Here is a 131,929-nt window from a genome sequence, read left to right as displayed (position 1 = left end):
TAAAATACTCGATATATGACAAACAGAACTAATCAGTAAAGACAGAGCACTTAACACACACTGTATAGAAAAACATGGAAATCACAGGAAGAAAGAATTCAAAGCTGTTGAAACTGGAGACTGAATTTGGGTGGGCTGTCACTGTTTTTTATTATCTTACTTTTCATATTATTTAATTTACTTAAAAAATATGTGTTGTAATCCCAGCGCTTTGGGAGGCCGAGACGGGCGGATCACGAGGTCGGGAGATCGAGACCATCCTGGCGAACACGGTGAAACCCCGTCTCTACTAAAAAAATACAAAAAACTAGCCGGGCGAGGTGGCGGGCGCCTGTAGTCCCAGCTACTCGGGAGGCTGAGGCGGGAGAATGGCGGGAACCCGGGAGGCGGAGCTTGCAGTGAGCTGAGATCCGGCCACTGCACTCCAGCCTGGGAGACAGAGCGAGACTCCGTCTCAAAAAAAAAAAAAAAAAAAAAAAAAATATGTGTATGTATACATTTAATAAAATTTCTATAAAGTAGTTGTTAAGAAATCAAACCTCGTATATTTATTAAATCATTATCCTATTTGACATAAGAAGTAGCCTGTATTAAATTTAAGGTGTTTACATGTTTATATACATACAAATTCACACACAGACACACACACACTTTCAATTTTTTAAAAAGTAAATTATATACTTTTTTTAAAAAGTCATAGATTCAGGCCTAAAAATGCTCCTTAAAGAGATCAGAATTGTGTGCAAATTCTGAATTGTGTGCAAAAAAAGTATATAATTTATTTTTAAAAAATTAAAAACTCTGCTTTTTTGTTTATATCTCTGTCTGTGTGTTGCCCAGACTGGAGTGCAGCGCCACTATCTTGGCTCACTGCAATCTCCACCTCCTGGGTTCAAGTGATTCTCTTGCCTCAGCCATCAGAGTAGCTGGGATTTACAGGCATATGCCACTACCACGCATGACTAATTTTTGTATTTTTAGTAGAGGTGAGTTTTGCCATGTTGGCCAGGCTGGCCTTAGATTCTTGGCCTCAAGTGATCCACCTGCCTCAGCCTCCCAAAGTGCTGGAATTACAGGTGTGAGCCACCATGCCTAGTCAGTAATCCTATGACTTTTTGATGAGGAGACTTAATCCTGACCCTCCCAGGCCTTTGCTGGGGAATCTGAGCCTGCTTCTGTCTTTCCAAGTATTACCGTGGTCAGACTTAAAGACTCTGTGAGGGAATACAGAAAGTCACATCTAAACCTAACTTACAGAATGGAATCCAAAAATGTGTTCTCTGGGTAGAAGAGTTTGCCATTACCTTGCCTTGGTGTCTTGGTCGCCACCATTTCTAAATATGAGTCATTTTTTTCTGTTTAGTTTATTTTGCTTCTCTGATGAATATCATGTACCTCATTTCACTTGCTACTAGTTAGCTTGCTCTTTGCTCTGAGAGGCAATATAATAAGATGTTTTGCACTCAGATTTGAGCTTAAATTTTATTTATTTCCCTTATCAGATATTTGACCTTGAGCAAGCAACTTAGACGTTTTGATCTCCAGTTGCTTTATATCATATTGGAGGTAGCTTCAAAAACCCTAAAGTGCATTGTAAGGATAAGGAATATATTTTGCACAATTTTGTTAAACTTGTTGAATATTTAGTAATTGGGAGTTGTTGTTTAGTTATATGTCTGTTTTTGGCATTTCAATTTTGATTTTTGCTTTATATTTAAGCATTTTTTAATAATACAGAGAGACTCAAATCGTTCCTTGGTAATAATAAGAACTTAGGTTTTAGATCAACATTCGTGGAAGACGTAAGTGAGACCCTATCTTGGTGCAGCCTTGAGATGATTTCAGAGGTCAGAAGCACAATCATATTCACCTTTGACACAGCTGAACAGTGAGTAATGACTGACTTAAGGTGCCTTGCTGGGAGGCCATCATAAAAATTATGGAGTTGTCAGTGGCAGTGATTTGGGTTACATCTTTACTTTGGTCATTGTTTATTGTGCCAACCTTGTGTGATCTTCAGATACTCAGTTGGAAGCATCCATCATCTGACATCATCTGACATCATTCTGTGCTATGAAAGCATGTAATCTAGTACCCTCATCCTGTCCCTGAACACTGAGACTCATCACAACTCTATTTTTTTTCCCAGAAAACAAGTTGTATTTTTGTACCATAGCACTGGATACTTTATTCTTAATTATAAAGTTTTCTAAAAGATTAAAATCCTACTTGCAAGATATATTAGCAATGGATTTGGAGCAAATGATTTTACTTTGAATATCTTTTTATTTTTTATTTTTTTGCATTGAATATCTTTTCTGCCTCTCACTCACTGCATAACTTTAGCAGTTCACTTACCCCCTTAGTTTCTATTCCCTCAACTATGGTACTTGTTTTGCATATGATATAGGGTTGTTATGAGTCATAAATGGAGCATTCATGACAAAAGCACTTTGTGAACTATAGCACAATAAGACAAGGAACAGAAAGAGAAGGTGGAAGAAAATAATGAGGAGGGACATGAATAAGACACAAATTTCAGGTTCCTCCCTATTCAGTGTTCTTTTAACTTTAAGACTAAACTAACTTCCATCAAAGAAGTAGATAGTTTATTTAATTTTTAGATTTACCTTGCACGAATTTCAAATTTTCTATGTCTATTTCTACTGCAGTTAGATTTAAAGGAAGCAGCACAGGTGTAGGATTTCTTCCTATTCTGTGTGTCTTGTAGATTCATTGTTGCTCCTAGCTAAAAATCAGTTCCATTTACATTTTGTATGAAGAAAAGTAAGAATAATACTCTAGAAAGCAATTGATAGATGATTCTACTTGAAGTAGCACTCTTCTAAGCAGACAGTAATGGATACCGTTAAATGAGTAGAAGCTCCCATTATTGCCATCAGCGCCAGTTTGAAATCAGATGGTGAAAAACGTGATTTAGCTAAAATGCACAGGAGTAATGTCAGAGTATCTGAGATGTAAGACCAAGCCCCTAAAGTTGGTATGAACTTGATTTTGAGTCACCCTCTATCATTGATATAAAATTATGTCTGGGAAATCTAAGAGAAAAGCCCATCCAAGAGTACATGGGCAAGGTTTGGGATTACTAGGTCAATGTATGTAGATGAATATTTTTTGAAATGTGGTCTTGAAAATATCTGCAATTTATTGCCTGAGCATTGCATTATAAACATAGACAATAAGACCTAAGGAATCTTGGAGGTAGAGCCTTGGGATATGAATATTTTAAATGTTCCCTAGGCCGGATGTGGCGGCTTGGGCTTGTAATCTCAGCACTTTGGGAGGCTGAGGCAGGTGGGTCACCTCAGGTCAGGAGTTCGAGACTAGCCTGGCCAACATGGTGAAACCCCATCTCTATGAAAAATACAAAAATTGGCCGGGCATGATGGCACGTGCCTGTAATCCCAACTACTTGGGAGGAAGAGGTTGCAGTGAGCCGAGAGCGCACCATTGCACTGCAGCATGGGCGATAGAGCGAGATTCCATCTCAAAAAAAAAAAAAAAATTTAGCCACGGATCATTGTGGTTTGAATTTGCAATTCTCTAATAAATATTATTAAGAATGAGCATCTCTTATTGTGCTATTTGCTATTTACATATCTTTTCCAGTGACCTGTTTTCAACTGTTTACAGACTCAACATTATTCCTAAACACTCAGTTCAGCTACTATGGAAAGCAGTTTGGAGATGTCTCAAATAATTTAAAACAGAGCTACTATTCAACCCAGGAGTCCCATTACTGGATATATGCCAAAGGGAAATTAGCTCACCATACTAAAAAGACACATGCACTCTTATGCTTATTGCTGCACTATTCATAGTAGTGAAGACATGGAATAAATATAGGTGCCCATCAATGATGAATTGGAAAAAGAAAATATAGTAAATGTACACTGTTGAATACTGCACAGCTATAATAAAGAATAAAATCATGTCTTTAACATCAACATGGATAGAGCCAGAGACCATAATTCTAAGTGAATTAACACAGGAGAAAAAAGCAAAGTACTGCGTGTTCTCACTAATGAAGTACTATGTGTTCTCACTAACGGAGTACTGCGTGTTCTCACTTGTAAATGACAGTTAAACATTGAGCACCCACGGACATAAACATAGAGACAACAGACACTGCAAACTACTAGAGGAGAGAATGAGGGAGGGGGGTCATAAGTTGAAAAACTACCTATTTAGGTACTGTGCTCACTACCTAAGTGCAATATATCTAAGTTACAAATCTGTATATTTACCTCCTGTATCTAAAATAAAAATTGAGAAAAAAAATCTCACCCAAACATTTTTAGATGTGTAATGGAGAAATCAGAGAAAGTTCCTCTGTAATCCCAGGTCTAACATTAAATAGACAGCAGTAGTGGTCTACTATTGGAGTAACACAAGCTTGTGCTATCCTAAATGTAAGTAAAGCATCAATAATGCATTCTGCTTATTGATATACTAGATTTATCCAAACTCCCTCACTAACTATATGGTGTAAGAAGAGAAATTTTCTTTCCTTGGAGGAAATATTTCCCTCAGTCTTACTGTTCTTGACATACAATTTTTGACATTCGAATTTTAAAAACACACAAAAAAGCAAGAAACTATGACACGTCATCAAAAGAAAAAATAATCAATACAACCAGACCCAGAGATGAGATTGTACAAATTTGTTAGTCAAGTAATTTAAAGTAACTATAACAAAAATTAAAAGGTAGAAGACATATTTGAACAGGTGGGTTATTTCAGCAGAAAGAAGGACTATAAAAAAGAGAACCAAATGAAATTGCCAGATATAAAATACATGCTATCTGAGATGAAGGGGATAATCAGCATACTGAATAAAGTGATATAAATAATTTGTGAACATTAAGACTGGCTAATAGAAATTATCCAAACAGAAATAAAAAGAAAAAAGTATAAAGAAAAATGACAGCACATTTGAGATCTGTGAGGAAATATTAAATTTTCCAACACATGTGTAATTGCTGTCCCAGAAGGAGTTAAAAGAGAAGATGGATAATTAGAAAACATAGAGGAAGAGAGGATATAGTAGTCAATACTTACATGAAATTAATGAAAAAATAACCCACAGATCCAAGCTCAGAAAATTCTAATAAGTATAAAAAAACACAAAAGCAAAAAAAACACAAACTTGGGCATGTCATGATGAAACACCTGAAATCAAAAGAAAATGAGAAAACCTTAAAATCATTCAGAAAATAAAAATGGAAACATTTCCCTGTGTATGAAACATAAGAAGATAAAGATGAAAATAATGTGAAAAATGCACAATTTGATTAACACTGTCAATCTGCTTGACCTCTTGAAAATTATGTAATGCTATATCCCACAAAAGCAGAATACACATTCTTCTCAAACGAACATGGAACATTCATTAAGGTAGAGCAGATGGGACAAACAGAAAACAAATATCAAGTGGGTAGTTCTACACCAAATCATATCAATATCTACATCAAACACAAATAATCTGAACACCTGAATTAAAAGGCTTAGATGGTCAAAGTAAATTAATAGCAGTCAACATGTAGTATTTGCTGTTGATCAGAAATCCTTTTTAAATATAAAGACCAAGATTAAGGTGAAAAGATGGAAAATAATTACACACTGGAGAAAGATTAATTATAAAAAACTGGAGTGATTATATCAATATTAGACAAAATAATTTCAGAATACAAACCAAGATAAGGAAGGATATTTCATAATGACAAAAGAGTCAAAATTATCAGAAAGATACAACAATATTAAATTGTTTACACCCAAAAACAGAGTTTAAGACATATAAATAAAAATAATGAATATAAAGGAAAAATATAAAGTCTATAACCACAGTTGAAAAGTTTGACACAGTAAGTAATGTGTAAGTACAGAGAAATTCAGTAATATAAAAAATTTACATAATGCCATAATTCAGCCTTACTTGATTGACATTGTTACCACACAATAATAGTTAAATGCTCATTATTTTTAAGGGAACATAGAATACTCACCAAGATAGGCAAAATATGAGTAACTAAATAAATCTGATTTAAAATAACTGAAATAATGTAGAGTAAGTTCTATAGTAATACAATTAAATAAAAAACCAATTAAAAATATCTGGAAAATCTCTAAACCTTTGGAATTTAAAGAAACGCATTTCTAATCAAATCGAACAAATGAATAATTTTAAATTCCTAGGAAAGGAGCTATATAAAATCAATTATCTAAACTTTCACCGTAAGAAGCTAGAAAAGGAAGAATAAATTAAATTACACAAGTATAAATTTATGTAGCAGTTAGAAAGAACAAATTACCTTTGGTTATAAAAAAGGATAAACATAAAAAACAAAATAGGAAATTTGCAAGGACCAGTGAAGCTGAAGAGTATGATTAACTGAAAGGAAATAAACGAATGAATAAATGCATGGATACAAGGAATAGCATTATCTGGGGACCTGGAAGGAGTGAACAAGGATTAGCTTTGTTAGGTTCCAAGTTTGTACCAAGAACTTTTATATGGTACTTTGCACAGATAATGTCAGGTTCTAACAATTTTTTAAAATCCCAGATACAGAACCTGATAATTAGGGAGATTACGTCTCCTTTAAGTTTACCATGGTGGTAAGCATTTGAGGCAGGGGGTGAAACAAGTTCATTGGGTTCTGAGTCTATACACTTTCGTAAATATCACTGTGATCAAAAAGCAGCTTTTTGCTTTAGGCAAGAATTTACACAGGTCAGCATCTTTTTCAATCTCTTATTTATTTATTTTTAAACAAATGTTTCACACAGAACAGTGATATGGCAAAATTAATGGTATGAGCTTTGAAATCAGACAATTTTGAATCCTGATACACACACACACACACACACACAAAATAAAACAATACATACATCTTTACATCTTGTTTTCTTTTAAAATTATATCTCTGGCCAGGTGCAGTAGCTCATGCCTGTAATCCCAGCACTTTGGGAGGCCGAGGCAGGTGGATTGCCTGAGGTCAGGTGTTTGAAACCGGCCTGGCCAACATGGTGAAACGCTGTCTCTACTACAAATGCAAAAAAAAAAAAAAAAAGCCAGGCATGGTGGTGGGGGCTGTAATCCCAGCTACTGAGTAGGCTGAGACAGAATTGCTTGAACTCGGGAGACAGAGGTTGCAGTGAGCCGAGATTGCACCCCTGCACTCCAGCCTGGGCAACTGAGTGAGATTCCGTCTGAAAAAAAAAAAAAAAAAAATGATCTCCAAATATGGCTTACTGAGTTAAAATGGATAAACAATTTTTAGCTCCTTACTCAAAGATGTTCATTATAATTATATTTAAAAGAGGGAAAAAGATAAAAATTGGAACCTAATGTCCAACAATAATATTAAATTAACAAAATTAGAAGACTTTGGGGGTAGGATTAAAACTTCATAAAATATTTATATGTACATCCATATTATATTTATACCCATGTTAACCTCAACCATGCCTATCTCAAACCCTTGGTTTGATCAGAAACTGCACATGATTATTAAATAGCCCTTTCTTTTATTCAATGGATTGTTTATCCTAACTCTAATATTGTCTCTGTTTTTATAATCCAAGACTTGCCTTGGGTCTCCTGGATTGATTCCTACCATTGGCTCTGGCCTCCATCCATACATATTCTGGCCATAGTGGTGACAAATCTTGTCTCACATGCAGATTTACAAAGTATAAACACTGAGCAGTGAGGTACCTTTCCCTCCTTCATCATTACCCTTATTATCTTGGAATAGTTGAATAGAATAAAGTCCCTAGAAAGCCTATCACAGACCAGAAAAAAAAACTTTCTAGTAGGAGATGAGAGTGGATAACCTAATGGTTCTTTTTTATTTTTTACTGCACATCTCTGTGATAAAAGCAAATGTAATTTTTATGTAGTTATGAGAAGGAAAATTGAAACAGGGATCATTTTGTAGTATTATATCCCCGTGCACTTGTTCCAACTTCCCTCTGCAATTGCTGTTCACCACTCTGGTGTAATTGCATAGGTCATTTGTGGAAAAGCATAATTATACCTTAAGGTAATGTTCTCTCATGCATTATTAAGTCATGACTTTTTCTAAAGTAGATGGAGGGAGGGAGCTAGGTGACTGGAAGAGAAGTCATAGAATTGTGCATCAGATGAAGCATCGAGACCAGGCTAACCTCTTTAGGGCTACACCCATGCCTGGAACATCTTCACCAAACATCTGGACCACATTGCATCAAAATTTCTTTATGTGTAATAATCTCTTTCATTAGGTTGAAGACGTCTTGACGGTAGTAATGGGTTATAGATAATCTTTATTTCCCCAGCGCCTAGCATATTGCCTGGCACAGAGCACAAACTCAGTGTTTTCTGTTGAGTGAACATTGAGGAAATTGACAAGCAAGAAATGTGAAATGGATTTTCTTTGGCAGATTATGTTATATTCAAAGACATCAAGACCAGTGAAGGAGATGGCGTTAGAGTCTGCTTGAATCTGAATTTTCACAAAGGAAAACCAAATGTAGAATTTTAAAAGTTAGGCACAGAGACAGAGCTGGTTTGAATAACTCTGCTTTCTTCCAGCTTATGACTTCACCCCTATGAATGTCAGAATTCTAATTTAAAAAAAGGTGGATCACCATATCTATTGACATGGTTAGTGCTAGGTTCAAATGAAATCATGCATCTAAAAGTAGAGAATGCAGTGCCAGGTTCACAGAGGAACTTAATTATAATGCAAATTATTGTATTTTGCTACGAAGTGCTAGGCATGGTACAGGCTGATTTACAGTCAATGTATCTTCTTTTTCTCATTTGATGACCATGTATTAATTTCATTCAATGACCCTGACATTAATGGCATACCAAACAGAGTGCTGGGTCTTTTGGTCTAGAGCCAATGAGACAGAATTAGGTGGGAGAGGTAGGTAAGTAAACAGCCATGACTCATCACTATCTATCATACCTTGCCTCTGCCAAATTCATGAAACAGGTGAAGTCCGTCTTTGATGCATTCCACCTTTAATAGTTTAGTAGCTGATGTGGTTTGACTGTGTCCCCACCACAAATCTCATCTTGCATTGTAATTGCTATAATCCCTATAATACCCCTGTCAAGGAAGAGGCCAGGTAGAGGTAATTGATTCATGGGGGCGCTTTCTCCCATGTTGTTCTTGGGCATGCTACTGAGTTCTCACGAAATCTGATGGTTTTATAAGTGTTTGATAATTCCTCCTGCTTTCATTCTCCTTCCTGCTACTTTGTGAAGAAGGTGCCTTGCTTCCCCTTTGCCTTCCATCATGATTGTAAGTTTCCTGAGGCTTCCCCAGCCATGCTGAACTGCAAGCCAATTAATCATCTGTCCTTATAAATTACCCAGTCTCGGGTAGTTTTTTATAGCAGTATAAAAATGTACTAATACAATCACTTAAAGAAGAAATTATGGTTGCAAATGAATCAGACTTGTGTTAATGGGTTAAAATATTTTAAGTGCCTATATTAGAGCTTGACACATAATAAGTGCTCAGTAAATGTCAGCCATAGTATTATATAGGAAAATGCTACTGATTTCAGTTCCCTTTGAAAAATAAAATTATAAATACAGAACTAAACAAAGCAGGAAAGTGGGAGAGAGATTTATGTGATTTTAATTTTCAACATGATGGCGTAGGAAAACTCTCTGAGGAACTGACTTAAGCAAAGAACTTAATGAATAAGAGAAGGAAGTAAATCAATCTATCTATCTATGTATCTATGTATCTATCTATCTATCTATCTATCTATCTATCTATCTATCTATCATCCATATCTGTGGGAAGCCCATCATCTATATCTGTGGAAAGAGGGAAAAACATGTGAGAATACATTGAGCATAGGAATAGATGGTGTCCTTAGAGACATCACATAAGTAACAGCACACTATCAGCACACAGTATGTATCCCAAAAAAACTCAGTATTTCATTTTATTTTTTCACTGAGACAGGTTCTTACTCGGTTGTCCAGGCTGGAGTGCAGTGCTACCATCTCAGCTCACTGCAACCTCTGTCTTGCTGCTCATGCCATCCTCCCGAGTAGCTGGAACTACAGGCGCGTGCCACTATACCTGGCAAATTTTTGTATTTTTTTTTGTTTTTTTTGTAGAGATGGGGTTTTGCCATGTTGTTCAGGCTGGTTTTGAATTCCTGAGCTCAAGCCATCCTCTTGCCTTGGCCTCCCAAAGTGGGATCACAGGCATGAGCTACCACATTCTGACCAAAAAATTCAGTATTTTAGTTGCTTAAATTTGCATCATTATTTACCTTTTATACATTATTTTCATGTATATTAGTTTATTGATCTTCACAATTGTTCCATGATGATATGGTATAAAAGGGAGTGAGAAGGGACGTCTTCCAGGTCCCACAGTGACCGAAGAAGGTCATGAAACCATATTTCCTAACTCACTCTTGTTATTCTTTCTTTAGCAACTGAATTTCCCTACTTCCCCCTTCTGTTCACATTTTCTAATCAAAATCTTTTCAGGGACCTATTTCTCCTGTGTTTAAATACTGAACATATTAAAAGACAATATGCCTATAAACTAGATGTTAGCTTAAATCTCATAGATTTGTAAGCCCTCTCTTCCACCCATGCAATACATTTCCATTTGAATAGACATCCTTAGGGCAAGGTTTCTCTTAAAAAAGACTTGATTACAGGATGTTTTAGTTTTTAATGGAGCAAGGACTTGTTTTTTCTTCCAGTTCCTCAGATCACATCTTACTTTTGGCTGCCTTCTCCTTCTACAATCTGTTGAAGCCCTCTGTGGAACAATAGTGTCTGCAAGTTTATGGCATTATCACAAATCATAGAGGTGGCTGTTGGACTCACATTTACAATCTATGGGTGTTCACACTGGTTTATTTTTGGCAAGATGTGGCTGCCGCATGGCTCATAAACAGGCTTCTGAAATAGCTCTGACAGAGAAAAATGCTCATGATGTTCTGGTCCAGATGCTCTCAGGGATCAAAGACTCCTGGCTATGAGCAATCCCCTTGGAAACTGTACAGTTGGCTTTCCTGGGCTTCATGCTTCCCTGAATGTCATGGATAATATTATCTGGGCATCCTTCTGGACAGATAGTGAGGAGCTCTCTTTACCTGCCATATCCTCACTCCCAGGTTCGAATGAGTGAAAAAGATAAATACACAAGTTTGAATCCAAACACAGTCACTTTTAAACTATGATTTTGAATAAGTTATTTAGCAATGCACACATTCTATTTCTGCAATTGTAGACACAACATATTTACTTTTTCTTTCTTTCATTGTTTTGAAAATATCACCTACTTTAACTTGGAAACAACTTCTTTGTCTGTCCGGTGCATGTGATCAGGAAGTAATGAAAATCTCTCCCTTTCTGGAAGAAATGGAAAACAGGCCCTTTTGTTCTTTAAAGTTTGAGCCCTCCTTGAACCGGAAAAGGCAAATGATTGTGACATTTTTGTGGCTGATTTTGACAACCTCATTAAATATTTTTAAATCTTAAACTAATCATAGAATCAAAAGAAATTACAGACATACAACAGAGAGGTCTTGTTTACCTTTGATCACATTTCCCTCAATGATGACATTTTATATAACTATGACAACATCACAGTATCACAGAAAAATGACATTGACACAATATAATAAAATGTCAACTTTTAAGGATTCCATGTGACATTTGGAAGCCTGTATTCTACCATTCACTTTTCCTCACTGTAGAATTCTCATCTGAAGGAGACATTCACAGAGAGACAGGACCTCCCCATTAGCATCTGGCCAAATTATTAACACTACAGATGAGGAACTCTTGGGTAAAGCTGACTCACAGAACATGGTTGAGGCTTGAGGTCTAAGTGGAAATGCATTTTCTCTTTCTTTTCTTTGATTTACCCATGTAGTTTCACTTCCAAAGAGGATATGATACATATAGAAACACTAGACAAATGGCTGAGTGTTCTGAGGAAGTAAGCATGTCTCAAATTGCTGGCCATTTATGTGCCCAGAGCATGCACAGAGAAACCTCCTTTAGGTGGGAATTCATTGTCAGAACAAAGAATGCAAGGGAGGGAGTGGTGCTGATGTTTATTTTATTTTATTTTATTTTATTTTACTTTAAGTTCTGGGATACATGTGCAGAATATACAGGTTCGTTATATCGGTATGCATGTGCTACAGTAGTTTACTGCACCTATCAACCCGTCATCTGGGTTTTAAGCTCCTCATGCATTAGGTATTTGTCCTAATGTTCTCCCTCTCTTTGTCCCCCAACCCTGACAGGTCCCGATGTATTTTGTTCCCCTTCCTGTGTCCATGTGTTTTTATTGTTCAACTCTCACTTAGGAATGAGAACATGCAGTGTTTGGTTTTCTGTTCTTGTGTTAGTTTGCTGAGGATGATAGCTTCCATCTTCATCCATGTCCCTGAAAAGGACATGATTTCGTTCTTTTTTATGGCTGCATAGTATTCCATGGTGTATATGTACCACATTTCTTTTATCCAGTCCATCATTGATGGGCATTTGGATTGGTTCTATGTCTTTGTTGTTGTAAATAGTGCTGCAATAAACATATATGTGCATGTGTCTTTATAGTAGAATGATTTATATTCCTTTGGGTATATACCCAGTAATGGGATTGCTGGGTCAAATGGTATTCCTGGTTCTAGATGCTTGAGGAATCACCATACTGTCTTCCACAATGGTTGAACTAATTTACATTCCCACCAACAGTGTAAAAGCATTCCTATTTCTCCACAGCCTCACCAACATCTATTGTTTCTTGACTTTTTAATAATTGCCATTCTGACTGGAGTGAGATGGTACCTCATTGTGGTTTTGATTTGCATTTCTCTAATCATCTCATATGTTTGTTGGCCACATAAATGTCTTCTTTTGAGAAGTGTCTATTCATATCCTTTGCCTATACTTTGATGATGTTGTTTATTTTTCTTGTAAATTTGTTTAAGTTCCTTGTGGATTCTGGATATTAGACCTTTGTCAGATGGGTAGATGGCAAAAATTTTCTCCCATTCTCTAGGTTACCTGTTCACACTGATGCTAGTTTCATTGGCTATGTAGAAGCTCTTTAGTTTAATTATATCCCATTTGTCAATTTTGGCTTTTGTTAGAATTGCTTTTGATGTTTTGTTCATGAAGTCTTTGCCCATGCCTATGTCCTGAATGGTATTGCCTAGGTTTTCTTCTGGGGTTTTTATGGTTTTGAGTTTTACATTTAAGTCTTTAATCCATCTTGAGATAATTTTTGTATAAGGTGTAAGGAAGAGGTCCAGTTTCAGTTTTCTGCATATAGCTAGCCAGTTTTCCCAGCACCATTTATTAAATAGGCAATCCTTCCCCCATTGCTTGTTTTTGTCAGGTTTGTTGAAAATCAGATGGTTGTAAATGTGTGATGTTATTTCTGAGGTCTCTGTTCCATGCCATTAGTCTATATGTCTTTTTGGTACCAGTACCATGCTATTTTGGTTATTGTAGCCTTGTAGTATAGTTTGAAGCCAGGTAGTATGATGCCTCCAGCTTTGTTCTTTTTGCTTAGAATTGTCTTGGCTTTATGGGCTTTTTTTTGTTTCATATGAAATTTAAAGTAGTTTTTTCTAATTCTGTAAAGAATGTCAGTGGTAGTTTGATGAGACTAGCATTGAATCTGTAAATTACTTTGGGCAGTATGGCCATTTTCATCATATTGATTCTTCCTATCCATGAGGATGAAATATTTTTTCATTTGTTTATATCCTTTCTTATTTCCTTGAGCAATGGTTTGTAGTTCTCCTTAAAGAGGTCCTTCACATCCCTTATAAGCTGTGTTCCTAGGTATTGTATTCTCTTTGTAGCAATTGTGAATGGGAGTTCATTCATGATTTGGCTCTCTGCTTGTCTATATTCTTGGCGTATAGGAATGCTCATGATTTTTGCACATTGATTTTGTATCCTGTGATTCTGTTGAAGTTGCTTATCTGTTTGAGGTGTTTTGGGGCTGAGACAATAGGGTTTTCTAAATATAGAATCATGTCATCTGCAAACAGAGACAATTTGACTTCCTTTCTTCATATTTGAATACCCTTTCTTTCTTTCTCTTGCCTGATTGCCCTGGCCAGAACTTCCAATTGCATGGTAAGAGAGGGCATCCTTGTCTTGTGCCTGTTTTCAAAGGGAATGCTTCAAGCTTGTGCTCATTCAGTGTGATACTAACTATGGGTTTGCCATAAATAGCTCTTATTCTTTTGAGATATGTTCCCTCAACACCTAGTTTATTGAGAGCTTTTAGCCAGAAGGGCTGTTGAATTTTATCAAAGGCCTTTTCTGCATCAATTGAGATAATCACGTGGTTTTTGTCATTGGTTCTGTTTATGCGATGGATTACATTTATTGATTTGCATATGTTGAACCAGCCTTGCATCCCAGGGATGAAGTTGACTTGATCATAGTGGATAAGCTTTTTGATGTGCTCCTAGATTCAATGTGCCAGTATTTTATTGAGGATTTTTGCATTGATGCTCATCAGGGATATTGGCTTGAAGTTTTCTTTTTTTGTTGTGTCTCTGCCAGGTTTTGACATCAGGATGATGCTGGCCTCATAAAATGAGTTAGGGAGGAGTCCCTCCTTTTTAATTGTCTGGAATAGTTTCAGAATGGTACCTGCTCCTTTTCGTACCTCTTGTAGAATTCAGCTGTGAATCTGTCTAGTCCTGGGCTTTTTTTGGTTGGTAGGTTATTAATTGCTGCCTCAATTTCAGAACTTATAATTGATTTATTCAGGGACTCGACTTCTTCCTGGTTTAGCTTTTGGAGGGTGTATATGTCCGGGAATTTATTCTTTTCTTTTAGAGTTTCTAGTTTATTTTTGTAGAGGTGTTTATAGTAGTATTCTTTGATCATAGTTTGTATTTCTGTGGGGTCAGTGGTGACATCCTATTTATCATTTTATTGTGTCTGTTTTCTACTTGATTCTTCTCTTTTCTTCTTTGTTATTCTGGCTAGCGGTCTATCTATTTAGTTCATTTATTCAAAAAACCGGCTCCTGGATTCATTTATTTTTTTGAAGGGCTTTTCATGTCTCTGCTTTGCTGCGGTGTGGTGAATTCTTCCATAGAAACCTCCCAGTCTCCTTAGCACTGTCAGGGAAAACTGCCTACTAACGCCACAGTAGTTGTGGTTGCGCCTCCCGCCATCAAACTCAATTGTCCCAGGCTGACTCCACACTGCTGTGCTGGCGCTGAGACTTTCAAGCCAGTGGTTGTTAGCTTGCTGGACTCTGCGGGAGTGGGATCCAGTGAGCAAGGACATTTGGCTCCCTGGTTTCAGCCCCCTTTCCAGGGGAGTGGACAGTTCTCCTATCTCACTGGAGTTCCAGACACCACTGGAGTATGAAAAAACTCCTGCAGCTCAGAGCCCACCCAAACTGCCTCCCGTTTTTGTGCATGAAACTCAGGGCCCTAGTGGTGTAGGCTCACAAGGGAATCTCCTGATCCATGGATTGCAAAAATCCATGGGAAAAGCATAGTACCCTAGGCAGGTAGCACAGTCTCTCATCACTTCCCTTGGCTGGGTGAGAGAGGTCCCTGGGCTCTGTGCACTTCCTTGCACTTCCTGGATGAAGCGATGCCCCATCCTGCTTCTGCTTATTCTCCGTGGGTTGCACCCACTGTCTAACCAGTCCCAATGAGATGAACGGGGTACCTCAGTTGGAAATGCGAAAATCACCCACCTTATGTGTTGGTCTTGCTGCAGATCGGAACTGTTTCTATTCAGCCATCTTGGCCTGGTGCTAACATTTAAAGGCCAACATCCCTGCACCACATAGGAAAAAATACGCTGCTTAATACATATTCTGAATTCTGGAAATCAACTTTTCTTCATTTAGGATAGAGAGTCCCAACTCAGGAAAGATATATGGACAGGAAGTCAGAAGGTGAGTGAAAAAAAGAGATGGTCCTTTATATGGTTTGGCTGTGTCCCCATCCAAATCTCATCTTGAGTTGTAGCTCCCATAATTCCCATGTGTTGTGAAAGGGACCCAGTTGGAGATAACTGTGTCATGGGGATGGGTCTTTCCCATGCTTTTCTCCTGATAGTAAATAAGTCTCACAAGATATGATGATTTTACAAAGGGGAGCTCTCTCTTGCACATGCTGTCTTGCCTGATGCCATGTAAGATGTGACTCTGTTCCTCCTTTGCTTCCACCATGATTTTGAGGCTTCCCCAACCGCGTGCAATGCTTAGTCAACTAAACCTCTTTCCTTTATTAATTACCGAGTCTTGGACAAGTCTTCATTCACAGAGTGAGAACAGACTAATATCTGATGGAATTTTCATCCCTTACATGATGGAATTTCTGAGAGTATTTTATAAATCAACATAGGCAAGACCCTTGGCTCAGTGTTGGGAAACGTGACAGTTATTTAATAAAAAATAATACCATTCCCTTAACTTATATTCTTTTCTAGAAACTGACCCCCAAAGAGTCAAAGAATCTCAGTGTTGGAAGATACCTTAGAAAGTATCTATTCCCACCTTCTACACAGTGCAAAACTCCCTGGAATCTCCTCCAGGACTAATGTTCTGTGAGGATAAGACTGGTGGAAGAGAGTGGGCTGGTTCATTTCGACCCCACTCGTGGTTTCCCGACATATGTTTCTGCACTGGAGAGGTTTGAAAGAGAAGAGCTACAATACCTAGACAGTCTTGCAGCTAAAGTTTCATGTAGGTCCAAGATCCTGCAAAGGAGATGTACACCTGTGACACCAGAAAGCTGAAGTGAGCAACCTGATCACCCACTCTGAGACAGCTCTGCTGACATTTCTTATACCCAGTTGTAGAGTCAGTTGCCCAGGATGGCCGTGGTGGCAGTAGCGTTTCTGCTAAACAACCCCCATGGTGTGTGCAGAGGGTCATGTCCTAGCTGCTTTATTAATGGCTGTGTAACACCAATCCCAAGACATCTGATCCTCTCAGAGGCTCTGTGAATGCTGTAGTATAATAAGTATTTATTTTCCTGCTTGAGATAGCTAGATTGATTTTATTTCTCAAACAAAGGTCCTGATTAATACACTGTTCAAAGACTCTATGTTATCTAAACAATAAAAAGTAACATAGTAATGTGACAGTTAAGAATTTATGTGAATTACCCTCTGGGACATCTCCTGCCTCATCTCTCACCCCCATCCAGATCGTGCTCTTGCCTTTTATACTCTGCTTCAGAGTTTCATGAATATCCCCCATTCTATTTTGAGGAAGATTTGGGTTAGATAAACTAGCCTCTTATTGAGCTGACCCTGTGTCCTCAGACATTGTACCAATTAGTTCTCTGTATGTGTGTGTACAGAATCATTATTGGACACCTATGGTTTTCTAGTCATTTTTCTAGGCTTCAGGACTTAGAAAATCTCATTCATGAAGTCAGATTGAGTATGAATAGGAAAGAGATAGTAAAGGTGTACATTTGAAATGCATGATTTCATATAAATTCTCTTTGAAATGCATAATGGCAAGTGGGTTGTCAGGGAAAAAAAATGTCTTTGAGGGGGAGTTGTTGGAATTAGAACTTGAGTTTTGACTAGGAGTCAGCTGTGGAAAACAAACATGCAAACTCTGGAGAAAAATTCTAAGCAGAGTAAACCGCAAAGGCGAAGACCTTGAGGAAGAGCAAAGCTCAGTGTCTATGAGAAGTCAAAGGATGGTCCATGCGTGTGCAAGCTAGTGAGTAAGGGGCAGAGTGACAAGAGCTGTGTTCGGAGATGGAGGGAAGCTGCGGCATTGTAGCACCGGTGAGTAGTGACAATTTAAATTCTGATACCCCAAATCTCCTCCTCACATGACAGTGCTCCAAATTTTGAAGATCCCAATCAAAGCAGACTTGGGGCACCCTCCCAAAGCATGGTAGAGGTGATTAAGGAGCTGACTGAGCAGGCATGGTGCAACTCCAAGCACTGTGGAAAGCTAGAGATGTTTGCTTCGGTAGGAGCCACACTGCCAGAAATAAAGCTTGCTGGTTATTCATCCCTGCTAGAAAAATTTTCTTTCATTTCTTTCTAAAGCCATTTTAAAGGGTGTACAAGAGATTTACCTCCTTGCTTTGATGCACTAGAAAAGTTTAACTGCATTGTTTCCCTCTTCTTCCTCTCTATTCCCTTCCTCTTTTTCTTCACTCTCTTGCTGTCCTCCTCTTCATCACTAGCTACCTCTGTACGTTTTCTTCTGCTTGTGTTATATCTAACATTCACAGCTACTTTTGCAAGAAGTGTAAAATTATTCCCATTTTATAGTTAAGAAAACTGAGTCTTAGTGAAGCTAAGTATTATGCAAATTAGTATAGTTGGTAAGTGGTGGAGTCAAGATGTAAACCCACTACCCTTCTGGTTTCAAAGTCTGAGATATTTTCTATATTTCATTATGCCATGCTTTCTTTTACTCAAGAGATTGCACATATTACTTGTTCTGCTTTATCACCTTTACTGTCTCTACATTTGATTATTTCTTACTGATCTGTCAAAACTCAGCTTAACATTACCATTTCTTAAAAGTTTTTCAGTGAGTTCACTTACCTGCTAGATTTGTTCGGGTATCCCTCATAACTGCCCATCTATGTGTGACCTCAGCCTATCAAAGCACATGTAACATCTTACTGTATTCGTCAGTTTACTTATCTGCCTCTCCAACAGGACTGTGAGTTCCTTGAAGGCAATGAGTGTGCCCTTAATCTCTGTACCCAACATCCTACATTTTTTGTTTTCTCAATCTCTATTGAGCAAATATATTCTCTAGAATTTGGCGAGGTAATGGAGAGAGAAGCCTCAAGATGTCTAAAGGAGTGATTCAGCTGTGGTTTTCTACTCACATCAGTCATCTTTCGTTATCAAAGTGCTGAATAATAAATTATCTCAAAATGCAGTGAATTAAAACAAAAATTATTTATTATTGTTCATGAATCTGAAGGTTGGCTAAATGTTGTCTGATCTAGGTTGGGCTTGACTCCAAACTGCACATTTATGCCAAGCCTTTTCCATGTATCTTTCATTCTTTAGGGATCAGGGACCACCAGACCATGTTCTTTCCATGGCAATTGCGGAAGCACAGGAGGGAAATCATCTCTCAAGCCTTTGATCATGTTGTGTTTGGTAACATTTCATTAGCTAAAGCAAGTTACACGGGCCAATTCCAGCACTGATGGGAGCATGGTCTACCTACAATGAGAAGGAAAGGAGAATGAGGCTTTGCTTTGTCATATTCCAAGTGAATGAACAAATGTAAAGTTAACTAATCAACTTACACTTAATTAAAGTCAGATCTAGCACAAAACACATCGAGATCTTCTCTGGTGAAAATTGCTGTCTCTGTCTGGTATGTTGGGAACAAACTGACACCTGGAATAGAGTAATAAGTGGTAGGGAATCACTACGAAGCACTTACATTAAGCACCTGCTAGGTTGCAGAACCTGTATAAGAATTGTAAATACAGAGAACCTAGTGGCCAAGATCTGTCCTCAAGGACTCCCAGACTGAAAGGGAAGACAGGAATGTAAGTTAACCAGATCTATGCTGTACAATAACTCCCTACTAAAGCAATGCTCAAGATTCCAAGAAAAAGAGGGAGGAGAAAAAATTCTGATTATGCCTCAGGGAAGATTTTCCTAATAAGGCAAAATCAAAAGAGAAAAAATCTAAGTACTCCTTCTAATTTGTTGAAAGAACTATCCAGGTTATTTACTTTTCTCTGAATCCTCAGTTCTTATCTGACAGCCTAGCACAGAATATGCCTTCAGTGCATGGTAGTTATAAGACTGGTGGATGAGGGCGGGTGTGGTGGCTCACGCCTGTAATCCCAGCACTTTGGGAGGCCAAGGCAGTTGGATCACCTGAGGTTGGGAGTTCGAGACCAGTGTGACCAATGTGGAGAAATCCCATCTTTACTGAAAATACAAAATTAGCTGGGCGTGGTGGCACATGCCGGTAATCCCAGCTACTCAGGAGGCTGAGGCAGGAGAATTGCTTGAACCCAGGAGGTGGAGGTTGCAGTGAGCCGATATCATGCCGTTGCACTCCAGCCTGGGCAAAGAGAGCAAAACACCCACTCAAAAAAAAAAAAAAAAAAAAACTGGTGGATGACAAAATACTTCAGACTGCCTGTGAACTATCAACATAACCCTCATGTTTCCTTCTCCTTTTACAGATGATGAAACTAAAACCCAGATGTCTAATGTAACTGTAAAGATCACACAAATATTTAATGATGTTGCTGTAAGCAGAACCTAGGTCTTGTGGCTCCCAGTCTGGTGATTTCGTGCTAAAAATTGCATGAAAATTACCTGACTCTAGTTTTCGATGGAATAAAACAAAAATTATACAGCTGGGAGCTGTGTAGCACAGTGACTGCAACATAGTATCCACTCGGCAAATGTTTGTTGAATTGAATGGAGTTAAAAATTGGAAAGATTCGTAAAGATTCTCTCTTCTAATCCAGCCCTTCATTTTGCTACGATAAGGAAAGTGAGTGCAGGAACTGGGAAATGACTTTGCCAAGGTTGCGGGAACGAGTTCTTTGCTTCTTCCTTTCATTGTCATTGGAATGCGAATGTGGTCTTGTAAACTGTGTCTGTGGGTAAAGAGGTGTGACATTGTTTAAAGTCATTTCCTTGTAAGCTCAGTCACAAGCAGGCAAGTAGGAAAAGACAGTAATTCAAGTTGTCAGGGCCCTTAGAAACCTGCCCTAGGGTGTTGTATTCATAATGGAAAGAATTGAAATGCTTGAATATAGTTATTCTTGGGCCTATTCTGAAACCAAGAGTGTGTATCCTCAGCAGGCTTAATGCAGACAATTACAGTTAAACCCAGGCTTCCAGATAAGCTAAATTTCCAGGACCTTGTAAATAACTCTTTGTTCCCTGTCTCCTCGCGCTGGGTCCTGTCGGTATAAGGCGGGAGACAAGCAAAACAACCGCACACTCTTTATTCCTTTCCGTCCTCATCCTCTCCAGTAATTCCATCTTCCCAATTTTTCCATCTCAACTGTAACTTCATGGGGCACATACAACACTCCCCAAATTCTCTAATAATATAGAGACACCCTGAGCTGTTCATTCTGTTTTCTTGCCCCACAAACTTATTTTGGTTGCAAAGGACATTCCAAGGACAAGGACACATTAATCAATAGCAGGACGTAATGGACTCATTTACCACTGCAGCTATCCACATAGGAAGGAAGAAAGACAATCACACATAGCAAGATGCTGTATCTTCTTCTCTCTCTTCATACAGAGTCCTAGTGTGCCCTTTACTGCCTTTCAGTCCTTCCTGGGTCCATACTGGTGCTCTTCTAGAAAGAGGAGAGAAAGAAAATAGATTGCACCAACATTGAATTCATTCCTCATTTTTAACAGCGTGTAAGTATAAAGTTTTACAAATTAGCATGTCTGCAAGGAGCCACTGTTCATTCAGTCTGGTCTTTTCATTTTCTGATGAGAAAACTGAGTTCTAGAAAGAATGAATGGCTTGTCCTTAGTCATCCTATGAGAACGGTTCAGGGCAATATTAGATCTCAGGGTTTTTGTGTCCCAGGGCTATTTGCCCCACACCTAATGGATGTATGACTTCCCTAGATTATCTTCAGAACATTAATGAACTTGTGGATTTAAACACATTGAACTTCTGTAGCTACTCTTATAGGGCCATTTAATTACACACACGAAACCTTTTCCATTTTAAGCATAGTGCTTATTTCACCCCAAAAGTCACTGGATCATCTGATTACTCAAGCCAGGTAAGCTAAATTTCTCATAAGCCATGCCTCTTAGAAACTTGTCATTTTGCTCTCTAAAGGTATCTCCAAAATAAAGAGATTTGAGTACATGGAAGGATGTTGAATCCATGGTCCAAAGACTCTGGATAGGAGCAGTGCCAAGGGAGATGCTCACTTTGGAATTGCCTCCTGGTTCCCCTGGATTTAGCTTGTGTTTTGGGACTGGTAGGTGCTCAACCCTGAATTTCTTGTTGTGGACACTGAGCAAGGTATTGAATGACTTGGATTCTCAATTCCTTCATCTGAAGCTTGGGGATAATGATAGTCCTTCAGTGGTTGGACATGGTGGTTTTTAACTATCTGCCCATCCTCTCTACTGTTAATTTTTAAAGGCAGGTTTGCCAATTCATTTTTATCACACTACCCACTGGCATAGCCTCACAAAAAGCAAGAGTTTATATCCATTTACAAATTGAGATTATAGTAGAAACTTGCTTCTGCTAGTTTAAGAAAATTTAGGCAATAATTACAAATGTTAGGGCTATTTCATGCAACCGGGTGGAAGAAATGGGACTGGGCTTTAGGTTCCCAGGAGTGCCAGGCTGCCCAAAAGGGCAGAGACTATGAAAGGAATGGTTTCCAGCCAGCTTCTGCTCATTTTCTGGGCATCAGGATTACCTCTACTCTTTTGTAACTTTCTCCTCTACTATGGGGGGGATGCTTGAGTCTTTCTTGCTCTTACCCCCCTTGTTCTTGATCTTTGTTCTGTGTTTTTGTTTTTGTGATCTCCTCAAGATCAAGGTTTCTGGTCATGATTCTACTTCCCACCAGTAGGGAGAGTGAATCACAAACCAAGCTGGTCCAAGTCTATGGCACTGACTGTACTCTGTTTTCTAGGGGTAAAGATTTCAAGGACATTAACAGGTTAGCACATGGCTGTGTGGTCTAAAAGCAGGCTTGACTATTTATCTTTCTCTCATTCTTTTCAGGATTCCTTTTGCATGCATTTAAGAGAGGATACTTGAGGCTTCTCTAGCTTGGTGATTTGTGAATATTCTCTCTCGCCTCCTCCCTCCGTCCTTTGACACGCTGCTGGGTCCAAGTCGGCTGTCTCAGACGACCGGGTCTGGAGCAGACGGCTCCAGTCATCTCATTTGATGCAACAGGATAAATTATCTGGTTGCCCTCCCACCTACAAGGAACATAGGTGCCAGCAAATGTTCTCTGACTTCGACTTGCTTTGCTTCAGAGTGATTATACCTGACCTTCGGGCTTTGTGATAGCAGAGAAATACCTTAATCCTATCTTATTAAAAACTTTTTCTCAGTAAAATTCCATCCTTCCTGGTATCCATGAAAGGAGTCTACCAAATGGTTTAGGTGAAGTTACCAGTTTCTATAGTGGAGTTTTACACCTAAAATCTTGCATAATATGTAAAGGTTAGTTTTTCATGCTCTGCATATATTTTCTTTCTGGGAAAGAAGTGGTGGAGAAAGGAAAAATAGATTTCTTAATATCTAGCCAAAACACCAATAAAGTGTTATTTTATACCCTGATTTAGTCACACCCTAATTCATTGTTCAAATCATCTACCACAGTAAAATTTTATATGTTTATTTATTTTATTTTTTCTTTAGAGATGGGGTCTTTGTCTGTCACTCAGGCTGGAGTACAGTGGCATGATCACAGCTTACTGCAGCCTTAAACTCCTGTGCTCAAGCGATCCTCTTGTCTCAGTCTCCAGAGTAGTTGGAACTATGGGTAAACACCACCACAACTAATTTTTTTCTTTAATTTTTTTTTTTTTTTTGGTAGAGTCAGTCTTGCCATTTTGCCCAGAACTGACCAACATAGTGAAACCCCATCTCTACTAAAAATACAAAATTTATCCAGGTGTGGTGGTGCGTGCCTATAATCCCAGCTACTCAGGAGGCTGAGGCGGAGGCAGAGGAATCACTTGAACCCAGAAGGTGGAGGTTGCAGGACCCAAGATTGCACCATTGCACTCCAGCATGGGCGACAGAGACAGACTCTATCTCAAAAAAAAAATCTATCTTTCTGCTGAATACAGAATTTCACCAGCTGACTCTCCATGTGCTAAGTTCCAGTCATGGTCATCTTTCCACATTTGTCTTCCTCTGATTCAGGTCAGCTCTCCTCCATTATTTTTTTATTAGGGTTCCCACACTTCTCTTCCCAGCCATCTTTTGGTCAAGGATCTTTCTATATTTCTTGCTATGGACAGAATGGAGGAATACTAAGTTTTCAAATCCCTGCCTATCATTACTCTGGTGACCTTGAGAAAGTTACTAATCAATTTATGGTTTATCTTCTCCATCTATAAAATGAGACTACTACAAATACCTACCTCACAGGATGGTGAAGATTAAATAAATTGTTGCATATGTAAGGCCTGTAAATATATGTGGTTCATAGTAAGACCTCACTAAATGCTAGTTATTGTTATTCCTGTTCCTTATTAAGCAATGTATTCTGTTTATTTATTTATTGTTTTTTAGGTTGTTCCCCACCCGACTAGGAAATAATCTGAAGCTTATTTTTCAGTTAAAAAGTTATGCCAGTTTGTTTTTGCTAATCAAAAGACAGTCTCCTCCATAAGATAAATTCTGACACTATGCTTAAGTACAATTCTTAACCTTTCTTTGTTTATTTCTATCTCCGTGACATATTTTTGGGAGACAAGAGGAAGGGAAGGATGGAATAAAAAGACTTAGCTGAGAGGGAGAATTTGAGATCCCAGAGCCTAATATTCTAGGCTCCAGTACCTCTCCTCAATCTGCTTCTATTTCATCTAGATTAGTTGAATCATTTAAGAATCTCCTAAATTTATTATTCCCTGTACCCACCCTTCTATTATTTTTCTTATCAAATCAGTCCCCTTTGAAAAAGTTTTGTTTTTTTTAAGCTTCTGTGCTCTCTAAACTACCTCTTGAGTTCTCCTTGAAGTCAACATTCATTCCTTACTGTCCTAACCTTTCTTTTTAAACCCCTGTGAAATGCTTGTATGAGAGTATCAGTGCAGAAAATGATAAATAAGGCAAGGAACTGTATGTCAAGTGTCTATTGGAGGTTAGCAACAAGAGATAGAACTGGAGTAAATTTCAGAGTCTCTGGGCCCACCTGGTACCTCAAAACCTCTTGGAATTACAAGGACATCAACAATCCTAATTTCAGGATTACCTGATAATTAATTGCTATGCAAAAACCTTGAACATGAGAAATAAATAAGAGGTGAATTACAGATAGAGAGGATATTTAATTTTAATAAGACAGTAGAGAAAGGAAGTGCTAAAAGGAAGAAATAAAGACAGAATAGAGACAATATAGTTAAAGACCCAAAGTGAAATTTAAAAGGAGCAAAGAAACTATGAGCTTTGGCTCAGGGAAAAGAAGCATGCATACGAAAATAACATAATTCAGGGCGGACATCAGGAAACAGTGATTTGAGTTAGTCAGCATGTGAAGTGCGGGAAAAAATCATTGTGTTTTCCTCTGTAGCTTCATCTTAAAGATCTTGGACATGGATTTTTTACAATCTGTCAGTGAACATATGGAAGGCACGTCCCAATACAATTTTTTAAAAAGGAGTCTTTAAGGTTCTGTTGGTATACAATCATATAATCAGCAAATAGTGACAGTTTGACTTCCCCTTTACTGATTTGGATGCCCTTTCTTTCTTTCTCTTGTCTGATTGCTCTGGCTAGGACTTCCAGTACTATGTTGAAGAGAAATGGTGAGAGTGGGCATCCTTGTCTTATTTCATTTCTCAGAGGATTATATTCCATTATTCAGTATTATGTTGACTGTGGGTTTGTCATAGATAGTTTTCATAACATTGAGATATATCTCTTGTATGCTGATTTTGTTAAGAGTTTTAATCACAAAGGGATGCTGGATTTTGTCAAATGCTTTTTCTACGTCTATTGAGATGATTATGTGATTTTTGTTTTTAATTCTGTTTATGTGGTGTACCACATTTGCTAATGTGCATATGTTAAACCATCCCAGCATTCCTGCTATAAAACTCTCTTGATCATGTCTCATCAAAATGTGGGCTAAAGACATGAATAGACCATTCTCAAAAGAATATATACAAATGGTCAACAAACCTAACAAATGCTCAGCATCATTAATGATCAGGGAAATGCAAATCAAAACCACAATGTGATACCACCTTACTCCTGCAACAATGACTATCATAAAAAAATTAAAAATAATAGATGTTGGTGTGGATATGGTGAACAAGAAACACTGTTGCACTGCTGGTGGTAATATAACCTAGTACAACCACTATGGAGAAAATAATGTGGAAATTCCTTAAAGAACTAATAGTAGAACTACCATTTGATTCAACAATCCCACTACTGGGTATCTACCCTGAGGAAAAGAAGTCATTATACAGAAAAAGATACTTGCACATGCATGTTTATAGCAGTACAATTTGCAATTATAAAAATGTGGAACCAACCTAAATGCCCATTGATCAACAAGTGGATAAAGAAACTGTGATACGTATATGTGTGTGTGTGTGTATATACATATATACATATATGTATATATGAGATAGAATACTACTTAGCCATAAAAAGGAATGACTTCATGGCATTTGCAGCAACCTGGATGAGATTGGAGAGTATTATTCTAAGTGAACTAACTCCAGAATGGAAAAACAAACATTATATATTCTTACTCATAAGTAGGAGCTAAGATACGAGGAGGCAAAGGCATAAGAATGACACAATGGACTTTGGAGACTCAGGGGGAAAGGATGGGAAAGGGGTGAGGGATAAAAGACTACAAATTGGGTGCAGTGTATACTGCTCGGATGACGGGTACACCAAAATCTCACAAATCACTACTAAAGAACTGACTCATATAGTCAAACACCACCTGTTCCCCAATAACCTATGGAAATAAAACAAATTTTCTAAAGAAACAACTTTGGTAATAATGTCTCTGGCATCTCCTGAATGGGTGGTTCCATTCCATTGGAGTGAGTGGGAGTTGTAGGGCAGAGGGAATCATAGCTTGTCACAACATAAAAGGGTACATTAGAGAAAAACTTCTGTAATGGCAACAGGAAAAGCATGGTGGGCACTATTGCCAGTGAAGCAATTACTTAACCACTGAAAATTGTGAATAAGACATATAAAAGCATTCAAAGTCTCCAAAAATAGTCCTAAGGGCATACAGTAGACAGAGGAAAAATATACTTAAGAAAATCTACTAAATCTTGGTAAGAACAGTGAGCTTTGGCATTTGATCCATGATCCACCCATGCCACTCCCTCTTTTCCCCAACTGAGTGTGAGGGGAGCTATACTCCAGGCATGCTTACCAAGAACATGGAGCTATGTCTTCACTAAATTTTCAGTTGAAGACTGCAGTTAAACCAGGGAGGGTAGGCCAGAGGCACATTTCATAGTATCGAGAGACAGGACTAGCTGGATTTCCTAGGCAACCTGAAAATCCCTAAGCCTCGCTGGGAAGGTAACTGCATCTACCTTTAAACAGGTGCCTAGCAACTTATCTCACACCCGACCAATCAGGTAGTAAAAAGAGCTCACTAAAATGCTAATTAGGCAAAAACAGGAGGTGAAGAAATAGCCAGTCTATCACCTGAGAGCAAAAGGGGGAAGGTACAATGATCAGGATATAAATCCAGGCATTCAATCCAGCAACAACTATACACTTTGGGTCCCCTCTCTTTGTATGGGAGCTCTGTTTTCACTCTATTAAACCTTACAACTGCACACTCTTCTGGTCCGTGTTTCTTACAGCTCAAGCTGAGCTTTCACTCACCGTTCACCATTGCTGTTTGCTGCCATCGCAGGCCCTCCACTGACTTCTATCCCTCTGGATCTGGCAGGGTGTCCGCTGTGCTCCTGATCCAGTGAGGTGCCCATTGCCGCTCCCAATCGGGCTAAAGACTCATCATTGTTCCTGCATGGCTAAGTGCCCGGGTTCATCCTAAGCAAGCTGAATACTAGTTGCTGGGCTCCCCGGTTCTCTTCCTTGACCTACGGCTTCTAATAGAGCTATAACACTCACTGCATGGCCCAAGATTCCATTCCTTGGAATCGGTGAGGCCAAGAACCCCAGGTCAGAGAACAAGAGGCTTGCCACCATCTTGGAAGCGGCCTGCCACCATCTTGGGAGCTCTGGGAGCAAGGAACCCCTGGCAATAGTCTCAGTTCCAGATTATAGATAACTCTGTTCCAGAGTTCTTTCCTGATACAGCCACCACTTTCAGGATGAAGGCTCTGCTCTAGGTGAATCAGGTAAACAATCCTTGGCCCTGAATGCACCTGTCTGCCATGGCTTGCTTGTAAGGCAGAAGTTCCACATGAGGAGGGACAAGCACGGAAGACTAGGGTCTAAAATCTCCTCTGAGATCAGGGTTGCTACTCCAGGAGAAGTGGGCCACTTCTCATCCAATGACATGGATTTTCTGCCCATGGAAAGAGACAAGACTGAAGCACAAAGAACCTCACAACTGAAGCAGAATAAGGTTTCTCCAATGATGTCCATGTCTTAATACACAGAGCATGCAAAGATATTACCTTACATGGCAAAAGACACTTTTTAAATCTGATTAAATTAAGGTTATTGAGATGAAAAGATTATCCTGGGTTACCTGAGTGGTTCCATTGTTATGAAAAGGGTCCTTATAAGATGGAAACCTGAGGGTTAAAGAAGGCCTCAAGCCAAGGAATGCTAATAGACTCTAGAACCTGAAAAGCAAAGAAACTGATTCTCCAGTGGAACTCGCAGAAGGAACGTAGCCTTGCCAGCACCTTGACTTTAAACTCTTACCTAAAGACTGTAATAGAATAGATACTTGTTATTTAAGCCTCTAAGTTTGCAGTTATTTGTTACAGTGGCAATAGGACATGAATATAACTCTCCCAAACAACACTGGCTTTATTTAAAACAGTATGGGAAAGAACATGCCCAAGAGCACTGCCAAAAACAATAGATATCTTAGTGGTGAGCAACTAAAAGGAGACTGATAGCTACAAGATCTTACAGCAACAGGGGAATTGGTAGAGCAGTTGAAGATGACCAGAGAAAACCAGGGAAAGAGACAGCTAAAAAAAGCCTCCCTGAGGTCTGAGCAACCTCAAAGCCTCAGCACCCTTCCCCTTTAAAAGAGTCCCTATTTAATTGGATCAGATAGTGGAGCAATTTACACCCCCAGGGTATTGTTACAAAATATGAACAGTCAACTGCTTGATAAATGCTTTCTATGAAAAATCTCACATACTCATCATACTTAAAGGTGAAAGACATCATATTTTTTCTTTAAAATCAAGAGCAAGACAAGAATGACTACTATTGCCACTACTGTTCACATTGTGCAAAGGTTTCAGTCAGGGAAATTAGAAAAAGATAAATAAATAGAAGTTATCTGTATTTGTAATGAAGGAGTGGAAATTTCTATATTTTCAGGTGATGTGATCTTGTTAAAGAGAAAATCTTAAGGAATCCACTAAAACATTATTAGAATTAATAAACAAGCTCAGCAACATGAGTGAATACAAGATCAACATGTGGAAATCAATTGCTTTTATAGTAATATAAATAAATAACCTCAAACAAATTAAAAAGATATTTATATTTACAATATTACAGAAAAGAAAAATATACTTATGGATGAGTTTAACAAAGAGTGAAAGACAAGTACATTGAATTACTGCAGCAAGCAGAATAATGCTTCCCCAAAGATAATCTCCTTGTCCCTGGAAATTGTGAATATATTTTGCTTCATCGCAAAGAGGAATTAAGATTGCTAATAAGCTGACTTTATGATAGAGAGATTATCCTACGTTATCTGATTATTCCAATGTAATCACAAAGGTTTGTAGATGTGAAAGCAGAAGAATGAATAAGAGTCAAGGTAGAAGTGATTTAATGTGAGAAAGAAAAACTCAACCCACCATTGCTGGATTTGAAGATGGAAAAGGGCTATAAGCCAAGGATGTTGGCAGCTTGTGGACACTGGGAAAGACAAAGAAACTGCTTTTCTTCCACAGCTTTCAGAGAGAAACGTAGCATGCTGACATTTTCATTGAGTCCTGTGACACTGAAATGGACCAATGATTAAAAAACAAACACACAAAAATGTAAAATAATTGTAAAACATTGTGTGATTTAAGTTATTAAGTGCACTAAGTATGCTGTAAAATGTTACAGCAGCAATAAAACCTGATACAACCATAAAACACAAAGGAAAGAAATTAATCAGAACTTAAATTAATCAGAACTTGTTAAGATGAAATTAATCAGAAATTGTTAAGATGCCAGTATTCCTCAATTGATCTATAGATACAACACAATTCCTGTAAAAATCTCAGCTAGCTATTTTCCTCCCAGAATTGACAAGCCAAGTTTTAAATTCATATTTAATGGAAAGGATAACGACTTTGCTATTCGTATTTAATAACAAAGTTGGGGGGCTCACATTTCTCAGATTTAAAACTTACTACAAAGCTATAGTAATTAAGAAAGAGTGGTACACAATAAACATGTATATCAATGTAAATGAGAATCCATAAAGAAGCCATTACATCTATGGCCAATTGATTTTGATAAAGGTGCCAACACAATAAAACGGAGAAAGAACAGACTTTCCAACAATTTTGCTGGGACAATTGGCTATCCATGTGCAAAAGTATAAATTTAGACCCCTTCTTCATGCCATATGCAAATATTACCCAAAGGGGACCATACACCAAAAGGTAAGAGTTAAAATACAAATCTTTTCACGTGAAATACATGAGTAAATCTTCATGGCTTTGGGCTAGGCAATGGTTTCTTAGACATAACACTAAAAACACCCATAAAACAAAACCTATGGCGGACTTCATCAAAATTTAAAACTTTTGTACTGCAACTAATACCATCAAGACAGTAAAAATATAAACCTTAGGATGGGTGAATATATTTACAATCTTATATCGAATAAGAGACTGGGATTTCTATCCGGAATGTATAAAGAACTCTCACAACTCCATCATTAAAGATAAATAATCCAATTTAAAAAAGAGTAACATAACTCAGTTGATATTTATCTAAAGAATATATACATATATAAATGGCCAGAAGAAATACTCAACATCTTTAATTGCTAGACAAATGCAAATCAAAACCACAGTGAAATATTACTTTTTTCCCACTAGTAGAGCTATAGTAAAAAGTTAGAAATAACAAGTATTGGAGAGAATGAACAAAAATTGGAACTCTCATCTGCTACTAATGGGACTGTAAAATTGAGTAGCCCCTTTGAAAACAGTTTAGCAGTACCTCAAAATATTAAACATGATGTTACTCTGTGTATTAGTTTGTTCTCATGCTGCTAATAAAGACACACCCAAGACTGGGTAATTTATAAAGGAAAGAGGTTTAATTGACTCACAGTTCAGCATGGCTGGGGAGGCCTCAGGAAACTTAAAATCATGGCAGAAGGGGAAGCAAACACTTCCTCACATGGTGGCAGCAAGGAGAAGTGCCAAGCAAAATGGGGAAAAGTCCTTATAAAACCATCCGATATCATGAGAACTCATTCACTATCATGAGAACACCATAAGGATAACTGCCCCCATGATTCAATTACCTCCCACTGGGTCCCTCCCACAACAGGTAGGGATTATGAGAACTACAATTCAAGATGAGATTTGGGTGGAGACAACCAAACCATAACACTATATGATCCAGTAATTCTGCTTGTAGGTATATTCCTAAATGAAATGAAGTTATATGTCCACATTTTAACTCATACACAAATGATTATAGCAAAACAATTCACAATAGTCAATAATAGGAACAATATAAAGGACCATCAACTGATTAAGTAGTAAATAAATGGGTTATATCCACATAGTGACATATTATTCAATCATAATTAAAAGAAATGAATTTTGGATACTTGGCAACAATACGAATGAACCTTTAAAACATGTTAGTATATCAAATAAGTTGGTCATAAACGACTATATGTTGTATGATTCCATTTATTTTACATGTCCAGAATAAAAAAATCTGTAGAAACACAAAACAGATGAGATGTTTCCTAGGGTGTGAGAAGTGGGGTGGTGATGGTCACATAAGAAACGGAGATTAACTGCTAACGCAGAGTTTCTTTTCAGATTGATGAAAAAGTTCTAATATTGTATTACGATGATGGTTACACAACTCTTAGTATACTGAAAAACACCTTAAATGAGTGCAGAGTATGGTGTGTGTGTTATGTCTTTAAAATGATGTTTAGGAAAAATAAAGATAGAAAAAGGAGAGACTGAGACATGGAAGGTATTCAAAGAATCTGCGAGGATTATTGTTCCAAAGGTGGAACAATAGCTACTTCTTCAATAACTACTTTTAGTAAAACAGCTACTACACAATCACTACCTCTAGTAGACACTTCTACTACCTAAGATTATTTGGTTCTCCTCTTCTGAGATGCAGGAGCATACTTCCCTGCTAGTTGGTCATAGCAGTACCATCTGACTAGTTCTGGGCAAATAGTTGTGGGCAGAAAGGTTGTGTATTATTTCCCAGTCAAGCATTAAATTTTGATGTGAGGTCCTCCAGCACTCTCTTCCCCTGATGTATCAGCTGAAGACGCTGTGTGCTCCAAATGGTGCAGTGACAATTTCATAGAGTTTTTCAGAGCCTCATTCACTAGATATAAACTGGAATTCAGAAAAACAGGAATGTGTGCATGAGCAAAAAAATGCGCTTTTGTTTGTGTGTTGAACCACCGACATTTTAGAGTTGCTTATTACTGCACCGTAACGTGTGTTATGTGACCTACACAACAAGGTGATGGAGAAACAGGGGTATAGATAAATATAATAACTGACTTGCAAGTTTAAAAACCCAGTACTCTATCATAAAACAGGCAGAAATTCTGCGTAATTTATTTTGGGTTAGAAAAATAATGGCTATCACCATTTCTCCCTTCTGGAATATGTTGAGTCTTGTGAGGGACAGTGAAGCCTGCTTTTAGTTGGCCGGTGGTTCATTTGAAACAATCTGATTGGCAGAAGGGGAATGGCTTCATATATATATTTTTTTCCATAGGACTAAAATAGAATCTCCCACACATCTAATAATTCTCCATTTTCTATTTTCATATGTTCTTATTTTTTATTTAGTGGGTGGATAAAAGATTTCTAATAGATGGGAGTGAATTTGGATAAAGGATCTATCATATATATATATAATATATATACATATAAAATCTCATACAAGTTGAGTATGCCTTATCTGAAATGCTTGGGTTCAGAAGTGTTTTGGGTTTCAGAATTTTTTAGATAGTGGAGTATTTGCATTATATATTGGTTCAGTGTCCCTAATCTAACAAAGCCCAAAATCTCAAATGTTCTGAAACATTATGCATTTCAAACTTTTTGAGTATTTCAAGCTTTTGAGGACCAATGACCCTCAAAAAATTATTTTAGAGTATTTTGGATTTCAGCTTTTTGGGATTAGAGATGCTCTAAATGTGTACGTATAAAATTTGTCACTGTTTGTAACTTATAAGTATGCAAGGTTTTATTTTTAGAGAAATTGTTACTAAAATATAAGTTCTTTTTTAATGCGTTTGTAAGTTTGGAGTTTGTTTTATCTTTCATTTTCCTTATTCCACGTTCCCGAGATCATTGGTAAGAGAAGAAAGCATACTTTGCTGTGGGTCAGGTGCTACATTGGAATATCATGGTCATGACACCAGGTTCCATTTAATAAATTACTGCTGTGGGGACGCTAAATGGTATCCGTAGCTTCAAATCCATTAAGCGACAATTTGCTAACTTTGTGGGGAAGGGATCAGGGTAGTATTGGTATTACCTTGTGTACCTGAAGTTCAGGACTCCTCCTCACAGCGATTTCATCCAATTAATTTAGAAGGCTATTATCCCCATTATACAAATGGACAAAGTGGTCTGTAAGATCAGTGCGAATGTGTCAGGTTTCCATAAAAGAGGATGCCATTTCTGGATACAGGATAAAGGTGGCTTTAAATTTTTCTGTCCTCCCTCTCAGACATCATAGGCTACCCTACCATGTTCTTTGTGTAAGTCTGAGGCAGACTTGAACGACCACAAAGCAAAGTAATGCTTGGAATTACACTGTTGGTTACCCTAATTACTTTAGTTCTTATAGTGGGACACCAGGATAAAGAAGAAACAGAGGATTATGTAATATCTATATAATGAAGAGTAGAGAAATCAAAATATTCAGTTTAGAAAAAGGAAAAACGTAATGCTAAAAATAGTACCCATATATCTGGTCCTCTAAATTGACAAATAACTTACACATCAAGTGTTTTCTCATTTATCCTTGAAAAGAATGTGTAGGTTAATTGACACTCTTATTTTCACAAAGGAGAAAATGGAAGCTTGAGCTTGGTGATGCCTATAAGGTGACGCTCCTAGGAACTTGAGAAAGCCTCAATGTAGGCTCAAGGTAGGCTCAAGGTTATCTCAGGGTAGGTATGAGATAACTTATCCCATTCATTACCCTTACTAATCAAATTCAAAATTCGCATTGTCTCATAACTACTGACCTAATCTTGCTCTTTCTTTCCAGTGCCATCTTTTTACCTTCCCCTCATTCACTACTCACTGGGCACATCTCTGTTATTGCTGTTTCTACAAAGACCAATTTTATTCATGCCTTGAAGAATTTACATTTGCTTTCTTATCTTCCTGTATAATTCTCTCTGAAGATTTTCACATGGCTGGCTACTCTTTACAATTCTCAAGGCTCAGCTTACACACTTCCTGCTTGGATTAGACTTCCTTGTCTACTTCATCTAAAGAAGTTCCCCTTGAATATTTTTATTGTATAACACTCTTCTCTATTTTTGATTTTAATCTTCATAACACTCATTTTTATCCTGTTTAGTCATTTAACACCTGCCTCTCTCTTCTAGAATTTAATCCTAAAAGAGTAGGTTCACTGTCATTTTACTCAATACCACCTTCTCAATATCCAAAATAGTCTCTCGGGTATAGTAAATGGTAAATAAAAGTTTACTAGGTGAATGAAATAATATATTGACTTTGGGGGAAAGAAAGATAGTGTATCTATCTTTATGAAGTACAGAAGAACTAATAAATTTACATTTAGCTTCAGAAATGGGCTCAATAGATGAGGCTCTGAATAGATAATCGAATTTAACCTTTCACAAAGAAATAATTTTATAAAATATCACACTTCTGATTTCAGGAAACAGGCTGTCCCACATGGTGGTTCATTAGCACTGACAAAATGTTCAAGCAAAGGATAGGTGTGCATTCTGAAGATGTAGGGATGCCTGAATCAGGCATGTGGTGGTGCTAAGGTTGCCTCCATCCTATTTTATCACTTCTGAAACCTATCACTCTAAAGAAGTATTTTGTATAAATTTTTTTTTTTAACCAAACAAAAACAATGAATTGGGCAAGTCTGCTAATTATACTTCATTATTTTCCATTAAACTCAGAAAAATCGTAAGATTCTTTTAGGCATTGCATATGATCTTGTTTGCAATAGCCTTCTAGTAAAAGAGAAAGTTTTAACAGCACATTAGATTTCAATTGACATTAAATGTGTAATTACCCCCAATTAATCAGTAAGGAATGATTTAAGCTGCAGCTAACCACAAATTGGACTTAAAAATGGCTTAAACAAATAAGGCTTTTTAATTTCCATGTAAACAGAAGTCTGAGGGCAGGTGGTTTCTAGTATACATCTTCCAATGTTGTCACAAGTTCCAAATTTTATTTCTGTCTGCTCCTCTGTACTATGGATTGATAGTGCTACCTCTCAAGTAGTTTCACAAAGAATGTATTACTGTTGCTGAGCATCAGGTTCTCACAGGTAACATATTAAATGATAGTACTTCTTTTATACCATTTTTACTAGAAATAAAGAGAGAATGTATGACAAGTGTTTGGCGTTGGTCATTGTCTTGGAGGGCTCCATCATTTTCTCCTTTTTTTTTTTTTTTTTTACTTTATTACTCCATTTCGCTTACATTTAATTCCTCTGTCAGCACACAAATTGCACCTTCATCTGCACTTATCTCTTTGCCTATTGTTTAGGTCAAGATATCCACTTGATGAAGTTTTCTCTTACAAATGTGTACAACTTATTCTTCTACAGTCGCCGCCGCCAACTCCCTACATGCCTAGACTTTAGAGTTCTGAATACGACTACTGAGGGAGTATGATTACTTAGGTCATGACAACAAATACTATATATTTCAAACATCCAGCTTCAGTGTCATTTCAGTTCAAGCCAGCAGTGTTTATGAAAGTAACTACTGCATGCCAGGCACGGTAGAACTTCTGAAAAGACACCTTCCAATTCCTGTGAGTACAGTTATTCGCTTATACTTCTAGGAGCATGCAGCTGGTTGGGCTCTCTGAAAGCAGATGCTAAAATGGAAGTGTCACGGGGAAGGTGTTAATTAGGGATCAACAGATACCATAAAAGGAACAGGGGGGAAAGCAGGACTGTGCAGAGGAAGAAGTCAAACTGTGGCACAGCCGGAAAGAGCCTCAGCCCCAAACAGGTAATGCCAGTCAAAATCATTCCAATTGAGCCAAAATGGCCAGGTCTTCACATACCTTCCTCCCTCAGTCACCAATGTGGGCTGTCCAGAGACAGTGATCTCAGGCAATTCCGTTTTGAGGGACAGCTGGAGTTGGTCTGCTAACCACACTCTCTGTAGCTGGGAAGGAAAGTCCTTTCTTTAAGAGAGAGCTGTGTTGCTCCTTCCTGTGTCTACCACAGTCTATGTCTTAGAACGCTGAAGTCCATTTCTTAAGATATATTCAGGATATGATTCCTTCAGGATTCCAGTGGACTTGTCTTCCTTAGAAGAAACTTAAGAGGCAGGTAAGAATGATGAACTATAGCCCATGATACTACAACAAGTTTCAGTTACACAGTAGTGTTGTCCTCCTTTAGCCACCATATGGTCTAGATTCTCCTTCACCTCTGCTATCATCAGGGGTTTATCTGTGGCATGACCTAGACCTCATCACCAAGAGGCCTCAGTCCTGGGTTACAATGTCCTTATTAGGCCAGCATTGCCAAACCTGCTATTTTACAATCACAATTAGCAATGAAGAGACACCAAGACCTACCTAAGTGGATTATATGAGTTCCACAGATATTCCTCTTTGGTCACATTCTGAAACAGGAGCTGAGCCTCCAACTGCCTATCAGAGTCAATTACTTCTGCTGCAAAAATGGTAATTCCTTTTGCCTGGTAGTCTATTGACACCGCAAGCCCAAACTGCTCAGGTAGCGGCTATAGCTTATAATTAAACAGTAGTGTTGCATAATTCCCTTGCAAGAAGTGCCTCCCTTTTAAGAACCAAGATTTCTAATTCTATATTCCAAGGTTTTGGAGATGGGAAGTAAAAATTCTCAGGTGAGTCATTTGGCGTGATAGCACTTGGGGTCATGCCTGCTTCTATTCTTCGGTTCCTAAACCCATGTATTCTTCCTGTTGGGACACATCACCACGTAAAATCTTGCTTAAATGCTTATAAAAATCCTGGCACTGTTTTTCACAGGGTATTTCCCCTAAACTGGCACTTCAGTGGTGCCTTGAGCAGGACATTCAATCCTCTTTCAGGCTGGTGTCTGGATGGGGCAGAATGTGGGACATTCCATTGTGATGGTACTACTCCCATACCTGGATGCAACACTTTCATCTTATTAAAAACAATTGTTGGGCTTCCTGGGTTGATCCTCATATACTTGACAAAACCAAGTTTACAACGGGTAGTTTTGGCTACATTGTCATAGAATGTCCTGTGGTCGGCCGGGCGCGGTGGCTCACGCCTGTAATCCCAGCACTTTGGGAGGCCGAGGCGGGCGGATCACAAGGTCAGGAGATCGAGACCACGGTGAAACCCCGTCTCTACTAAAAATACAAAAAATTAGCCGGGCGCGGTTGTGGGCGCCTGTAGTCCCAGCTACTCGGGAGGCTGAGGCAGGAGAATGGCGTGAACCCGGGAGGCGGAGCTTGCAGTGAGCTGAGATCGCGCCACTGCACTCCAGACTGGGCGACAGAGCGAGACTCCGTCTCAAAAAAAAAAAAAAAAAAAAAAAAAAAAAAAAAAAAAAAAAAAATGTCCTGTGGTCAGATATTTTGTTTTCATCTGGGGTTGTTCCTCAAAAACTTACAATTATTTGTTTCAGTGGCTTGGATGTGTTATTAAACTCTGATGGCTTGTGTTGAATTTTTTTTTCTCATTGAATCTTGCCAAAAATTCCTAATGACATTTTCTTTTTCCACCACTGAAGTCTCCAACACCGTAGTGTATGCCAGATTATATGGTCTATACTGGGCCCCAGTATGGCTCAAACTCCACTATTGCTTCCATAGCAGCCTGGACCTGCTGCAGAGCCCTTTCCTTCTCTAGGCCCCAACAGCCCTGGCAGCCTCTGTGTTACCCAGAAGATGAACCAAAGCAGCATTTCTAGCAATGGACCACATTCCTTCCAGAACCCAAAGAGTCCCACGAGGCATGGAGATTTATTCTTCATGGTGGGAGGTCTGACATGGTAACTTATCTTTTGCTTTGGAAGCCGTGTTTCCAAAGCATGATCTTATGATCATGATCTTATGTTCTCATGATCTCATGATCTCACAACATTACAATTATCCTAAGTATTCAACCCCTAAAATGTATAGACACGCGTAGTCTCCAAACATTTTTTGGCATATTTTCCATCCTCTGGAGCATAGGTTTCTTACACAGGCTTCCAGCTTTTAGCCACTACTTGCTCATCCAGCTCAATAAATATAGTATTATCATGTAATTGATCAATGTGATGCTTGCCATAATATCCAGAAAATCAAGGCCAGGTTGGGTTTTACTATGACAGACAATAGAGAGTTAGCACATTCCCAGAGCAAAACTCTGTGTGATTGTATGCGTGCATGTGTGTGTGTGTGTGTGTGTGTGTGTGTGTGTGTTTTATTTCATGAAAATTCAAACCGCCTTCATCATCTTTTCTGATAAGGCTGGAAAAGAGCACAACAGCCAAGTCCACGCCCCACTTACTTGAGGACATATTTATATCCTTATTCAAAGACACTATTTGCATGATGGCTCCAATTGGAGATAGTACTTGGTTGAACTTGAAGTAGTCTACAGTAATCCTCCAGGATTCTTAGAGTTTCTACGTTGTTTAATGTGGTTAGAAAAGCTATCATTGTGGTCACTCACTCCCCCGAAACTTTTCCCTTAGGAATGGCACTAATCACCCCTTTCCTTTGGGATACAGTATTGTTTCTAATATCTTATCTTGGGTATGAGGAAAACAGTGTTGATGATTTCAGTTTTCTACTTGGCCTTTTCCACTGCTTTTACCCCACAGATCCCAATATAGAGATTTTGTGTCAATTTCCCAATCCGTCTATTTCAATTTTATGGACCAGAAAAGTGACCGCTGGAATCATTTTTGTGGTTGATATCATGGATCCCTGTAAGGTAGATGTTGAGCAGGACTTCAGGATATCATCTGACATCCATAAGACCCTACTCTAACAAAGAATCTTCATGATGGTTTGTTTTATGTGTAAACTTCGCTAGGATATAGTACCAAGTTATTTAATCCAACACTAGTTTAGGTGTTGCCGCACAGATAGTTCTGGATAGGTTTAACATCTACAATCAGCTGATTTTAAGTAAAGAAAATAGGCATTGTTTCCTCCATTTACCCGTCTCCTGTGCCTGATATGTGATCCTCAGTCATTGAATCCCTTTCCCATACAATTTCCTAATTCATCAGTAAAATATTTAACCATTGGACCACAAATTTCTGTCAGGAACTACCTGTACTCACATTTTTTTTTTTTTTTTTTTTGAGATGGATTCTAGCTCTGTCACCCAGGCTGGGGTGCAGTGGTGTGATCTCGGCTCACTGCAAGCTCCGCCTCCCGGGTTCATGCCATTCTCCTGCCTCAGCCTCCCCAGCAGCTGGGACTACAGGTGCCCGCCACCACGCCTGGCTAATTTTTTGTATTTTTAGTAGAGATCAGGTTTCACTGTGTTAGCCAGGATAGTCTTGATCTCCTGACCTTGTGATCCGCCCGCCTTGGCCTCCCAAAGTGCTGGGATTACAGGTGTGAGCCACTGTGCCTGGCCTGTACTCACGTTTTACTGTTATTGTGCACTTATTGCCAGCCAGACTGTGAGTGGCTTTGTTCTAAAGCCCTGTCTTACCAACTGCTTTCCTAGATTGCGCTTGGTATCAATGCTTGAGGTTGGAAGCTGTCAGCTTGCCAAGGATTAGAGCTCTAAGTAAATTCAGATGTGCTGAAGGGTATGGGGCAAGGCACAAACAGCATCTGCCACGTTGGCCAGTAGAGGGGAGCAGCTCTTGTTACTGTGGTTGTTGAATCTTCTGCTGTTGATGTCGTTATTATTATTATTGGTACTAGTGAGTGGCTGCAGAAAATGATCAACACCTGCAGATTTTAAAAAAAGTGTTGTTTCTCTAGTTTTACATTAAGGCAATGCCAATAATACAGACTCACTTCAAATACAAATGAATAATTTTCAACATTCATTTTCCAAAGGTAAGTAAAAGTTGGATCCCAGAACAGACACACTGGTCTTAGGGTTAATTGCTGTGCTTTCCCTGTGAGTCCACCCTTGTTTTGCAATTTAGTGTCTTCCTTTTTTCCTCCCTTTGTGTCTGTTTGCCGGAAGCCTGTGGTCTGGGCACGGTGCCCAGTTAGATTTAATTTTGGTTTCCTAGTTATGCAGCATCCTAGCTGTGGTTTGGAGATGACATTTTACAAATTGTGTTTAGGCATTTTTGTTTATTTATGGTGGAACAAGTACAGAAAGCTTGTGCCCAGCCTGTTCAGATAATAACATTTAAAATAGAAGAAATAAAACTAATAGCACATGATAATACATACAAATGTGTGGTTATACAGACACTAGTGCATGTTTACATGCCTTTGAATGGAGCTTTGGATATAATAACAGGACAATACTGTCATATTTCTCTTCTTTTCCAATCTTTTCCTGTAATAACCTGAAAAATGAGAGACCAGAATATAGGTGTGTGGCCATAGTATGCCATCTGAAAGGACTGGGTAAGCACGTGGGATGGACACTGAGCTGGGAATTAATAGAGGGTGTCCAGACTCCAGAGTCAAGAAATGAGCTGGGCTCCTACCCCATTCTGAAGTTGCCAGAGAGTGAAATTGACCTGTATTCCTGCTATAAGTTGCTTCTTTAAGGTTCTGCTGGAGCTTTCTTAGTTTGTGAATGGAATCTGGGCTGGTTTCCATAGTTTTTCTGGTTACTTTCAGGGATTACAATGTCCAGTTTCCCCTCATGGAATGTCTCATACATCATAGAGCTTCCCTCCGCCCTTCAGCCTTTTTAGTGCCTCCAACTAGAACATCTGCAGCAGGAAAGAGGCCAGGGTGGGCTTCTTTACCCTTTCATTAGACTTTTCCTCATCTCCTCCTCACTCATTCACTGTGTGGTCTCTGATCCTCCAGGGATAGAGCAGAAAGAGAGGAGAGGTAATGGACAGAGACCTGGGAATGCTGTTTTATGCAGTGTGTGTGTGTGTGTGGTGTGTGTGTGTGTGTGTTTTGCAGATATTTATAAGCTGATCCCTCCTTCCTGGAGCTCCTTGAAGACTCCCCAGGTGGGCACCTCCCTGTATCGGTAACTCTAATTCATTGGCTGCCTCCCCTGGCTGCTCTGTTTTTCAGATGCTCTCACATTCATTCCAACCGCCACCTTTTACCCTCAGACACTCTCAGGGTTGAATCAGATAGCCATTTGCAAATGCCCCAAATTTCAGGAACACACATCCATCTTGGTAATTAGTTCCCTTGAAGTTCCGCACTTGGTTTTAGGTGGAAAAGCAGAAGGCTCTCCTCTCCCTGTGGCAATCAAGAGTTTTCTGCACACCTGCAGCCCTCTCTGAAGCAGCCGTTCCAGTCCCCAGGCTCGGATCTCCCCTATTTATCCGGTGGGCTAACTCTGCTATGGCCATAACTGCTGGGCCGTTCCATTTGCAAGACCGGCACTTCTGTGGTGTTTTACAATCAATTTTTTTTTGTTCTTAGCATTTGTAACTTCTGCAGAATCTTCAAGATCACAAGAGTAGTCACTTTTTATACCCTATTATAAACAAACAAATTTCCAGTAGAAGCCAGATAAGTGCATGTATTAGAATTCATATACATGTTGGCTTTATTCCTGTTTCACTTATGCAGATTTTACCTCCACCCACTAACAGAACCGTAAGTTTATTATCAAATTTTGAGGGGTGTTACCTAGAAATCTACACCAGCACAAGTTTATGATATTATTTGCCTGAGAAATAAGAAAGTAGCAGTTCAGTAGCTGAGAGGCAGTGTGTAGCACAGAGATTAAATGTATCGATTACTCATCCCTACCTTTGTTGAATTTTATCTCTGTAAGCCCATACCTATAGATCAAGAAAATGTATTGAATCTTTCTGTGTTTCATTTTTTTCCATCAATCAACTGGTAATAATAATAATTGTACCTACCTTACAGGTAGTTATAAAGATTAACTAAGATAATATATATGTGACACTTAGAACACTGTAATTAAAAAAATGCTCAATAAATGTTAGATATTATTGGCTTAGGGTTTGGGTAAAGCACACACACACACACACGAAGTAAAACCATTTCTGGACAGTTGGTGATTAATTTTAGTCAATCAGTTAAGCAACTGTTTACAAGCTTCTCTGTGCCAGAGTATTATGCCAAGCACCGGAATACTGGGGAGTGTGGGTGAGGGTGGAGAAAAGCAATTAAGCAAGACTCACTAGTGTAGTAGGAGAAACAACTATCAGGAGAGTCTCTTGAGATATTTAAGGTCCAAGGTACTCATATTGTGAAATAGTGCAAATCCAAACAAAATGAGGCAGTGTTCACCCCTCAAGTTGGCAAAAATGCTAAAGTTTGAGAATACCCATTGCTGGAAATGATGTGAGGAAAACATGCATTCTCCATCCATAATCAATAAAGGTAGACACTTATCAACTGTTTTGTGGAAGGTATTAGAAAACATCTACAAAGGATGAGATACGTGTGTAAGGACGATGGACTGTAGTCAAGTGTAGGCCGAGGTACACATCCGGGATGGCATGACACAATAGGATTGGAGTGCAGTTGCACAGTCCCATGCATTATATAATCACAGTTATGAAGCCATAACATGGGAGGGCTCATCACCTGGCTCTGAGCCACTATCGTGTGTGACATGCATAAATGCAACACCGACAGTGTGAGTGAGCTGCTGAATAAAACCATGTCCCACCTACCTGTGATCTCTTGAGTGTTCTTTCAGCTACTCACCCCTTGACGCTGACTCCCCCCTTGCCACTGACTCCCCCAGAACCTAACAATGTGTATCTACTGATTATTGTATCTTGCACGTACAGATATCCTAGAAAAGGATAATCAAGATACACAGGATGTTTATTTCATTTTTGTTTGTAATAAGAGGGCAAATAACCCTGGAAACAAAATGTCCTTCAAAAAGGAAATGAATATATAATTTATGGCCCAATAGTGCTTCCTTGTCCATAAGGGAAGCATTCCAAGACCCCTAGTGGATGCCTGAAATCACAAAGGGTAATGAACATCATACAGATACTCCTTGATTTATGATGGGATTGTGTCCCAATAAACACATCACAAGTTAAAAATATCATAAATTCAAAATGCATGTAAAACAGCTAAACTAACAAACATCATAGCCTAGGCTGCCTCAGGTGTCCTCAGAGCACTTATGTTAGCCTATAGTTGGGCAAAATAATCTAAAATAAAGCCTATTATAAGTGTTGAATATCTAATAAATTCCTTCAGTACTGTACTGAAAGTGAAAAACAAAATGGTTGCATAGGTACTCAAAATACTGTTTCTACTGAATGCATACCACTTTTCCACCATCATAAAGTGAAAAAAATAGTAAGTTGAATCATTTTAAGTCAGAGGCCATTTGTATATACCACGATTTTTCTATATACATATATACCTATGATAAAGTTTAATTTATGAAACAGTAAAAGATCAACAAAAACTGAAAATAGAACAATAAGAACAATCTACTGTAATAAAAATTATGTGAATGTGGTCTCTTTTTCTCTCCCTGAAAATATCTTATTGTCCTATATTCACCATTCTCGTGATCTGTCAATCTAATAACCCCAGCAGCTACTAAGTGACGAATGCGCAGGTAGCAGATGCAGTGTGGATACACGGGACAAATGGATAATTCACATCCTGGGTGAAGGGTAGGAGACAGGAAGAAGCTGAAAACTTAAGCTAGATCAGCTTATTGCTAGAATTTCCATTTAATATTTTTGTACTGCATTGACTGCTGGTAACTGAAACCACGGAAAGGGAAGCCAAGATGAGGGGGCCTACTTTACATCCAAATAATGAAATATGATGTGGCATTTAGAAGAATTGAAATAAATAAGTACATGCTAATATGGAAAAATAAGCAGAGTATATTATTAAACCAAAAAAAAAAAAAAGCAAGGCCTACAGCAATATGCATTATTTGTTGGTATCTGTAAACATACAAAATATATACACATGTGCATATAAACCTGGAGTAGCATTAGTACTGAAATATTTCTAGAAGCCGTTACAAGAACCTGTTAACGGTGATTATTTTTGAGGAACTGCCTTAGCAGGTGACATATTTTTCTTTTCTTTCTTTTTTCTTTTTTGTTTTTTTGACGGAGTCTCAGTCTGTTACCAGGCTGGAGTGCAGTGGCCCGATATTGACTCACTGAAACTTCTACCTCCCAGGTTCAAGCGATTCTCCTGCCTCAGCCTGAGTAGCTGGGACTACAGGCACCCACCACTATGCCCAGTTAATTTTTGTATTTTTAGTAGAGACGGTGTTTCACCGTGTTGGTGAGGATTGTCTCGATCTCTTGACCTTGTAATCTGCCTGCCTCGGCCCTGCAAAGTGCTGGGATTACAGGCATGAGCCACTGTGCCTGGCCTCTTCTTCTTTTTTTTTTTTTTTTTGCATAATTCAAGGCAGTTTAAATGTTTCCACTATGCATAAGAATTTTTATAGAACTTCTTTGAGTAGTGATATTATAGAACTTTTAACAAATTTGCGTTCATTCCATATGGTATTTAGAAATACATGTTTCATCTTATGTGAAACACACATGAACACAGATTATTATTATTCTTAAGCCCAAGAAAAAGAAGTGCACCTGGAACCCCACAACTGAGTCAATGGATTTTCTCTGGTCTCTGGCCTATTTACACTCTTACTTTTGTTGCTTATTCTATCAGCTTTGCTCTGATTTATCTTTGCTGATGACTTGCTTTTGTTGATATCTTCATTTTAAATTGGCTTCTCTCACTCCTGAAAACACTTCTCACTTGAACTGAATGTCAGCATCACCTGAAGGAAGTTTTAGGGAAATAGAAGCCAGCATCTTCTTCCTGATAATTACACAGAATTCCTGGGAGTATGAAACACCGTGTGTGTGTGTGTGTGTGTGTGTGTGTGTGTATGTGTGTGTGTGTATGAAGCTCGCCTGATGATGGTGAGGTGCCTCCAGTCTTAAAAGGAGCTGAGTTTCTCATAGTTTCTCATAGTTTCCCAGTTCATGTACAAAAGGGACAGGGTGTCCAGACGTTCATACTCTTCTACTACTTCATCTCTTCTTCCCCTGATCTCTCAGCTTTTCTCTTACCCAAAACAACCTGCAACTCAAAGATTTTTCTTTAACTTCTCATCTTGCCTCTGATGCATGAAGTCAGCTACGTTTTTCTAAGTTTGCTCAGTATTTTGACTTCTCTGGTTAGGAATACAGATCTTTTTAAGTGAACTGACCCTGAAGAACAGTCTTGGATAGCAAAAACTTCTCTTCTAGAATTCCATTTACTGGCGCTGTCTCTGTAAAATTACCTGTCAGTTACCTGTCAATGGGTTTACCCTGTAACTGTCTTTACTCACCATTGGAGAATTCTATTTTTGTTTTGTAGTTTTTGCTCTGAGTTACACTGTTTCTCCAGCATTTGCCTTACTGGGGCCTGAACCATTAAAGCAGTATTTCTCAAATTTTACTGTATTATGAGTCACCTAAGGATCTTGTTCAAATGCAGATTTTGAATCAGTAGTTCTGGGGTGGGGCTGAAGATTCTTGCTTTTTAATGAGCTCCCAAGTAATGCTGAAGCTCATAAAGCATCACGGTCCACACTTTGTGGAGCAAAGCATCACAGCTCCTGGTTCCTGGCTTGCAGTTTCCACTCTACTAGCCTCCTTCAGATTTATAATTGCTCTATCGCCCTTCTTTGACCAGAGCTTGCAAGTGAATCATGGCATTAATAAGTGGCATGGTGAGGATTTAGCCCTGGGTGATCTAGACATTGGTATCTACTGTATGTAGAAACATGTTTTCCAGGAATGATGATCACAGATGGCACTTGCCAAACACATGCCAAGCACTGAACAATGTTCTTTTTATTTATGGTTTGCTAAAAATTATACCTCACAATTCTATAAAGTAGGCACTACTATAATCCCAGTTTTGCAGTTGAAGACCCTGAAGTTAACTAGCACAAGATATCACAGAAGGTGATGGGGTTGAAATTCAAACCCATGTAATTCTCTCCAAGAACTGCTCTTAACTTTTAGATGTGTTTGTTTGTCTTTATATTATTGTGCAAAATGAGGCTATGATATAAACCAGTTATGTAATTTCAAACTGATGTTGATTATCTTCACTGTATTTTTATTCTATCTGAAATTATATACAGATTTTTAAATTAACTTTAAAGAAAAACTGCAACTCAATAGATTCAGCCCACCATTTTTCATCTTACTTTTTTTCCCTGTTTTCTCTTTTTAATTTTCGAAAGGTGTGAGTTCTAGTCTCGACCCCATACTACAGTGAACATCAGCTTTTTATTTGTTGCAGAGGTGGGGATTCTTCTGGGAAGAGGATGAAGGTCTGGGCATCCTGTCCCTTTTGTACGTGAACCGGGAAGCTCTATGAGAAACTCAGCTTCTCTTAAGACTGGAAGCACCTCACCATCATCAGGCGAGCTTCATATGCTCACACATACACACACACACACATTGGAGTATGCTAAGGATTTATATAAGTTTACATACTGTCCACACCTATGAGATTCTAATTCAGAAGATCTAGGTTGGTGTCCAGGAATCTGTAATTCAAAGGACCCACAAATAATTCAAATGCATATTTTAGTTGTGAATGCCTTAGCTAAATGGTCCCTACGCTATTTATTTTCACACTGAAACCTAGCTATGACACTAATCCCCAGTAAATTGTGTTCTTACTTTCCATATGGGGCTTGTTGTCTTTCCTGTAGGAGCAGACAGTGCTAGAAGAAAACTTGTTTTGTTCCTGAAATCTTCCCCATTCAAGGTGAAGGATTAGTGTGACTGTTGCCTCTCCTAGAGCAATCCCAACGTGGGATGCACTGTTGGTCAGGTGATAGGTGGCTTAATTAGCAGGAGTCAATGCACAGCTGCTACCAGTCTGGGCTCTGTTCGGCTGTCGAGCATCTGTTATGACTTTACGAAAGCTGGAGGGCGGGAAACCATGGGGAGTAGTCTATTTCTATGGTGTGTGTTTCCGTTGATGATATTGTCTGCATGCAGAATGAGCCCATAGCTCTTTATTTGGAAAGTCTTGAGAATCTTTTTTGCTTGAAAGCGTGTGGCAGGTTTTCACTGTATCAGCAAACAGAGACTGTATTGGGATTATTGAGTGGCACATGTTACAGCTATCTCTTTAGCCAGCTGCAAAACTGCATATATTCTTAATCCTCATCCTCATCTTATTCCACATCCTCTCTGTCTTGGTCTTTCTGTCTCTCTCTCTCTCTCTCTCTTTCTGTTTCCATCTGTCTCTCTCTCTCTCTCTCCCTCTCTGTCACTTATAATCATCAAGTATTAAAACAAGAAAGGCCAAAGGAGGTCATCCAGTTTGGTGGTCCCTGAGTGATGGCCAAGAGATAATTGTTTTTTATTATTTCCTATCACTAAATACATAGAGTTTTCCCATTAAGACATTCTGGCAACATACACTTTGAAAAAATCTTCAAAGCAATTCTTATGCACAGCAACTTTGGGATTCCTCATGTTATTGTTAGTTAAGTTGAAATCCAGAGAAGTAAAAAAAAAATTGTTCACATATAGAAAGTGAAAGAATAGAGACCTCAGATTACCTGATTCCCAATCCTCTCTTTTTTCATACTCTATGTTATTTCCATTTCTCACCCATTTATAACCATATTAGGTCATTTCTGTAGTGCATATTAGTTAATTTTGTCCATCTAGAAACTCATTACTTTGGGCAACTATGTACAATAATGTGATTATTAAATGGTGACCAATCATAGAATCGCACTCTCCTGCCCTAGGTTGGGTATGTGACCCAGTTCTCATTGGCCACTTATTTCTCTTATCTCAACATGTAAGTCCTGGGTCGTGCCTGTTATCAAACTGGGCAAAGAGAGCCCTTTTTCTGGGTTCTTCGATTTGGAGGTAACGAAGTACTTGTTCCTTAGGTTAAAAGCTCAATGAGTGCAAGTTAGGGGGTGTCACAGTGCATGTTTTTTGGAATAAAGTTAAAAACCCAGTTGCAGGTGGGGAAAATGAGGCCACAGATAAGATAGGCAGAGCCCAGAGAGGCCGATTTGAAAGGAGAAGAAACAATGTATATTTTCTATAGAGACTTTTAGTACCTGGATTCGGTACTTTTTGAAGCAAGTTGTCTCCTGATTGCATAATGTTTCTCTATTAGTCTCTTTCTGATTTCCCACTAAGTTTTCCTATATCGTTTTCTGCATTATGAATTGAATGTCTGTGTCCCCACAAAATTCATGTTAAAGCCTTCATTCCTCATGTGATGGTATCTGGAAATGGAGCCTTTGGGAGGTAAATAGGTCCCTCATGAAGGGATTAGTTCCCTTGTAAGAAGAGAAAGGGAGTGATCTCTCCCTGAGGTGGCACAAAGGGGTCATGTGAACACACAGCAAGAAGGCTGCTGTCTGCAAGCCAGGAAGAGGGCCCTCACTAGAACCCAACCATGCTGGCACCCTGATCTCAGACTTCCATCCTCCAGAACTGTGATAAATAAATGTCCGTTGTTTCAGCCACCCAGACTATGATATTTTGGTATAGAAACCTGATATGGTTTGGCTGGGTCCCCACCCAAATCTCAACTTGAATTGTTGTTCCCATAATCCCCACAAGTCATGGGAGAGAGTCAGTGGGAGGTAATCAAATCATGGGGTGGTTACTCCATGCTGCTGTTCTCATAATAGTGAGTGAGTTCTCATGAGATCCAATGTTTTTAAAAGGGGCCTTTCCCCCTTTTGCTCTGCACATCTCCTTGCTGCCGCCATGTGAAAAAGGACATGTTTGCTTCCCCTTCCATCATAACTGTAAGTTTCCCGAGGCCTCCCCAGCCACCCTGAACTGTGAGACAATTGAGCCTCTTTCTTTTATAAATTATCCAGTCTTGAGTATTTCTTCATAGCAGCTTGAGAATGGACTAATGAAAAACCCAAGCTGATGCTTACATCATCTGTCTACCTATTCCCAACATGTGGAGAATAGTTCCCCAGTTTAAAATCACTGGCTAATTGCTAACACTGTGCCTAATTATTTTTGGTCTTCTATTCCTCTGGTTTGTGTTTTAATCCTTTTATTTTGCAGAGTAAATCAAAATTAAACAACACCCTTGTTATCATCTCTATACTTTAGGTTCTAGGCTCATTGGTTTCTACTTAATACTTAATCTTCACTAAACTTGATCATTTGCTGTCAAACTATAAGTCAGTGTCAATGAAGTGAAATGATATCAGCATTAAATTTGGTCACAGTTAAATTAATCTAAGTACAGATGCATTGAAAACAATGGAACTTTGAACAAGTTCCTTATTAGTGCCTCGCTATCTTCATTTATAATGTTCCTCATATTAAAATGAGCATTAGAAATAACACACAGGATTACATCAAGCTAACTAAAATATTTATCACCTAATATACTTCTTTTTCATAGTGAGAACACTTAAGATCTATTATTTTAGTAATTTTGAAATATACATTATTATTAACTTGGATATGTTAATTAACTTGATATAATAATTCTACATTGTATACATATATCAAAAAATCATATTATAACCCATAAATATATATAACTATTACTAGTAATTAAAAATTGAAATTAAAAAATAACATAGGAAATTATTTAGATAGTAACTGATACTACTTGCTTAATGGCTCGTCTTTCTTATTTTTTTAATGTAACTGTTTTACTAGTGTAACATTTTTGTTAGTTTATTGAAAAATGACTGACAGGAGGTAGGACTCGATTCTAACACAAGCAAGATACACAGCTTTCCTTGGGCATGACTGACCAGTCATTTCAACCTCCCAGTGTCAGATCTTCATCTGTAAAGCATTATAATAAAACTTAATTTTCTGATCTAACAAGGTTTTTGAGAAAGGCAAAATAGATCTTGTCTGTTAGTGCATTTTTTTATAGCTGGCTGTCTGACCAAGGGTCTTGTCTTTACCTGCCTTCAAGATCCTTCCACCTAAACAAATACAGCAGTGCTCTCTGTAAAAGTCCCTGACCAAAATCAGGAAATAAACTTAAGGATGCAGAACTCAAAATCTATTAAAAAGCAGTGGAACCTACAGAAGGAAAACAAACCAAAACAAAACAAATACATCCTCCGGCATATTGTGATATATATTTTTAAAAAGCAATTACCAGAAATGAATGTGTGTTCAGGATGACTTCCTTCATTCAAAAATAAAATGATCCACAGTCGGAAACATGGGACACACATCCAGCTCTCGAAAGGCAATATGATTTTGCCCCCTACATTATCCAGCTGTGATTGATGAGTGACATTAGGAGAAACACACGTGGCTGAAAGTACACAGCAAAGGTTCTCAAAGGTTCACTGGGCTAGGTGACTTGCATTTGTGTTTGACTACATGTAGTTATTATGGTGAGTAGGTATGGGAGGAGAGAGAAGAGCAATGGTGCCAGGAGATGAAGACATAGGGACAAGATGGCATTAATGTTGCTAGATGAGGGAGAAATTGCAAAATGATCCTGTTTGTCTATGCCATTCCACCTTGCCACAAGCCTGGGGGCCAACTGTTCTGTTTTATCTTACTTCATAGCAGCATTTGGCAATCAACCTGTTATCCTCTTCTTTTGTGGTTGGCATTACTTACTGTCTTCTTCAACAGTTTGTTTATTGGAAATTGCAGGCATCAAAGTCAATTCCATGGGAGCTTTGAATTCTAAGGGTGTCCAAGGTACAGTGTCAGAATTTCAATCCACTGTTCTCCAAGAACACTAAAAACACATATGGTTTTAGATGAATGGAGATAGGCTTATTTGTGGAAACTGCAAAGAGACAGAAGTTGTCCAGAGGAGTAGCAATAGAAAGAATCAACATCCACTTGCCTTGAAATAAAAAAGAAATAAAATGTTTGGCTAAGATCTGAGAATTTGGTACAGATGTATAAGAAACTTTGTTAGATATTTCAAGAATATAGAATTACATACTATTCCCTAAATCAGACCTCTATTGAGGACCTGATGGATACAAGTTCTGGGAATACAGAGCTGAATAAAGCAGGGTCTTTTCTTTAAAGGAGCTCACCTTTTATTAAGAAGGCAAACATATACTCATAAATGCAAAAACATCTGGTAAGGACATTTGAACATGAAGATTCTGGATCTGGGTGTCAGACGAACCTTTCTAAAAGACTTGACTTCTGACCCATGTTTTCAGAGGAATAGTTTGCTAACACAACAAAGGGATATATATTTTCAGACATCTCTCACCTACTGGATGTTGAGTTCTGACAATTTAAAGGCCATCCAAGGTCATCTTTATAAACCCAGAACTTAGTATATCCTGAAGACATGTAATCAATGTCTTCGCGATTGTTACTGGAATTTTATTCTGTACCCCAGTTCTGGTAATGGAACACACACACACACACACACACACACACACACACACACACACAACATAGATTGATCTCTTTGAAAGATTAGAGTCTAAAACATTTATCCATTAATACCAGGACACACACTCTTCCACTTTCTCTTATTTTTAGGCTTATTTCTTTTGGAGTGTAGAAGTCTTCAGGGCATGATAGAGAGACAGGCAAATCCTGCTTAAGGTGGAACCTACCAGTTAGAAGCGAATCTGAATTGTCCCTAACAACCATGACTGAAACCAAAAGGTGGGTGAAGGGGCTATAGGCCAAGAGGATGGGGGCATGTGCTACTAATTTTCTTGGGGAAAAATTATGTAGCATAAGTTCAGAAGGAACCGATCTTATTGGGATCAGCTTAGGTTTAGATACAAACACTCAATTGATGCATATATTTATTTAGTAGGGCTTTAGCTCTGTTTTTCTTCTGTAAAGCTAAAAGTTTGGCCTAACATGCTTACAGATAACATGGTTATACTTCAGTATAAAGAAAAGTCAATTTCTATTAACCATTAAATTTCCCTTCTTCTCTGTACACATGTTACTTCAAAGTATTTGCTGACCTTTTCGTGATAAATGTAATTCACTCCAAAACCCAAGGGTCAAGTGAGAAAGAGGAAAATCTGACATTTGGAATCACCATCCATTAGGCTCTATAAGGCCAGAGAGCACCATAAAAGGCAACATATGTCACCTCAAATTGATAGTGTTGTCAACTCACAGTGAATGTTTGAGCAATTTTTTAAAAAGTTTTTTTTTTTTCCAAAATACTTAGCAGCTGATAGTTTTGAAAGCATTATTTCTTTAGTATCCAAAATCAGACAGAACCTGAACTTGGGTAGCTAATGTTGTTGCATGCTGATATGATAATGCTTATCAGTAAATTGTCCTCAAATTATCCTCTTTATTATTCTATCTGTACTTAGGGAGCATTGAACTCTAGACAAGCTTTCCATCATTTATTCTGTATGTGATTTTGATCTAGTCCTTTAAATTTTTGTTTTTCTTTAAAAGTTTCCTTTTGTTTACATTTTCAAATAGAAATTCTTTTAACAATTCAGTTTTGATCACCTACCATATCTAAGGCATTAAGCTAGGTAGTGAGGTCTCAGCTGTGAAAAAGATGGACAAGGGCTTACAATCTAACTGAGGAGATAAACAATACATGATGCAATTTTGACAGGATGGTCCTGATAATTAACTCTGAATACAGGCAGGTAGAATATCTGGTACATACATTGAAAGTCTGTGGTAAAGCAATGATTCTTCTATTTACAAGATGTGTGATCTGAGAAAAATATTTTTTCTTGTCTAGAAAAAGGAAAATAAGACTTTGATTCAACAAATATTTACTGAGGGTAAAAATTACATTTGAAATTCTGATAAGTGGTGGGGATATAATATTAGATAAAAGAGATATGACAACACCTTCTCTGGGCTTACGTTGTTATTTATCTTAGTGTTTATTTAAGGGCTACATAAGAAAATACATGCAAAAGTCTACTTAAAATTATAAATCAATGTAATTATTCAGCGAGTATACAAGATATTAGATCATGTTTCCTAGGGTTTTATGACCTCTGTTTCATTATATTATGCTCTATATTCTTTTCAAATTCTGGCCTTTGCCTCCATGTGTAATAATAGCTTGTTTATTTGTCATGAAATGGGAATCAGTATTAACTTCCTCTTCTACACAACCACACAGATATGATGCTTTCTGAATGGATTCTTGATCCTGAGCACTGTTAGCTTGCAAGGGATTTTCAAACTTTCAAGGGAAGAAGGTATGATACAAATATAGTTTTGGTGAGTGCTAGTTGCATTCTAGTTTTTTACATTTGAGAGTTTTAAAATATCTCAGTATATGATTAAGTTGATTATTACAGAAAAAGAGAAGACAGGACACGGTGAAAGAAGTTCGCAGTGACTATATATAGCAAGTACCTAGAACTAGAATGGCATAGGCAGTTCTTCAAAGCTCCTTGTCAACATCAGCAGAAGAAAAAATGGGGCTTGTTTACTACAAACCTGAGCACAGTGTCAATATTCCCAACAGGGTGCTTGATGCAGCCACACCAATGCTGCAGAGGTGGCACATGTCTTGAAATTATTGTCTCTGTCCTGACTCAAGATTCTAATTTTGCAGTGGAGGAGAGATTGTCTGCAATCATGTGTCAGTTTATGACAAAGAAAGCATTTGAACCCAAATCTAACGCCCTTTTTGCATTTTTTTCTATTTTTGTTTATCTCACCAAAACACCATGATCTTTAGTCACAACATACCACAGACTGCTTGTATTACATGTCCCAATTTTAAAATAAAAATCAGAGCATCAGATGGTCCAACGTCACAGCAATCGAGATATTGCCTCTTCATCTTTCCTTTCTCCTACATCCAACATTAATTAAAATGATAACATCAAATTATAGATCACTGTTAGAATCACTGAATAACAAAAAACTCAATCTGAGTCACAGAAATTAAGATGATTTACACAGACTTCCTGATAAACAATTGAAGCAGATGTCAGTGGTGCCCTGCCCATAACCTCTTACTATTTTTGTGATGCCAGCCCAACTTCCAGCTGCCAGCACCTATAATTCTTTGCCAGTGGTCATTCTCTGGCTGCAGAACTTCTGTGTGTATGAGGGGTGGAGAGACCTCTCTGGGGAATAATGTGCCTGGGAGAAGCCGTCACTCAAATGATGAGTATGAGTAGGCAATTAGTACTCCAGCAACTCCACTGTGCTTTGGAGGTGTGTGTCCTCCGTTGACTCTCACGGTTCCCTAGCAGGACCAAGTTCTACACGACAACAGCAGGATTTGCTTTCTCCTCAATATACCTTTCACTGGTGCCTTCCCTTCCCTGACTCACTCTCCATTTCCCTACTGGTGTTTCCTGAGACCACTTCCCAAATAACTATTTACATCCTAGCCTTGTCTTAGAGTCTGACCCTATAGTAACCAAACCAAGACCAAAATGTATCCATACAAGAAATTGAATGAATGTATATATGAGTTCATTTCTGTTCTAGGGCTAAGGTTATAGCAGCAAACAAAGCAGAATAAAATTTTTGCCTTTAGTGTGCTAAATAAATGTGTATGCTCTTCCCTGCTTAGCAGTTGTCTCAGCTGAAGAAAGCAAAAAAGAGAAAGAAGAGGCAATTTTCGTTTTTAGGCTCCTGCCAAAAGTTAAACAGGTATCAAAGAATGATGCATAATGAGAGCTTAGATTTTACATAGCAATGTAAAGTGTATAAAAGCTTTCACCTAGAATGTCCTAAAAACAAATAGACAACCTCTTCAGATAGAGTGGGAAAGTATCATTCTTACCATTTCACAGATGAGGAAATTGAGGTTTAGAGACATGATTGAGCAGATTAATTCTGCAGGCAAACACCAGGGTCCATTACAACTTATCCTTCTTCTGCCTTGTCAAAGTCTATGACATTATAGCCTGTATGACAAGATCACAAAGGCAGTGCTGCAAATCAAATGATCACTTCCAGTAATCCTGGCTTGCTACTGAATTACAGTTTCCTCACCTTCTTTTGAAACAGGCAGATTAGGTCACTGCTGGGAAGAGCTACTTCCATGGCCAATTGATTTGCTTTCATTGGGTATTTTTTTTTCTGGAAGAATAGTTTGTCGATGATATTAGGTAGATGCAACTTATCATGCATTACAGAAGTTTATAACTCTAGGGAGATGAATAAAAAGGAGAAAAATAGCTATTGCTTAAAATAAGACTCTCAGATGTTGGTGTGCTTGTGTAGGGAGAGGAGGTTACCATGGAGATCAAGACTTTACAACACACTTTGCATGATATAATGGCACAAGTCTTCGGCTGGAATAGGCCCTTATGCAGCTCTTTCACCATCATTGTGCCACATGCTGTCAACTCTATCTACACAGGGGTCAACCTATGTGCCCCTATGCCACCCAAGTTCATTCCAGTTCGTGGAGAAAGTTTATGTATAGTGGGAACCTGCCAATAACTCAACCCTATCATCACGTTCCAAATGGAAGTAAATGTTATTAGCAATTTTTTTATTCTAAGAATAAGGCAAATAGCAACAATAAGAATAAAAGCAATCATTCATTTTTTATATCCCCTATGCAAGATATTGAGCTGTGCCACATACATTTATAGTATTTAATTTTCAAAGCTGGGAGCTGTATGTTTATCTCTGTTTTGCAGGCAAGACAACTGAGGCTTAGAGACGTGAAGCAATGTGCTCACCACCACCCAGCACCTAATGGAAAGAGCATGGATTCAAACCATGACCCATGCTTTTTTTTTTCCTTCCAGGAATGCTTTATGTTTCTGCCTTCTCTGCCCCTCCCCTTACTGACCCAGTCTATGGACGTGAGTTTCTTCAATATCCAAGTGGTTCTTCATTGCCTTGCTGACTTTTCTCCTTTAAGTATCTCACTTTCCCATTAGCACTGATACTTCACCCCAAGGCCGGCCCATTTGTTTGAAGCATTGATACACACAACTGGATTAGTTTCCCAAACATCTCATTCCTCTTGGTTCAGTTCTGCATGTTCTTCTCTGTTTAGTTAATAGGTCATAGTACCTCCTTCCTGACCAGACATACTAAAATTAGGAGACATAGGTTCCAGGCTTTGTTGTCTCACTAATAACTCTGAATCATTAAGCATGTCGAGGCTCCATTTATTGTGACAGACGGATATCTAGGTTGATTTACTCTTGTACATAAAGGTAGCAAAACCGTATATTGAGCACTTAGTATGTTCAGGAACTTTGAAAAAGAGAGGTAAAGCAGCCGGGCGCGGTCGCCCATGTCTGTAATTCCAGCACTTTAGGAGGCCGAGACGGGTGGATCATGAGGTCAGGAGATCGAGACCATCCAAGCTAACATGGTGAAACCCCGTCTCTACTAAAAATACAAAAAATTAGCCAGGCGTGGTGGCAGACGCCTGTAGTCCCAGCTACTCAGGAGGCTGAGGCAGGAGAATGGCATGAACCTGGGAGGCAGAGCTTGCAGTGAGCCAAGATTGTGCCCTTGCACTCCAGCCTGGGCGACAGAGCAAGACTCTGTCTCAAAAAAAAAAAAAAAAAAAGAAAAGAAAAAGAGAGGTCGAGTTTACACATTAAGCATAATTCAGCAAAAAGAGCAAAGCATTGTGAATGGAAAGCATTTGATTTAAGTTCATAGGATTGGAATTTCCATAGGTGGAGAAGGCAGACGTGCAATCCAGCTGGAGGAAGCATTTTGAATGAAGACAGAGAAAACACAGAATAAGATCAGGTGGCAGAAGGTTGTGGAAAAGTCATAGAAGACGATTTGTTGTTCAAGAGTGGTTGAAAACAGGAATCTCATTTGAACCCTTCATCTTATATGTGGGAAAACCTAAAGCCACTGGAAGTCAGCAGCTCATCCCCCAAACACAACTGGCTGGTTTTAGGGATGTAAGTATATCAAGACCAACAACTGCCTTTGCTGAATTGACTAGTTCATCCTTATAAAATGATTATTCCAATAAGCTCTTAGAGTAACGATTAAGCTGGACATGCTCAAAGGATTTCAAATAATCCAAGAAAACATGACTGGTAGTGAAAACAAGTATAGACATAAAGAAGTGAAGGGAAAGAGGGCATGTAGGTATTTCTGTGATTGCCTTAGTTAGCAGCATGACTCGTTTAATTTATTGGTTGGTCAGAATTAGACCCTGCCTTTCTAAATAAGCTCACTGGTATGTAATTTGCTTTCCACAACTTCTGACTAGCTATAAAACAAGAAGAGAAAACTGAGCAATAACCCAAGGAATTCTGAAGACTGATTTATATAAATTGGCTTTTGTTCTTTTTACTAACCAAAGGTAATGATACTACTCTTGCTGCTCCAAATCTCCTGGTTTTTATACTATTTTGCAGCAGGGAGGTTTAGGTTTTGGTGGGTTAGGAATGCTTTGAGAATCTCAGAAAATCTTTAGTATCTACATGTCGTTAGTGTCCAAACCCAGAAAAAAAAAATACACTTTTGTGCATTCACACACAATATATATAATTTTATTCCATATTTTTGGTACCTCCAAAGCATGTGCAACCATAAATACAATTGGGATTTATAAACTCTTGTAAAGAAATCCTATTTTATACTTCACAAGACAAGTTCACAAATATTCATGTAAAATTTACACCTCAGTGATGGAGATAAAGAAATTGAGATATGCAAAGGTAAAAATGGGCTTCCTTCATTCACACAGCTGGCACTTGGAGGAGCCAAACACAGTTCTAGAACTTTTAGTCATGATGCATCACACTGCATTTTTGTATGCATCATGTGTACTATTCCTTGGATAGATTATGGCTGGTAAGAATAAGTGGGATATTATGCAGAACACATTTTATATCTAATTATAAATAAAGCAAGGGTCAAAGAGATAAAAGGGCATCTCTTTAAGCTATCTTTTCCAAAAATGGAAGGATGAACTTTCCAGTGTGTAAATTTCAACATGGCTTCCCCATGCTGAAACATCAGTTAACTGTAAGTCAGTTTCACAATCCCGTTACACTCGTGTTCATTTGACTACAGTTAGGTCCCTCTCATTCAAGAGACAGTCAATTAAAGACGGATTTGCCAGGCTTAATTTAATCTTCCATATTCAAGAGTGCCCTCTCCATTTGATAAGAAAAGAGATATTTAAACAGGCTCTTTTCTCTTAAATATCAAAATCTCTTAGCTGGGCTTACAGAATTGTTAAGACCATTAGTTCCTCTCCTGTTTTATATCTCCCAACCTCTAATTTATTACCTCTACCAGGCTGTCAGTGTCACAACGGTCCAATTATATCATATTCATCTTTGTGCTCCTAATTTCTAGCATTGTGTTCTTTATTTAACAAAACCCTATTGTGTATGGACTTCGTGCAAAGCCCTATTCATGTAGGGATGGGGATAGTAAGGAACAAAGCAAAGTCTTTGCCTCCATTGTGCTTACTTCTAGGGGGAGAGAGAGGCAATAAACAAACAAATAAATGGAAAATATAATGCCAGATAAATTAAAGTGCCATGAAGTCGGGGGTAGGGAATGATCAAGAGCAGTTTTTAATCTTTTTTTTTTTTCTTTTGTTTTTGGATGGAGTCTCTCTCTGTCACCCAGGCTGGAGTGCAGTGGCTCAATCTAGACTCACTGCAACCTCTGCCTCCTGGGTTCAAGCAATTTTCATGCCTCAGCTTCCCAAGTAGCTTGGGATTAGAGGCACCCACCACTATGACCGGCTAATTTTTATATTTTTAGCAGAGACGGAGTTTTGCCTTGTTGACCAGGCTGGCCTCGAACTCCTGACCTCAGGTGATTGGCCTGCCTTGGCCTCCCAAAGTGCTGGGATTACAGGGTTGAGCCACTGTGCCCACCCAGGTTTTTATTCTTGGATAGTGCTCTTGGGACTCTTTCTGCAGTGGTCTAATTGAAACAAAGATCTGAATGAAGGGAAGACAGTAGCACTTAAATATCTGGAGGGAGAATATTCCAAAGAGAGGGAGCAGCAAGTACAAATATTTAAAAGACAAGAACCTACCTGATATGCTTGGCATAAGGGAAGAGACATGTGTGGCTGGAGAGCAACACCCCTGTATGGTGTCTGCCATATGGTGGACACTGAACAGAATTCAAAAGAACTAGCACCTAAAACAGTGCTCACCACGTAGCTGACCTGCAATTAATGGTTTTTTTTTTTGTTGTTGTTGTTGTTGTTTTGTATGGATACGTTTGTACTCTCCTCCAATCTGCCCATACCCTAAATATCCATAAATGCTAGCTGTCTTCCCAAATTAGTGATCTCATTTAATGCACTCTGTAACAGGAAGGGAGCTAAAATTGGCTGTTATATATTGAGGCATGGCTTTATGTATTAAATGTTGGTTCTCTTTTTAAATTCCCATGCCATGGTTGTGTTTATCCTCATATAATGAACAAATAACGTATTGTGATGAACTAACTTGTTCAGGCCCACTCAGTCGTCAGGCTACAAAAACTGGGAGTTCAGATTTTGTTTAAAAGCCCATGCTTTGTTTATTCTCTGTATTGTCTATTCATTCAGGAGTCAGATGAAGGAAATGCTTTTCTCCTGATGTTAGAGATGAGGAAAGGTAGTGGACTCAGTTAAGCATGAGACAGATTATGGAAATTTTTTTTTTTTTACTTTATTAGTATTATCAAAGTCTTGCAGGAAACAGACATCACATTCAAAGGAGTGTCTGAAAAGAATACAATGAAGAGACTGTTTCCTGAAGTGTAGGCACAGCAGAGGGAATTAATGAGGAATAATGAAGATCCCAGGCACTATCAATTGAGGGAAGCCATCATCTCCCACAGGCCTGGAGAGGCAAGAGGGAATTACCAGAATTTGATAATACCCTTGAAGATGTAGTTGAACTGTGGCTGTGTGAGGGAGGCCACCGGATAGGAGTTGGCTGGGGACTTTCCTGACTTGCCCAGAGCTATCCCAGTTTCATTATTGAAAGTCCTGCATCGTGAGAAATTTCTCAGTCCCAAGCAATCCAGGATGCTGAGTGAACTTACCTGTTCCGATTTACATAGAATATTGTAACCAGTGTCAAGCCATAGCTAAGGAGGGATGGGAATGGGAGAGGGATAAGGTGGAACTAAGCTCTTTGTCTACAGACAGTGCCTTATACTGGTTCCACCCAATGGGATGCTTAAATGCAAGGGAGTTTATGTGATCCAACCTGTAAAGGTCAGTCTGTAGATGATCATAAGCAGGAAAGAGAAAGACAGAGGACAGATCTGGGAAGTCACATGGAATATCCTCATGGGAATGCAGTGCAATAGGAGATAGGCTATTTGCACAGGGTGATGGGTGTGACAGGCCACTGGGTACAGTAGTTGCCTATGGAAAATCATGAGCTGTTTACAAAAGACAGTTTCACTCCCTAGCATGGCATCTTTGGCTCTTTCATAGCCCCAGCTTGACTTTCTAATCTTATCACCTGAAACGTTTCCTGTGTACACGGATTTTACAGTCACAAGGGACTACTTAGCATCCTCCGTCATACCTGCGCTTGTTGATGCTATGACCTCACTGATTCTGCTCCTGTAATGTCATTCTCACCTCCATCTGCAAGCAGTTTACTCACTTCCAAGACTATAACCTGTGCTAACAGGCTTCAACCCACAAAACGACTGTTTTTCTTTATTTTCCCACCATATTTTATACCATACAAATGGTTATTATTTACCTCCCTTGTCATGTGGCTCTGAGCATCTCTCCAAATCTTTGCTTCTACGGAGGTGGTGGGATGCTAGTCAGCAGTGACTATGTCTGATTTGCTTTTGTCTCCCAACCTGGACCTAGTGCAATATGTTACACAATGTGTGTACTCAATCAACTCTTGTTCTGTGTAGAATTGAATTCAAAAACAAAATGTGACAAAGAAAATGTCCTGCAGCTTGAAACCTCCATAACTACCCTAAACAGCCTGAAGAAATTTAATTAGAAGAAAAATGTAGATTTCTCCCAGACACTCCTTACATGCCTTATTCTTGAGGAGAAAATGCTCACTGATGTGTCTACTTTCATAGGAAATAGATTCTGCTGAGTGATGATGATTCTGCCTGTCTGCTTCAAATTGAAACTCAGTAAAGGGTTCAGGAACAAACATTGGGTCTTGCCAACAGAGCCACATTTGTAAATGGGTTGCATAGCTTTTCCAGAAAGAAAACAGATTTATATCATCATCAGACAAAAGCGTACATTGCCAGATTAAAGAGAGAAAATTCTATGCTTCCGTGATTTTTAGTAAGTATATGTTTCAGATATATTAAGTCAAGCCAAATGTCTTTGCTTTCTTCTAAATACTTTAAGAGAAAATAAGCTACTAATTATGCATGTATTTAACAGTAACTACTGAGGCCTAGTTGGCTCCAGGTGATGTGCTAAGGTAAGACAAAGAATAAAGAATTTGGAGTCAACAATCTTGCAAGTCCTAGACTCACCACTGCCAGGTGTGTGGACTTCAGCGTCTTACTGGGTCTCTCAGCCTATTTCCACATCTATACAAGTGGAAACAATGAATCTATGCTGTTCTGCCTTGTTTTGAAATTTTTTTTTGTAGACTCTACAATTACATTAACATTACACTCTTTCTTAGGAACTTAGTGACTTTCTCTGCATTGCAAGTCCCTTGTAAAACAAAGAGAGTGGTGCCAGTTCTGTCGATGGATCACGGTATTAGAGACAATGTTATATGTGCTGAAATTATACAAATCACAAAGGAAAGACATTATTACTGAAAAGCCTTTGGAGCCAAAATAGTAAGTTCTTCAGAGGTCTGGGTGCTTGGGTGTACAGCTTTTCCTTTCCACTTAATAACTGTGTAGCATAAATACATTTCTCTATTTTAGTCTTAGCATCATTTGTAAAGGAGAGATGAAGATACTCACTTTACCTGGCCAAGCTAAGGGTAGAATAAAATGATATGTGTAAATAAAAGACTTGGAACATAGTTGGCATTCAGTAAAGTTGTTCTTTTTCTTCAATTATGGTATTTTACATTATTCAATAGAGATATGCAACATTTAGCATGGACACTCATAGAAATTCCTCAGGGACTCTCACTTCTGCTAAAGTAATATAGGTATATCAAAGGCAAAGGCATGCAGTGAGTTGTTAAAGAAAGCTGATCTCCTCTTAGGGATTGAATTTCTTATAAGCAGTTTCCCATATTGTGCCACGGTCCTTACATCGCATTTTACAATCAGCAAAACTTTCACAAATATTATCATTGTGGCATTGAGCTGGGATTGGCAGGCTTTTTCTGGAAAAGGCAATGTAATTAATATTTTCAGTTTTGCAAGCCATGTGGCCTCTGTCACAATAAGTCTACTTTTTTTGTTATAACAAAAGTGACTACATACAATATGTAACTGAATAAGCATGACTATATCTCAATAAAACTTTATGTACAAAAGACGGCAGGTAGCTGGAATGACCCGTGGGTTACAGTTTGCCAACCCCTGGCATAAATGGTGTGTGACTTCCTAGTAGCCAGATAACGGAATAGCCTCACCACGTGCCCAGCCAACAAATACTGCAAGGAACACAGAAACAACTATAAAAGCTTAAATGTTTGCTTACAAGACAAAAGGTTTCCCATCAGTGATTAGCCTAGTTTAACATTATCTCCAAAGAGTGATTTTCCCTGGTACTTTCAAGGCTTTATGCACTGTTTGGATTTTCCCAGTTGGAAGTAGAGAATGAACTGATAAAAATGAAGTAGAGAAGGTTTACAATGCCTTTGCTAAACTTAAAAAAAAAATTAGTGAAGCCTCAGAATCCTAAGGACTGAACTCTGAGCAATGCCTAACAGGGAACTGAGAACGATGGGTAAGAGCTATCTCAGGCTTCAGGTGACACAGAGTGGGATGAAGGATCAGATTATTCGAGGAAAAGAAAAAAGAACATGAAAAATGACCTACACTGGGACAATGAGAGACACTCTTTTGGCCACTTCTGGTCAATGTCTGATTAGTACCTAGCACCAAGCACAGACCCTCACACAGAGAAGGTGTCCAATGAAGGCTCTAGGTTCAAGTCACACCTCTGGCACTGAATACCGATGTCCCTATGGATAAGGTTGTCAAATCCTCTGCATCTTAATCTCATTGTTTATAACATAGGGATAAAACAGTATCTACTCACAAGTTTAGAGTGAGAATCAAATTAGTAAAGCATATATAAAATATTTAGTATAATACTTGGCATATATTAAGTTCTTAATAAATGCTTATTATTATTGTTATTATGTACATCAATGAGTAAGTGACCTATTGAGTAACTGAATAATGTGTTGCATGATTTTATCTTTCAGTAAGGAGGGGAAGAACACATCCCAGAGGATACAGGGCTTGAGTTCACAAACCAGGCCCAGGCTCTCTGCTGGATGGTGGTCTGTGAATAATTCCCATGGACTCTTTGTACTTTTGGTTCTGTTTTGCAAGCTGATAGTTCCATCTCAGCTACACAGTGAAAAACCTAATTTATTAAATTTATCTTCACTTCCTTACCATCACATTTATTTCTGTCTGCATGAAACTATATTCATTCCACCTTGTTTATAACTTGGGTATTCATGAACCACTCAGTCACACATTACAGACAACTGCTGCTTTTATTTTTACTGATAATTAATTTTATTCATTAAGAAGACTTCATTCTCCTACATCTCAGAGAATGATGTTATAGTGGTTTGAAAAGATCTGGACTCTAAAAGTCTGGAAAAGCTTTTGATATAAGAAAGAAAGTTTTCGAGATAGGGTACACAGAGAGATGGTATGTCAAAAAAATTTAGAAAGATCAGCATGAGAGAGCATGTGAAGAAGGGATTGGGAAAACATTAAATACAGGGGAAACAGCAAGTGTGAAAAAAACGGGTTCTCAGGAAGTGTAGGTTAACAAGTATCTCAAGAATATAGATTATTTGTATGGGAAGGGGATAGTCAGGTCCTCACTGATGATGGCTTCTCTATATCATTATGAACATAGTTGACCCTTTAGTTACCAGAGCTGCTCCCTGTGAGATAGGAAAGATAATTATCTAGATTGAAAAAAAAAAAGGTTGATCCAGTCTTCTTCTTTAAAACCTCCTTCTTCAAGTGATTTGAAACCACTTCCTAAGGAATGGATCACAGGATATTTGAGTGACAGCACCCTGTTTTCATGGAAGTATTCCTCTCCCAGCTTTCCTATTTTCCTTGTATGATAATTTTAGCCTCTAGGTGAGTAGATGAGTGAAGAGCCTTGCAAAAACATGTCAAGCCAGCTCCACCTGCCTCTCGCCTCCATGCAGACAAAGGAAATCTTTGGTGTAGCCTGAAATCTCTGAAGTCACATATGATTTTATAAACCTTGGGGCCTTGCCCTTGCTTATGGGCCAGTATTTCTGAATCCTACCACTTGTATCCATAAGAGAACCCATTTCTTAGTGTATGCTTATAGTACATATTTCTTAGTTAGACTCAATCATTTCATAGCATTTTAAAGTTAGGGTGTATAGTTTTTAGGAGGTCAGTATTATAGATGTATCTTATGCAAATCACAAAAGCAGGAGAAGAGGAAGCAAGCATTCAGCACAGGAAGAGAGAGTGTGAGAAGACTCAGCAAGCAAATCTATCCCCCTTTCTTACATCTGCTTTGTTCTAGCCATGCTGGCAGCCAATTGGATGGGGCCCAACTACGTTGAAGGTGTGTCTTCCCTTCCCAGTCCACTGATTCAAATGTCCTCTTCTCTGGCAACATCTTCACAGACACCCAGAAACAACACTTTACCAGTCATCTAGGCATCCCTCAAAACAGTCAAGTTGACACTTAATATTAACCATCACACTCCCTACCTCTTTACCCATCCCAGGCCTCTTGTTTCTTTGGAAAACCCTGCCTAAAATAGATTTTAATACCAAGAGTGATGTTAAAGCAATGAAATTTTAAGAAAAAAAATAAAATTTTAAGCAAACCATAAGTAGAGCTTAAAGATTTTGAAAATTCTTAATCTAGCCATATTGTAAACAATTACAACACTTAGGGTGTGAATGAGCATCCGTTTGATAGAAGGATCAGTATGGGTGTGAACCATAGACTTAACAAGTAAATCCAGGAGGAAATCGAACTGAAGGAGAAGGAGATGAGAAGAAATAAAGGAAGACTGTCAGACTTCTTGGATTTTACAGGACAGGACCAGGAAGCTGTTCAGCTGAGAACATGGGCTATTCTTCAAGACAAGGGAAGAATGCCCCTGAAAGCGATTCACAGATCATCAGGGAATGCCTCCTCAGTTTCAAAAGGGTAGCTCACCACCTTGCTTTCAACAAAAAAAAAGGCCTCTGCCCAGAGCTGTGGGGTTGGGGCCACCCAGAGCCATGGGGAAATAATCCCTGCTGAGTAGAGTTGTTGGGACAGAACCTTCACCTCAGTGGGTCTAGAAGGCTAAATCCCTGACCCAGTGGGTCTGGAAGGCAAGAGGTCTACCCCAGTAGGCCTGGGATATAGAATTGAACCAAAGAGGATTATTCTTGAGCCTTATGATCTCATGAAATTTGCCTTATAGTTTGGATTTATTTGGAATCTGATACCTCTTTCTTTTTCCTATTTTTCCCTTTTCAAATGAAAATGTCTATCCTATGCCCATCCTGCTCATGTATTTTGGAAGTACATAACTTTTTTGATTGTATGGGTTCACAGCTGAAGAGCAACTGACCCCAGCATAAATCATAGTTCAAGTCTCACCCGTATCTGATTTAGTTGATATTTTATTGAGACTTTGTACTTTAGAGTTTTGAGTTAACACTAAAAGAAGTTGGAAGTCTGCGGTGTGTTAGGATGAAATAAACATATTTTGCATATGAGATGGACATAAATTTTGGGAGACAAGGTGTGGAATGCTATAGTCTGAATGTACACGTCGCCACAAAATGCATATGTTGAAATCTTAAGTCTCAACATGATGGTAGTAGTAAGTGAGGCCATTGGCAGGTGATCAGGACATGAGGGAAGAACCTTCATGAATAGGATTAGTGTTTTTATAAAAGAGACTTTGGAGAGCTCCCTTGTCCGTTCACACATGTAAAGACACAGTGTGAGGATGGCAGTTCATGAAGCAGAAGGCAGGCACTGACCAGCTGCTGAATCAGCCTTGATCTTGGACTCCCCAGCCTTCAGAAACGTGGGAAATACATTTCTGTTGTGTATAAGGTGCCCAGTCTATAATAGTTTGTTATTGCAGCCCAAACAGACTAAGACATGATACCTCATAGGACTGTTGTGATAATGAATTTTATATTTACCGATAACATTCACTTAGGAGTTGTTTTCTCAGTTTATTCCTGAACTTAATTGAAAGAAAAAGAGATGTTAGTTCCTATTGAGTCAAGCGTTACATTAATGTGGCTAAAATGCCACTTAGAAGAAGTGGTTCTCTTTTCTCTAGTTAGATAATTTCTTGAATTTTGCTCTTTTCTCTACCATCATAGACTCCATTCTAATGGATTATGATTGATTTTCTTGCCTTGACTAGTTGGAACTCCAGGATATGTACAACACACATCAGCAGTCCCAGGCTGGAAGACTTTATGGGGCCTTGCAGATCTCAATTCTTATTCAATTCCATGAGGTCATGTTACTTTTAGCTCAGTTTCAACTTACAGAAGCATCAATTTCAGTGTAACTTAAGTTTGATAAACTGAAACCCTAATGTCATACTTAGTAGTTTTTTTCATACCCAACATCCAATTTTACTAATCTTTTTTAGAATCTGTAACCAACTTATATCCTAAATGAAACTTCTGTAAACTGTCTTGCACCTCACCACTCACCTGTAATACTGAATTCCCTGTTTCCACTCATACCAATCTCTGATTCATTTTTCACAAAGGATTTATTAAGTTTTATCTATACAATGACTTATCCGTTACAATAAGACTAAAATACAAACTACCTATCATTGTGTACCCAATACTACATGATTTGGCCTCTCCCTAAGTTCCAATTCCATATCTTTCTGCTTCCCATACTGTTGGCTGTGCTGTGACCACACTGGTCTACTTGACTACACCAAGCTCAATTCCCATCTCCAGGCCTTTGAACCTGGTCTTCCCTCTACTTGAAATGCTTTTCCCTCTTGTTGTCAAATGTCTCTTTCTCTTAAGAAGCTTTTCTTGACCACTCTAAAGCGTTCTCTTCACTTTCAGTCATTCTTTACCATATCAAAAACATAAGCCTTTATTGCATCTATTAAGATCCAAAATTATTTATGCTATGCATTTTTCTTTCCTCATTATAGTGGAAGTTCCATGTAGATCAAGATCCTGACTGTTTTGTTTGTTATATTCTCGAAACTTGGAAATAATAATAATGCTTGGCAGGCAGTTAGAATGAAAGAAATGTGTGTTAGCTAACTAAAGACAGCATCATCATAATCTTGGAGGAAGTAGATGCGTTATGTACAGGTGTGGGGGTTGTGAGTGTAACTGATCAGCTAATGCAATTGCTAGTTCTTTTTTTCAACTTTCAATTAGGTTGAGAGTCAGTTGTGCTGTTGATTTAAAAGGGAGAATCAGTTGTCCCCATGTGCTCCCAACAGTCTTGACACAGGGCTCATTACTTTCTCATATTTTCTAAAAAAGGAAACATAGTTGTAGCAAACACAATAATTATTCTGAATTTTGTTGACATTTCCATGGAAAATGTGGGAGTAGGCCCTCACTGCAGATCCCCCAGCAAGCAAATTCACTAGATCCTATTAGACATATATGTTCTTTCCAGAATCCTTAGTAGTGCCAAAAAATATGACTGCTTCTCCTTTTACCCATTCCTGTCTAGCTCTCTTCCTCTGAGAGGCGTGACTTTCCATTGTGTTCTCTAAACCACCCAAGCTTCTATTACGTCAATGAGTATAAGGGCATTGAAACAGCTCCACACTTGCAAACCCATCAGCCAAAAACAAACCAAACCATAACAACCGAAAACCTTCAGGTTAGAGGATTCACACATTAAATACTTTTATATCTAACATTATCCAATTGTGTATTGCACAGGATTGTATTTGAATTTACTAAATCCTCACTTGTAGTAAGAAGATCTTTCTTCAAAACCACTCCTGTGAACTAGCAAGTCAGGCTGAAATTCAAGAGAAAGGGCCCCGGAGTTAGCCTGCCGGTATTCTACCCACACATCACTTTCTCTTTGTATGAATTTGGACAAGTTATTGAATCACTCTGAGTCTCTGACTGTTCATGTGCTGGAAAAGATTAAAAAATAATTTGGCCGGGTGCGATGGCTCACGCCTGTAATCCCAGCACTTTGGGGGGCCAAGGCAGGCGGATCACGAGGTCAGGAGATTGAGACCATCGTGGCCAACATGGTGAAACCCCATCTCTACTAAAAATACAAAAAAAAATTAGCTGTGCGTGGTGGTGGGTGCCTGGAGTCCCAGCTACTCGGGAGGCTGAGGCAGGAGAATGGTATGAACCCAGGAAGCAGAGCTTGCAGTGAGCTGAGATGGCGCCACTGCACTCCAGCCTGGGCAACAGAGCGAGACTCTGTCTCAAATAAATAAATAAATAAATAAATGGTAATAATTTTCACTTTGAAAGACGGCTGTGGTTTTAGTGGTATAGTCTCTTGTAGAGTGCTTATCCCCATGTCTGGTACATGGTATACCTTAATAAAGGTAAACTTTCACTACAAACCGTGTACTTTTTGGTGTATTTCCTAACCTCTGTGCTTCAGTCTTCCTTAGTAAACTGGGCACAATAATACCTCAAGAATACAATGCATTCTTATTTACTCTAGTCACCACGATGTAAACTAGAGCTCCACAACTCATTCCTCCTGCCTAACTGGGACTTTTTACCCTTTAACCAGCATCTCCCCATTCCCTGTGCCCCCAGCCCTTGGTAACTACGCTGTACTCTATACTTGAAAATTGCTAACAGAGTAGATTTTAAATGTTCTCATCACAAAAAAATAAATATATGTGGTCATGAATATGTTAATTAGCTTGATTTAATTATTTCACAATGTATACATATATCAAAATACCATGGCATACATGATAAATATATAAAATTTTTTATTTGTCAATTAAGACAATAATAATGAAAATATAAAAGAGGGTTTTCATTAAAAAACATTTTAACATTTTTTAATATTTTATATATTTATATATTATTTATATAAATATAAATATAAATCTATTTATATATTTAAAAGATTTTAATATATTGCAAAAAGATTATTTGGTGGGAGTTTAGAACAGGAATGAATCAGGCTTACTCAGCCTGGGAAGTTTCAGGGTCTCTTTACAAAATGTACTATAACCAAAATATTGTACTTTTACCACCAATATAATCACCCTGAAGAGGTGGGTAAAAAAGCATGGAGAAGAAACTTTTCAGGGACGCCAGCGTCTATTTGTTTCTCCCTCATCCCGTGGCGATTTCAGCTATGTTGTAATTAGGAGCTCTTTGCTACTGAGCAGGATGCTCCTGGTGAGGCACTTAGGCTTGTCCTAGGCCTGGTTCTCATTATATCATTTTCTTCTCCAGCTCTTCTCTCCCTAGGCTGCTGGGCAGGCAATTGACCACAGGTAATTGGTGCATTAAAACAGAACATGTAGATGCCTACTGAAAAGGAGCTTTTACAATTAGATTCTGCTTCAATTAGGAGGCTGTTTCCCTTTCTCTTCCTGAGGCCTTACCCCTCTTCAAAGCAAAGTTTGAGTTCTATAAACAAAAGTACAAAATCTGTGTACTAAAACCAGCTTGTGTCAGTAGCGGGAGGGGACCTGGGGCTAGGTTAGGATGCACCGATCTTTTGAGCCAAGTCAACTTATTTAATTCATGGAAGGAGAGTGTGTTCCTTTCTTTTGCTTCTGTCTTTGCTCAGATAGCTCTTTGAGAGTTCTCAGATTTCTGTAGCTGCTGTAATATCAAGAAATAGGAAGAAGGAGGAAAATAAAGAGGTGACAGGGACCCTGTCTCTAAGCTCATCCACACCCCCAGCTGAAATTATCCTTCTCACTGGGGCACAGGTGCTGATTTCCCTGCCTGATTTGGTCATTAAACACTTCTTGCTGCTTCAATACATTTTCCCCCAAGGCCCCTGTCAAGGATGCTGCTTCTCCTGTGATTAGAACACAGTCAATTGGGCCTCTGAACCTATTACTACCCTTTTCTTAATGACCTTATAATAGCTGCTGGACTTATTCAGCCCACTTGACAGATAACGATGACAATTATGCACACCTCAAATAGTGTCTTCTCGCCTGGAACAATTTCTTGCTTAGTTTTGTTTTGTAAAAAATAGAACCAGCCAATAGCAAGATAAATGCTTCTCTAATTTATATTTTCTAAATATGTCATACAGGTTTGGGTTCATGATCCAATACATTCATGAACTGCCATGGGACTAATAATACTAGTTGCTTCACAGACTGTATGTTGTCAGAATTAAATAAAGTGAGTTTATTCATATAAAATTCTTAGGAAATTATCTTAAGATGAAGCGTTTTAATTTTGTTAGTGATTGCCATCCTTATTCATTACAAATACAGCTTTTCTTCCTCTTGTATGCAGGTGAGTTTTACTAAGTAGAGGTGAGGTTACTGAGGGAGGAGAACAAAAAGGAAATAAAAGATGAGTTGTGTATTAGGCTGTCCTTGCATTGCTATAAAGAAATGCCTAAGACTGGCTAATTTATAAGGAAAACAGGTTTAATTGGCTCACAGTTCTGCAGGCCTGATAGGAATCATGGCACTGGCATCTGCTTGGCTTCTGGGGAGGCTTCAGGAAGCTTATAATCATGGCAGAAGGTGATGGAGGAGCAAGCATACCACATAGCCAGAGCAGGAGCAAGGAGGAGAGGAGGCGCCGTACACTTTTAAATGACCATATCTCACCAGAACTCACTCCCTATTTCTAAGAAAACACTAAGCCATGAAGGATGTACTCACATGACCCAAACACTTCCCACCAGGCCCCATTTCCAGCACTGGGAGTTACAATCCAACACAAGATTTGGGTGGGGACAAATATCCAAACTATACCATTCCATCTCCGGCCCCTCCCAAATCTCATATGCTTCTCATACTGCAGAATACAATTATGCCTTCCCAACAGTCTCCCAAAGTCTTAACTCATTCCAGCATTAATTAAAATGTCCAAAGTCTCATCTGAGACAAGGCAAATCCCTTCCACTGATGAGCCTGTAAAATCAAAAAACAAGTTAGCTACTTTCAAGATACAATGGGGGTATAGGCATTGGGTAAACACTTCCACTTCCTGTGTTACTCCAGTCATAACACTCGCTTGAACTGCCCTGGCTGCAGGCCTCTCAGCCTCAGGAGCACTTTAGGAACTGGCTCACATTCCCCTGGAGCCAGAACACCTGTCGCCTATAGCCCCTGGGCTCTGTCACTGACTCAGGTGGTTCCCCACCTTCCACAACCAATCTGCACTTTCCAGCTTTTGTGGGTGGACAGTGAAGAAGACAAATGCAAATAGAATATTCTTTATGTTATCTTTGAAGTGATCAATTTCTCATTGTCATTAATTGCAAACTGACAGGTTAAAGAGCATAGGGTCCATGCACACCATGCCTCTAAATTGCCTAATATTGGGATGAGATTTACTTTTTTTTAATGTTCTAATCTAGTTGTGATGAATTCTAACTCCTTCACGTTGAGCTGCCTTTCATTGTGGTTTTAGTTTTGTTCTGCTGGGCAGGGGTTTCTCTGCTGTAGAGCTTTGACCAGGATGGGGTGGTTTCCTTCAACCCCTAATTCTTGGCAATTAGTTAACATTCCTTTCTGCTGTTCCATCAATTCTCATACATGCAGTGCCTGAATTCTACTATTATAAATAATGAACTGGAGGTTATTTTTTTTCTCTCTCTCACTGCAGCCTTCAGCTTTCTTCGCCTCTGCCCACATCTTAGATACTAAAAATACCTCTTAATATATCCTTGTACCACTGGTTGGAGTCAAAGGCCTCCAAACATAAATGTTATTAATTTTTCAATATTTTCTCCTAATTTAATTAGAAACCTTTTCCTTTCAAGTAATAGACACCTAGTTCAAACTGAATGATAAAGAAGGGAGGGATGGGGGAAGGGAAAGAGGGAGTTACTGGTTTACACTGGGTGGAAAGTACAGGAATTGATCTGGCTTTTGTCAGGAGGAGGATCAGGGAATCACGGGTTAGCAGGATGTCATGAGTCACCTGTGTCCCTCTCTATTTCAGATTCACTCTCCTCTGTGAAATGACTTCATATTGGTGAGTCATTCATCAGGTGATCAGGAAATGTGGTTTTTGGCAGACAGTTGGGGTCATGCAGCTTGATATTTTGGAGAAGTAGAACCCTCTCCTCTTCCAGAGGACACCTCAGGTAAGGTTTTGATTAGTTTTGCTGATTGCACGACTATCTTGAACCAATCACTCTGTTGGAGAAATTAACACTGTAATTGGCTATTGTGTAACAAGTAAGAATGTTGAAGAGAGTTCTTTGTGTGACAGTTCGTTAAATCACAGTTCTGAGTAGGAAGATTTCCCAGAAGAGAAGAAAAAGTTTATACTGAAGAAGATAAAGGAATTCAAAGGCCTCAAAAATGGGCAATGACCCAGCTCTCATCAAGATAAGGCATGAATCCAGCCATTAGTTTTTGCACACATAAATAACTATGCCCTTCATGTGTCAGAGGTCATGTAGACCTTAAAGAATTCCCACACCCACATGACAGTGGGCTGGTGTAATCACCTCCATTCCAAACACATATCTATGTGATACGGTGCTTTCCAATAAAGATAACTCATCCATTCAGTGACATTCCCCTGTCTCCAAAAAAACAGGCTTCTGTGACCTTGGGTTTAGTAAATATCTTGAATGCTCTTGCTATATTCTGTCCTCCTTTACTGCGTTGTCTTGAGTCTCAATTGGTTTGACTTCATCTCGTATTTTCTTTTACCCTAGGGTTTAAAAATTCATTTAAAACTTGAATTGACTCTGCGTTGAGCCATGAACACACACTGGTTTACCTCCTGCTTCTGATTTCTCCACTTCAACTCCTCCCTCAGCACTTAGAAGGTTGAATGAGAAAAGAGAATGAACGCGGGCTTAGAAGGCAGGCAGGCCTGGGTGTGAACTGTGTGTTCACTTAACAACAACAGTGATGTCAGCCAATATCAATAACTCACATACATAGTGGCTTGCTACTATGTATGTAGCATGCACTGCCCAAAACACTTTTAAAACATATTTTCATTTTAAACACACTCTCCTTTACTTTATACTCTATCTCTGACTCTTCTTCTTTTTCTTCCTCTTTTGCATCCTCCTTTGCTTCTCCCTCTTCTATCCACTTTCTGCTCACTTACCGCCATTTTCACTACGGAGCTTTGCAGAGTGGGAGGTAAGCACTGCTTAGTATTTAAGTCACTCAAGTAACCTCTGCTCCATATAGTGTGCTGGCATGGCCCAGTATCTCAGCTGTATGCCCGGTACTGCCCCTTCTGTACTTCCCAATAGGTATTTCCTTTGGGTGCCATTTTGTTCATCCAAAGAGAACTCTGGGAGAATCCCAATCACTGTCATTGCATTTATCCTCTCCATGCACTGCTGTCAGTGTCCTGTGCCCCATTAACATATTTGTCCTAACTGCCTTCTCCTTTACCCTCAAAATTCAAATTGACCCTGTCTGGTTCTGCTCAACTCCATCATTAAGGAAGGCATGCTAATATCAAGTATCCACCATATGTCACACATTCCGCTGGGCTCCTAATGTAACTTATTTCCTTTATATTCACAGCAACCCTCTGAAAGAGGTATTCTTTTCTTAATCTTATGAATAAAAGAATTAAGACTCAAGGAGGTAAGTGACTTGCCAAAGACAACATAAGTAGAAAGACTGCCTGGGATTCCTACCACGACCTGTTTAACTCAAAGGTCCACACTTTCTCCATTCTGCCAAACTCTATCACTAACAAGAGGACTAGATGTCGTATCGATTCACTAACCACACCCTAGACAACCATGCCTCTGCACTCTCCATGGCAGCAACTGACTTCCCTGTTAACTCCTTTAGTGTTTTTTGTTCACTTACCTTGAGTCCAAGAAGTTAGAGAGGCCATTGTAAAGAAATGTTAGATTCTAACTCCTGCTGGAAGCAAGAGAGTGGAAGTCGGCAGGACACTGAAAGGTCACTACAGTTTGTGGCAGCTGCTGGTTTTGAAGCACTGGTTTACACTCCACTTTCCTTTCCTGTCAACCCATCCCTGGATCTTAAAGAGGTCAAGGTCCTGCTGGGTAGCTAATGGATACAGTTTCTTTCTGTTATGACAATTATGAAGCAAAGACTTGTCATCTCATGCTCACCAGTAAAGCTTTGCCTTTGTTTCATTCAGATATTCTGTATGAAATCTGAGGTCAGTTTTAAGGACAGAGAGAAACCATGCAAAATAAAGCAGGGGCTGCTGCTGTCTTAGGGATGGAGGAAAGGGGCCATGAGCCTAGAAATGCAAGAAGCCTCCAGAAGTGAAAAAGTCAAGGAAAAGATTTTCCCTAGAGACTTCAGAAGGGGCATAACCCTTTAGATACCTTCATTTTCGTCCAGTAAAACCCAGTTTGGGTTTCTGAACTCCAGAACTGGACAGAAAAAAAAAAAAAATTCTGTGGGTTTTTTTGTAACTTGTTTATGGTAATTTGTTACAAAAGCAATAGAAAACTAAGTGTACTTATCTCAAGTCTTTTTTCCTCCTGTAAAGATTTTCATTGTGTGTAGTCTTGATACTTCTCATCATCCTACAGAGACAAAGCATGGGCCAGCACTGACCATATTACAATCCCGAGGTGGTAGATCCCTACAGTATAAGGATAATACAGTTTAAATTATTTTGTGTTTCACTTTTTCTTTTGCACAATACAGTATTGAAGGTTTGCCCATCTGCAAAGCAACCGTTAGTTCTTCTCCGTAAGTAAAACTTATTCTGCTTCTTTGAGACAAACGCACTGTCTCACCCTTAGGCTAAATGGTATAGTCTCAGAAAATGCCATTAACATTCCACCTTCCCACTTCAGAAGTGAAGTATCATTCACTTGCTTTCTCTCAGTAGAAATATGTTTCACGATTTGTTTTATCTTTTTTCTCAGGCCCCTCCTTTTCAGTGTCTTTATCGGCTTGTCTTCCTTTGTCCATCCCTTAAGTATCAGTGTATCTGATGGCTGGGGAAGTCCCTGCTTTTCACACAACCCTGCTTCTTACACAATAAAGGCAATTCAATTTTTTAGCATTTGGGGTCGGAAACCTCTGAACAATTGTTGATGTTCAAAAATTTACTTTTTTACAGTCCCACATCTAATCACTGAGAAAATCCTGTTGGCGTGGCTTTGCCTTTTTATCTGCCCAAAACTGACTTGCTTCTTACAACCTCCTCGGCCGTCACTGTGGTCGAAGCCAGCGTCTCTCTCGTACCTTAATTATTACATTTACTTCCTAGTTGCTCTCTGCCTGCAGCCACCCTTGCCCAGAGTGCTACTAAGAACTCACCAGGCAAAGCGGTCATTTTGAAATGTGAGTCCTATTAGGACATTCCTCTGTTCAGCCTTTCCCACGCCCACACACGTCACTCACAGTGAAGTTTGTTCTCAGTGTAACCTAGTCACTAACCTGACTTCATCCTCTACGACTTTCTTCCTTGCTTACTCTGCTGTGGCCACACAGCCTTCTTGTTCCTCCTAGAACACATCAAATAAGCTTCTATTTCGGTGCATTCACATTTGCTATTTCTTCATCTTCTTGGAGTGTTCGCACGGATATCCATATGGCTCACTTCCTCACTTCCTCCAACTTTTTCTTCAAATGTCCTCAGTTTGGCCTGTGCTGATAACCATATTTCAAATTTCAGCTTCTGCCACAGCATTTACTTTACCCTAAATAGCCTATGTGATTTACTCGTTTATCATGTCTAATGTCAAAATGTGCCCTCTCACCCACGTAAACTCTGGGAGATCAAGGGCTTTTGTCTTCTTCCATTTCCCAGCTTTTCCCTCAATACCTAGAACAATGCCTGACATAAAATAAATGCTAAAAAATTGCATTTTTCTCATTTTATACATTTTTTTGGGTAACTTCATTCAGTTTCATAAACTCATATGCCAGGGTTTCCCTGATCTCCCTCAGAGTGGCTCTGTATGAAGGACTGTCCCATTGTCCATTCAGTTCCCCACTCCAGACATTAGGAGCTGCCACCTATTTTATTCAGGCATTAAGTGGTCAGGCATTAAATGCACTCGCCTCATACGCCAGGCACAGTGCCACACACCAGGAACATCTTTGTATGAAACAGAAATGGTTCTTGCTCTCAGGAGCTAATAGTCAAGTTGGTAACAGCTAATCACAAAACAGATAAGCACCCAGTGAAAAGAGACAATATTTACTTTATAATCTTCCAGGTTTCTATGGTAGGAAAGGAACTTCTATTGTCACAATGTTAAAAGGTAAGAGTAATGATAATAATGCTGGCAACATTAGCAAATGCCCATATTGCACTTCCTAAGTGTCAGGCATTACACCGAATGCTGAGACCAACCCTACGAGATGGGTAGTGTTATTGTCCCCTTTTACTGAGGCAGGAACAAAGAGGTCTCATGGCTGGCTCAAAGGCACAGGACAAGAAAGTGTCTGAGTTGGATTTGAACCCAGACAGCCTGAGAGCAGTGTCTTAATTGCAATGATGACATTTTCATTGTCTTCCTCCAATCAGTAGATTGGAAAGTAGAATCAAGCATTTGGAGCCAAGAACATTCTGGGTTTGCTTTTTCTTCTTAGCAGTCTCAGTACCAGCCCCCAAATGCACCCCACTGTTTGCTTCCAGTTTCAGGCAACATGCATTCTTCTCTCTTCTTCCTTCAATCTAAGGAAAGTCACAGCTTTCTGCAGTCATTGATTTTCATTTTTGCTCTATCAGTTTTCCAACACCTGTGTAACCGTATTTGTGTGTTTGATCCTCTCTATGTGAAATATTCACTGGGTTTTATTTCTTGACTGAGTTTGAGTGATCCAGTTTTATAGGTGGCTCTGATTTTCACCATAACTCTATTCACCGTAGATGATTACCTCATTTTATACCTTAAAATTTTAAAGTTTTGGGTAAGTTAAGCCACCTGTTTTTCAAGGTCAAGGATAGGTTTAATCTCCAGGACTTACTACTTTCAAAAACTGTGCTCACTTCACAGGAACATTGGTTGACATTTTCAAATTAGACATTCAAGGACTTATTCATTCAAAGCCAGATGTCTCACTTAAATTGTCCCCTTCAAAGTTCTATTCTTGTCCTCAAAATGTTTCAACATTCCACATCATATTCTTTTAAATTTCATCAGTTGTAGCTCTTCAGTCTTTCAATCTTTGAAGAAATATGTGTGTTTAAGAAAAAGCTTATAACCTAGATCTTCAGAATAAAATGATCTTATTATACTTGAAAACATCATTGGAATTAAACACATCACATAACTACAAAATGACAAAACTATGTTCTCTATGAGATGCATGAATTGACTCTGAATTAATTTACTGAGATCCAGTTAAGTAGCTAAATCCGGATTGAGAAGATAGTTCCTAAGGAGAGAATAGTCCATGTGGTTTGAGTGGATAATTTCTGTCAGAAAGGAATGTGAAAGATGCAAAATTAACATTAACACACGTTTGCTAGATACTTCTATTGCTCTGTCTATGTAACAGACATGCGCCTAGAGGGTAAATGAGCATGACAGGTGTATGAACCTATTTTGAGTTCCAGCCATAAGTTTCCAGGATATCACTGGCGGAAAATTCTGGAAACAAAAACACACAATAAAGTTGTATAGCGAAGAATCATTTTCACCTGATTCTGACGGTCCTTAGGAGCTGTGATTTACTTCCATGATCTCACTTTATTAAAATGTCTTTTTTCATCCACTTTTCAGAAATTGTGAACTGCAATTTATCTTTTTTACAGATGCAAATTAAAAGGCAAACAGAAAGAGTGTTTGGTTTGGATTAGTAAGAAAAGAAAAAAAAAAAAAAGGTGCAGCTTCCGCAGTCACAACGCCCTAGAAATGTTTGGGTACCAATGTAGCTTTAAAAAAATCACAAAAAAGAAAAAAAAAAAAGCTTCAGAAACACAGGGTCTCCTTCACTGCTGTGGAGACTCTTAGCATCTTTGTCTTTATTCAACACAATCAAGATTCAGCTTCGGGTGAGGAGAGCAGCAAACCAGAAGTAAATAAGGGCCTGGAAAGACAGGCAAGAGAAAGCCATCCTTTTTACACAGCAATCTTATTACAGCAAAGTGAAAGGATATGGTGAGAATAGAAAGAAACAGCAGCGAGAAGTAGAAAAATAGATAAAAGAGAGAAAAATTCTCAATGTTTTGGAGATGTTTCTCAACCAGGAGAATCAGGCCTAAAACTTTCCCATATCCAGAAGGATAGGGCTGTGAAAGGTGGATATTGAGGAGGAGAAGGCAATATGCTGGGGGTGGGTGGTTCATTTTCTGATCGTAGAGGGCTCAGTCAGAGTGTTTTGGGGGAAGATGCTGACGGAGACTTAGAGCATTTAGAGTGTGTTGCAGAAGATGCATGAGGGAGACAGGGTCTAGAGACCACACTGGAAAAGACAATATGAACACGAGTCCAGAAAATAGGGAGCAGATTGGACTTGTGTGTCACATTATTTATCTTACCACTGACCATTTTGTACCAGGACAGGCTGAGGGTTACTTATGTTGTCTCCTGGGAGTTTCTCCCCTGCCCTCATTGCAGGGGAAGCTGCACCAGTAGGTCAATGGGCTGCACTCATTACGACTGGCTGATGCCTGAGCCATACTGATTTTTATTATTCCGAATCTCTCTCCTATTTAGTACATTTTCTGGGACAGTGTAATGATGCACCAAAGAAGAGCTACAAAGCCATTGAATGATTCCTATTATGTGCACCTAGCCTGCATAAAGCTCCCTTTCTCGAGAAGTTGGAGTGAGTGGAGTACATACAACTTAACTTTGATCTATCTCAAAGGCATAGCCAGCTCCCTGACAAGCCAGTCTCAGCAGAGCACGCAGGCATGGCCAGGCACCCAGTGGTTCTGACAGCCACAGTAGCTCTGTTGTGCTAATGGGCTTCTCTTAATGCTGAGAGATCAGCTCTGCAATTTGCTCAACAGCACTGGGTCAGCTTTGCAGAGGCCTTATTGCTCCCATTCAGGCCATGTGGTCTGTGAGTTGGAGCAAGAATATATAGTGAGTACTTCCGTGTGAATAACCCTGCGGGAGCTCCCTGCACTCCGGTTGTTGACTGAGACAAGTCCCTGAGCCTGGATAATTACCTATAGGAAGCTTCAACTCTGATCATTGGAACTGGCCAAAAGGCAAATGTGGCCTCTGAGAGTGACCATGTTGGCCTGGGTGCCTATTTAAGAAAAATTCAATGATGTCTTAATTTGTGCTGCACTGTTTTTCTGTTTGAACACGTAGAACTGCTTTCATGGTTCCTGTTTTCTCATCTACGACCCCATCAGTAGGCATCACTCTGAGAGCAGTACTGATTTTCTAACATACATTCTCTGAAGAAGGTTCTTTATTCTCACCTCTGCATTTCTTGGAAGAATGTGGTGTCATGACAGCAGGGAGGCAAGAGTGTAGGCTTTGGAGTCAGATAGAAATGGGTTTGGAGCCCAGTGCTACCATTTAAAAGTTTTGTGATGTAGAGAGAGTCACTTAATCTAACTGTGCCTCAGTTTTCACATCTGTATAATGGGATCAATATAGTCCTCCTAAATAATGGGGTATCATTAGGATTAGCTGAGTGAAAGCAACCATGTCTAGCACAAACAAGCCCTCTGCAAATATGAGGCAGGACCTCCTCCAGAGTTGGCCTTTACTTGCAGACTCGTTTGCTGCAGGCCTTATTTTAAAATGCAGTTTGTTTATTTTTGTTTTTTAAATTTCCAGGTATGCTGAGGCCAACAGATTAGATGATGTCATTGTAAAGATAGTTTATTATATTCATAGTTCCCAAGAGAAGATGACACACCACACCACACAGGGTCACACAGGGTCACACAAGGTGTGGGTCAGAAGGCAGACGGGCAAGAAAAATGGGGAAGAGCCTTGATTGGTGTTTCTGTGGGAAGGAACAAGTGAGGCGGGTATATAGATTTCGAATTGGCAAGTTTGAATAACTTCCACAGCCTCTGGAGTATAGGACTTGTCTCTAGTTATCTGGTACCTGGTTCTGGGTGGTTACAGTAGATGAATAGTGGCCCAGAGCATAAGAGCCTGTAGAGGAGGTGGTTGGGGTTTGGGTCCTGGGTGGGTTCATTTGCATATGAAAGAGGTACTCTAGAATGAGTCTTTTACATTACAGGAATGAACTAGGTCTGAGAAGAGCAGTGTCTCCAGGGTCAGCAAGACCCCAGATGCCAGCGCATAAAAAATACAGAAAATAAAAATGCACAATTAATACAGGTCTTTTCCTAGTGTGTCCAGACAGAAAAAGGAAAATCAAGGAAACCAACTGTTATTGAGTACCTAGCCGACAGCACCTAAGAACATTAACACGCGTACTTCACCTCTTGCAGCCTAAAGTTCTGCATTCCTCAGTTTGGGATAGCACCTTGAGCTCCATGCTTTCCATTTCTCATATCTGTGAAGTGTTACCCAATGTCCATGCTTTGATTCTCATTATAATGACAATAGAGCTAGTATTTCACAATTAAGTCTTGAGTAGACTACTCCTTTCAAATATGTCTTCTTTGTGACAGGAAACTATTCTTCCGTTTCTGGTCTCCTACCTTGTCTTCTTAAATTTATTTTTGCCCTTCTCCTATCTGTTTTTGCACTACATCAAGAACGAACTTTTAAGAATGCAAACTTGATCATGTATTTCTCTACTTAAAATAATTTTCCATTGCTCTAAGAAAAAGGTCACCATCCTTAGTCTGGTCTACAAAGCAGGTGGGACCACCCCCTGCTTTCTTCACCACCACCAGCTGATGTCACTGTTCTTGTCATTTTCTGCCCTGTAACCACATTGGTTTCCTTTTTCTTTCCAAGAGTCATGTTCCTCTCCACCTAAGGAATTTTGCATGTACTTGCATCACTTGGAGATATATTTTCACCACCCAGCCCTGAATATTCACTTGAATAATTTTCATACATCTTTCAAAACTCAGACATTTCTTGAAGAAAACATTTGTGATCATCCCAGTACAGGTCAGGACCCTAAAATCTATTGTCATGCACCCAATATTTCTGTTTTATTATAGTTAAAATTAAAAAGTTAAATTCAGACACTTAATTGAGGGTTTTAAAGATATCTTTCTGTTGACTTCTAACATATAAAATTAGGGTCTGTGCCTGTCTTGTTTTATTCACAATCTCTAGTACATAATCTCTGACATAATTTGGAAAATATTTTGGACATTAATCCCAAATTCTATTTAAAATTTGTACAGACATTATTGTTAACATTAGTTTCCTCTTATTTTCTTACCCCATAACAATTTTCTTGCCCCATAACGATTTTCTTATATACATCCTAGGGACCCGAAGGTTATTTATTTGTATAATAGTATATTAAAAATTTGTACTACATCAGATTGTAAGAGTTTAATAAAATTATGCATGTGAAAACATGTACATGATAATGTGTTACACAAATGTAATGGGTATTATTGCAAAAAGTCAATGATCCTGTTTGAAATTTAGTCTTAATTCAAGTCATCAACTCTATGATTTTCATAAATTGTTCATTTCAATGTGATTTATTTCAACATAATTGACAGCTGATACATGAGCAACGGACTATGACCTTTGAACTTATGTTTTAAACATCTGCTTATAGAGAAAGGATATGACATTCACGTTCTTCTATCACCTTCTAAATGAAATGAATTGACTAGAAGAATGTCCGATCAACAGTAGTCCACACCTGCAGCATTCTTCATAGATAGGTCTGGTACTAAGTACCTGTAAAAACTAGTATACAAGGTTGGTGCAAAATTAATTGTGGTTTTTGCCATTATAGAACGCCACACACAGAAGAACAATCTGAATAAAAATATTAATAAAAAGACTAAGGTCTAACTATTCAAAAGATCACATGCATTAGCCAACACAGAGCAGTGAGAAAAGAATGTATTAGTCACCGTAGGCTAAGTTAATCTTCAGTAACAAATGAGTCATGATCTTTATGACATTCCAGAACAAAGTTCATTTCTCATTCCTGTTCATGGGTGTTATGGATTGTCTGACTGTACTCCATATATGTATGGTGTGATATGTACAGTGCGTTCTGGAACATATGATGAAAGATAGCTCTTACTTAGGTTTTGCCATCTCTGCGGAAGAAGAGAAAAGAGAGATGATGGAACCACGTGGGAAATATGTGTTTTGTCTCGGCCAGTGATACATGAGTGAAGGTGACATGTGCCATTTTTAGGCAGAGATTTAAATAACCATCATTTGGGATGAATACAGACTTCCTGCAGAAGCCACAAATGGCTTGAACAAAATCAATCACAAATAGCAAACGAGAAAGTAGACTTCAATTGACACATGATTGAATTTGGAACAGGTAGGCTGGAGAGAATATAGAAAATTATTCTGGACATTTTCAGAATTTTTGTTGGTTTTTGTTTCGTTTTGTTTTTCCTAACAAAGCATAAAGCCAAGTGGTGCATAATGAAATAAACAAGCCTTAAAAGCCAAAAATTTGATGGCAGCCTCTTAGAGAACACATTTGCCATCATAGGACGTTTGTCTTCAGGTCGATGATGTACCTTCCACTGGCCCTGGTCTTTGCTTTACCCCTTTTCAGTCATCACTCAAACTCACTCTAGGACTCCTTCCCACCTACTGTAGAATCCTTTTGTGATGTCTCCAGTCTGGGATATATAACCCCTGGTTCATTGCTTCTGTAGCAGCTGCGTGGTCCTTCTCCAAAGCGTATGTCAGACAACTACTGAATATATACATATTCTTTTTTCTTTCTGTCATTAGCTTGTGTATTCTCAACAAGAGTGATGTCATCTAGGGGTGAAAATTAGTTCTTTGTGGCAAAAATTCTTAAAATCTTAGCTATGAAAATGATCTGTGACCCTCTAAAGGGCCTTTCAAGGGCCCCAGTACATAAATATGGTAGGGTGATTAGAGAAAAAAATTACAAATATATATATAACTGCCTCTTAGGGAAGTATTACTATTTAAAAATGAGATGTTGAGAAACACTGCACTAAACTTGATCTGACAAGAAGCTTCCTTTCACAGAGTCTGGCATATACGAAGGACATCATAAGATTAAATAAGTAAATGAATAATGAATGAAGCCCATGTTGTAGATCATTAGATAAAGCAAGATGAACTGAACAAAATTTAAAGGGAATGACCCTGGAAATGACCCAAGTGATCAAACCTAACTCAGGTGAGGATTGGTTCCATAGAGCACATTAGACCAAGCCAGTAGGTGATGAGACCATGTCTTCAGGTGTGTAAAGTTAATAATAACAGAAGCAAAGAACCAGTCAGGGGCTGATACAGTTTTGGGTCCTGTTTCTCATTTTAATTTTTAATTACTTTAGAAGGAAAGACAGAGCTGAATTGCCATTCATTCCTATAATCCCTTTCCATCTTGACCTTTCTGCATCCACAGTTATCCTGCCAACTCCCTTAGACATGGTGACAGAGGGAGGTAGAACTTTAAGAGTTGGTAATAAACTTTTATACATGTAAAATCAATTTTTGTTGGCATAATCTGAAAGAATGTCAATTTTTCAATGGCATTTTTTGTAATGAAAAAACAGTCATGAGGTTTGAAGCTATGAGTGTTCTCACCTGGGGAAGGGCTTTAAACTTTAATGAAGGTCTTTTTTTCTAAATGGCTGAAAGATTTCCTAATTATAATGTCACTACAGGAAAAAAATACCTTTGCAAAAAGTGAGAGTTTAGTGCAGTGAAAACATTGCTGGGGAAGGATATGGGAAATTGCATTTTCTTCCAATGTGTCCACTGTGGCCCCCACTGTGGGACTGAGCAAGTCTCTTCACTTTCATGATTCAAGTCTCACATAATGAGGGCTTTAGGAGTATAGGTCAGTAACAAACATTTAGCAAATATTGAGCCCCCTCTCTGAGCCATGCGTGATGCTAAACTGCGGATGTGGAAGCTTCTTGTCAAGTACGAAGTTATGTCACTAATAGAGGTCTCAGGTTGATTGAAAACATAGTTTGTCCACTTTTTCTGCGCCACAGATTCTATTATTTTCTCTCAAACAGTCCCCGTATTTTGCAATCTTTTACTTAATAAAATCTATTTATAAATTAAATTTTGTTCCAATTTTTACTTTAGTATTTTACTTATAAAAACACTAACATAAGGGGAACTGTGAACATTTTAAAAATCAAGAGAAATATATCCACTAGTGACAAACAACACACTAATAAAAAATCATAATGATATTCACATTAATCAAAAGAAACAATACTATTACTAATATCCAAACTAATAAAAAATCGTAACTTTCGGATCTGGATTTTTCCTTACAATTTATTCTATATTCATATGCATATTCTGTATACATATTTTAATATCTATGCTAATTTAAGAAAAAAGCTATCTATGTTTTGGTTTTCCTTCCAGTTCATTGTATAGCATATTTGACATAGTTATAATGCACATGCAATTTTATCTACATTTCAATTTTAAACATTATAATAGAACTATTTTCTATATTCCTACATGCTGTTCCTAATTAACATTTGCAATTTCTGCCCAACCTTGCAGGATATGCTTGTGGCAGAATTTATTTTGCCAGTTCCTTCTTGGTCATATATTTTGCTCTTTCATTCTATTTGTTGTTTTTTTCTGAAACGGAGTCTTGCTGTGTCGCTCAGACTGGATTGCAGTGGCTCACTGCAACCTACACCTCTCAAGTTCACGTGATTCTCCTCCCTCAGCTTCCTGAGTAACTGGGATTACCTGCACCCACCACCATACCTGGGTAATTTTTGTAGTTTTAGCAGAGACGGGGTTTCACCATGTCCCAGGCTGGTCTCCAACTCCTGACCTCAAGTGATCCACCCGCCTCGGCCTCCCAAAGTGCTGGGATAACAGGCGTGAACCATCGTGCCCAGCCTTGCTCTTTCATTCTTGATATCAAGTATGGTGCTCAAGTGGAGTGAACATCCCTCTGTATGAGTTTGAATAAGGGAATGAATAAATAAATGAAGCCCATGTTGTAGATTGTTAAATAAAGCAAGACAGACTGAACAAAATTTAAAGGGAACTTGATCATGAAAGTGACCCAAATGTATATAGCCTTATCTTTTATATTATTTTCTTTACATAGAGTTTTAGAAATAGGATTACTGGAACAAATATTGAATTTTAAAATGTAAAACAGTTTTCAAAAATTTGGACAATAATAGTAGCTGACTCACCTTATATTTATTGTAATTGTGTTCTACATTTACTTAAAATAAATACAAAATAGAAAGTTAATAATGTTTTAATTTCATATTTTTATCAGACACATTTGTGATTTACAGATCTCTGGGCCAGCAGAAGATGACTGAGTTTACTACACCAAATCTTGGAAATTCTTGGCAAGACAAAATACTTCGCATTTTGTTTAGGGATTTTTTTTCAAGGTTAAATACATTATTCATTTTGGCTTTTTAAACAATTGAAACTAAGTCGAAGATTCCTCTTAATAATTTCATGACCACCCTATGGGCTCTTACTTGAGAACCACAGAAATGCATTTTCCCACATGATGTAAGGTCTACACACATAATACGTTTAAACTAGAAGAAACATCATATACCCATGTGTTTCATGACATATAGTTTGAAGATTAAAACTCCAAGGCTTAAAATGGTGGAATACCCACCCACGTAGGAATTTCCTACATGATCAAGCTTTACGATGCTCAAGGGCAGTCACTCCATTTCCAGGCTTGTGTTGAATATGTCTGGGTATTTTATGGATAGTTGAGCCTAATGATATAGGATGCACTTACATCCGCACTTACGTGTTTAACCCACAAGCTTGCTATCATTGCCATCACCCACCACCCTTCGACTCATACGGAGGTGGAGTGAGATGTCTTACCAAGTGGCATATATCCCACGTCTGCCAGCAGTGGTCGGCACACATCATCCGAGCATCATGAATGTGAAGGTCTCCTCAGATTCCTGTGGGTCTCTGAGATGCTGAGCTTCCCCCATCTCTGCTTTCTTTAAGACAGATCTTCTGATAGTGTTTTCCCCAGCTTTGCCAGCAACAGCTCAGCTGCAGATAGAGTCTAATGCCTTGGGGCATCCCAGCCAGAAGGGAGACAAAGCACTTTTTCTTCTTATGAAGCCAGCCTGGTTTCTACCAGCCACTCACAGATGTGTCCAGCTGGTCCACTCTCCACTGAGATCTGACCAAGTAACCGTTCACACGTTCCTACTATTTTGTCCTCATATATAAAGTTTGATTTTATAAATTTAGGTCTAGATGATTTTTGTGATGATCCTAAGTGTCACATGTTCACACCAACTATTTTGTTATCATATGTAAAGTTTAGCTTTATAAATTTAGGTCTAGATGATTTTTGCAATAACCCTAAGTGTTCCTTTTTATAAGGAATTTCGACTCCAGGATAAGAGGGATTTTTCTCAGGTTTTCCTGAGTACTTCAATGTTCCCCAGATCGGAACCTTCTGTTCACATGTATTCCAGTTTCTTCTTCTCTACATGTAGCTGAAATGTGTGTAAGACAATGGATTTCAGAACAAGGAAGCAATAACACTTTTTCCAAAACTTGTCCATATGTCTTGTAAATGAAAATATTATGGTGAAATAAAATCCTATAATCTTCACTAAAATAAGTAACTCATCTTTTCTCATATTTCCGTGGGCCAGCAGGGAAAACTCTAGAGAATTTCTGTTGGTTAGGGTTGTGCCCACTGCACATAACTTACTAACGTGTGCTTTGAAAGGCTGTTCTTGAGTGTAAACCTAAACTTCTCCACTATATAAACGTGTGGAAGTTAATTAGCCTCTCTATCCTCTGCCTCCACATCTCTAAATTGGTATGGTTTATTCTTCAGTGGGTGTGAGAATTAAATAAGTTATTGAAAATAAAATGCTTAGCATGGGGACTGCCTTAAAGCATATTGGCCCACACTATGGATGATTTATCCCAAGTCATGCATGCTACTAGGTTGTGAATATATAAAAGTTGGTTTGGCCTTAGCACTTTTTTTTTGTTCTTTTCTTCTTCAAGAGTCTCAATCAATTTATCTGTTCAATGGAAATTTAAAACTTCAAATCCAATTACCTCAAAGATTTGCTGTGAAGAAACGACGAGATAATGCATTTCAAAGTTTTTCACAAGCTATAAAGGTTCAGCCAAAAGTAGTTAATGGGAAAATAGATCATGGCGAAGAAAGAGGATGAGAACACAAAGGAAGAAGAGAAGGAAAAGGGTCAGAGCTTGAGAGTTTTTTTAATCCTTTCTTTCCGTGGTAAACATCTAAACCTTCTTACCTACTTCACCCTGTTGCCATAGTGAGTTGTGGGTGATTTCCTCACACTCGTCTTCTAATGCAGTGTTTCACATCTGCTCTTTAACCCATCTGTTGATTATGATTACTGTTGTTACGGTTGTTGTTATCTCAATGACTAGAACTTTCCAATTCCAGCATTTTTATTTTTATTTTATTATTATTTTTTTAATGGAGTTTTCTTTATTTCAGGATGTGCCTACCTGGTACTTGAAAAAAAGATCAACCAACTGATTATTTCTTTTTCTTTTTTTTTTTTTTTTTATTATACTTTGAGTTCTAGGGTACATGTGCATAACGTGCCAGCATTTTTATTTGAAGCGTTTTTGAAATATTTGTGTTCTTGTTAAAAAAATAATATCCTCTACTTACCTGTGGACTCATTTTTTAAAAATTTCTTTGAATATTTTAAAAACGATTATTTTGCCTTCCAGTTTTGACAATATCACCTGAATTTTATGGGGTACAATTTCATTCATTTCTGAATCTGCTGATTTACTGTCCTTGAGTTTGGGGTTCATTGAAAGGAAAGAGGCATGTGATTTGGGAAGTCGGAAGGACTTTGGGTTGGGAAAGAGGGATGTGTGTATGTGTTTGTGTGTTTCTGTTTACATGTTTAATGAAAAGTTCTGAAAGACAATGACTGCTATTAGCTTCTCTTTCACGAGTTTTTAAATGTACTTTAAGGCAGGCCCCATGCTAAGCACTTTATTTGCAATAACTTATTTAATTCTCACACTCACTGAGGAATAAACCATCCCAATTTAGAGATGTGGAGGCAGAGAATAGAGAGGCTAATTAACTTCCGCACGTTTATATAGTGGAGAATTTTAGGTTTATACTTAAGAACAGCCTTCCAAAGCGCAGATGAGTAAGTTATGTGCCAGTGGGCACAACCCTAACCAACAGAGATTCTCTAGAGGTTTCTCTGCTGGCCCACGGAAATATCAGAAAAGAAAAATTACCTTTAGTGAAGATTAAGTATGATGAAAATAAAACTACAGAGGTCTATGTAAATATTTGGATGAATCTGATGCTAATGGGACCTTGCATAAGTGATTATTGTACTGTGAGGTATCTTGATGGTAATAATGATGATAATCTGTGTTGGGTGTCATCTTTGCTTTACTCATATCTGGCTCATAATTTCAGATCCCCAAGTCGCTCACCTCTGTAACCTCTGCTAAGCCAACTACAGATGTATAATTTTTCTCAGTGACTTTTAGTAACCTAGTTAATCCCCAAATAAATATATTCATGCCACATAAAACTGAGACTTTTGATGTCGTCACATTATCTATTTTTTCTGTCTTAAACTTCTCACCATGACCTCTAAGAACTTTCTGGAATTTTTTGGTTTCTGGCTTTGTGACTCATTTTTCTGATCACCATCTGACCTCACTTCTCAGACTCTCAGTGCAACATTTTAGACCTAACCAAAGCTTTCTATCTTCAATCATGACTGCACTTTATTATTTGGCTTTGCTCCCACTAATGATTGGGTATTAATATAGTTTGGATATGTGTCCCCACCCAAATCCCATGTCCAATTTTAATCCTTAGTGTTGAAGGTGGGACCTGGTGGGAGGTAATTGGATCATGGGGGTGGGTTTCTCATGAACAGTTTAGCACCACCCCCCTCGGTACTGTCCTCGTGACAGTGAGTGAGTTCTTGTGAGATCTGGTTGTTTAAAAGTGTGTAGCACCCTCCTCCTCACTCTCTCTCTCTCATTCCTGCTCCTGCCATGTGAGAAGCTTCACTCATCCTTTGCCTTCCTCCATATTAGAAACTTCCTGAGGCTTCCCCCAAAGCAGAAGCCACTATACTTCCTGTACAGCCTGCAGAACCATAAGCCAATTAAAGCTCTTTCCTTTTAAATTATTAAGTCTCACGTGTGACCTTATAGCAATGTGAGAACAGGCTGACTCAGGGGTGTACTACAGGCCAATCTAACCAAGTCTGAAATCTCAGGATTTAAGATTTTTATGGACCCCCTATTTTTTCAGCATGCTTGTTAGATTGACAGACTTTGTATAAATGTCTGTCAATGCAAGGGACTTACTACTGCATGCGACGGCATTTTACATTATTGCACAGACCTAACTGATATAGTTATATGCATATAACTTATACTGTGGTGTTGCCATTGTTCTTCCTTGGTTCTATGCCTTTCCCAAACTCTTCAGACTTCAACTCTCAGATCCTGAAGCCCTCAAGTAGACTTAGGCATTCCTCCTGCTTGGATCTCTCTACACTTGTAAAAAAGCCCTTCATTAGTGCTCAGAATACATTGTGTTAGACTCTGTGATTCTTTTTACAGAAAAAGCCAGGTAATTTCATTTTATTTGTATAAATAACACATAAAAACAGTGCTGGATGCCTAGTCTATATATCTCTGTTGAATTACTGAGGAATAAATGAATTACTAAATCTAATGCATAAGTGAATGAAAGTAAATGTTTGTCTCTGAATGTGGTTCTCTATGAAAATTAGTCTATGCATTTGGAAAACGTGGTATTCTCTCCAGAATAAATCAAGCAGAAAAAATATCCCAATGTACTGTAGAGAGTGTATCCTTTATCCATTAGATCATAATGGATAAGGTGACCTCTAATTTTAAAATGATACTTTAAAAAGTATAAAATGATATACCTAAGGTTTGCAACATAAAAAAATACCACCATAATCACTGTCTGAACTGTGAAACTACTGAGCTAAATTAAGTCTGACATTAACAAGAATTCTAGCAAGCATTACCTAGTGGAATCACGAATAAGACCCAGGAACTTCAGCTCCTTAACCACCAACAGGATAACACAGGTACCCATGAGACAAGAGAAAGCCAGAAAAGTATTAATTCTGTTGAGCCAAATTGTTTTCAGAGAAATTTAAAGCATGAAGAGAAGGTGAAAGCAAGGGGACTGTTTTGATCTTGTGAGAGCTGGTGGACAATGTGGTCTAGTGCTCTTGTTCTCTGTTCACTATTGTCTTAGTCTGTGTTGCTATAAAGAAGTACCTGAGGATGGGTCGTTGATAAAGAAAAGAGGTGTATTTGCCTCATGCACAAGATGCAGCAGCACTGGTATCTACATCTGGCGAGGGCCTCAGTCCACTTCCATTCAAGGTGAAGGAGGAAAGGAACCCAGCACGTTCGGAGATCATATGGTACAAGAGGAAACAAGGAGCAGGTGCCGGGCTCATTCAACAACCAGGTCTCACTCACAGGAACCAACAGAGGGATAATTCACTCATTACCTTGAGGATGGAACCAAGCCATTCCTGAGGCATCTGCCCCCAGGACCCAAGCACTTCCCATTAGGTCCCGCCTCCCACAATGGGGATTACATTTCAACATGAGGTTTGGGGCGACAAATATCTAAACTAAAGCAATTGTAAAGAAAAGTAACCGGTCAAATATCTAAACTACAGCAATTGTAAAGAAAAGTAACTGGTCAGCTGCAGTGGCTCAGGCCTGTAATCACAGCACTTTGAGAGGCCAAAGTAGGCAGATCATGAGGTCAATAGATTGACACCATCCTCGCCAACATGGTGAAACCTCGTCTCTACTAAAAATACAAAAATTAGCTGGATGTGGTGGCATGTGCCTGTACTCCCAGCTATTAAGGAGGCTGAGGCAGGAGAATCACCTGAACCCGGGAGGCAGAGGTTGCAGTGAGCCGAGATCACGCCACTGCACTCCAGCCTGGTGACAGAGCAGGACTCCATCTCAAAAAAAAAGAGAAAAAGAAAAAAAAAGAAAAATAACTTTGTAATAAATGTTGTGGTGTTGGTTTTGTTTCTGTTGTTGTTATTATTATTATTATATAAACTACCATTTATATGGCATTAACCTAAGGCTAATATTTTGGCACTTGTATGGTGTCTAATGGTCATAGTGAACAATATCATCTGTTATGCTCACTGTACGGATGAGGAATAAGAGGTTCAGAAAGGTTACATCACATGCTTAGGACTTCATAGTTACTAAAAGGAATCAGTGGTAACTAGAGAATGTGTTATTTTTCTGTCACGTTGCCTCCTGCTGTCTACTTCTGCAGGAAGAATCGTATTGTTTTTCTCCGTGTGAGCCTGGGCAGCACAATTTGAGTTGGATTTTGCTGTGATTATTTGGTTACACTGATGAAAGGGAATCCCAGGATGTGTGTTATGGATTTGGCCATCTCCACCAGTCACACGGTTATGTTTCCTTCTGCCTTCTCACTTGGGACACCGTAGATATAGATTCCATGTATATCAATCAAGCAATTCATACATTTACCACGAGTTGTATTAATAAAGTATTTTAGTTCTAAGAAGTCAATAGAGTTATCTCATATTTTCTCACATAAAATCTCTGTGAAATAGAGATATTATCTATTTTTAAGAGTCAAGAATATGAGTATATGGGAGTTGAAGTGATTTGTCAGAAATGAATACTAAGTGGTGGCCCCCGACAAACTCCTTCCTTTGTAAATTTACTAAGCTTCTCTTCTGTTCTTTCTTTAAGGGCGTACAAAGTGCAAAACATAATGCCAAACATACAAGCATGAAGAGGAAATAATTTAGTATTTTGCTCTCAAGGAGGATCACATTGTCTTCTATCAGCATTTTAATGAAGCATTGAGGTAAGCTTGAATTTTATCAGCCCAAGCATGGGGAGTGTTTCAAATAAGAGGCAGCCCTAGGGCCATCTCTATCACTAGTGGTCTGTGCAGTCACCCAGGGTCCTCAGCTCAGAAGACCCCTTCACTTGGCTTAATGCTCTACTGTTGCTGTCTCAAAATTTGTAATACTTTTTGAAGGAGGGACCCTGACTTTTCATTTTGCACTGGGCCCTGCAAATTATGTAGCTGGTTCTGGATATGCTTCAATCTGCTCCTTGAATCCATAGGGAGGATGAAAGTCAGACAGGCAAGAAGCCAGCAATGCAGGCTTTATAATACCAGAAAGGATTAGGTGGCTAATTGAGAGCCATTTTTGCTCCCTAGTCCTGAGTAGAGATGATCAGTTCTGAAGATCTTAATTTTATTTTGTGTAACTCACATGTTTCACATTTAAGTGCTCCAGAAAATTTAGCTCGATTAGGCAAAATCAATTCTCATGATTCTTGCCAACTATTGCAAAAATTATCAGCAAAAAATTGAAAGAACTACATGTTAGCTATAAATTGAATTACGATTCACATGGATACACACACACTCTCACACACATATTGTTGAACTATTAAAAATAAGTATCAAACAGTATGGAACTTTAGCCTAAGGTATTTAACCATACCTCTTCTAAAAGCATTTTTCTAAGTTATCTCATTTTTCTTGTAACCTCTAAGAAACATAATGAAATTCACTAATATTATTTAAAATCTAATTCATATTCAAATCTCCCAGTGTCTTAAAAAGTTCCTTTATTTTTAAATTAGGAATCATACAGTATCCACATACTGCATTTGGTTTAAAATTTTTTTTTAATCCATGAAGGGTTGTAATACACCAATTACATTTTAAAAATTAATCTGTAGTAATATTAAAAAATTATCACAAATTGCCACTCTTGGAGGTGACAAATATACCACTTCTCAAACTGAAAAATGTTAATTAAAGGGAAAGAAGTAATACATACTCTGACTTTTTCAGAAGGAACTGTGGTTTATACCCAGCTGATGAGGTGATTTTTTTTTTTTAACAGAAGAATGTCAGTCAATAACTATAGAAAGAACGTTATAATTAAAAATAATAATTTTACAATTATTATTGAAACCATTCAAGTAAAAATCATTAGTGGATGCTTAAAATGATTGCACATAAGAAAGCTTGGAAAAAATATTTACTCTGTTCAAGATTTTCCAGTCATCATCACTATTGTTGGGACTACTTGATGCTATGTCCTTCCTGCAGTGCTGCATCACCTGAAATATTTCTTTCCTTCAACAAAAAGCTCATTCTTAATCCAATGAGACATTAGTCCTGACCTCTAGCTTATGGGAAATACGGAGGATAGAGGACCAAGTTAAATGACACCATGAGTCAACAATCAGAGGTTGGGAGATTCCATAAATAACTTACCTAGTTACTTAAAACATATCAGTTGTGAAAGAAAAGATAAGCAGTTATGTCATAGTTTAAGCATAAACTCTTACATTGCATGGCTTTATCATTTATCATTAGTATACATTCATATTCATACACATATGAATATGTATGTCTGAATGTGTTTATTAACATGCTTTAATGACTAAATGAGTAAATAATGAAGGTTTAGTTTACAATAGTCTTTATTACTGAAGAGGGATTCATTTGGGAACCAAACTAGGATGTTTTCCACTATATAGACATTGTGATGAAAATATATATTCCTGAATTTGCTTGTTGCTTTTGTATTTGCAGCGTTCCTGTAGTAATTACTAAGATTACTTTTATTTTATTGTGTGGTGCTTTCACCTTTCCCTTTTTTAAGTTGTAGAAAATATCAATTTAAATGTTTTTAGCTTAATTTGTTAAAGCTGGGCTTCTCAAAGAACCCAAAAGTTCTTGGTGTCAAAGTGCTGGAAAATGTACATATTCAATAAAGGGTCCTGTTGGCCACATGATGGAAACACTAAGAAGGAAAAGAAAAAGATGCTTGGTTTCTGAGGCTGAACTGGGGATGAAAGTTGTTTTCGAGAGATATATTCACTTCAATTTGCTCCTCCTCTTCATCTTTCCATTATTTTCATGTTGTTTAGGGAGTGGGAGTAGAGAGGAAATCATGCAATGAATTGTGAAATACTATCAAGGGCAAAGTTCTTGTCTTTTGAAGTTTTAGTGGAATCTAAATACTGAAACTAGGCTTAAGATACCTATTATTTCCTGAAGAAATTGATGAGTCATGGTAGCCACTTGCTCCTCTGAGATTTTACAAAGCGGATCAGATAAGGTTTTGCAGCTTTGCTTCAGGAACTGGCGAGCAACAGTAAGTAAGTAAAGTTGCTACTTACCATATTTAACAATACATTCAATGAAATATCCTCAAACTTTACTAGACCTGATTATCTGAAAATTGTGAGAAATCAATTTTGGTTCTCATTTCTGTATTTAAAAGACATGGAATCATTCACATTGCCACAGTAAAAGGTGGAAACGGTGAAATGAAATATTAATACTTTAAGTTAAATTCTTATTGTTTTATCTTTTCAGGCTCCATCCCACCATTGTTAGGCAACTACATTAAAAAAAATAATAATAAGGCACATTAAAGCAGGAAAATTCTGGTCCCCTTTGCATGTGGTTATGGTTCTCAGAGATAATTATGATTATTACAAACCATTAGACTAAGAACTTGTTGAAACTTGCTCACTTTTAATGAGATAGTTCAGGATAATACACACACACACACACACACACACACACACACACACACACATATTCCAAAAGAAATGACAGAAAATTATTTGGAATTATATCACCAAATTGACTGAGGTGGAAAGACCCCCATCTCCTTAGGTTTTGCAGCGGCACTTTCTTCCAGAGGGAGTGTGAGTCCTGTGCTGTCTCACTGGACTGCCTGTAGAAGAGACCCAACTTCAGTCCAGAGCCAATTATACAGATGAAAGAGGGAAACGATTGAGAAGATGCTTCACTCCGGTGCGGTTGGATTCTGAATCAAATACAGGCTTAGTTTCATTTTCAGTATCAAAGTCACTCTGATTTTTAAAGTCTATGTTTGCTTGTTTTCTTTTTGACAGCTTTCTTGAGGTATCATTGATATACAAAGAACTGCACACAGTTAATGTGCTCAACTGAATGACTTCGGACATCCACAAACACTCATGTTACCATCACCACAATCAAGGTAATCGATATGCTGAACATCTCCCGAAGTTTCCTTCGGTCCTTTTGTTTTTGTTTATTTTTTGTTTTGTCTTGTTTTCTTTTTGGTAAGAACATTTCTTGGTAAGAACACTGAACATGAGATTTAGCCTCTTGACAGATTTTGAAGTGTGCAATACTGTATTGTTAACTGTAGGTACTGTGCTGTACAAAAGATCTCCAGGGCTTATTCATCTAGCATACCTGAAACTTTACACACATTGAACAGCTACCTATTTTCCCTACCTCCCAGCTCCTGGCAACCAGGAAAATTATTTTAGGTACCTCATATAAGGGGAATGATGCAGTGTTTGTGCCTGGCTTATTTCACTTAGTATAACACCTTCCAGGTTCATCCATGTTGTTACAAATGGCAATATTTCCTTTTTAAGAAGGCTGAATAGTATTTCATGATACATATAAATATCCATCAAATGTGCATTGACAGATGAACCATGATATACCATGAAATACTATTTTTTATCCATTCATCTGCAGATGGACATTTAGGTGTCATCCATGTCTTTACAGTTGTGATTAGTGCTGCAATGATCACAAAAATACAGAAATCCCTTCAAATACCGATTTCAGTCTTTTAGATACCCAGAAGTGAGATTTCTGGATCACAAGGTGGTCCTACTTTTATTTTTTATTTGTAGTAATCTCCATACAGTTTTCCACAGCTGCTACACCATTCTGCACTCTTACCAAATGGGTACCAGGGTTCCAATTTTTCCATACCCTCACTAACACTTGATATTTTTTGTTTTGTTTTGTTTTGTAATAGCCATTCTAACAGACATAAAGTGATATCTCATTGCAGTTTTAATTTGCCTTTTCTTGATAATTAATGACATTGAACACTTTTATCTGTTGGGCTTTTCTATATCTTCTTTGGGGAAACATCACTTTAAGTCTTATTCCCATTTTTTAGTTAGATTATCTTATTTTGTTGTTATTTTATTTTATTGTTGCTATTAAGATGTAGGAGTTTCTTATATATTTTGGAAATGTACCAATTATTAAATATATGGTTTACAAATGTTGGTTTCTATGTCCTAGGTTGCCTTTTCATTCTGTTGCTTGCTATGCAGATAGTTTTTAGTTTGATGTATTTCAACTAGTGTGTGTGTGTGTGTGTGTGTGTGTGTGTGTGTGTGTATATATTTGGTTGCCTGTTCTTTTGGCATAATTTCAAGAAATCATTGTAAAGACCAATGCCACATAGCTATTCCTTCTGTTTCTTCTAAGAGTTTTACATTTTTAGGTCTTATGTTTAAGTCTTTTTAAAATTTTAATATAATTTTAGTTGATTTTTCTGTATGCTTTAAGGTAGAGGTCCAATTTCTTTCTTTTCTTTCTTTCTTTTTTCTTTTTTCTGTAAGTGAATATCCAGTTTTCCCAGCATCATTTGTGGAAGAGACTATCCTTTGTCCATTGTGTATTCTTGTCACCCATGTCAAAGATCTTGTATGTGTGGAGCTGTTTTGGGGCTCTCCACTTTGTTCCTTTGGTCTATATGCCTGTCTTTATGCCAGTACCATAATATCTTAATCAATGTAGCTCTGTAATGTATTTTGAAGTAAGAAGTGTGATTTTTCCAGATTTATTCTTCTTTCTCAAGATTGCTTAGGCTATCTGGGATCTTTTATATTTTCATATAAATTTTAGGATTGTTTTTTCTATTTTTATAAAACAAACATCATTGGGATTTTGATGGGGATAGTGTTGAATCTGACGATTACTTTGGAAAGTATGAACATTTTTACAATATATCAGTCTTCCAATCTATGAACACAAAATTTATTTCTATTTATTTATGTCTCCTTTAATTTCCTTAATCAATGTTTTGTAGTGTTCAGTGTACAAGTCTTTCATGTCTTTAGTTAAGTTATTTCTAGGTATTCTTTTTTTGATTGTACTGTAAATGGGATTGCTTTCTTAATTTTCTTCTCTGGATGCTTTGTTGTTAGCGTATAGAAACACAATTGATTTTTATATATTGATTTTGTATTCTGTAACTTTACTGAATTCATGTCTCAATTCTAGTGAGTGGGATGTGTGTGTGTGTGTGTGTGTTTGAGACAGGGTTTCACTCTGTCACCCAGGCTGGAGTGCACTGGTGCTATCATGGCTCTCCGCAGCCTCCACCTCCTAGGCTCAAGCAATCTTCCCATCCCAGCCTCCTGAGTAACTACAGCTGAGACTATAGGGGCATGCCACCATACCCAGTTATTTTTTTTTCTTTTTTGTAGAAAAGAGGTCTCACTATGTTGCCCAGGCTGGTTTGAACTCCTGGCCTAACATATCCTCCAACCTTGACCTCCCCAAATGCTGGGATTACAGGCATGAGCCACCACACCCAGCCAAGAAGGGTATTTTTAAGGAGTCCTTAGAGTTTTTTTATATGTAAGATCATGTTGTCTGCAAACAGAGACATTTCTATTTCCTCCTTTATGATTTGGATGCCTTACAATAATAACAGAAAAAGTAATGCTAGTATTTATATGGAATATCTTATTTTGTCCTTTTGCTTTTAAGCTATGTCTTTATATTTAAAACACACTTTTTTAGACAGGTTCTAGTTTGGTTTTACTCTTTTATCCTGCCTGACATAATCTTTCTCTTAAATTTTTGTATTTAGATACTTAGACTACGTACATTTTATGTAATTATAGAGAAGTTCGTGTTTAAATCTCTTATCTTAATTTTTTTTTCTTTATTTGGCCAATTTTGCCTTGATTCTCCTTTTTATCATTTCCGTAATTCTTTTGGGAAGATTTATTTCTTATTTGTTTTATTATTTTATATTACTGATTTTTCATGCTTAATAGCTCTGCATCTTTTTATTTTATGTTTCAATTGTTGTCTCAGATTTATAGTATGCTTTCTTAACTCTTCACAGGCTACCTTCAAAAAATAAAATTTTATTTTACATATAGGGTTAGACTATACAAAAGTATAATTTCATTTATTTTTCTCATCTTTTACAATATTATCATATTCATTTCTGCGTATACAATAACCTGTCAATGCAACATTCATACTGTCAATTAAAAAGTTGAAGTGAGTAAAACATGTCTTCTATTGACATACATGTTTGCTACTTATGATTTCTGTGTTGGTATAGATAATAGTTCCATTTGGTATCATTTTTCTTCTGCCTTAGGAATCTATTTTAATATTTTTTCTAGTGCAAGCGAGTAGCCAATAAATGCTTTAAGCTTTTATCTGAAAAGTATTTTGGCATAGTTTTTATAGTGTCTAAGTTTGCTATTATTCCTATTATTATTTTTACTATACTTATCACTAACTCATTTATTATTTTTAACATCTCCCTGGTTCACCAAATTGCATTGTTTTTTGAGTGAGAATGCAGCACTAATTTTGATTTTCTCCTTTCCACCTAATGTATTTTAATGTCTCTGTCTGCTTCAAAAAATTTTTATCTATTGTTTTCAGCAGCAATTTGATTGTAAGGTTCTTTGGTGTATTTTTCAATGTTTATTTTGTTCAGGCTACATTGAGATGATTGGATCTGTGGGTTTACGGTTTTTATGAAATTTGGAATGTTTTTGGTCATTGTTTATTCATGGCTTTTTACCTCACTTCTTTATTCTCTCCATTTTGGGATCCCAAATACTGCTCAATGAGTTCCCTGACATCAGTAAAGATCCATTTTTTTTCAGATACTTTTCTTCTTTGTTCTTCAATTGGGTAATTTCTATTCCTGTGTCTTCAAGTTCCCTGATTTTCTGCTATTATCTAATCTACTATTACTATCGTCTGTAGAATGTTTTCTATCTGATTTTTTAACTAATAAGTTGTTGGGATTATTTTTCAGATCCTCCACTTCTCTCCTCATTGTGTTAATATTTTTTTAAACCTTGCCAAACATTTTATAGCTCTTTTGTAGACCTTGTCTGCTAATTGTATTATCTCTATCATTATTGAATGTGTGTTTATTAAATGAGTTGTCTGTGTGAATCACGTTGCAGAAGCTTTTATGTCTAGCTCTTTTACACTGTGAGTTTTTAAATCTGAATGTCAGTGTTTTGTTGCCTTCACATAAAGAGTATTGAGTCCAGTTTTGGAGTTCAGTTAAGTTAGCCACAGAATGTTTTTTAAGTCTTTTGGCTTTTTTAAAGCTTTTTTTCCCCCTAGCAGAACCTTACTCCAGGCCTACTTTATTCTTCTTTGAGGTATGCCCCTCTGGACCTCTGCCTATAACTCTGCGGGGTGCCTTTTGCTCAGGTTTAAGGAAGTCTCACTCTGCAACTGGACAACTTAATGCCCTGCCAAAGACTCAGGTGACATTCATGTCTATTTCTGGAGCTCTTTATCTATATAGCTTCTTCTAAAATGCTATTATGTGCCGGGAATACTAGCATCCTTCTCCCCACACTCTGATCTGTTACTCATCTCGGTGAGACCCCCGTGCTCTGCTTTCCAAACATTTCTTCCTGGAAGGAAGGTGAGGCAACTATGGGGTTTGCGTTGTTTACTTCTCTTCTCTAGGGATAATGGTCCCGCACTTTCATCTAGTCTTCAACAACTTTCTTTTTCCATGTCTGACCACATTTCCCCTCACAATATTGTATCTAGCGTTCTTGAAACGCATGCCAAAAGAAAAGTTTTTGTCCTGTTTTTCTTACATGGCTAGACGTGGAAGTCCCTGAGATTTAACTGTAACCATGCAATTGACCCCATGTTAATATTAGAAATTTAATATTAGAAATGTTTATATTTTTGGGATTATATATTTTTTATCTTCAAAATGTGTTCAATAAAATTACTTCACATTCTTATTATAAGGAGTGTTGGACAATAGAGCTACTGATTCTCTATTATTATACTTTTGCCTTCTTCTATATTTTTAACTTTTATGTGTATCATTAGTGCTCTAAAATATCCACTGAGGGCTATGTTATTATTTTTCCTTTCACAAGTTAGTCACACAGCCTCAGAGAAGTTAAGTAAGGTTTCAAAAGTCTACAGCTGGTTAGAAGTGCAATTGAATTTCAAACTGAGATCATTTAGACATAAGATCCGGCTATTTCAACCATGTCACATTGCTTCTAGTCTATGTGAAATGTTCTTGCCTGTAGCTTGGCAAGGGCTTTGAACTCAACAAATATACATTTCTTCATTCCCTTTTCTAATATGTTAAGGAGGACTATATGTGTGCTTTTTAACTCTCTTCCATGAAAATAAAAACGGCATTACGATGGCCCCATGAGAGAGTAAAAAGCAAAAAATAAAAACAAAAACGACAAAAAAAAGAAAAAAAATTCAAAATTTTCTTTTTGAGTTAACAAAGGTTGACATCCTGAAGGATGAAAACTCTGAAATCATAAGATTCTGAGAAAAGTATTTCAAAACAAATGCTCTCCCTTAAGGGAATAAGGAGGCTGTTCCATCAGAGAATGCAGCAAACCTCTATGTCCCAGTAAAGCCTCAAAGGCAGATTGTAACATGTTAGAATGTGAAGCCTATCAAAGAATTTAGATCACTCAGCCCCATCCTTAGTCTCCATTCTTCTTGCAGAGAAAATAAGTTCTAGAAATGTAAATGATCTGTGCATGGTCAGACCAAGTACTACGGTCATCGGTAAAAGAATATACAAGTGTACCTACACATACGCAAATAGGAGTACAAATTTCATTCTTAGATAATGCTTCCTTTCTACCCTGGCTTCTAAAAGACAGGCTGCCATCTCACATCCAGAAAGAAAAGAGCCTCCTAAAATGTGAATAGCCAAATGTTAGCTGACTTTCTTTATCTTAATATTTGTATAATGCATATTTCTCACTTGCTTTTTAAATAAACATCATTAGTAAGCTACAGATTAGTCAACTATTGTAATAATTGTCCAGCTAATACAATGACACTGCATTCTAAGCTACCCCAAAGCTCAATGGCTTAAAGCATCTCTCTGTGAACACTTGTGCATACGCAGCTCAGTGGGTTCCATTAGTTTGGGTTTGGCTATGCTGCTCTGCTTTTCACTGCAGTTCTGAGGTTGGCCGCAGGAGCTCTGGTCTAGGTAAATCTCATCCTTCATCTGTGACTAGTAGTCTGCCCCAGGAACGTTCTTATCATGGGGATGGCAGATGGCAAGAGAAAAAGCAGTAACATGTAAGGTTTCTTAAGGCCTAGCCTCACGCGTGGTGTAGTTATCTCCACCTTGTTTTATTAGCCAAAGCCAGCAGGGCTCAAACCAGAGTCAAGTGTCAAGAAAATGAACTCTGCCCATTAGTAAGAGTGGTTGAAACATCTTATGTTGTCCCAGGCCACAGGTATAGAGAAGGGTAAATAATTGGGGCCAATAATGCAATCAATCACAAATTAAAATGCCCTTTGAAAACTTCCTTTCTTTTCTGGGTTTTATATATACTCTTCTAGACCTTTAATTACATCTATTTTTTTAGAAAAAATATAAAGTATGGGCCGGGTGTGGTGGCTCACGCATGTAATCCCAGCGGTTTAGGAGGCTGAGGCAGGCGGATCCCCTAGGTCAGGAGTTCAAGATCAGCCTGGCCAACATGGTGAAACCCTGTCTCTACTAAAAATACAAAAAGTTATCTGAGCGTGGTGGCGGGTGCCTGTAATCCCAGCTACTAGGGAGGCTGAGGCAGGTGAATCGCTTGAACCTGGGAGGCAGAGGTTGCAGTGAGTCAAGATCACGCCATTGCACTCCAGTCTGGGCAACAAGAAAGAAACAAACAAAAAAGGCCGGGCACGACGGTTCAAGCCCGTAATCTCAGCACTTTGGGAGGCCAAGGTGGGTGGATCACGAGGTCAGGAGATGGAGACCATCCTGGCTAACAGGGTGAAACCCCATCTCTACTAAAAATATAAAAAAATAGCTGGGCGTGGTAGCACGCACTTGTAGTCCCAGCTACTCGGGAGGCTGAGGCAGGAGAATTCCTTGAACTTGCAACAGAGAGAGACTCTGTCTCAAAACAAAAACAAAAACATATATATATGTATGTATGTGTGGGTATATATATAGTATTTAACATATGAATGTGTGTGTTTGGATATATATTTCACATTGTACTTATTGCTCCGTTTGTATTTGTCACCCAGTAATATTCTTTGGTTGACTTTCTATATCCATACATGTAGCTGTAAGTCATTAGTTTTAACTGTTGAATGATATTACAAAGAATAAATATGTGTTTACTTAGCCATTCCTCTAGTGTTAGGCCTTTATATGAGTTCTTAATGCTTAGCATTATAAATAGTGCCTTAATGAGCATTCTTGTACACATCTTCTTTTCCTGTAGAATAATAGCCTGCAGAAATGAATAGTTTAGAGCTTGTCATCTGTGAATTTCATATTGTAGTATATTTTGCAAAAGTACCTCTAGTGTAGCTATATAAATCTACATCTCCTCGGGCAGTGAATGAATACCTATTTGCCTACACTGTCATTAACACTTATTATCATGCAGTTTATGTATATTTTTAACTAGATGAGTAAAAAATTTGACTTTCTCAGACAGTGATTTCAGAACGTTTTTATTTAAACAACGGAATAATCATTCTTCACAGAACGCTTTATATAAAACAAATTAATGTAGTTCTGTCATGTAAACATGGTGCTTTGGAAAGTTCGTTGTGCACTTATCCCCTCTTGTCTTCTACTGATATCCCAGAGTACACTTTACATTCTCTTGCTTCAGGTCAAAACTTACTTAGTTTGCTATTATTTCCCAGTAACAGTGCCCTCCCTTCAGCCCCTACCTCCGTCATATCCAGAACGGTTGAGCCAATTGTTTTAATTTCCCAACTGTTATTGTCTCAAGGGAGTACTTTTCCCAGTATCAAAACCTCATTCTGCTCACATTCACAGCCACAGCATGGTCAGCTCACTGGTCTCTCTCTTTAACAGTGAGTGGAAAAATGTAGGCTCAAAGAAAAAAAAAGCGTATGTCTTATCTTTAATATAACAGGTACCAAAATTAAAGACATCCTAGATTCCAGGATCTATGATGAATTATGTGAGGATAGAAGATACGAATTTGATGAAAGAGCATATTTTAGTAGAGAGAGCACTTGACTCACTTCAGGGAAAAATTTCGCCCACCCTCCTCTCTCTCTCCACACACACACATGCTTTTGCACACATGCACACATATGCACACGCAGACACACACAACACGCACACATGTAAATGTGCATGCACAGACATGCATCCAATACACATGCAAGCACCCACCAACACACACACACCTGAAGATGCTGTCACTAACTAGTCCAGTAACATTGGGAAAATCGTCTAATCATGCTTATTTTCTTTATATGAAGAATGAAAAAAGCTGCAAAAAATGTGTAATATTTGCGAGCAGATAAATGATGTGTGCCAGTGAATGGTTTGTATTGGGTACCAGCTTACTAGACACATGCACACATAGTGTGAAAAACCATTCAATGTAATTATTTTCACCAATATTGGATAAATCAGCCCTTAGTGATTTCCAAAGGAGGATGCTTAGTGCTGGATTTAATATCTATGTGCCATAATTTTACTAATATTGGAATCATTCAGACTAATTAAAGTCCACAGGTGGGAGTCAGCCTAGGCAAACTTAAGACATTCCGGAGGGAATGAGGAATTGGATCACATTAGTCATTGAATCATGTAGCAGGGGCTGAGAGAAATGTGAATCTACTGATTACCTGAAGAGTCTTCCAGTCAGTCATTAATATGCCATCTCAGCTGCCGAGGGCAATAATGATCTATATTAAACAAGCATATATCTTTTGGAAATAAAACTCCAAGATGATTCTGGATAGGGTGAGAGCAATATGATTCCTCCTTATCCATCACTTACCCCGACCGAGCTCTGCTAGCGTACCCCTTTTCATTTCAAATGACCTCAAATCGGAAGTGATGAAAGAACCCTTTTCATTTCAAATGACCTCAAATCGGAAGTGATGAAAGAACGTCATGGGGCTTTGAGATCTTGCCTATTTCCCCTATGGGAATGGGTTGGGGTGGGAGATGGCTCTTTAGATAAAACTGGGAAGCTAGGCTCCACAGGTCTGGCCACTGCTATGGTGAAAGGTCATCTGAGACCCATGGAATTGTACAGGCACAAAGTACCAAATGGTCCTTACTAGAAACATGCCACAAATGCACCCGGAATTGTCAAAATTCAGGAGGGTAGGGGAAACAGAGAGAAGCAATTCTGAAATCTGGGGAAAAACATGTGTCTGCAACCTAAGAAAGATAACAAGCCGTACCATTCATGGGTGAGGGTGATATCCTGACCAAGTGTTGAGCACAGTGGTTGGAATTGCTTTTATGAGTCGGCAGCGCAGAGATCTGTAAGTGAATCAGTCTATTTTGAAAAAGTAAATAAATAAACAAAATATAGAAGCTAAATTAGAATCTTTATAATCTGGCCTTAATCATATTATTCATTTTCAGCTTTATTGCTGTCTACATTTATCCTTCCCCAGCCCCTCCGTGTATCTTAAGAGCCATGCTCTCCAGTCTCACTAAAATAATTGCACCTTCGCCTAATAAGGCATCTACTTCTGTGCTTTTGTTCCTTCACATGCTCTTTCCCCTCTTCACGGAATACCTTGTCCTCTTTTTCTGTTTTTGAAACTCCTATTCATCGACCAAGCTTTGGCTAAATATAACCTTCACTGTGAAGCTGTCCCTGCCTTTCTCAGGAAAAGCTGTTTCCGTTTGCTTCTGTGTTCCTGCTACAATCAGGTAGCCTGGTGTAGCGATGTCAGAAAACCCAAGCTTTTTTTTCTATAGACTCTCACCTAGAAAATGGAAACAGACTGTTAAACTTGCTTATGATCTCTCCATTTCCAGCCCCTGTCCCTACTCAAAGACAGACTCCTGCCAGAAGGATGTTTCTAAAATACATCCTTGATCAGGCTGCATTTCCATATGCATGATCTCAATATTTTTTTGTGAAAATAACACCCACAGGGTTTTATGGCACATCCAAGGCTTTTGATGAAGTTAGAGTTTAGAGAAGTTAAGCAATTTGACCAAGGTCAGAGAGCTCATAAATGGCAGAGAGAAGACAGGAGCTCAGACTTGTTTGAGTCTAAAGGTGATGACCCACCCTGCTCCTTCCAACCACATGGCAGGACCTACTTTCTTTGCTGTTTCCCTCTGAACTGGCAATGCAAGGGGTAATTTTGGAGAAAAAAGTTATATAAGCAACGTAACATATTTCAGATGCACAATATGTCTTTGCAGCCTGAGATTATTTTAAACCAACTACGGGAATGTGTATTGGTGAACACATATTTGAGCTGACAGATGGGCGTGGGCACCTTTGTCACTCATAAATAGAGCACTTTGACCAGTTGTGGAGGAAATGCAAGCGCTGGAAAGTACAACTCATACTTATCTCCTGCCTATACAACCTTTTCTGAGCCCCTAATTGTCTCTGTCTCTCACACACACACACACACCTCACACACACGTGCCTTTAGCAAGTTTGTTTATCTGTGTAAGAAGGATTAATATGAAATAATTTTTATAATTCAGGTACAAAGGGACTTCCTGGAGCTAATGTGGTGCTTTTTTTTTTTTTTTTTTTTTTTTTTTATTGCATTCTTTTTCACTTAACCTGAAGCTGAAAGTTCACATCTGTGTAGTGGGTCTTTCTTCAGGGTATTTCTGTCTAGATGTTTTGCAAAGCATCTAACACCTGGAAATGAGATGCACATTTCTCTTTGCTCCTATGGTACTTCATGCTTACATCTTCAGTAGTACAAACTATAACATGATTGAACCTGTTTCTCTCTTCCTGGATCTAGAATGTAAACTTCTCCAGATAAGACATTGTTTCAATTGTCACCTGCGTTCCTAGTCCGTATCGCAGCATCTGGCACTTAAGCACATTTAAAATAAGTGAACAAAGGAAATTCCTGGTGTGGAGTGATTGGTGGATTCTTTGCCTGTTGTTGGATACGAAGGCTCCCTCCAAAGACCTGAAACAGCCATGTGCAAGATGAGTTAGAACTCCCTGGTAGAAGTAGAGCTGAGGCCAAAGGCAAGCGGTTCCATGCTAATATAAGGAAGGCATTTCTAGTTGAAAATATTTCAAAAGGAAGCAAACTGTTGCCTAAGGAAATGGACATCTCATTCCTGGAGATTTTAAGCAGGAGTTGAATGGCCTGATATCTTGTCTGGGGTGTGTCAAGCAGAATTAAGCATCCGAAGCAGTCCATTCAGATCATCTTTAAAGTTCTAGCTATCTTTGTGCATCGAAAATTATATATATAATTGATATATGTAGTACTTCTTCCTAGGTTATAAGCCTTGTTTTTCCTATTCCTCAACATTCCCCGTATTATCATGTCTTAGCATCTGCATCCAGGCTTCATTGCCTAGCTATTCTTTGTTTCATAACTACCAATCGTAAGCTTCGGGACTCAAATTATATGTCATTTCTTTTAAATTCAAGTCCTGCTGTTTTATGAAATTGAAACATCCTGGTTTCATTTGTTTACTTGTAGAGTTCTAATCACAAATTTAATCAAGCAATTGCTTTTTGTTATTTAAAATATATCTGTTCCCACTTAACATACGTGCTATGTCAGGACTGCCGTTCCCGGGTCTCACTACAGTTTGTCTTGTATAGAGTAAATATTCAGTAAGTAGTTACCGAGCAAATGACTGGGTGAATAAATTGATGTTTAAAGACACTTCTCTTTCTATTACTAGATGTGATTTTCATTCACTTTTTTTTGTTTGTCTTCAGAGGAATTGCAAATTCTTTACAGCAAAGAACTTCCAAGAAGCTTCTTGAAATTGCCAAATAATGAGTGTTCTTTGATAGCATCCAGGGATCATGATGGCTTCTTTGGGCAGACAAGGACTTTGGGATACAATGATTCCCTGACACTCGCTCTCTAGAGAAAGGAAAAGAAAGTCTGGGAAACAGGACATTAACAAAGGAGTGGGAACCAGTGGGCCTGCAGCAAGGGTCCCTCACAAAGACTGGGAAGGGCTCCATCCCCTTCCTGGGGTTTGCCTATTGAGCATTTAGTAGGTCCAGATTTGGCCCCCAGCCAGAGGCAGCTCTGTGAGGTTTGGAGGGAAGAAGGAATGCCCCTTTGTTAAGTTTCTTTTGTGTTTTCCTTCCGTTCCACATTTTCTGCATATATCAGTCTTCATTTTGGCATGAGAGAAAAAAAACAACTTTCTTATCACCCTTTGTTTCTGACTCTTGATTTTATTGGAATCAAAAATATAACCTGATTCAAAGATTATGCAGCCAAGCAAACTGGCCTCCTGGGTTCTAAGACAGTGCAACTGAAAACATTGGGAGGCCCTTGAGGCTCAGCTGAGACCATGCCTTAAAATGTCAAAGAAAGTCAAGTAATGTTGACTTGAAAGAAAGTTATGTTGGGTTTCACTGACGCAAGAATCGAGTGTTGAGCTCCCTGTCTACACAGAGTGATGCAGAGGAGGTTAGGGTCAGCACAGTGTAAACCAGGGTGCAGCAAACTCTTTCTTAAAGGGTTAGATAGATAACATTAAATAGTTTAGGCTTTAGTGGGGCCTAACTATTAAATAGTTTAGGCTTCAGTGTCACCATTATTCGTCTCTACTACTGTAGGGCAAACACAGCCACAGACTTTACCTAAACAAGTAAGAGTGGCTATGTTCCCATAGAGAATTATGTACAAAGATGGGATATGTCTCCTGGGCAAAGCTTGCTCATTTCTGATTTGGAGGAAAGAATGGTAATGCACAGTATGACCTTGCAGAACCCTGAATTTTCTGTGCTGCAATTATCTTACTTATTTAATATAAAACTGAAATAATTCTCGATTACTTATACAAAACATACACCTGGGCATTTATTGTAAATGATATAATCTGCAGTGTACCCTTGAGGGATTGACATGATTTGTGTGTATGGATGTGGAAACTTACAGAAGGTAAGAAACTTACTACCCAATCATGTAGCAGGTGGGTGGCAGAGCTGGAACCCAAATTAGATTTCTAAATTAATGTGATGCCAAAATATATGAGTACCTCTGCTGCTGTAATCAAACAAGAAAGTTTATTTTCAGCATATCTTGTAAATTTCCTTGGAATTCTTTATGTCTTCTTTTATTTATACTTTCCACATATTTTATTTTTCTATTTGTGAAGTAGTTTATATTCATATATAGTCACTAATGTGTTTTTATATACATATATATTCGCTTATATGCATATATGTGGTGTGTGTGTTTAGATGCATATATATGAAGTTTGTGTAGTGTTGAGCACTGTATATGCATGTGTTAGTGCATGCCATACTCACATTGTTACTAGAAAGTAGGCTCAGAAGCAGGATATGTACTGATCTAGCCTAGGAGACAAGAGACATGCATGACATGGGACCCCAAGAACTAACTCATTCCTCCAGAGGGATGCAGAAACAATAGGGTAAGAATACCAATACTAATATGTGCAAAACCAAATCTAGGATTTGCTGGGGATGAGGAAGAGGATGCTATGATTCTGAGAGACTATATTTGTAAGGATGCTAAGTCAACCAAGCTCAAATAATCACACTTGTCTATGGTGGCAGTACCACTATGGAGATGAGATATACAAGAAGGAAGAAGACCTATGGAAAAGCAGAAAATCAAAGCCAATAAAAATTGAGTGACAAATTCTGGTAGAATATGGGTCTATCTATATATATTAAATTAGGGTTAGATCACCCTTGGGGGTAAATGGGCAAGGGTTTGGATTTAAAAGCAGATACTGTGAAATTTTCATGTATAGTTAATCCGAAAATGTATAGCATGAATCAAAAACTCTAGTAGAGTATGAAGTAGTATAATATAATGGGCCGGGCGCGGTGGCTCAAGCCTGTAATCCCAGCACTTTGGGAGGCCGAGACCGGCGGATCACGAGGTCAGGAGATCGAGACCATCCTGGCTAACCTAGTGAAACCCTGTCTCTACTAAAAAATACAAAAAACTAGCCGGGCGAGGCGGCGGGCGCCTGTAGTCCCAGCTACTCGGGAGGCTGAGGCAGGAGAATGGCGTGAACCCGGGAGGCGGAGCTTGCAGTGAGCTGAGATCCGGCCACTGCACTCCAGCCTGGGCGACAGACCGAGAGTCCGTCTCAAAAAAAAAAAAAAAAAAAAATATATATATATATATATATATATATATATATAATGAACCCGGTAATGTAGTATAATCATCATTACCATAATGAGCAATGCAGCATAATTTTCTATGCATGTGACTTAAGTTCTCCAAGCCTCAGATTCCTCTTTTAATGCAGAGGGATAATAGTAGTTTTCTAATAATGGTTATTCATGGTTCAAGAAATATTGGCTGCTGTCAATTATTATTATCCAAAAGATCTGTGCATGTAGGTAACCAGAAAGTCCACTGGAAAATCTGGCTGTATGGCTGGCAAAGGTCTGATCACAGTAGGGGATTACCCGTCCCCTAAAGAAGGATGGAGACACTGGAGGTCCATTTAAAACTCTCCCTATTCATGGGACAGGAGCCTCTTTAAATGCACAATCACCCTGTTTAGGTTCAGAGTTAAAGACGAAGCAAACTGTCATGACTGACTGGTTGATTGGAATCGGATAGGGAATGGGGCTAGGCCTGACTGAGATCATTGATGCCTACAAGAAATGTTAGACTGCTTTTGTGTGGACAAAAGGCATGAGGTAAGAAATATGCACTTATTACATCATTAAAAGCATGGCACTATGCTCCATGTTTTCACTAAAACTGTGTCATCTAGGAGGCAATCCTGAGGGTAGGGAAGCAAACTGATATGACTCAATTCCACAGAAGCTAGTGTTGGGCTGGGTGTGGTGGTTCATGCCTATAATCCCAGCACTTTGGAAGGCTAAAGCGGGTAGATTGCTGGAGTCCAGGAGCTCAAGACCAGCCTGGGCAACATGGCAAAACCCTATCTCTATTAAAAATACAAAAAGTTAGCTGGGTGAGATGGCAAGTATGTGTAGTCCCAGCCAGTAGGAGGCTGAGGTGGGAGAATCACCTGAGCCTAGGGGATTCAAGGCTGCAGTGAAAAAAAAAAAAAAAAAAAAAAAGAAAGAATTATGCCATTGCACTTCAGCCTGGGCAATCAGAGTGAGACTCTGTCTGAAAAGCCGAAAGAAACACACAAAAAAGCCAGTGTTAATATTCGATCGTGTGCCTGACTATAAAACTCATACCTTTCCTCCAAATCATCCCATCTATTATATTTTACATTTTTGTGATTATATATGTGTGTGTATATGTGTACACACATACATATACACACATGTATAAGCATATATTTTCATATTTATGTACTTATACACAGATATTGTATATTGAAAGTTCACAATATTTGTCCATACATATATATACACATATTTAGCTCTCCTATAATTTTCAATTCTAGGATACAAGTTGCACAGAGGCTGTTCTCTTCCCTTCGAATCCCAAGCAGTGAGAAGAGGGCCTGACTCCCAGAGAGTCCTCCACAAGCATTTGCTAAATATGCAGATCACTGCATCAGAACTTCTTTGAAGAGGGCAGGAACTAATTGCACACTTTGTCTTATTTAGTTTCACACATCTCTGTTTTATAAGAAGTTCTTGGTTAAAAGAAGGGGAAAGTGAGGCTACAAGAAGCTAAGTGATTTTCCTAAGTACATATTGCCAATAAGCAGAGTTGTCAGGATTCAATATCTGCCTATCAACGTTTTAGCTTTCTTTATCTCATTGCCTTCTGGCATACGGGGCCTCAGCAGCTACAGCTGTCTTGTTGCTGCATCTAGGAGGGCATCCAGCACCTCGATACCCACTTCTTGAGCAGGAGAAGTTGAGGGACAAAAAGAAAGTGCATTTTCCAATGTTTGTAATGACACGTTATGCACCTGGATTTTATGTGCTGCTAGATCTTGTGGTTCATTTCCTCTTGGATATTACCAGGGATGTTTCTATTGACAGAAAGATTCTGGCACAAATACTGAGCGCTAATGGCTTCAGGTCATCTGCACCTGCAGGGCAGTGTCTATTGAGGACAATAGTGAATTTACACAACAGACTGGGACGACCTCCTTCTCAGGAAGGCCGCAGCAGCTTCAGATACTGGGCCCTGGGAACAGATATTCCCAAAGCTATTCATTTATTCTGAAAATATTCAGAAGAATTTTTCTGTCTTGTGCGTGTCGGGAATAATATGACGTGTAAATATGGGCACAAGCATGCTGGGATCTCAGCAGTGAGAATCGGGTGAAGAGATGGCGTTTATTTGAAGAATTCGGAAACTATTAACACAGTCTCTCTGTAGGAGAAGCTTTCTGTGTTCATCAAAGCATCATGGGCCCTGGGTTTGTTTATCTATCCATGCAGTATTGATGAAGAAACTGTGGTACCAAAAGGCAGGAGGAACTGATGGTTAAGAGTGAAGTCTCTGGAGTATGCTGCCTAGAATCTTGTTTATCTCTACCTCATATAGTAATAACACCTTGGGCATTTTCCTTAACTTCTCTGAGCTGTATTTTCCTCTTCTGTAAAATGATGATAAAGAAAATATTTATGTACATTGAATGAGTCAATATATACTACTTTTAAGCATTCAATGAAGGTTAATAATTACTGTTTACCAATCTGGAGCCAGTCACTGATGAGGGTACTGAAGAAAAAAAATCAAGTGTGTGAATATCGACAGTCAAACATAGTAAGGTAGCAGAAAACAACAGCCTCATTCATCCAAAACCCTTTCAATTTATCACTGGATTGCAGAGTGTCTGGTCCTCCCATTTGCTCTCCCCTTGCCCATCATTTACTACTATATGACCTTGGAGTCCTATTGCATATATGTTTTAATGTATTTTTCCCATTTAAAATTAGGAGATATATAGTTTTATGTCATTGACCTTTCCTTTCTTGTGGATTCAAGATCAACAGATGTACAGAAATTAATTAGTTATAAGTCTTGGTATATTACTCCCTCTTCATCATTCCATTCAAGGCTGTCTTTACTTCATTCTAAACACTATTAGACTTCATACCCTATGTAAAAACTTAAACCCCTTTCTGTGATCCTCTTTAATCTTCTTTTCCTCTTTTCCTGACCCAGAACAACTGCTATTCTGAATTGTGTGTTCATCATGCCTTTGCTTTGAAGTTTAAATTATTTTGTCACATCCATATGTACTGTATTCAAAAAAGTATATTTGAGTATTTGGTTTTCTTTCTTACATTATTTTTAAAAGATCTCATACTGTATGCAATATTTTAGGTACTCTCATCTTATTAAAATTATGCTTTTAGGTAGGTAGTCAGGCAGACATGAGTACGGTGGGAGAGGGCCGCCTCTCACCTCCTACCAGGAATGTCAGGAAGTCCTCAGGTGATGGTCAGGTGATTGTTAAATTGCCTCCCTAAAATAGTAATTGGTCGCAGCCAGCACAAGGGAAAAACAGTCTCCCAATAGATAAAAACATCTGAAGTTTGTGTTCAGCAGCTTCCCAGAAAGTTCTTAGGGGTTAGGTGAGTGTGCTCAAGCATGCACACTAAGAGGTAAAATGGCAGAGTTGAACTGGTATACGACCTTCTTCTAGAAACACTCAACGGGTAAGGGAAAAATGCCTCAAGTGAGCATGTGCACAATTTTGGTAAATACACTGTGCATGTGGACCCTCGAAGTGCTGGTAGGCCACTGCGCATGTGGTCATCCCACCCCAAGGGAAGAATTATGGGAGAAGGGATGCAAGACCCGGGAAGTATGACAATGTATAAAACCCCAAGTCAAAGGTCAAACAGTGCACTTGCTCTCTCAAGTCATCTGCTTGGCCCTCTTCCAAGTGTACTTTACTTCTTTTTGTTCCTGCTTTAAAACTTTTTGACAAACATTCATTCCTATTCAAAAACTTGCCTTGGTCTCTCATTCTGCCTTACGCCCCTTGGTTGAATTCTTTCTTCTGAGGAGGCAAGAGTTGAGGTTGCTACAGACCTGTATGGTTTCACTGCCAGTAACCATGCAGCTAAGTCTTATCCATGCCGTTGAATGGAGCTGCAGTTATTCAATAGTTATAGCACTATATTCAATGTACATTAAGTCATTTACCCACTTTTATGTCAATGGGAATTTGAGTTATTTCCCAGTGTTTATGTTGTTTTGTTTTGCATTTTTGAAGTACTCTATTGATGCACAACCTTTCTTACCACTGGAATTTTTACCTCTAAACTTTTGACACTTGAATGGATGAGGAATGGTGTTTCATGATCTTTATTCATCTTTCCCTGAATAATATATAGAGAAAGACATTTTTATATGTTTATATGTATCTGCTGACCAGTAACCAGGTGTTGAGTAATTTTCTCCATATTACAAAGACATAGGGCTGGTATTAAAACCTAAATCAGTCAGATTTTAAAACCATGCCCTTTCCTTCAGTATGCTACAATGATGACAACATTGGAAACAGACATTATTAGTATTGATGTAGCTGTGGACTCAGAGTTTTTAAACTCTTGTAAATTTTTAAATGTCAACATTTGAAACTCGTTTTATTGACAGGAGATCTGTGCCATCACAATGAGATATCTATAAAGAGTACTTCAAATTTGGAAAGGGAGAAGAGATCTTTGAGTATATTTATGGAATGAAAAAGAAACTGACCAAATTTTCTTTGTCATAATTATAGAATTTCAGATTTGGAAGAAAACTAGAAATGTAGAAGTGCAGCCTCTCTCAGCTCCCTGCCTGCTATATTATTTTACAGTCAACAAGCAAACAAAAACTGAGAACTACAATGTAAAGTGGCTTCCCAAGGTCATGATTTGCTGGTAAAAGAGCTGTAACCAAAACTCGGTATGCAAATGTATCAGTTATCTATTGCTGCCTGAGAAATCACTGAAAAAATTAAGTGCCTTTACCCACCTTCATTTAATTTACTTATAATTTGGTAGGTTAACAGTTTAGGCTGGGTTCCGCAGGGTAGTTTTCCTGTTGGGTTCACCTAGAGTAACTTGTGGTCACAATCAGCTGGTGGGTGTGTTGGTCTAGGAGCCCTACACTCCAGTGGCTTACCTCTGTTTTATGTGTTCTCATTTTTTTCTTTCTCTTTCTCTCTCTCTCTCTTTTTTTTTTTTTTTTTTTTTTTTTTTTTTTTTTTTTTTTTTTGACAGGGTCTTGCTCTGTTTCCTAGGCTGGAGTTCAGTGGCATGAACATGACTCACTGCAGCCACAACTTCCTTGGCTCAAGCGATCCTCCCATCTCAGCCTTCTGAGCAGCTGGGCCCACAAGCACATGCCACCACACCCAGCTAATTTTTGGAAATTTTTTCTTTTGCAGAGATGGGTTTAGCTATGTTGCCCAGGCTGGCCTCAAATTCCTAAGCTCAAGCAATCCTCCTACCTCAGCCTCCCAAAGTACTTACAGGCTTATAGGCATGAGCCACCATGCTTGACCTTATGTGTTCTCATTCTTCACAAACTACCTTGGTCTTCTCTTGGTGGCTAAGAGGTGCCTGTGGTAGAGAAGATAATCCCCAGTTCACAAGCACATTTCAATTAACACACGTTAAAATGCTATTGGCTGATTCATATCACATGATTAAGCACAGGTTTAATGGATAAAGAGGTAGACTTTAACTGTTGATAAAAGAAAAAGCAAAGTCAAATTTTCTTCAAAAGTAAACTTATCTTTAAATGAACTTTATTTCTTAAGCAGTTTCCATTTCATGATAAAATCAAACAGAAAGTAGAGTTTCCATACACTCACTCTCCCCCAAGCCTTGCTCATGGCTTCCTCTATAGTGATATATTGCATTAGTGTGGTATGTGTGTGGTTACAATTGATGAACCAATATTGATATCTCATGATCAAATACAGTGCATAGCTTTCATTAGAGTTAACTCTATTTGTTGTCTAGTTCTTTGGGTTTGGTCCGAATGCATAATGTCGTGTATTCACTATTATAGTATAAAAAAAAATAATCTCAGTGTCCTAAAAGTCCTCTGTGCTCTGCCTAGATCACTGGAAACCACTGATATTTTCACTTTCTCCATAGTTTTACAGATCTTTTCTCTTCCAGATGTCGCATAGCTGGAATCATATAGTATGCAATTATTTTAGGCTGGCTTTTTTCATTTAACGATAAACTTTTAAGCTTCCTCCATGTCTTTTCATAAGTAGAAAACTCACTGTTTTTATCGTGGAATGATATTCCATTCAGTAGACGCATTATGGCTTATTTCTCCATTCACCTTTTGAAGGACTTCTTGGTTGTTTCCAATTTTTGACAAAGATGAATAAAGCTGCTATAAACGTTTATATGCAGGTTTTTGTGTGAACACACGTTTTCAAATTATTTGGGTAAATACTTAGGAGCACAGTTGCAGGACTGTATAATAAGACTGTGTTTATCTTGTAAGAAACTGACAACCTGTATTCCAAAGTGACTATACCCTTTATACTCATATCAGGCATAAATGAGATCCCTGTTGCTCCACATCCTCATTCATATTTGGTGTTGTCAGTATTTTGCACTTTAAACATTCCAGCAGGTATGTAATGGTATCTCATTGCTTTAATTTGCAATTCCCTAATGACAAATGATGTTGAGGATCTTTTCACATGTTTAGTTGTCCTCTGTAAACTTCAGCTTTTTAATCATAATTATATTGAATTCCCATTCTAATAATTCCCAGATCTTTGTCATATTTGAATCTGATTCTGACATTTTTTTTTTTTTACTTGATACTGTAGTTTTGCTTGTAGCATGCCCTGTTTTGTTTTTTAAGTCAGACATGATGTATTGGGTAAAATGAATTGAGGTAGTCAAGGCTTTAGAGTGAAGTTTTGTGTTTATCCTGCTTAGATTTAGGCTGTGCCTAGTGTTTGGTAGAGCTGTATTGTCAGAAGCTAAAATTACGTCTGTGTCCTTGTTTTTTTCTCCTTTGTTGTCTTTGGATTTTCCTAGAGCTCCCTTACATAAAGTCTGAGACTTGTAGTTCTATTATATGCAATCCTCTGCTCTACAGGATCCAAATTGACGTGGTGGCAAGGTGTATGTGAGGGGAGGGAGCCATTCTGTCATCACACAATGAGGTCTCAGTCTGTTAGTGAGTCTGAGTTGGATATTTTCCTTCCCCCACGTCAAAGGCTGAAGGGTGCTGGAGCCGGATATTTCTGTTTATTCAAGTTGAATGCTAGAATGGGCTGGAGTTGGGTATTTTTATTCTCCCAGGTTGGGTAGGGAGGGCTTTGAAAAAATCACAGACAGGCTTTAATAAAATAGTTTTTTTTTTTCTTGAAAGCAGGTCTTGTTCAGGAAAATAGTAAGCTCTGGACATATTTCAGAATGGTTAATTTTCTTCACCCAGCGCTGGAAGCATAATAACATTTTTCTGTAATTTTTGTAATGAGTACCTGGTTAGATTCCTGGAGGTAAAACATGAAAGTGTGGGGTCCATCTGCATTGGGCCCCTTTAGGGTTTTTATTTCACAAACTGGTAAACTTTGTACCTCCAGCAATGATCCTAACAGTGGCTCCAGCTGTGGACTCTTGCTCCTGACAAGCTCTGATGCTCTGCATCCAGCTGCCCTTCCAGTTTTGGAGACAGCAGTTTGCCCATTGACCTCAATCCTTAAAGAATATAAGAGTAGTTGTTGATTTTCAGTTTGTTCAACTTTTTTCTGTGAGGATGGGAGTGACAAATTCCAAGCTCTGCATGTCATATCAGGAACTGAATGTCTCACAAACTCACATTTTGAAAGCATGTGCATAAAGGAATGGGAGGCATTTGTAGCCAATTTTTTTTTGCAGTTTACCACAAAAATACATGTTTTAGTGCTTTCAGTGACATTAATATATCTCTTCTCATTGTAAAAATGGCTGCATGAATTTATATAAGTAACAATTACCTAACATTTTTAATTTCTTACTTATGGGCCAGGAAGTGGTATGTATTATTGTATTAATCTTCCCTCAAGCATCTAATGTTAGGAATTGAGATCATTATTTCAAAGCAAAATAGATCAAAGTTTAAATAGATATGCGGTCCCTATAGTACTGTCTGCTTTCATATATACTCCTGGTCCTTTTGTTTTTTTAATCAGCAACATCAGGCCATATTTCCCAAAAAGCAATGTCAGCTATCTCCCAGGAAGTTTGGCCAATGGAGGCACTAGAAATCTGTCAAAAGTCAGGAGGAAGGAAAAGCAAAGACGCTTCTCCCTCTTCTTTTGTGCCCCGAGCACAAGGTATACTGTATATTTTGTACACCTAGCTGCTGCATTATGAGACAGCCTCAATGTCCATGGTGAGGCTTCATGTCTCAGCAGACACATCCACCTTGATTTGTGCTTTCAGGTTATTGCATAGACTCTAATAACAATAGCTCCTTCCTTTGCCCCACTAAGAGATAATAGAGGCATCTTTTCTTGCTAATATCTTGGTTGCCTCGTTTTACATTGCTCAACCTCTCAGCCTGCTTCATCACCTATGAATCTAATTCCATTTGTATAATCCATCTATTTTATTTATGGCTAATATTTTATTTCCTTTGGTTGAACTCATTTAAGCAGCAGCTTTCCAAAGTTTCATACCTTTTTAGAACTATAGATAAAATATAGACCCAAATCCAATTCCTAATCCTCCCAATCTCTGGTGCCTCTTATGTGAAATATTTAAGTTTCATATAAAATGAAACTTCTAGAAAAAGATTGATGTTCCCAGAAAGATTAGAGCAGATACTGCCTCTAAAAAATGAGAACAATGTCATTTGAAATAGAAATAAATATCAATGCAATACAACTGTTTGAAGACAAATGCAAAGAAAAGCCCCCATGAAGTAAAACAAAAAGTCAAAGACATGGATACTTGGAGATAAAACGTTTATGGTTTAGCTGGAAAGAAGATTTTAAAAACAATGTAATATACTTACATCTTCTTGTAATGGTGGAGTGATTTGGGTAAATTGCCTTGCCAACAAGTAACATTTATAAAACATGGACAAAATGTTAATAATAACAAACTTTTTAGAAAGTGACTAAAAGTGGGAAGCAACTGGAGAAATATATCATTTGTACCAAAGAGATTTGATAGTTGTAGCTTCCTTTTTTGCATAAGATTATTACTTAATCGGAACATGCTGTTTGTATGGTAAAAAGTCATAGTCTTACTAGCTTGAGGTGTACAGAAAATAGGAGCTAGGAGAACAGATGAAAGCTGAAATGAGAAAAATCTGGAACAGAAGGAAATACATAGGAGATGTGCACAAATAACCTATACATAAACCCTGACCTCTATGCGTGAGAGTTCCTCGGAGATCCACAAGACCCAGTGAACAAACAGAAGCTGAAATCTGAAATAATTGAACAGATTTCAGCTGGTGTTCATTGATAGAGAGAGAGAGAGGGAGAATGAGAGAAAGGGAGAGGGCACTGTATTTGTAGGATCCACCCAAGTGGAACTGCTTGCTGAATGGTGGGCATGAGTTTGGAAGATACTTCGGGGGAATATAGTAGAATCTAGGGGATTAATAACATATTATTCACAGTGTTGTACAAAAAACTAAAAGTCACTAACCAGAGAGAGAAAATGTAAAATATGACCCATGCCTAAGGAAAGAAAAAGAATTGACACAGTCATTGAGATGAGCTAGAAGATGCACTAACCTTAAGGCAGCTGCTGTAAATATTTTCAAGTATTAAACAAAAATATACTTTAACAAATAGATGAAAAATTAACTACCTCATGAATTATAGACACTAGAAGTTAAACCAAATACAAATTCTAGAGCTGAAAAGTACAATAAATAAGATAAAAAGCACACTAGATAGGCTTGTTGATGGGATATAATAGAATGTAAAACTGTTTTACAGGTGACGTAAAGGTAATCAATAGAAATTACACAGTTACAAGAACAAAGACAAATGGATGAGAAAAAAATAAGTAAGCAAAGCCTGAGAGGCTTATGTAACAATATCAATCAGTTCAACATAATAGTAATCTTATCATCAAAAGTAGTTGGCAGGGAGGAGTTGGAAAACAAAATAAAGAAAGAATGGCCAAGACATTCCAAATTTAGAAAGAAACATTTATCTTTCAGATCCAAGAAGCATAGCAAATGCCACTGATGATAAATACAAAGAGAACTACAGCTAGCCACATCATATTCAAACTGTGGAAAGATAATGTTAAGCAGAAACTGTGAAGGCTGACATTACAAAAAGGGGAATATAGATACAAGTAACAACTGATTTCTCGCTAGAAGCAATGGAAGACACAAGAAAATTGAATGGAATCTGGTAAGTGCTGAAAAAGACTGTTTACATCAAATACTGTATCTAGCAAAATTATTTTTGCTAGATGAAACAGTGATGAAATAAAGGCATTTTCAGGTAAAGAATAACTGAGAAAATGGGTTGCCCATAACCTTCACTAAAATAAATGCTTACAGGAAGTTCAAGCTGAAGGAAATGACACAGAGGCTAACTCAGATTTGCAGGAATTAATGACAAGAAACAGACATGGTAAATGTGGGAAAATGTACAAGATTATGTCTATATGTCATTTACTTTATGCCCTTATTTTTGTTATTGGAATGTTATAACATTGATTATAAAGAATATAATTCACTTAGGTATGCTATATGTGATAATAACATAAATGGCACAAAAGTGTTGAGGTGCAACTGCACTGTTTCAGGTTTCCAAATTCTACATGATATAGTCCAATATTCACTCAAAAGGGATTCTAATTAAATTTAAAAGAAAAACCTCTAAAATTAATGCAAAGGGTTATATTTAAAGGACAAAAAGGCCTTAAAATTTAATACTGAAAATATTTTAATTTAGCAGAGAGCATAGAAAAGATTTAAACAAATGGATGAGAAAAATAGAAAATAAATAGTAAAACAGTTGACATAAATTTATATAGACATATATGAGTACTCCAATGGAAAATAAGTTTGTTAGACTTAATAAAACCAAAATATCCAACAATATATCTATTGAGATGCACTTTAAAAAGTCATAAGTAGACTGAGATTAAATTATCAGTGAGCAAAAAAAAAAAAAAAAAAAAGGCAGAGTGGCAATATTAATATCAGAAACCCTAGATTTCAAGAAAAGATATATTACTACATGTGAAGGACAGTTTGTAATAACAAAAGCTGCAGTACATGAGGAAGATATAAAAATTTAAATGTGTATCTTCCTGAAATCAAAATCATCTCAGTAAATGTGGCAAAAGCTTATTACAAATTTAGCATTCATTCAAGATGAAAATCTCTCAATATAAAAGGAATGAAACAAATTTCTTAACCTAATAAAGGTCATCTGGAAAGATATCACTAGCATCATATTTATTGATGAAAGAGTAGATTATTTCCATCAAGATTGAAAAATATTCAAGAACTCTTACTTCACCACTTCAATTCACCTTTGTACTAGAAATCCTATACAGTACTGAGAAAAATAAGTAAAAGGCATATAGATTTTAAAGGAAAAAGTAAAACTATTCACAGATGACATGCTCATGGATAGAGAAAATAATGAGGAATATGTCTTGGAGTAAAGTAGTAAAGTTAGCATGATTGCAAAGTATAAGGTCAATATACAGTAATCAATGATATATTTAGGTACTAAGAGTCGAAATTTGAAATTGAAATTGTTTAAGTTCCATTTATAATAGCATGATAAAATATAAAATATTTAGAGATAAATTTAACAAATGTGCAATGCATCTGCATGAGAGTTATAAAATATTGCTGAGAGAAATCCAACATACCTCAGTAAATATATTTAATGCAAACTCAGTCATAATCTCAGCAGGAATTTTTATAGAACTTGGCAACCTAATTCTAAACTCATATGTAAATTCAAAGAACCTTAAATAACCAAGGTATGATATGTAATGTTTATACATATTTTTGGAGTACATATATTGATACAATGTGTGATGATTGAATTAGGGTAATTGGAGTATCTGTCACCTCAAACATTTAGTTTTATCTTTGTGTTGGAAACATTACATTTCTACTAGCTATTTTGAAATACACAATAAATTATTGTTAAGTGTAATTTTCCTACTGTACTATCAAATACTAGAACTTATTTTTTCTATCTAAGTGTAGTTTTGTACCCATTAACTAACTTCTCTTCATCCTCTCCCACCCACCAACTTCCTTTTCCAGCCTCTGGTAACCACCGTTCTACTCTCTCTCTCCATGAGATCCACTTTTTTAGCTCCCACATATGAGTGAGAAATTATGATTTCTGTACCTGGTTTATTTTACTTAACATAATAACCTCCAGTTCCATCCATTTTGCTACAAGTGACAGGATGTTATTTTTTTATGTCTGAATAATATTCTATTGTGGATATGTGCCATATTATCTTTATCCGTTAATCCATTGCGTGACATTTGGTTTGATTTCAGATCTTGGCTATCCTGAGTAGTAGTGCTGCAATAGACATTGGAATGCAGACATCTCTTTGATATACTGACTTCCTTTCGTGTAACTATATACCAAGGAGTGGAACTACTGTATTATATCTTAGTTTGACTTTTAGTTTTTTGATGAACCCTCCTACTATTGAGAAGCACTTTAAAAACATCATATGAAGACTGAGAGTAAATTATCAGTGAGCAAAAAATAAAAAGTAGAGTGGCAATATTAACATCAGAAAGCCTAGTAAGTTCATTTGAAACAAGTTCAATGAAACAAGGGGTTCTTTCAACTAAAAATAAATCACCTAACCTTGGAGAAATGTGTAAACTCTTTGTGAGTACAGTCTTTTTCTCTCAGCTCAAAACATGTTATCTCAGTTCAAAACAGTTCAAAAAGTGTTTTAAAATACATAAGAATATGGTTATAATGTTACTGCAAGGAAGCTGAAGCAACTGTAAGGAAGTTGAAGACAAGCAACCCAACACAAGAATGGCCAAAAAGCTTCACAGAGGAATAGGTTACCAATGTATACATAAAAAGTTACTAAATATCATTACTTGTGAGGAAAATGCTAATTAAAACCACAAGTTACTGATATAATCTCACTCAAATGCTAGAATTAAAAACAAGAGGCCCAGTGAGGTGGCTCATGCCTGCAATTGCAATACTTTGAGAGGATGAGGCAGGAAGATCACTTGAGCCCAGGAATTTGAGACCAGCCTAGGCAATATAGTGAGACCCTATCTCTACAAAAAATAAAATCAAGTAAAAATTAGCCAGGCATGCTAGCATGTGCATAGTTCCAAATACTTGGGAGTCTGAGGTGGCAGGATCACTTGAGCCTGGAAAGTTGAGGCTGCAGGGAGCTGCGATGGCGCTACTGCACTCCATCCTCGGCAACAGAGCAAGACCCTGTCTCCAAACAAACAAACAAACAAACAAACAAAAACATACAAACCTTAACAGCACCAAAAGTTGGGGAGGATGTGTGGGAACCACACACTTTTATATTACTGGTGGGAATACCGATGATCTAACTATTTTAGGGAAAGTTTGAAGTTTCTTGTGTTGTTACACAGTCACAGTAGTTTCACTCCAACTTTCCGAGGAGATATTTAAACATATATCCATAGAATGACTACAACAAGAACATTCACAGCACCTTTATTCACAATAATACCAAACAAGAAATACTAATACCCATTAACAAAAGAATAGATGTACAGTTTGCATTGTTTTTATGTAAAGAAATAATACCTGTTGTTAAAAAGTAACAAACTAGTAAATTCCCAACAATAAGGATTAAACTTACAGGCAAACCAAACACAAAAGCCTACACTATGTATGCTTCCATTAATGGGAAGACTAAACAGTTAGGACTTATACATTTCATTGTATTGAAAGTTTACTTCAAAAACCCTATATGTGCACAATAGTGTAGAATTACATTTCAATAACCAATACAAACACCTTGCTAAGAAAATATCAACATTACCCAATTCCAATTATAACACTTGAATATGATAAGAAAAACAAAGACTTTAAAATTTTGTCAATTATTAATCCCCAAAAGGTGCCAGCCCAAACTGATTCATAAGCAATTTATATCTGTTGTTAAAAATATTTTGTTATCCCATATTGCATAGACTTTGCTAGAACAGGGAAAATGATTAAAAAGTTCGCATACACATTTTATAAGACCTGTACAACTTCAATGCCAAAACTGACATGAAATAGAAGAAATATAAGCTAAAGTCACATATATTGAAATTCATAAATTTCAAAAAAAATCAGAGGCCTTCATGATCTGAGTCTAAATGAGGAAATGCTATTAATTTGCAATGCTTTTAAAACAAAATGGCCAACATTTTAGAGAAGATTGTAAAGGAAGGTTTATTTAGGTTTAAATTTGACAAAACACAATTAAAATTATGAACATAATTTAATGTCATATTTAACAAAATTCAGGTTATGACTGCTCTGTTGCCATTGTTAAGCATATTAAGCATTAGCACTCCAAGATATTCATTATTGCTGTTATTATTGTTGTTTTCCTAAAGCCGTGACATGCCAGAATTCCACTGCTTTCTCTTTACTCAACATTTGCATGCTGCAAATTATCATGTGGGCAAGGCATTTTTACAAAACAGTTTTGAGAGTTTCATCACTTTCTTCAATAACCTTTTAATCTTTTCACGTTTAAGTACACATCTTACCTTAGTTATTTTTTGTCTTTGATTTTCTTATCTGGTTCAAATATGAAACTGTTTTTTAAATTTTTTTGTGATATGCCTGAACATCCTGTCTAAATTCACTCCTCTTCCTACCTTCATGCTCTGTTCTCCTACTCTGCTTTGTATTTGGCCTTGTAGTTTCTTGTCATATTTCTCACTAACCGGCACTTTATTTTTGTATAATTTGTTTATCTGTGTCTTCTAATAGAACGTAATATCTATAACATGTAGAGACTTTATTCATTTGGTTTCAATGTTATATCCACAACAAATAAAATCATTCCTGACACACAGTAGTTGATTCATTAATATTTATTGAATGAATTACTTGTATTTTCAACCGTAAATTTTACTAACTCCTAAATTTCTACATCTTCTGTGATATCTATGATTTTATTGTGCAATCTGTTTATATTATATTTGTCAAATAACTAGAATTTCTGACAATCAGAGATAGACTTAAGGTTTATAGCATGAGCTGTGATAGACACCCAGTGTTAAACAGGGAGGGACATTTGAGTGGAGATCAATATAATTTACCAGATAAATAAAATTGCATTTTGGTCCTTTCTAGGAAACTTGCAATGCCAACTCACATTATGAATACTTAGATACTGGGGATCCCTGCATTAAAAATACAATCTAGCAATATATCAAAAATATTAAGCCCAAACTAAAAGACTTTAATTGTAAAAATTCAAAGATAATTCAATATTATAAAATGTATCAATGTGTTTTATCTTTTTAAATATTATAGAAGAAAAATAAAGTAAGCTTATCTAACTGGACATTCAAAAAAGTATGTCCAAGTAAATGAATAAATCTTCTTAGTTCAAGGACAATAAAAATCAATATTGTAAAGACCTACTTCCTCCCTAAGGTGTTCTATACATTCAAGGCAATGCTATTCAAATCCCTACAGGAGTTTTTATAGAGTTTGACCAAGTATTTCTAAAATTTGAGGAAGAGAAAATTAGTATTGAAAGGAAGATGATATTGATATAAATTACAAACTAGCCGTTAGAACAGAAGAGAGTCTATGTGCATTTGAAAATTTGGTTAATGATAAAGTTGACTTTTCAGAGGGAGACAATGGCTATACAGCCCTGAGCTGTGCAGTCCATATTGAGGTCCCTGTGAATAGTGACCCTTAGTGAGGTGGGCCATACATGACCTGCAAGGTCATGCAGGGAAGCTGGCTTTTATGTCCTTAGTAAAACAGTAAGCCAACCAATAAATAATTTGTGAACATTAAGCCATATCTTTGGAGAACAAATGAAATTGATTGAAACTTTATATGTTTGCCCAAATCAATAAAAGATGGATCAAAGCACTCAGTCTTAAATAAGGACTTCAAAAAATGTTTAAAAATACATAAGAATATGGTTATAATGTTACTGTAAGGAAGCTGTCTTCAAAAAGACACCAAAAATCAAAATCAATAAAGATTTGAAAAATTCAAGTGAATCACCTTTACCTTCATTAATTGAGAAAATGATATTATAAACACATATTAGAAGACACACAAAATGCTGAGAAAAATATATGTTGGGATATATTAAATTGTCCAAAATATGTACAGAACGTCTTCAAATATGTTTGAAAAACATACAACTTTAAAAAGTCCCACAATTTAAACATGCTTTAAAGAAGGGAAAATATGACTTGTAAAGCAAAAAAAAAAAAAAAAAAAAAAAAAAAAATTAAAAAAAGATACTTAACAAAACTACTAATCAAGAACCTTTAAATTATGAATTAATTTTTAAACATAAAATAGATTGGTATTTTCAAAAAAATTAATGATGTCAGTTCTGGACAAGTTGATAAAACATCTACATATCTATACTTGCTTATAAAATAATAGTGGATTTGAAATCTGATAAAGCATCATTTTATATTTTTACTAAAAGTGCAAGATTTAAATTAGCTATCATGAATCCATATTGAAAACAAAAACAAAACTGTAGAATGTGAATTATAGCTCTGTGTGCTACCCAGAAAAAAATTCAAATCTTAATGTACTTCAAAGCAAATATTATACAATTAAAATGAAATACATTGATCCATAATTATTTTATGTATATTCATTCTTTAGTTTGGTAGGTGAAGGTATACAAGATATACAAGAGAGGAACTTATATCTATACCATTAAAGTGCTTTATATGAAAATGTATTCTCAAGCAACTTATGTAATTTAAAATAGACAGTCCTCTGCTTAACAATGGTTCTGCTTATGATGTTTTTGTATTTTCCGATGGTGCAAAAGTGATATGCATTCAATAGAAATGGTACTTTGAATACCCATACAGCTGTTGTTTTTCACTTTCAGTAAAGTATTCAATAAATTATTTAAAATATTCAACACTTTATTATAACATAGGCTTTCTGTTAGATGATTTTTCCCCAACTATAGGCTAATGTAAGTGTTCTGAACATGTTTATGGTACACTAGGCTAAGCTACGATGTTTGGTAGGTTAGATGTGTTACATGGATTTTCAAATTAGGATATTTTCAATTTTCAATGGTTTAATGGATCATAACCCCATCATAAGTCCAGGACCATCTACATATAAAACTGTAAAATTAAATTATGTAATTACTGTGTGGAATACCTTTTAAATCAATTTAATTTATTTAACTTAGAGTTTTATTTTATTTTTTGTTTTCTCCAATAAATTACCTTTTAAATACATTTAATTCTTCACTAATATTTTTTCTGCCTTTCAATAGGCAAAGTCTGTGCAGTCAGGCCACCAGCACTGCCTTGGAGCTGGTGTTTCCATTTAATCTGGAATGAAGAGGCCTGGGCTAGTCTCCTCTTCCTGCCAGTGTCCTAACAATGGTGCTCCTGCCCTCATGGCTTTGCACAGTGCACTGTGCCATCTAGTTCTAAGAAGAAGGCTTGTGAATTAACTATCTATTATAAGAACCGTACTTCGAATCATTTTGAAAAATTGCTTTTGTAAGATTGATTCGAGCGCTTCTAAATTGTGCATATTTTGTGTTTAAAAGAAACTGCACACTTGCCATTTTGCACTTTCTCACATGTTACCTTCGAGTACCTATGAAACTCATTTTAGAATCTGCCTTTTACATTGCCATGTGGTTCCTGACATGAAATAAAATATTAATGCCTTATATCTTATGCTGTAAATAATTGATGTTGTTGTCCCATGCGCTCTAAGTGATATAAGCCTTCAACTATGGCTGTTCTTTAATTCAAGCCATGTCTCTTCTCCTTGCATTTGAGAATACTTCAACGGACAGGAAAGCAAAAGAGAAAGTGTGATAAAAGCTATGTGTTTATCTGAATATTCATATTCTGCTGCAGATGTTGTGTACCTGGCTGCTGAGTTGCTTGAAACTTAACCATAGTTAGTGTACCCTGTCTAAAACTTGCCACAATTTAATATCAATTTTTTTTTCTCAAGTCTCTTGTCCTCAGTAGCATAACTTCAGACAAAATGTACCTATTTTCCAGAATGAGGATCCTGGCTAAACCAATTCTTTTCTCTCTGGTTAAATATACGATCTCTCAACAGTGCCTTATTTTGCTTGTTTTCATACATTTAATGTCTGGCCTGCAGTATGAGAAATAGAAGAAGAGAAAAGAGGCCAGAGCAGCAAAGACCAGAGAGGGGAGAGAGAGAAACCACAAAACATATTTTTGCAACAAAATTCTAAATAAATGTTAACTGTCAAGAAAACTTAACTGTGAAGATTTTAGCCATTTTTTAAAGAATTTCAAAAGATCAATGAAAAGTTAACACTATTGCATTGCTTGCTCCACAGCCATCTACTCACTGCATACATCCTCATGTCTCTACCCAGCACTGCACGCTCAGACACAGGTACCAGCTCCCACTGACACAACTACATTGCACACTTACATGCCACAAACACTCTCAGCACAGACACATTTGTCTTTACTCATCATCAACGCATATGTATGTATCTGCAGACTCACTGACCCTCATTTATATTCCTGCAAACACTCACATACACACACACCCCATACCGCCTATTGTTTTGAATCAACTGTGACTCCAATAATCCTGCAGAATTTTATCAGGCAAAGGCCAAAGGAAAGACTGCAGTGTGAACTTGACAAAGGATGACAGAATGAAGAGAATAAGTAGAAGCTTTTCTTGCTTTCAGTTTTTCTCATCTCCCGATCATTCCCCAGCCTGTTATCTAGATGTAATGGCAGTGCAGAGAGCGTTTCCATCAGGTTTAATTGTGTGGCCATCTATGTCTTCTCAACCCTTGTGAGAAAAGGAAGCATTCTTAGCTCTGAGCTGTTGCTGTTCACATTCTTGAGTCTGTAATGTCAGATGCCAATTAAGAAGCTACAGGCTCTGGAAGCCAAGTTGGCACTCTTAATCACAGCACTGCACTGTTTTTCAAGCAAAACTACTTCTACCACATACTTCTTTCTCAAAGCTTACCTTGACTCACAATTTAGTTTCCTGGGACTCAATAACATTTATTGTTTCTGTGGCAGTCCTAAAATTTACCACTGTTTTTTCCCCCCTTTTGCAGAGGAATCTTCAGCTTTGATTTGAATTACCAGATAAAATATAACACACATCTAAATTTGAATTCTAAATAAATAATAATATTTATGTAGTATAAGTATAGCTCCCAAAATAAGTGGAACAAGCTTATTCTAAACATAGTTATTTATTTTAAATTCAAATTTAATTGAGCAGAGTGCATTTTTATTTGCTAAGTCTCACAACCTTAACTCTGAATAAGAAATGAGATAATTTAATAATAAAATAATAATTAAAATTGACACTAATTTGAAAAGGCAAAAAGGAGTCAAAAACAAAAAGATTAATCTACAATTAGTATTAAAATGGGAAGCATATCTAGCTCCCAGATCTTGGTTTCTAATACCATTCTCCAATCAAAGGAAACAGAGCTCCTTGGAGAAATGACTTACTCTATGACAGGGGCATAAAAAAATACAAGATAAGCCAGTAACATCTTGTAGTACTCGAGAGTAAAAAGTGTTAAAACAAAAAACAAATAGAAAACAAAACCCACGATGAAGAGAAATTTCAAAAGGACACAAAATGCAATTAAAGAGCTCCCAGTGGTCAAATCCGGAACAATTTGAGCTACAAGGTAAATGAATTAGTTTTATATTATAATGTGAGGTATAAAATAAATAGCCATAAATACTGATATAAATATATGAATGAATGGATGAATGAATGAATACATAATAAAAGACAAATTGTACATGTAGAAGTCCAAATAATTTATATAGATGCTACACCCACAAAGGGATAGAAAATAACTCCACATGCCTTAAGCATAGGTGGCACATAATGACTTCCTTCCAAATAATATAGTATTATTACAAGGTAGAAATAAACAGTAACTTTGCAGTGAAGGAGCCTGTAAACTTATTCAGCCAGGTGATCAAGGTCAACAATAGTGATAAACTATGTTCATAGCACGCACACTTGACATGATCTGAAGAGAATGGCATTATCTTAATAGAGGGTTATTCTACAAAATACTGACTGGTCCTCCTCAAAGCTCATAAGGTCATTTAAAACAAGAAAAATATGGGAAGCTGTAATAATAGCCCAGAGGAGCCTAAGGAGGTATGAAAACTAAATGTAATGTGACATTATGGTTGGGATCCTAAAACAGGAAAAGAACATTAGAGGGGAAAAATGCCAAGGAACTCTGAATATACTATGGACCTAATATAAAAATAAGATATCAATATTGGTGATTGTAACACTATCATTGATTATAGCTAGCATACCAAATATAGTAAATATGTCATACATAGAGGAAACTGGGTGTAGGGTTTATGGGTACTCTCTGTATAATCTTCATAATTTTTGTGTAAACTACTTTAAAAATTAAAGTTTACTAAAACGTTAAATTGCTACTAGGCAGTCAAGAAAGACCTAACAACAAATCTCTTCCACCCAAAAAAGGCTTTTTAGAATAACTGAAAAAGTCACCCTAACAACACTCAATCTGTTTGAGAGGGAGCTTTGCATGGGATTCTGTCAATGACAAGGAAGGAAGGAAATCGCTGATCTGCACTTACTAACACTAGGGCTTTGACCCGTCCAAATGGGAAGAGGAATGAGCGATATCCTCCATGCTCTGCCTCTGCCCTATGTCTTGAACAAATATGGTATGGATCATGGATGAGTTTCAGTAATTGTGATATAATTATGGCCAGGGAACAGGAAATGCCAAAACAATAGCCTCCTTTTAATGGAGTTTCAGTAAAGGTTAAACATAGAAAGACCAACAAAGAAGAATCAAAGTGCTTCTTTCTTGAAAGATGCACAAATCCTCAAATCATGATGTAGAGCTTTCATAAAGCCTGATTTGTGTGATACGTCGTATGCTTCTGATCTGACCACCCGTTTCTCCTATCAGTCTAAGGCATGTGAATTTTCTCATCCTCTTGGTCATCAGATGAAGAAAGGAAGTAGAGAAGGAAATGAACGCAAAATCATTATGCTTCAGAGACACTGAAGTCTTAGCTCAACCAGCTATGTGGCTGCTGAGAACTAGGAAGGTCCTGAGAAGTGGTGGAGACAGACGCAGAGTGTCTACACTTGCTCTTTAAGACCCAGTAGCCCAACCTACCACTGAATACAATCCAGTGAGTGTTTCAGACTTAGACTAATCCAATCAGAAACTTCTCCCCTGGAAGTGACCTATGAAGAAGTGGGCAGAAGTTGGCCTAAGATGGAGAGAGCTTAGAAATTCTCTTCCTATCATTAATGGAGGGAAAAAGACTGTACTCACAAAGAGTTTACACATTTCTCCGAGGCTAGATCATTTATTTTTAGTTGAAAGAACCCCTTGTTTCTATATTAGATAACTCTAGGATCTCAGAAATAGAAAGAATTCTGAGTACCTCCACTGGGTGAGGCAATGAACTATATCTGGGTCATAGATTTTTGAAATGGGAAGAGTCACAAGTCAGTACATGGAGAGAGGTGGAGTCAATCAAAACAGACATTGCACTTTCAATGATGTATCTGTTTGATAATGCGAACGTATCTGATAGATTCAATCAAAACAAACATTTTGGCAATGCGTCCACTTATGAGAAGGCACAGAGTAAATAACAGTAATGCTGTGTTATGACAAGTCTTATTATTTATGGAACATTGGGTGAATATGTTCTAACCTTGTTGTTCCCATATATCGGGCATACAATCATTTTACTCTTTTGATCCTTATTTACATAAGGAGCAGGCCATATTTGTTGACACCTTTTAGCTCTAAATAAAGTATTCCATGAGACACTTAAACTTTACAATTGTATGGATCAAAGTACCAAATGTTTTTTAGAGTGAGTATTAGATCCAATATAAATGGAAACAGAAAGGATTGC

At 37.8% G+C, this 131,929-nt stretch overlaps 2 long non-coding RNA genes across 2 annotated transcripts; one reads left to right on the top strand and one right to left on the bottom strand.

Annotated features, from left to right (window-relative positions):
• Positions 1-18,920: 18,920 nt before the first annotated feature.
• LOC126961336 (uncharacterized) lies at positions 18,921-74,727 on the bottom strand. Its single transcript, XR_007728267.1, has 6 exons — positions 74,540-74,727; positions 29,750-29,895; positions 21,228-21,366; positions 20,360-20,646; positions 19,324-19,417; positions 18,921-19,237 (listed from the first exon to the last, which is right to left on the bottom strand). It is a non-coding gene; the product is annotated as an uncharacterized LOC126961336 (long non-coding RNA).
• On the top strand, positions 72,529-120,145 carry LOC126961339 (uncharacterized). The gene is made up of 4 exons (XR_007728270.1): positions 72,529-72,828; positions 92,530-92,647; positions 95,743-95,849; positions 119,954-120,145. It is a non-coding gene; the product is annotated as an uncharacterized LOC126961339 (long non-coding RNA).
• Positions 120,146-131,929: the final 11,784 nt, after the last annotated feature.

This window comes from Macaca thibetana, chromosome 8, assembly GCF_024542745.1.
Source record: "Macaca thibetana thibetana isolate TM-01 chromosome 8, ASM2454274v1, whole genome shotgun sequence".
NCBI lineage: Eukaryota > Metazoa > Chordata > Mammalia > Primates > Cercopithecidae > Macaca > Macaca thibetana.
This window is presented reverse-complemented; position numbering and strand designations above follow the sequence as displayed.